General features: G+C 33.7%; 22 protein-coding genes across 45 annotated transcripts in view; 9 read left to right on the forward strand and 13 right to left on the reverse strand.

Moving 5' to 3' along the window:
- LOC122534370 (synaptosomal-associated protein 25) overlaps positions 1 to 2,201 on the reverse strand; it is a 29,118-nt gene extending 26,917 nt beyond the window's left edge. For 3 of the 4 annotated variants that reach the window (XM_043664935.1, XM_043664933.1, XM_043664934.1), the window contains exon 1: positions 2,046 to 2,201. The gene's annotated coding sequence lies outside the window, so the exon portion shown is untranslated. Of the gene's footprint in view, positions 1 to 833; positions 1,059 to 2,045 lie in introns of those variants that run through there. The other variant, XM_043664936.1, reaches the window with a different exon arrangement.
- A 634-nt stretch (positions 2,202 to 2,835) lies between these two features.
- On the forward strand, positions 2,836 to 6,211 carry LOC122534360. Its single transcript, XM_043664913.1, has 3 exons — positions 2,836 to 3,290; positions 3,411 to 5,712; positions 5,790 to 6,211. Exons 1-3 carry the CDS (start codon positions 3,090 to 3,092, stop codon positions 5,936 to 5,938), a joined length of 2,652 nt encoding a protein of 883 aa, XP_043520848.1. The 5' UTR covers positions 2,836 to 3,089; the 3' UTR covers positions 5,939 to 6,211.
- A 256-nt stretch (positions 6,212 to 6,467) lies between these two features.
- On the reverse strand, positions 6,468 to 12,469 carry LOC122534359 (pre-mRNA-processing factor 39). Of its 4 annotated transcripts, none has more exons than XM_043664912.1 (14): positions 12,334 to 12,469; positions 11,983 to 12,110; positions 11,653 to 11,889; positions 11,320 to 11,560; positions 11,099 to 11,223; positions 10,821 to 10,998; positions 10,480 to 10,730; positions 10,294 to 10,419; positions 9,371 to 9,519; positions 8,890 to 9,295; positions 8,643 to 8,807; positions 8,174 to 8,560; positions 7,804 to 8,090; positions 6,468 to 7,727 (listed from the first exon to the last, which is right to left on the reverse strand). In XM_043664912.1, exons 1-14 carry the CDS (start codon positions 12,380 to 12,382, stop codon positions 7,430 to 7,432), a joined length of 3,027 nt encoding a protein of 1,008 aa, XP_043520847.1. In that variant the 5' UTR covers positions 12,383 to 12,469; the 3' UTR covers positions 6,468 to 7,429. The 4 variants fall into 4 exon arrangements, with proteins under 4 accessions (XP_043520847.1, XP_043520846.1, XP_043520844.1 ...); XM_043664911.1 differs by having other exon boundaries at positions 11,099 to 11,253; XM_043664909.1 differs by having other exon boundaries at positions 11,099 to 11,560; positions 11,653 to 11,886; positions 11,986 to 12,110.
- Positions 12,470 to 12,846: 377 nt separating this feature from the next.
- LOC122534362 (spastin) lies at positions 12,847 to 20,189 on the forward strand. 2 transcript variants are annotated; one of them, XM_043664917.1, is made up of 7 exons: positions 12,848 to 14,089; positions 14,170 to 14,340; positions 14,871 to 15,131; positions 15,953 to 16,305; positions 16,387 to 16,718; positions 16,786 to 17,096; positions 17,269 to 20,189. In XM_043664917.1, the coding sequence occupies exons 1-7, from the start codon at positions 13,543 to 13,545 to the stop codon at positions 17,430 to 17,432; spliced, it is 2,139 nt and encodes a 712-aa protein (XP_043520852.1). In that variant the 5' UTR covers positions 12,848 to 13,542; the 3' UTR covers positions 17,433 to 20,189. The 2 variants fall into 2 exon arrangements, with proteins under 2 accessions (XP_043520853.1, XP_043520852.1); XM_043664918.1 differs by lacking the exon at positions 14,871 to 15,131 and having other exon boundaries at positions 12,847 to 14,089.
- A 582-nt stretch (positions 20,190 to 20,771) lies between these two features.
- On the reverse strand, positions 20,772 to 24,316 carry LOC122534367 (nucleolysin TIAR). The gene is made up of 3 exons (XM_043664930.1): positions 23,332 to 24,316; positions 22,923 to 23,219; positions 20,772 to 22,818 (listed from the first exon to the last, which is right to left on the reverse strand). Exons 1-3 carry the CDS (start codon positions 23,917 to 23,919, stop codon positions 22,525 to 22,527), a joined length of 1,179 nt encoding a protein of 392 aa, XP_043520865.1. The 5' UTR covers positions 23,920 to 24,316; the 3' UTR covers positions 20,772 to 22,524.
- A 1,436-nt stretch (positions 24,317 to 25,752) lies between these two features.
- LOC122534363 (ARF GTPase-activating protein GIT1) lies at positions 25,753 to 30,144 on the reverse strand. The gene is made up of 13 exons (XM_043664920.1): positions 29,854 to 30,144; positions 29,325 to 29,458; positions 29,132 to 29,244; positions 28,876 to 29,062; positions 28,675 to 28,805; positions 28,421 to 28,601; positions 28,293 to 28,365; positions 27,638 to 27,835; positions 27,401 to 27,567; positions 26,805 to 26,975; positions 26,559 to 26,738; positions 26,257 to 26,487; positions 25,753 to 26,185 (listed from the first exon to the last, which is right to left on the reverse strand). Exons 1-13 carry the CDS (start codon positions 29,915 to 29,917, stop codon positions 25,988 to 25,990), a joined length of 2,028 nt encoding a protein of 675 aa, XP_043520855.1. The 5' UTR covers positions 29,918 to 30,144; the 3' UTR covers positions 25,753 to 25,987.
- Positions 30,145 to 30,456: 312 nt separating this feature from the next.
- Positions 30,457 to 32,849, reverse strand: LOC122534365. 4 transcript variants are annotated; one of them, XM_043664926.1, is made up of 5 exons: positions 32,371 to 32,849; positions 32,207 to 32,297; positions 32,064 to 32,144; positions 31,893 to 31,967; positions 30,457 to 31,827 (listed from the first exon to the last, which is right to left on the reverse strand). In XM_043664926.1, exons 1-5 carry the CDS (start codon positions 32,392 to 32,394, stop codon positions 30,539 to 30,541), a joined length of 1,560 nt encoding a protein of 519 aa, XP_043520861.1. In that variant the 5' UTR covers positions 32,395 to 32,849; the 3' UTR covers positions 30,457 to 30,538. The 4 variants fall into 4 exon arrangements, with proteins under 4 accessions (XP_043520861.1, XP_043520860.1, XP_043520859.1 ...); XM_043664925.1 differs by having other exon boundaries at positions 31,890 to 31,967; XM_043664924.1 differs by having other exon boundaries at positions 31,893 to 31,982.
- A 114-nt stretch (positions 32,850 to 32,963) lies between these two features.
- On the forward strand, positions 32,964 to 37,864 carry LOC122534358 (zinc finger and BTB domain-containing protein 41). 4 transcript variants are annotated; one of them, XM_043664907.1, is made up of 8 exons: positions 32,968 to 33,057; positions 34,045 to 34,410; positions 34,484 to 34,921; positions 35,003 to 35,395; positions 35,539 to 35,661; positions 35,806 to 36,042; positions 36,111 to 36,438; positions 36,517 to 37,864. In XM_043664907.1, exons 2-8 carry the CDS (start codon positions 34,082 to 34,084, stop codon positions 37,852 to 37,854), a joined length of 3,186 nt encoding a protein of 1,061 aa, XP_043520842.1. In that variant the 5' UTR covers positions 32,968 to 33,057; positions 34,045 to 34,081; the 3' UTR covers positions 37,855 to 37,864. The 4 variants fall into 4 exon arrangements, with proteins under 4 accessions (XP_043520840.1, XP_043520842.1, XP_043520839.1 ...); XM_043664905.1 differs by having other exon boundaries at positions 32,964 to 33,057; positions 34,054 to 34,410; positions 34,484 to 35,395; XM_043664904.1 differs by having other exon boundaries at positions 32,969 to 33,057; positions 34,484 to 35,395.
- Positions 37,865 to 42,231: 4,367 nt separating this feature from the next.
- Positions 42,232 to 43,398, reverse strand: LOC122534368 (solute carrier family 35 member G1-like). Its single transcript, XM_043664931.1, has 3 exons — positions 43,087 to 43,398; positions 42,787 to 43,002; positions 42,232 to 42,719 (listed from the first exon to the last, which is right to left on the reverse strand). The coding sequence occupies exons 1-3, from the start codon at positions 43,396 to 43,398 to the stop codon at positions 42,237 to 42,239; spliced, it is 1,011 nt and encodes a 336-aa protein (XP_043520866.1). The 3' UTR covers positions 42,232 to 42,236.
- A 487-nt stretch (positions 43,399 to 43,885) lies between these two features.
- LOC122534369 (ester hydrolase C11orf54 homolog) lies at positions 43,886 to 45,732 on the reverse strand. The gene is made up of 7 exons (XM_043664932.1): positions 45,495 to 45,732; positions 45,327 to 45,419; positions 45,143 to 45,241; positions 44,894 to 45,072; positions 44,549 to 44,810; positions 44,308 to 44,474; positions 43,886 to 44,165 (listed from the first exon to the last, which is right to left on the reverse strand). The coding sequence occupies exons 2-7, from the start codon at positions 45,403 to 45,405 to the stop codon at positions 43,992 to 43,994; spliced, it is 960 nt and encodes a 319-aa protein (XP_043520867.1). The 5' UTR covers positions 45,406 to 45,419; positions 45,495 to 45,732; the 3' UTR covers positions 43,886 to 43,991.
- A 1,180-nt stretch (positions 45,733 to 46,912) lies between these two features.
- Positions 46,913 to 62,397, forward strand: LOC122534364 (receptor-type guanylate cyclase daf-11). 2 transcript variants are annotated; one of them, XM_043664921.1, is made up of 15 exons: positions 47,998 to 48,174; positions 48,284 to 48,428; positions 52,115 to 52,382; positions 55,561 to 55,658; positions 56,456 to 56,608; positions 59,480 to 59,605; positions 59,891 to 60,130; positions 60,445 to 60,573; positions 60,651 to 60,780; positions 61,201 to 61,323; positions 61,408 to 61,497; positions 61,579 to 61,702; positions 61,792 to 62,010; positions 62,098 to 62,189; positions 62,256 to 62,397. In XM_043664921.1, the coding sequence occupies exons 2-15, from the start codon at positions 48,409 to 48,411 to the stop codon at positions 62,394 to 62,396; spliced, it is 1,953 nt and encodes a 650-aa protein (XP_043520856.1). In that variant the 5' UTR covers positions 47,998 to 48,174; positions 48,284 to 48,408; the 3' UTR covers position 62,397. The 2 variants fall into 2 exon arrangements, with proteins under 2 accessions (XP_043520857.1, XP_043520856.1); XM_043664922.1 differs by lacking the exons at positions 47,998 to 48,174; positions 48,284 to 48,428 and adding an exon at positions 46,913 to 47,247.
- Positions 62,398 to 62,735: 338 nt separating this feature from the next.
- Positions 62,736 to 64,836, forward strand: LOC122534366. Its single transcript, XM_043664927.1, has one exon. It carries the CDS (start codon positions 62,742 to 62,744, stop codon positions 64,521 to 64,523), a length of 1,782 nt encoding a protein of 593 aa, XP_043520862.1. The 5' UTR covers positions 62,736 to 62,741; the 3' UTR covers positions 64,524 to 64,836.
- Positions 64,837 to 65,038: 202 nt separating this feature from the next.
- LOC122534361 (ankyrin repeat and zinc finger domain-containing protein 1-like) lies at positions 65,039 to 69,833 on the reverse strand. Of its 3 annotated transcripts, none has more exons than XM_043664916.1 (13): positions 69,717 to 69,833; positions 69,428 to 69,580; positions 68,925 to 69,131; positions 68,543 to 68,841; positions 68,269 to 68,383; positions 68,050 to 68,195; positions 67,758 to 67,983; positions 67,426 to 67,683; positions 67,152 to 67,358; positions 66,802 to 67,084; positions 66,594 to 66,735; positions 66,339 to 66,512; positions 65,039 to 66,254 (listed from the first exon to the last, which is right to left on the reverse strand). In XM_043664916.1, exons 2-13 carry the CDS (start codon positions 69,525 to 69,527, stop codon positions 66,081 to 66,083), a joined length of 2,331 nt encoding a protein of 776 aa, XP_043520851.1. In that variant the 5' UTR covers positions 69,528 to 69,580; positions 69,717 to 69,833; the 3' UTR covers positions 65,039 to 66,080. The 3 variants fall into 3 exon arrangements, with proteins under 3 accessions (XP_043520851.1, XP_043520849.1, XP_043520850.1); XM_043664914.1 differs by having other exon boundaries at positions 69,664 to 69,833; XM_043664915.1 differs by lacking the exon at positions 69,717 to 69,833 and adding an exon at positions 69,682 to 69,699.
- Positions 69,834 to 71,019: 1,186 nt separating this feature from the next.
- Positions 71,020 to 81,132, forward strand: LOC122534350 (kinesin-like protein KIF21A). Of its 4 annotated transcripts, XM_043664891.1 has the most exons (17): positions 71,021 to 71,404; positions 72,708 to 73,092; positions 73,226 to 73,672; positions 73,751 to 73,859; positions 73,955 to 74,158; positions 74,267 to 74,568; positions 74,639 to 74,882; positions 74,973 to 75,874; positions 75,939 to 76,288; positions 76,364 to 76,552; positions 76,627 to 76,746; positions 77,883 to 78,051; positions 78,112 to 78,217; positions 78,296 to 78,850; positions 78,929 to 79,196; positions 79,384 to 79,393; positions 80,227 to 80,297. In XM_043664891.1, exons 1-17 carry the CDS (start codon positions 71,370 to 71,372, stop codon positions 80,227 to 80,229), a joined length of 4,398 nt encoding a protein of 1,465 aa, XP_043520826.1. In that variant the 5' UTR covers positions 71,021 to 71,369; the 3' UTR covers positions 80,230 to 80,297. The 4 variants fall into 4 exon arrangements, with proteins under 4 accessions (XP_043520825.1, XP_043520826.1, XP_043520824.1 ...); XM_043664890.1 differs by lacking the exon at positions 79,384 to 79,393 and having other exon boundaries at positions 71,020 to 71,404; positions 76,645 to 76,746; positions 80,227 to 81,132; XM_043664889.1 differs by having other exon boundaries at positions 79,384 to 81,132.
- On the reverse strand, positions 80,707 to 83,237 carry LOC122534355 (bifunctional arginine demethylase and lysyl-hydroxylase PSR). 3 transcript variants are annotated; one of them, XM_043664900.1, is made up of 7 exons: positions 82,863 to 83,234; positions 82,626 to 82,757; positions 82,189 to 82,394; positions 81,835 to 82,117; positions 81,341 to 81,696; positions 80,997 to 81,238; positions 80,707 to 80,871 (listed from the first exon to the last, which is right to left on the reverse strand). In XM_043664900.1, exons 3-7 carry the CDS (start codon positions 82,324 to 82,326, stop codon positions 80,844 to 80,846), a joined length of 1,047 nt encoding a protein of 348 aa, XP_043520835.1. In that variant the 5' UTR covers positions 82,327 to 82,394; positions 82,626 to 82,757; positions 82,863 to 83,234; the 3' UTR covers positions 80,707 to 80,843. The 3 variants fall into 3 exon arrangements, with proteins under 3 accessions (XP_043520835.1, XP_043520834.1, XP_043520833.1); XM_043664899.1 differs by having other exon boundaries at positions 82,610 to 82,757; XM_043664898.1 differs by lacking the exon at positions 82,626 to 82,757 and having other exon boundaries at positions 82,863 to 83,237.
- Positions 83,238 to 83,881: 644 nt separating this feature from the next.
- On the forward strand, positions 83,882 to 94,030 carry LOC122534351 (histone-lysine N-methyltransferase, H3 lysine-79 specific). 2 transcript variants are annotated; one of them, XR_006307865.1, is made up of 12 exons: positions 83,882 to 84,389; positions 85,286 to 85,465; positions 85,531 to 85,857; positions 85,950 to 86,217; positions 86,293 to 86,971; positions 87,050 to 87,521; positions 88,231 to 88,851; positions 88,911 to 89,338; positions 89,426 to 89,656; positions 89,739 to 89,989; positions 90,583 to 90,731; positions 91,751 to 91,887. XR_006307865.1 is itself a non-coding variant. In XM_043664892.1 (11 exons), the coding sequence occupies exons 1-11, from the start codon at positions 84,312 to 84,314 to the stop codon at positions 92,203 to 92,205; spliced, it is 3,990 nt and encodes a 1,329-aa protein (XP_043520827.1). In that variant the 5' UTR covers positions 83,883 to 84,311; the 3' UTR covers positions 92,206 to 94,030. The 2 variants fall into 2 exon arrangements, 1 of the variants encoding a protein (XP_043520827.1); XM_043664892.1 differs by lacking the exon at positions 90,583 to 90,731 and having other exon boundaries at positions 83,883 to 84,389; positions 91,751 to 94,030.
- Positions 94,031 to 94,129: 99 nt separating this feature from the next.
- On the forward strand, positions 94,130 to 98,218 carry LOC122534353 (A disintegrin and metalloproteinase with thrombospondin motifs adt-2-like). 2 transcript variants are annotated; one of them, XM_043664895.1, is made up of 4 exons: positions 94,130 to 95,077; positions 95,267 to 95,479; positions 95,560 to 96,341; positions 96,512 to 98,218. In XM_043664895.1, the coding sequence occupies exons 1-4, from the start codon at positions 94,961 to 94,963 to the stop codon at positions 97,653 to 97,655; spliced, it is 2,256 nt and encodes a 751-aa protein (XP_043520830.1). In that variant the 5' UTR covers positions 94,130 to 94,960; the 3' UTR covers positions 97,656 to 98,218. The 2 variants fall into 2 exon arrangements, with proteins under 2 accessions (XP_043520830.1, XP_043520831.1); XM_043664896.1 differs by having other exon boundaries at positions 94,959 to 95,174.
- LOC122534356 (dnaJ protein homolog 1-like) lies at positions 98,206 to 101,729 on the reverse strand. Its single transcript, XM_043664902.1, has 2 exons — positions 101,497 to 101,729; positions 98,206 to 100,218 (listed from the first exon to the last, which is right to left on the reverse strand). The coding sequence occupies exon 2, from the start codon at positions 100,205 to 100,207 to the stop codon at positions 99,140 to 99,142; it is 1,068 nt and encodes a 355-aa protein (XP_043520837.1). The 5' UTR covers positions 100,208 to 100,218; positions 101,497 to 101,729; the 3' UTR covers positions 98,206 to 99,139.
- A 674-nt stretch (positions 101,730 to 102,403) lies between these two features.
- Positions 102,404 to 105,269, reverse strand: LOC122534354 (cysteine-rich protein 2-binding protein). Its single transcript, XM_043664897.1, has 6 exons — positions 104,557 to 105,269; positions 104,331 to 104,479; positions 104,018 to 104,251; positions 103,597 to 103,944; positions 103,003 to 103,524; positions 102,404 to 102,872 (listed from the first exon to the last, which is right to left on the reverse strand). Exons 1-6 carry the CDS (start codon positions 104,964 to 104,966, stop codon positions 102,517 to 102,519), a joined length of 2,019 nt encoding a protein of 672 aa, XP_043520832.1. The 5' UTR covers positions 104,967 to 105,269; the 3' UTR covers positions 102,404 to 102,516.
- Positions 105,270 to 105,438: 169 nt separating this feature from the next.
- Positions 105,439 to 109,425, forward strand: LOC122534352 (cilia- and flagella-associated protein 57). The gene is made up of 4 exons (XM_043664894.1): positions 105,439 to 105,759; positions 105,850 to 107,359; positions 107,432 to 107,602; positions 107,662 to 109,425. Exons 1-4 carry the CDS (start codon positions 105,560 to 105,562, stop codon positions 109,423 to 109,425), a joined length of 3,645 nt encoding a protein of 1,214 aa, XP_043520829.1. The 5' UTR covers positions 105,439 to 105,559.
- Positions 109,426 to 109,524: 99 nt separating this feature from the next.
- Positions 109,525 to 111,428, reverse strand: LOC122534357 (very-long-chain enoyl-CoA reductase). Its single transcript, XM_043664903.1, has 5 exons — positions 111,268 to 111,428; positions 111,129 to 111,176; positions 110,602 to 110,912; positions 109,845 to 110,254; positions 109,525 to 109,743 (listed from the first exon to the last, which is right to left on the reverse strand). Exons 1-5 carry the CDS (start codon positions 111,271 to 111,273, stop codon positions 109,616 to 109,618), a joined length of 903 nt encoding a protein of 300 aa, XP_043520838.1. The 5' UTR covers positions 111,274 to 111,428; the 3' UTR covers positions 109,525 to 109,615.
- Positions 111,429 to 113,564: 2,136 nt separating this feature from the next.
- On the reverse strand, positions 113,565 to 120,447 carry LOC122534373 (mediator of RNA polymerase II transcription subunit 20). The gene is made up of 4 exons (XM_043664940.1): positions 120,421 to 120,447; positions 117,516 to 117,824; positions 114,533 to 114,643; positions 113,565 to 113,786 (listed from the first exon to the last, which is right to left on the reverse strand). The coding sequence occupies exons 1-4, from the start codon at positions 120,445 to 120,447 to the stop codon at positions 113,694 to 113,696; spliced, it is 540 nt and encodes a 179-aa protein (XP_043520875.1). The 3' UTR covers positions 113,565 to 113,693.
- Positions 120,448 to 132,312: the final 11,865 nt, after the last annotated feature.

Raw genomic sequence — 132,312 nt, forward strand, 5'->3', positions numbered from 1 at the left:
ATCATATACACACATACTCGGGTGTTTTTCATCAATGACGCTCAGCTGTTAACGCCGGCAGAAAAAGTGTCAGAGGTGCTCGCTAGCACAGAAATGCTCGTTACTTCTCCGTGAATTTCAATTTTCACGGTTGAACTGAACGACGGAGAAAAAAATATATTTACAAAGTTTCACGTACGCATTAAGTAGACCGCGCCATACGTATGACATTAAGAAATCAATAAATAAAATAGCCTGTTCGAAACAGTAGTGCGTTAACGCGACGTTATCTGTCCTTCTTGAAACAAATGTAGAAATTACAATGAAACGAATGTCAAGCTTTTCCTCGAACAAACCTGCTTTTATATCATCAGACGCATTCCTCGAAACGTTAGAGCCAACAAGAGCGTTTGAGATCATTTGCAACGTACGATTCAAGTATCAGCTTCTTATTTTATATATGGAACTTTATAGAGAACTAATTAACAGAATTAACAAAATTGCTTCTAATAATAAGTGAATATTTAATAACGCGTATCTGACGTTTCATTTTGTTCTTACAAGAAACTCAAAATCATTCAAAATTCTGTCATCCGTGCGATAAACACGAATGATTTAAAGTCATTGTTTCCAATGACGACTGCGAGTCCTTGTGTTGCTATGAAAATTTCTAGGTTGAACATCAATATTTATAGAGTTTGAATATCACCTGAATGATACACGTTTGTGAAAAAGATGCAAGACAACAATTATTATAGTACGAATGTTCCAAGTTCTATCAGTATCGATGTAACGAAAGATACAAAAAAAAAAAAAATATCCAGAGTATCGCCGGTCTAACTATTATTACTAACCGTAACTTGTCAATAAAGTTGTCTTCGATGGGTGTTTCCGCCGGTAGTGAACTCTACAGTCGATTTGCCCGAAGAAGAATGCTCGGGGATAAAAAAAAAAAATTTCAGACTAATCACCAACACTTTTTTTGACAAAAGTGTAAAAAAAAACCAGCAGGGTCGTAAGCAAAATTCACGAGCTACGTTCTCTCCGACTGGAAGATTAGTACTCGCAATCAGCTACTGAGCAACGAGCAGTCGCAGTTTCAGAACAGCGCTTGCTTCGTGGTGGGGGTAAAATGTCGTCGACAAAGAATAGCACCAATAAGAAAACTGGATTACAAAGCTGCAAACCTTAGGCGCGGGAATATGTATTTCACGTTAAAATATATATCTTTTCCTAATATAAATTTTGCATAATGCATTATTCAATTTTTCTGATGACTAATTACACGTCTTGGCTAATGTTAACCAACATCGATCACGTGATTTTTGCAATATAAACACAGCATTCGTACAGTTTGAGAACCACTGATTCATTATGCCGAGTTTCAAATACATATAATATCGCAATAATATTAAGAAAATTTTATTTATAACAAAGCGTGATTTTCTTTTTTTTTTAATAAAACCGATTTCAAAATATTTAAATAAATTTTATAGTAATCTTATATAGTAAATAGAAATCTGTCAAAATTTATCGTTAAAATTATCCATTAACATCGAAGATTAATTGATAATTAAAAAGATTAAATTTAAAAGATTCACATCATTATATGATAAATTCTTAAAAAAAAAGAAAAAACAGCTACTCGAAAGACATTTAGTTATATACTTATAATTATATATCTGATTTTGTCGTTTCACTCAGTGCAATGTTCTCAAGAAAAAATGAAAAATAAGTGAATAAGTAATTGAGAGAAATAAAGATCGAAGTCTAACCCTAAATGCTAACTATCACTGAACGCATATGTGTATGACTAGATACACTAGACTGCAAAGTAGAACATCAAGCACGCAAAAAGAGGAAAGTCTTTAGAAAAATACAAATCAAAATTCATCGTAAAGTTTCAGTAAAACTGGTAGTAATATAAATTGGGTACTCTAGCGTAAGTTAAACGATAGAGTAAAGTAGAAAATCGATACAATTTCACTGCAATGTAGTATTTTGTTAGTTTCCACCTATATAACTGGCGTTTAAAGTAAGTTAAGGTAAATAATGTATTCGCTTACCTGCAATAATCAATGACTTGTCATACACTATGAGCAAACTATCGCGTAATTCAGTTAAGTCCTATCTTTTCAAGAACACTGCAGCAATCACTGATGATCACATCGATACAGGGAAACAGCTGCTGCTTTTTTGACAACCGGAACTTGAAAATGGTTGTTTTAAAAATGGCGCGAAATTTGAATGTAGAAATATACGACCAATTTTCAAATAACGTGGAAAATTTATCAAATATATACTCTTATATCATTATTAAAATTAACAAGAGCATTTCTAAAATATTTCATCTAATGTCTGTCTAAACTAAAATCTTGGTCGCGATAAATCGTGTGTCACAATTTTTATTTGAACTTAAGAAAACATCGAATCAAATATAATAAATGTAACAACCAAAGATATTAATCTTATCGTTTTTTTTTTACATTGATATTGTAATATATTTTTAATGCATCATGATATTTATCTTGCATTAAATGTCGTGAAGTAAAATTTTGATATAATAAATGAAATTTATGAGCTTGTACGTATATATATTGAAATATTTATATAAATTCGGGAGAAAATCAATTAAAAATACGAAATAATAAAATTTTTATATGAAATAAAATATTTTTGCGCATTTTAATCGCACGAAATTATTGTTAATATTACATCATAATGTTGTCACAAGAATTAATAGAAAATCAGTTACATATTAAATTGTAGGATTTATCTTATCTTTATTGCAATAAAAATGATTCGAAAAGCGTAATAAGTTCAAAGTCGAAGAGAAAAATACATGTTTTTTTTAAATGATTACCAGTTTTTTTTATTCTGTCATTTCTATTTATATTGACAAGTCGCGTTAATTATCGTGGTTGTTGGAACTTGTTATTTTTGCTTACATCGCACAAACCTTCGCACGAAAAGTAGAACAATTAAAATCAGACAAAAGTTTTAAAAATTGAATATTATTCCTGATTCAATAATACAAAGGAATATAAAATCTCGACTAAAGTGTCGACTGCGTCAGTTGGAGGTCAACATTGTGCAGTATATGCAATAAGATGGCAGGCTTACTGCTGTGTGTAACGCGCATTTTATTTTTATTTTTCTTTAATTCGGCCCTTGTATCTTCTGGTCTTGTGAACAAACCAGTACAAAATGTCCCGGAGGCTTTAATTCAAAGTGCCTTGAATTCTTTGAATCAGGATTCTCCGACGCATCATACATACAAGGGCGGTAACCTGATTAGCGCGCAAAAATTGGTATGTTTTCTATCAATTCTCTAAACATGAAATTTTAATTATCATTAATGATGGAAATTTAAGAATTACACGTTTACATTAATTTGGATTAAAAATATTGTTTCATTTCTCAACTTTTAGGAAGAATCTCCATATGTAATATATAGACTCACGTTTGATTTAACTCCTACTTGCAAGGAAGCATTAGAACCTTGTCCTCGAGAAGCATGTACCGTGGAGGTAAAACAACACGAATTGGGAGATATAAACGTTTTAAGAGAATCCATACAATGCATGTATTTGTATCCTCAATCTGTACAAGATGACCCACTGCAAGTACAAGAAAATTCTCAGGATCAAGATCACATTATTGAAAATTTAGGTAGACAAATTATCAATAATCAAAGTGTTGAGTTAGATCATGAAATTCAGAAGGATGGAGATCATAGTGAAAGACCGTTTATAGCAATGAGAGCTTCTAGCCCTAATTATTGTCCAGGATGTCCATATGAATTGAATCCAAATTTGCCTGGATTCGTTGTTTTTGGAGAGCAAGTAGTGAAATCAATGGATGAATTGATACAGAATGATTTCAAACACAAAGTAGTTGATATTATCAAAGTAACCCGTGCTGTTCCACCTTCATCTAATATTATACAATATCAAATTTTATTATACATAGGAGAATCTGACTGCTTGAAAAATGCAATAGAACAATCAGAATGTTCTGTACAACCAAATCTTCCTGTCAAGGTATGTTTGGTAACATTTGAAGAGCAACCTTGGCAGCAATCTAGCCGTAAAATAGTAAAGAATAATTGCACTATGGATGCTAATGAAGAAATTAAGGAGAATATTAGCTCTTATTCAACATTGAATAGCGAATCACTTGTAACATCAGGATCCAACAAAGAAAAAGTAAATTATGAAAAATTGGAAGCTCTAGAAAATTTGAAAGATATTCTTGATAATTACACTTATTCCACAACGAAAAAATTAGAAGAATCAGAGCAATCAGAAGTGACAGAACACCCTATTCTAAAAATTTCCATAAACAGAAGTGATGATGATGTTAAACCTCAAGGATTTGAAAATAAAGTAAAAGAATTTGATGAATTTCTGAAAAATTTTGATTTACCTACAACCCAAACTCAATTGAGTCCAGAAATAAACAGAGAAGAAGTCAGAGAAGAAATCATTTATCCAAAGAAGGTAGATTCTGCAAATAATAAACCGTATTTGTATAGGAACAAAAGACAAGATCTTGTAGGTGCACCTAGTAACATAAATATCAATGATCCCACAATAAAAGAGCTTGCAAATAAAGGTCTCAGCAAATTTTCAGAAAATTCTGAAGGTTCAAATGAACCTATAATAGTAGAAATTGTTGATGCCTCGCAACAAGTAGTGTCTGGAATGTTATATAAAATAAAAGTTAAATTAGGTACAAGCAATTGTCCAAAAGGTACGAAAAATGGTTGTCAACTGAAAGAAGGAACTGAAATTAAAGAATGTTTATTCAGTATATGGTCTCAGCCATGGTTAGATAAAGGATCCCCACAAATTACTATCAACTGTGATTCAAATAATCGCCAAAAACGATCTTTACGAGGCAGTCAATATAATCAAAAAATGTTAAAATTAGCTGACGAGATAAAAGATGAGGCATTATTCGAAGTTTTTATTAAGAAATTTGAAAAAACATATGATTCAGCTGATGAGAAACGAGATCGTTTTAAAATATTTAAACAAAACTTAAAAATTATTAAAGACTTACAAACATTCGAGCAAGGAACAGCTGTGTATGGCATTACAATGTTCTCAGACCTCACACCTAAAGAATTTAAAGCTCGTCATCTAGGTCTTCGTACGGAATTGAAACATGAAAATGAAATACCTCTTCGTGAAGCTGAGATACCAGATGTTCCCTTACCATCCAATTTCGATTGGCGCGATCACGGTGTAGTTACACCTATAAAAGATCAAGGCCAGTGTGGATCATGCTGGGCATTTTCCGTAACTGGAAATGTGGAAGGACAATATGCAATTAAACATAATCAATTATTATCTTTATCCGAACAAGAATTAGTAGATTGTGATACTTTAGATGAAGGATGCAATGGAGGATATATGGAAAATGCTTATAAGAGCATAGAAAGATTAGGAGGGCTCGAATTAGAATCCGATTATCCTTATGATGCTAAAAATGAAGAATGTCACTTCCTTGAGGATAAGGCTAAGGTACAAATTGTCAGTGCTGTAAATATTACATCGGATGAAAAAAAAATGGCACAGTGGCTAATCAAAAATGGTCCAATTTCTATTGCCATTAATGCCAATGCTATGCAATTTTATATTGGAGGAGTTTCACATCCATTTAATTTCTTATGCAATCCTAAAAATTTAGATCACGGAGTTTTAATTGTAGGATATGGCGTTAGCAGTACGTAAAATTTTTATATACTTTTTAAATATATTAATTTTTACACACATCATTTTTACATAACATCATTTTTCCAGAATATCCTTTGTTTCATAAAGAATTACCGTATTGGATAATAAAGAATAGTTGGGGTCCACGATGGGGCGAGCACGGTTATTACAGAGTCTACAGAGGAGATGGTACCTGTGGAGTTAACACAATGGCTTCAAGTGCTATAGTTGCATGACAAATATATCTAAGAAACTAATGCCTTTAATAATAATATCTAACTTCTCCAGAATAAAATTATATTTTTTTTTTACTAATGCAATACGAATATTAGCCGCTTGTATCTTAAAGTTTCATGTAATACGTTCCAATGATTAAACAACGTAGACATTTTGTTTCATAATTAAAATTGCAAACTCATAATAAATACTCCAAAGATATAAAGTTTTTATAATTATAATTGTTTAGTATCGTAATGTTTTCATAATAAAAAGCATGTTTGTTACAAATATTTATTTTTCTTTCTTAATATCTGACATCTCCTTATAATTTAATAATTTGCATAAGCAATCTTAATAATAGCAACTTTCGAATATCGAAAATTTATTAAACGTAATATTTAAAGATATTAATTTAATAGCAAATGAATTGAAATATCAATTCAAAATGTAAAATTTGTATTTCTCTTATTTTGACAGTTGTGAATAATTTTTTTGAAATTCTAAATTAGTGCAAGCAATACATTGTTCTTATCAAAAGAATTTATATACTTTTTCAATTTCATTTATTGTAAATTATAAAATTTCACATACAGAAAAAATGTCTTTAATGTATGTGAGTTTTATGCTGATTTTCGACAAAAATCGGATTCTAGTTACAAATGCGAAATTACAACATATAAAATAATGTGCATCTGTAACATAAAAATACGTAATACCAACTAAAACTCCTACAACTGAATATGTTATAGAAATGTTCTGTTCTTTGATTCATTGTTTATCAAAAATGTACTGACAAATGTTAACAATGTTTATTCCGTGAATATCTCATAGTATGCTTCTCTAGGATATTCAAATATCTATTTTTCCATTTACATATATATCCTAATTTTCTTTAAGCGATACGTTCAACGCACACCAGCAAAAAAATCTAATATTATAAACTAAGTACGCGAAAGAAATACTTCTTACAAATAGTAGGTAACATTTATGAACTGCTATTTTACTATTGAAGAAATAATACAACGTCACGGAATAAAATTAAACACATAATATTACATTATACAAATTCAATGCAAAATGTATAGTTGGGAAATATTTCACATAATGAACTTGTGTTCGTATTGTATGGCAATATTTATCAACTAGCTGTACGATATTACATTTGTAATAATTCAACATCATACATTCAACATCAGTCGGAAATTTTGTAGTACAATTTTCTGTATTATTATTTAAAATATATTAAGAGCGAATTTTTTATGCAAAGAACTGTTGGAAAAAGCATCAGTAAGACATTTATTATCGTTACTATTATTATTATTATTATTGTTATTATTATTATTATTATTATTATTCGTGTCAGGTTACTGATGTGTCATTAGAACTTGAAAACATTTTCATTTCCTTTTTTGTCTTTCATCTTTAGATGAAAAAATGAAGATTATAAAATGTACAGTAGATACAACAACGCAATGAAAGCCGATACAAGACAAATTCTGTATTATCTTCTAGTAGTAATTATAAGATCCCCATTGATTATATGGTCCATATGCTTGTGGTCCTCCTTGTCCATATTGCCAATTTTGATAATTAGCATAATTGGGATCGGAAGGAGGTGGATACTGTTGATAACCCTGTTGATATCCACCTTGACCACCATACTGACCACTTTGAAATTGTTGCTGTGACTGATAAGGTCCACTTGGTCCGCTACTGTACTGATACGATGACTGCGAGCTTACAGAAGGCGGAGGTGGTACATTAGACTGATCTCCAGTTTTAACTTTCTTTGGAGGAGAAGTATCTCTGTAGAATATAAAATTGAAGTTTGTTAAATATATTTTATTTGCACGTTTAAACATACTTTTAAAATAATACTTACGTTTTAGTATCGTCGCTTTTTGTCTTTTTCCGTTCTTTTGCTTGTTTAATACACTTTTGGAATTGTTCGTGGGCTTTCAATACTTGTCGAATATCTGGACTAAAATCTTCAAGAAATTCTACTTTACGTTGGGCAAAAAGTACTCTTTGTTCAAGATCAGCATGTTCTCGTTCTATAAACATATCCATATATCCTACAATTTCTTGAGTATCAACAGGTGTTCTTTGCATTCCTAGATCAATCAGTTGTAAATAAAGCCTTGGATTATCTTTATCTTTTTCTGTTGCCTAAAAATATATAATTTACACAATGTATAAAATGTAGCCATCATAAAAAAAAAAAATGTATGAAACCCATTATGAAAATTTACCTTCAATAATACTTTGATTGCTTTATCCACATCGTTCTTTACTTTACATAAAAATCGTGCATATTTTACTACAATATTATTCGCGATAGTTCTATTTTTACTATTGCTAATATAATTTTCATACAATGTACAAGCTTTGTCTAAATCTGCTCTTCTACGTTCCAAATTTATTCTTCGATATGCTACTTGTAACATATTCGGTATTACATTATCAATATTTTCCAATATATTTGCTGCCTTCTCAAAATTGCCCTGACCCTCTTCAAATGTCGCCCACTGCAGATGCAAATTTGGTTTCTTCGGGTGATGTACCATACAAGCTCTAGTATACACATCTCTAATTTTTTCCACATTATCACCTTTTAAGGATTCCAGATAACGAACGAACTATGAAGAAATTTAAAAATATTTAGAGACCTTAATGCAGAGAGTAATTTTCAAGCAGAAAAAAAGAATAAATGAAACTTACTCTCATCCAGAATTCATCATATAAAGCACATGCTATTAAACATCTTTCAAATAAGATTATTATCCGATTCTGATCTTTTTGTTCAATTTCAAAATCTAAATACTCCTTCCAATTTTTTAACTGACATCGTTCTAGAGGTTTGACATGAAAATATGGCCTCTTAATCTATGAATAAAGATCTAATATTAATAAATACGACATTGAATGATATAACATATATTGTATTGAATATAATACAAATACTTACACCTTCCTCATATGACCATCTTGCAGCAACAGCATTAATATTAGCTTTATGCATTTTACGTCTACTACTAATAATTTTTTCTCTAATAGCACGGGTCTCTTCATCAGTTGGTGGAAGTTCGTGTGGCGGTGGTTCTTCGCCAGGCGGTGCATCATCTGCTGCTGAAGTAGAAGTACTGTCATCCGACTTCAAAAGTGCTTTCACTTCAGCACGCAATGCAAGAAAATCGTCAACGTTTAAAATACGATTGGGTAAATTTGAAGAAACGAACTCTTGAAATGCATCAAAATGAGAAATATAACCAAGTGTTGGAGTACACAACAGACGATCATATAATGCTGTTACTCTGCTTAAACGTTTTCCTTCCAGTTCCCATTTTATATAGCTCTCCCAAAGACGATCAGATCTTAATAAAAAGAATATCGTAAATATCCGAGTACAATTCAAGATGTATGCACATGAAATTGAAGGAAATTCGTACCTGAATTCAAGACCACATGCCTGGATAGCTCTTTCGTATTGTTCTCGAAGTTTCTCTTCATCTTTTTCATAGACGGTTTTGCAGTGGTTGATGTAATGAAGCCAAAGATCGACACTGAGTGAAATAGCTTTCAGACCTTGATCGAATACCTGTAGTAATGGTTTGCAATCACATTTAGAACGATTTATAAATGATTGGGCTGGTGGTGGGTAGACTTATACCTATTTCTTTTTTGTTTTTTGTTTTTTTTTTTTAGCTTTCGATAAGCATTACGGTTTTTAGCAACGTATACTCACATATCATACGCATACTGTAAATAAAGAAGTTTAATTAACACAGAGATTGCAGAGCATTGTGCATTCACCTTAAAGTCAAGGAGTGTTCCAATCTGGGTGCCTCTGTGTCTTCCGCCACTTTTTCTTGCTCCCTCTCTGGCATGTTCACGTCCTAAGTCTTTGTTTCTGACTTTGATTTAACACCCAACCCAATCTTACTTACATTAAGTAAGGTACCGCATCTTATGCTTAAGTTACAATACTTTCTGTAGTAAGCTATGTGTACAAATGCTTACAGTAAATATTACACACAATTTCTTGCACGGTAATATCGCAAATTGAAACAACCTTCGCTTGACTTACGTATCATACGTAGAATATTGATATAACGGTATAAGTAAAACATTAATATACGCAATAATATTGTAGATATCGCAGAATAATTAAGTAACTAGCTATTTGGTAAACGGAGAGAGTCGTATAGGTGCCGCAAGACGTGCTAGGCTGTTGGAAGGGAAAACCATATTTACGTGCGTGCACACTGCCCACGCGTCTTCCTAACTCGAGCTATTTTCATTAGATTGCGTTAATTAAATGATATCATAATGAGAAGTAGACCTAATAAATATGGTAAACGAGTTGACTCACCCTTTGGACATTTTCGGGGTTCCCCTTCTTCTTCTCGTAATCTGCAAATTTTCTCCAGTAACCATAGCAATATGGATAACGCTCCAAAAATTTCGTATAAGCTTCACGTGCAGCTTCAGCATCATTCTACGCGAAAAACAAATATCATGTATATTCAGTATAATTTTTAGAATATTCTTTGCTTACTTCTTGATCAACGTATTGGAGAAGATATGTCCATCCTGTGAAATCCGATGGATCTTCATTAACGGCTTTCCAATATTTCTCCAATTCTGGTAACGTTTTTTTCTTTGGCGATGCTGGTTTAGTTTCTTGCTTACTGTCCCCTGGATCTACTTCCGTTGAAAGTGCAACCTTTTTTGCTGGCGTTTCGTCATTGTTTTCAGACGTTGGTGAACTAGGATCATATTCTCCTTCTGCATTCAACTTACGCTTATCTGTAAAAATAAACTTACATTTATCTGTCAAAGATCTAATGTTAACATTATTAAACGTTATTAAATTAACGTTTTCTCCTTTACACTTACTTATTCCTTCAGTTTTGTTCTTCTTTTCCAGGATTTTACTCATTACCTTTGTTCCACTTTTCTTCTTCTTTTCACTATCCAGTGGTAGTTCATCTTCAGAAACTGATTCAGTTTCTCCTAAATCTGCGGGAGCCGCTGCTGGCAATTCTTCATCAGATACTGCTTCTGTTTCAGGTTCCTACATATTTATAATAATGCATTATAAACCGCATGCATATGAGTGTATGATGTAGTACAAAAACGTAAGTTTATTTTTTACTATTTTGATAACAAAATACCTTTGCTGTAGCCTCAGTAGGCAGCTCATCTTCAGACACAGCCTCTGTATCCGGTTCTGTCTTTTTAATAGCATTCTCAGGTAATTCCATGTCACCCTCTGTTGTTTCTGTCATTTCCGTCATTCCTGTCATATCATAACCAGGCACAATTTTTTCTGTAATATTTTCTATGATTTCTGTTTCTTGTTGACAATCTACTTCCATAACTTCAATTCCAGTACCTTCATTTATAACAGTTTCAGATTCAATTTCTTCGGTTTCTAAGATTTCTGTTACTTGTGTTATTGTTTCTCCATCGTCATTCATAACTTCTTGGAAATCTATCAATACACGTTGGTTCGTTTCATCATTACTAATATCCTGCCCTTCCATATCCATTTGCTCACGCTCGTTTAACATATCAACTTTATCCATACTACTTTCTTCTATGATCATACAATCCGATACTGTATTTGAATGATCCTGAAATACAGAATATAATCTCACAATATAATCTTTCGAAGGGACAACATATTAAGCTTAAAAGTAGCGAAGTATTGTATATCATCATTTACAATTTGAGATGCGGACGTTTCCAAATCAGGTACAGTCTCTTGAACTCCAATTTGTACACTCTGATTCATGTTGATTTCATGAATAGTGGTATCATCAGAATCTTCCAATTCCAAATGTAACATAGGGGCATCGTCCTCACTATGTTGTTCGATAATAATGTCACCAAATCTCTGCACTCCATTTTCTGGAATGCTTTCCATTACAACCTCTTCTTGCAATACGGGCTCCTCCTCCTGAAAAATTACAACAATGGTTACATCTATTGAACAAAACTCCGATTACGCACACTGACGATTACGAGAACTATCTATAGTATTATGGAATTTACGCACCTCGACCTCTTCGATTTCTTGCACTTTTTTCGGAGATCGTGTTGCCCTTGCTAGAAGTTTCTTTACAGGAGATTTTTTAGCTACTATGGTAGTCTTACGTGTACGGCTAGATCTTGTGCGTCGCACTGAAAGGAATGAAAATACAAAAAAAAATGCAAAATTTGAATGAAATATTTACGTTAGATGCGTGTGCGAGACGCCATTCGTTTAATGGCGGTTCGCAGGTCTTTGCTCAGCTGCCGGGTGTATTAATATTTTTGTTTCGTTTTATCTAATTGTATGTAAATATAAATAAATATCGATATTGTACCATGTTGGACACGGTTTCTTTCAAAAATATCATCTTACCGGGTTCGTTTAAAGATATCTCACTTTCATCACCACTTGCGGACGACATTTTGCTTCGATACAATCTCTGGAATGTAAAACGCAGAACTGATGAAGAAAATGGCGGCAGAATATTAAGAGAGGCCCTCTGTAAAAAGCATATGAACTACCATGTGACACAGCCGATAAACTGACAAATTACTTTATCGTCAATCAATAATAAATTATACCGGGAAATACAAAAAAAAATATATATATATATATATATAAACATATATAAACCATTAACCAAAGATAGAGTAGATCTATCATTGTACAGAAAAAGGAGAACGTTTTTTAAAATGAGTAAATTTTCCTTTTTGAGAAAATGGAACCTGTTGTTTAAAATAGTAACTTAGTGATAAGATTTGGGCGATCATATAATACGATATTTGTATTTTGATTTAAAAATTAATACACATATACTGTAACCTTATTTTACTTTAACGTCAGAGCGTTAAAATGGTAAGAGAGCTCTATTGCCAACGCGTATGATACAGAATCGAAAAAAATCTAGTGTTTAATCGTTTGACAAATCCTAATCCTTTGAAAATAAAATAACGAAGTAAACAAAAAATATAAAACGTATACAGAATTTGGAATTTTATGAGCAGGATATTAAGGATATCCAAATATACGCATGTGCAAAGGAATATGAAAAAGAGCGCAGGTGCGTAAAGTAAATCTATCTTGCGTAGAACATATACTAAATGAAGTAAATACTAAAGTGCATGTAATATAAGTTTCTCTATGTATATATTTTTGTATACACGATTTTGTAAAACAACATTTGTTGTTGATGTTTGCAAATCCATGTTATACGTTGATGTTCCAAGTTAAATGTGAGTTGGAACGAGCGATGCTGAAGAATACCACGAGTTATTCTGTTTCGTTCATGATTTGTCAATTTCAAACGTTTCGAAATTCTGAACCTTATTATTCTTTTCTTTTATCTTGCGCCTCAGTGAAAACAGCTACCGTTTCGAACCAAGCAATTGTTTCCAGAAAGATTTAGGTTGTTGAGCTTCCGAGATGCTTTATAAAAAAGATAATCTAAAACAAATTGAAAATCGCTTCTCATTTTCAATATCTGTACGATATTGGGAATGTCAGAATGTTTAGCTCGGCTTGTACTTGGCGATAATAAGTGCGTACTTTGTACCATACGAATTCAAAAATTTGCGATAGGAAATGTCTTACAGTGATGGCGGGCGTCCAATACGAAAGTACGGCACCAAGTCGCCGAAAAAGCTATGCGTGACTAAGAACGAAAATAGCGATAAAACAACAACTACCATCAACTGCAATAATCATCATCATAATCATTACCATCATAATCATCGCTTTCTCGATACCCCTCAGCCGTCAGTGCACAAACGTAATCTCTATATTGTTTCTTTTCCTTTGATACTGCTGTTCAATGTTCTGAGGACACTTCTTTATCAGTTGTTTGTGGTATTTAAGTACTTATATACATCTACATCTCAGCTGATTCAACGAAGACAAGCTTGCAAGCAAACCTGCCAGCTGGAGATTGTAGTTGGCCAAAAGTCTAGTGAAAATTTAAATAACAATTTAAACAATACTGGACAAACTGAAAGCGAGGGAATGTCGCAAGTGCCTAGAAGGCCAATCGGCCCTGGCCCTGGAGATCCGTTACTTGCAAAACAAAAACATCATCACCGTAGAGCTTTTGAATTCATTAGTAAAGCACTTAAGATTGATGAGGATAATGAAGGTATTTCTAATTATGTTTTATACTATTTCTTATATGATATAGTTTGTCTTAAATATTTCATTTCCAATACTAATTTTCAGGTCAAAAAGAAATGGCAATTGAACTTTATAAGAAGGGAATTGGAGAACTGGAGAAAGGAATAGCTATAGAATGCAATGGTGGTCGAGGGGAAGTATGGGAACATGCACAAAGACTTCATGATAAAATGCGCACTAATTTGGCAATGGCAAAGGATAGACTTGACTTTCTTGGTTTGTAAACAAATATTTTAAATAGATGGCACATTTCTTAAGCTGTCCCAGTCACAGTAATAGAACCGTACCACAAAATCACTTGTGTATAAACTTTTTTTATAAATTTAATTATAAATTATTCTTATATAAAGCTACGGTACAGCTTAAGAGTAACACAATTTATGTATTTAGCATGTTCATGTGTTAATTGTTCTATATTGTTCACGCGTGTGTGTGTATCCATGGGTGAAAGTATATATGCGTGAATGTATTCGTGCGTGTATGCATGCGCGCGTTATCCCTTTTTTCAATGGTTTCATTTTTAGCACAATATTCTTTTTCATAAGCGACGCAAATTTTTGTGTACAAATTAGTAGCATTTCAACCATCTGAGCATTTATTTCAAATCAAGTTTCAAACCTAGTTTATAGTCATATCTAAGTCCCAATTTACAATTTGGACAAAAGTTGACAAAATTTCTGAGTTCAAACTGTACTTAGCTATTTAGCCTACTGCAGCATGGCAGAGAATGTTTTTCCTTTTTGTAGTGAGTGTGTGTGAGCTGAAAAACCTGGATATCTGCAATGAATATCGTGCTCCTGGAAATAAAATGGACAACGAACATCCAGAAAAGAATCTGAGGGTCCGACGTAATATACACACATTACAAACAACTCGATCTTCTTTAAACACAACTCATATTAAAAACACAAACAGTACACAAACAGTGAACATAGGGCAGAATACATGTACCCAAATTCCCAAGTTAAGGCCACGTTCACCAAAAAACTATTCTGCCCATTCTGAAGGTACTGTTTGTCTGAAGTTTTGCGCTTTCAATGCAGAATGTAACTTTCTTAACTGCTTCTCTAAAACTACTGTTTCTATTTCATTATTAACACATACATTTACTATTAGTTTTTGATGTAATGCAATGAATAGTAAATGCAAGCATGTTATTATATTATTTTTTAGTATCAATGTAGTTTTGCCACAAATTAGTGATGCAATAATTATTTTAATAAGTAATTAAAAAATGTAGAATTATTCATACGTAAGTATGTATAAAAAAACTACATATATATACATATATTATACTGTGTGCATATGTACATATATATAAAATAATGAATTAAGAAGAAAAATTAGTTTATGTGCATGAATGTATGCTTTGTATAAACATTGAAAGTTTCTTTTAAAAAACATATTAAAATAGTTCATAAAATATTTATTACATTGTATTCTGGAAAATATTTTTGTATTTATTTTATCTCACAACTAGTATTTAAATATCATTATATATACTATATTTTTAACAATAAAATGTTAAAAACTATATATATGAAATACTAACAATGTAATGTATGCTCTTAATATTTTAATCATATATTACATATATATTACAAGCATATTTTAATTATATCACATGCATACTATTTTGATGAATATATTTCATTCTTTTCATATTAATTGAAATTATATTAACAGTTACTTCTTTTATTGCAAAAAGTTTGTCTTGTATTTTATTTTTTCCAATAGTTCTATATATTAGAGTTAACAAAGATTCAAAAATACTAATAGTTTTATTTTTCTGTATGTATTGTTTGAGTCTTATTTTATGTTTTTGTAGCATCTGGAAGAAAATTATCTGTTCCTGGAAAAAGAGTGGGCACAGCTATAAGCAAAAGTCAAACATTACCACGCAGCATGGGACGTTCAACACCAGTACAGTCTTGTCATAGAGTTACACCTATTAAACCATCATCTACACCACCTTCTGTAAAAAGACAATTATCAGTACCTGGAAATGGCTCACCTATTAGAAGACCAGGAACACCTACGACATCAAATAGTAATAGAGGAACACCTACAAGAAAAGTACCTATTTTAAAAGGGGTAGATCCAAAACTTGCACAAGTAATTTTAGATGAAATTTTGGAAGGAGGAACAGCAGTACATTGGGAGGACATTGCTGGTCAAGAAGTCTGTAGCTATTGTCATATATATTGTTAAATAATAAGGGATGTATATAAATTTATAATTTTGTATTCTTTTATAAAACAGACTGCAAAGCAAGCATTACAAGAAATAGTCATCTTGCCTTCATTAAGGCCAGAATTATTTACTGGCTTGCGAACGCCAGCGAGAGGATTATTATTATTTGGTCCACCTGGAAATGGAAAAACATTACTTGCACGTGCTGTGGCTACTCAATGCAATGCTACATTTTTTTCAATATCTGCTGCTAGTCTTACATCGAAATATGTTGGAGAAGGAGAAAAATTAGTACGAGCTCTTTTTGCTATAGCACGAGAATTACAGCCATCTGTGATCTTTGTTGACGAAGTGGATTCATTGTTAAGCGAACGTAGAGATAATGAACATGAAGCTTCACGGTAGATTTATTTAAACTTTGATTATGTAAAATAATTAATATTTATCTAATTAGTAATTATTACTTAGGCGATTAAAGACAGAATTTTTGGTCGAATTTGATGGTTTGCCGTCTAATCCAGAAGAAAGAGTGTTAGTTATGGCTGCCACAAATAGACCTCAAGAATTAGATGAAGCTGCATTACGGAGATTCACAAAACGAGTATATGTTACATTGCCAGATTTGCGAACAAGGATTTTGTTACTAAAACGACTTTTAGCTAAACATAATGATCCTTTAACACCGGAAGAGCTAAATGAAATGGCAATTTTAACTGAGGGCTATTCTGGAAGTGATTTAACAGGTTTAGCAAAAGATGCAGCACTTGGTCCCATTAGAGGTAAAGCAAAATTTCTATCACACATTTTCTGTTGTGTCCTTGTTTAAAATGGACTGAATGGATACATAAGATTTTGACCAGACAGTCTCTAATAAATAAATTAATTATTATTAATTATTTATAAAAAAATATTGTGAAGTTTGTAAAAAAAAGATATATTGATATTATACAGAACTTAATCCAGATCAAGTAAAGGAATTGGATCTTAATTCCGTTCGCAATATTACAATGCAAGATTTTCGTGATTCGCTTAAAAGAATTCGTAGATCAGTGTCACCTGCAAGTTTGGCAGCTTATGAAAAGTGGAGCTTCGAATATGGTGACGTAAGTCTATGATTCTTTGATGTATGCTACAAAAGTTACACTAAAATTTCGGCACATTCCAACAAAAAAACAAGAAAAAAATCTTAATGACGGAAAATACAATAAAAGCGATTTTCTGCGATATTATTACAGAATGTAAATATAGCAGCTTTTACATTTTCTAAGCTAATTTATAAATGACATCTATATATAAAAAGAAAATTATGATATTGCAAAAAGCACTCTTGCTAAGTACAGTTTTTTAAATCATATTACAGCAGCAACACTGTAATATTAATTATACTATATATATGGATACATTCTATACTCCATCCAGTAATCAGGTATCATAGATTTAAGTTTCACTCTAAACATGTTGATATTAGAATTCCAATGTTTGTAGTTGTATGATCTATATAGATTTTTGTAACTTTTTTATTTTACATTTAAGCAAACCGTGAACTTCAATTTTATTAAATTATAATTAATTATTCATTTTCTTGTTATGGGTTAATGAGTTTAGTATAAATTATTCTAACAATATAAAGGATATAATTGTAACAATATGCATTTTATAGTGTAAATATTTAATTACTATTCAAGCACAATTGATTTGAATAATATTAATAGGAAGACTATATTTGCATATGAAACAACTCACGTCCAGTCAGATAATAAAACAATTATTGTAATTGGGTATACACAAATGTTGTCAAATAAGCTAAAAAATAAATGAATATCTTGGTCTTGTACAAGCATGTGCTAAAAGTGAAGTATGCAAGTAGAATCGTTGTGGGCACGTGAATTTTGTAAAAATGACAATTGCACACTGTATAACATATTCGGGGGAAGTATCGCAAATATTATTCTTGTTATGTTTGGTAACATTTCAAATATTCGTTTGACATTGAATAGAAATTGATTGTTAAAATAAAGTTATATAATTAAGATCTCTGAATAGGAGGTATCATGCTTGTCAAATTATATATCAATTCCTAATTTGATGAGATTTCTATGAAACAACGAACTGGAATTATATATTTGAACTTTGAAAAATTAAAAATATTTATTATTTATAAGTGAATATCGGTAAAAAAGTTAATGTTATAATAAAAGTATGCTACAAGAGGAAGTTGCATATATGAAAGTTTTTGATATTCATCTACTGCTTCAAATGCTCAAATAAAAAGTGATTATGCTTGTACAATATAATCACTGATTTAAAACCACATTTTGCAAAACTGTAATATTAAGCTTCGATATTAATACTGTTTCAGTTTGAAGTTATTAGTTAATAATAATTATTAATTTTGCTCAATGTATATTTCTTCATAAGAGAAGCGTGGAATGATTATTTCTTCATGTAGTAATTCGTTACAATTTTTTCCATTGATAATGCAACGAGTTCGAAGCTTCTCTTGTATAATCAGTAGTTAATACTGACTTATAGTATAGTATAATCCATGCGTAGCATATTTAACATAAGGATTGAAATTTTTATTTTATTTTTGTCATGTAATGAAAAAATGATTGTTTGTTTCATTTGTTAGAATTTTTAACATTAGTTATGACCGATGCACTCATAGAAAAATGGTAGTAGCTGTAAAAAGTATAAATTTACACTTGCGCAAAGTTGCGCACTTCTTTCTATTGAACATGCGAACATAACTGACAACATAAATAATGCCAAAGTTCAATCTCAGCATTGATTAGTATATAAATGTATTAAGTTTAGTATATGTATTACAGAATGCGATATGTGATTAATTTTGTTTGAAAAAATTATGGACTAAATGTTAAGTTAATGTTTAAGCTGTTTATGTTGCGGCAGTATGAACTGTATTTTAAAGTTTTGGCCATATGTAAAGTATTTTTCTTTTTTTTTTTCCATTAAATAATTTATGGTAAGCATAAGTAAAATATTTTTGCCCGAATTTTATCGATCATCTTGCACAACAGACTGTTATCAATATGGGCATATCTCTATTTACAACCCTGGCCTTCCATGTTAAAAACACGCTCAGCCTTGATTAAGTTATTTTGCTACTTTTATAAAATCTTGTAATAGGAAATTTCTTAAGAATATAAGCAAAATAATAATGCTAATATTAATTATTGCTACGTAAAAATAATCAAATGTGGATTAAAATGTGAATTGCGTACGGTTGCACGAATTATGTAAGTTTTCCTAATTGTAAATTCCAACCCCCCATTTTTCAATGTTACATATTTTGATAACAGCGTAAAATTGATTTTAAAAAATTCATATCCACTTTTAATATGCGTTAATGTGCAATTTTACTAAAAAGATAATAATTATTAGCAAAATAAGTAGTAATTGATTTGATAAAACGTAACATGAAAATTGTAAAACTTATTTTTATTTCGTGAATGATGTGTTCTTCATAGATTTTTTTTTCATTTTTCATTTTTGATTAAATGCCAAATCTATATTTTTCAACAATATTATAAATTATGTAAAAAAGTATGTCGAACAAGGTGACAGATATTATAATTGTAGATTGCAAACTAAAATTTTCGTTGAGCAACTCCTCCTTTTAATATATTATATCGTAGCATTCTTCGCTTGATGAAACAATTAACAAATACATATTTAATTAACGTTGATATACTCAGTGACATCATGCAATTAAATAGTAATTTTTGAATGTAACTGAATAGTATAGTGTCACTTATTGTACAAAAATATCCTACTTAGTATTTTGCCGCTGTGTGATCGAGATCAAGGAACGCATGTATTGTGTGTAATAAAGTGTACAGTACAAATTATTCTAGCGCATTTCATTTAAAAAAAGGAATGCTCGCAATTTTCATATCAAAATGAAAATGAATTAAATTATTCACAATTCTGCTGAATTATTATTTTTGATTATAGTACTAAAATATTCTAACTTGACACTACTATAATATTCGCGAAATTTGGTTTTATGTAATAATAATAGTATAACTAGCGTAATGTTTTTCGTGTTAAATTGAACATGTTGATGCTCTTTTTTTATACAGAAATAGTTACTTTCTTCAATAAATCGCAAACATTGTACTTAACGTTAAATTTTATTGTGTCAAAAAGTCAGTCAGAATTATATTTTCTACATAAACTATCAAGTATTTTAAGTGCTTGACGAGATTGCAAAAAAATTGTTCGGATAACGTAAACGATTATTGTAAAAGTATGTCGGCTGTAAAATAAAATTACCTTGTATGTACTTAAAAAACTTATTATATTATTTTTACATTTAACCAGTTATAAACGAAGGTACTACGTTTCTTATAAATTTAAAAAATTACTTTTGATATTATTTCATAACTTTATATTTTATAATAACGTGGGCTATGAAATAATACAAAATATTGTGTATTTTAAATATTTATTCCTTTTTTTCATTCAAAGGACAATTTGTTTTTATTATAAGATAACATTATCCTAAGCATTTTCGAGGGTTTCGCACCCTGCTGTACCTAAATTACTTTTCATATAACATTTTTTTAATGTCTTCCATCCATTCAGTGATTATTATTAATCCATAGACAAGTTTTTTTTTCTTGGCTTCTCATAGTTCGATATCACTTATCGCAGTCAATTAATCATTGCTATATTTGACATTATGTTTCTCCTGTTATTACATTCAGTACTGACTTTATACAAATTGGTTTTCAAAGATTTATGGCTTTTTATCGTCGGTGGTGAAGCGAAGTATCGACAAGTTTTACTCTAACTCCTCGCTCTAATTTTTTTACTGTTAATATATTAACTTAGTGAAATCAGTGAATTCTGAAAAATCAATTTTGAAGGATGAAAGTGATAAATTTAAAAAAAAAAAAATATATATATATATATATATAGAGAATTAATTATATTGAAAATCGAAGATATACAATAATTTTCACTTGTATAATAATTGGAAGACACGAAGGCATCGTGCCACGCGACGAATTACAATAACATCAAAATATCAGATAATATCAAATGTGATTGTCAATTGATATACTGATTATTTTAAGAGAAAAACTGATATTTTACATGTTCAAAGGAACATAATTTCAACTTGATATATAAATTAATGAAGGAAAAATAGTAGTGACTCCAACTCTTAGTGGAAGTGTTTATCATTATTATTATTATACTTAAATTACATTTTAATAATTACACCAAGATTCACTATTTCTTTTGTACAAATGGAGAGGAGTCACTAAGTAGTATAATAAAGTGTATTCAATTAAGTCAAATTCGGCATAAAATATTTAATTTTTGACACTTCCAGGAATATCTTCTTAAAATTGTTTATAAGACTGTTTTTTGTACATTTACCACCGACGATAAATATCACAAAACGAGGAAAGTTTATAACTCGTTTATCGCATATTTTATTTTAATAGGGCCCTGCATACGTCAAAGCATGCATCCAAATCTAGCTACATCACAGGCGCCGTGTCTACCTATACTTCCTATCTTATACTATGTTCAATGTCGTACTTTGTGTTTACCATAAATGAACATTTATCTCTGTTCATTAATGATTTGAAATAAACTAAAGATTGGTAATGGTGGCAAAAATATTAAAAATATAACAACGCAATGTTCGCATACATACGTACACCTTACGCAGCACAACGAATGCAGGGCTCATCAAGGGGCTGCAATTTTAAGTTCAGAAATATACCTTATTCAACAACATTAAAATACAAACCATTTTGAAAAGATTATTATATTACACTGATGGATTGACTGCTTATGATATATTTTCTTTTTCCAATGAACTTGCATTTATTACAATATGTTTTTATCGTTTGGCAAGAGAAACGTACAAGGAAAATGTAAACGTGCGAAAGTATACATATCTTCATATATATAACACTTTGAATTTTTTGTGGTAAGTCTTTTGAAATATTAATTAAATATCAGTCAAGATTACAATTAAATTTAAGAGCTCTTTTTTATCATGTATGGTACTTCAATTGAAGCAAAACTCGAAAATTTGTACATGTTGCAGTCGAAATACCAATGAACTTGTTCGAATAGGTATATGACAGAACAAATTTGCAAACACCCCAGGGGCAAATGTACCATATGTAACAATTAGTTGATGTTGATCAATGATCAATTTCATTGCGTGGGGTATTGTGGCATAGTATATGTTACCATTGCAGGTTGCTGACCTGGTGGCAATGGTGCAGTTGCGGTCGGTGGGGCGGCGGTCGCTTGTGCAGGTTGCCATGTACCTGCACCAGGAGCTGGCATTCGCATGCTATTCATATATTGAGCCTGTTGTCCATAATATTGACCATAGTACTGAGCAGGCTGTAAAAACTGGCCTTGCATTTGTGGATATCCTTGAGGATACCAATAACTCATTTGTTGACCGTATCCATATGCATATTGTCCAGCTCCAGCTGTAACCTAATGAACAAAAGAGAATATATATATATCTTTACATTTATTACTTTTTTAATATGCTAAAGGCAGAATATATCCAGAATAAAAAATATATGCATCATAATAACCTGTTGAGCTTGGTGATTTGCATTTGGACCCACGCTGTTGGGATCACCATTTTCTTTTCCCCAAAAACATTTAACAATGCTACCATTAATTTCTGTATTATGTGTTGATTCTATGGCATGTGTTGCAGCTTCCTTAGTAGTAAATTTTATGAAAGCGTATCCTTTATCCTTAAATACTCTTATATCTTGTATGGTACCAAAGGGAGAAAATGTTTTGGTTATCAGGTCATCTGTAATTCCATTTGTAAAACCTCCACAGTACACTGTGCAATTAGTTGGACTACTTTGGTTATACACCTATTAACAATAATAATACATGAATTAGGAAGTAAAACACCATTAATTGATTTAATTAAACACAGAAACAATGAATTTGCTAGGCTTCATACATTGAAATTTCAAAACATACCTCTTCATAGTTAGGTTTACTATTATTTGAATGCCGTGGCCTTTCGGATCTTGGTGGCGGTGGTTTCCTAGTTGACCAATTTGTCCTGATGCTTCTGGATCCAAGCCACTGACCATTCATAGCTGCTATCGCTGCCTCAGCTTCAGACTTTTTCACAAATGATACAAAAGCATATCCTTTACTTTTCATGGTTTGTGGATCGCGTACAATTCTACAATTGCTAATTTCGCCGAAAGGTGCAAACGCTTCTTTTAAAGTTTGTGTTTCAATTTCTGGCGACAGGTCGCCGACAAATATGTGATGATGATTACTCGTATCCAACTTCGGCTGATTTCCAGGGCTCGTTGCCCAGTTAACCTTCATTTCCTTATTCAGGAAGGATCGTTTGTTCATGGCGGCTAGCGCTGTAGCCGCGCATTGATGATTTGTAAATTCGACGAACGCATATGGATCGTTCCCTGGTTCTCGTATAATTTTGCATCCTTTAACTGCACCTATTTGTGAGAAAAGTGCACACAATAGTTCCTCCGACACCGAAGAGTCTAGATTTCCCACATAGAGCGTTCGCGGATTGCTTTCTTCGCTCATGCTCGTTCTTTCAAAACCCCAGTTCTGCCTTATTTAACTAATTTTCTTACTTCCCTTCGACTTAATTTACAATTCACACGTTCAGTGCGTGGTACGAGCATTTACCTCGACCCCAGCATCAGAATTCAGATTTTCTCGCCTTTTCTGAAGAACACGGACGGTTCAACGCGAAGCTACACCCAGCCTCTACGTCATACTAACATAAAATGGCCGCTCTCCTGCTTCACTACTTTCCCTTCAATCATCCACATAAACTTTCCTATTTTACCGATTAACTTACTTAAAACTATTCTCCTTTCACGTCTGTTCACTTTCCTTTAACTCCCCGTCGGAATCTGCTTAAATTCACATGAACTATCTAAAACTTACTCAGCTAAAGTGTAAAGAACACGTGTTTTTGTATCATCCGTCGAAGAATTCATAACAGATAGCGCGAAAACGCTTGTGAATCATTGGTCTACAAAATTCACTAGACAATTACTTCCTTAAGGTCGATTTTCACCATATTTCTACTTTTTCTTTAATACAATGATTTATCTAACTTATCCTCTACAATATGACAATAATTGACCAAATATAATTTTTATTGTTTAAAATTTAATATCATTGAAAGCTGTATATGATCGTTAAAAACTTATATTTTATAATTATTTCCATGAAAAATATTCATATTAAGAAGTAATAGTTATTCAAGCCAATATTTTTTATTGAAATTAAAATATAAAAAAAGATATAAAATTGAAAAGAAAAAGCATTATCATTTATGTAAATTATAATATATTGTACAATCGCAAATAAAGCATAACCATTTTCGCGAATATATTTAAAACATTAAATAATTTGATATATTTAAAATATTAAAAATAAAATTGTTTGAATCACATCAAATGAATATTTTGACATCAAATTAATACAAAATATTATAAGAAATAATATTTCATGCATTTTAAACTATCATTACACAGCAGATATTAACTTTAATGCAAGTAAAAAATATTAGTTTTTGGACAGATAAAAGTATTTAAAGACGATTTTATTTTAATAATTGTATTTGCCAGTAAATATATCAATGTAGTCTGTAAGTATCAACAATAACATATTTAAATTTTATTTAACTATTAAACATATATTCCTAATATTACAGTAAAAGCAATTCTTGATGGAAATATCTCAAATAAAATTAATGCATCATCAACACCAATTTTCACTCATTATCATATAAACTATAAACTTTCACTTTATATACGATCATATTATTAATACTAATAATAAGAAGAAACATTCTTTTTACTGGCGATAAAATTCTCACTTATTTGTAACGCTTTAATATAAGCTGGCTTTTTTATACACATAATAAAATATATAAAATTTGGATATACAAAATAAATTATTTATAAATATGATATATATGTTATATATGTGATATATGTTATATATATGATATATATGTTAATAAAAATTATACTTTTATTAATTAATTTCTAAATTGTGGTAAATTATTATTATTATTTATAATATTTATTTATACGGCAAAATAAATTTTATCAAAAGTGCATGAAATGTTTACCAGGTTTTAACAATAGCATCATAAGAATTTAAATCTTTTTATATCACACTTAATACTTGTTCAATTATATGAATGCATTAAATTTTGTAATTATTCTTATATACCAGCTTATATGAGCAAAAAATACATTTATAAAACCAAGTATAGAAACTTAAATTGCGTATTAATAAAATTCATTGGTTTGTGGCTGTTCAGTCTTTATGATATATTAAAAATTACGGCAATATTATATTGAATCTTGAAACATGTCATGTTATATATATATATATATGTTTTAACAAACTATAAGAATATTCATGCGTTAAAATTTACTCATTATTTACATTATAATAAAAATAAGAATATTAGACAACAAATTATTGTTATGTAATATAAAACGAATACTTATTAAATATATAAATTTGTGATGATTTTGAGTATTACGACATTAAGCATATGTACAATTTATATACATTAAATATAGAAAAATTATTTAAATTGTAATACTTTGCCTTTGATCTGTTACGTCTGAAATTGAGTAACAAGAAGTTTTGTTGCTTTGGCAATGTCGTAAGCACATGAACGTACTTGCTGAAGGCATCTGTCCATATGTTCTATATCACTAGTACATCTCTGAAGACCAGAACATTCTGCTTGAAGTCTACCTGTATTACCATTTAATTGTCGCAGAGCAGATCTGATGTTTTCCTCAATAGGATTCTACAATATAATTTAAATATGTTTAATATAAAAATTTATATTTACGTTTAAAAGGAAAACGCACGTCTTACTTGCGGAAATATAGCTGTGAGTTCAGCAACGGCAACACGAATTCTTTCTGCACAAGGTACAAAAGCTTCTCGTTGTTTTGGATCTTGCATGGCCATCCATAATTCCTGAATTCTTCTTGTAACTTGTTCAGTTCTTCGTGTAACTTCCTCACTCGGCGGAAGATTGGGAGCACCGCATTCCCATAAACTTTGAGTGTTACTGCGCGACATTGTCTCTGAATCTCGTTTTGACTGTATGAATCAAATCTTATGCAATAAAATTGATAAACATAAGTCAAAATATTTATCATGAAAATTAATACCTGACAAATAGATGTCGACCACGAATTTGGTTTTCGTAAACCTTCTCGTGTTTCATACATAGACGCAGGTCGCTGGTTGCTTCTATTAAGAGATATTTTTATATCATGCACTGGTTCTAATTCTGGTTCTTGTTCTCCACTAACATGACCATTAATAACTCCATCAGTAGATCCTTTCACCTATATTTTTTGTACATTAGATTTTAATTCACAATATATTATAAAGATAATAAATATTTGTCTTACATGAATCATTTGTTTTAGTTCATTATTCTCCTGTGTTAACTGTTCTACGGTACTCTGTAAAGTACGAATTTGTTCTCGGAGATCTCTAACAGTAGATTCAGAGAGAGTTAATTGTTTTTTCAAAACTTCTACAAAAGATGGAAGTCCCTTGGCTAATGGCGCAAAAGCTTCCTGTAATAGTATTTTAACATACACAATGAACTTTCACTTTTATATAATGAGAAAAATTTTAAATTTTTTTAGAAATTACATTATATGATTGTTACAGAACAAAACACATAATCAATATATCCATGTTATAAATTTTAGTGAACTATGTATTATGAAAGGTGCAACAAGCACTCTCTGGCAAAGGCTGCACATGCACTAACAGACCTATGCACTTGCCTAATAGCACTGTCTACAGAAGAGCCATGTACTTAGCCGATTCCTTATTCTTCTTTTCGTTACTAGAGCTGGTACCTTCAATACGTTACCATATAATTTTATCTATTTTTGACAAATAATTTATCGTCCATCTTTTTTATATCTTATTGCAAAATTTCTATATTTATGAAAATTCTTTTAATTTTATATTAAAATAATTTAATATGTACCTCGTTATCCATTTTAAATTGTGTAGAGTATTCAGGCACTGGATTGTCAGATGATGTCAATGCGTAATCATCATCAGAAGCAACACTATCATATAATGGTTCATCATCAGACATTTGTGATCCATATTTTCCGTGTTGCTCTTTATGAAGTATAGAAACAGCTGGATCTAGAAATACCATACTTGTTAATATAACAGATAAATTAAAAGAAATCAATTTATACATTTTTGTACAAACCTTGCAGTGGTGCATTATTTGCAAGCATATGTCTTCTACGAGCCTCGATAAGAACATCTATAATAAGCGTAGCAAATTCCTTTGGTGTAAATCTTGCTAATTTTTGTCTGCCTTGATTTCTTGTTGATGATAGTTGTGGATTGACTGGTAGAAAAGGCACTGTACATTTTTCTGGTAAAGATGCAGTTGTAAACCAAACTATTTAAGAAACGTAAAATAAAAATTAATTAATACCATTAATTAGCAATATTAGAATATATGTTTATAAAAATTATTTTATTATTCAAATCGTGCATATATTAAAATTTACATACCACAACTTAAAATTACAAGGTATTATTGAAAAAATGTTTAATTCAACTCACCTCTCCTTTAAAATGATGCAATAAAAAAAAGCATGCATATTAATAGTACAATATATAAAAAAGAATGGATTAATGTAATATTTTTGTTTTATGTTACATATACATTATCTTAATTTCAATAAAAACAATTATTCAATTATATTATTCAGTGTATATATGGATAGATATTCATGTATTACTATAAAGTTACATATTAAATTTATCAATTACGAATGATATAGAATTGCTTTCAGATGCTAATCTATTCATTTTTTAAAATAACTATTTATACAATGCAATCATATCCTTACTTTCTTCATTTTCTCGACGATCTACTTCATCATAAACATCCATTGCCAATTCTTCTAACAAATGATTTGATAACTAAAAAAAAGCAGTTATATAATATAGTTCATATTCTAATAAAGTTTAAATTTACCATTTGTAACTTATTCCTTCCTTCAAAACATAGATCATTCTGTAATGTGCATTCAGGAATAATTATATGTTCATTCAATCTATGATTTGGTTTACGTGAACATATAAAAGATGTTAGTCTATCTGTTAATTCATACAAGCATTCTATTATACGATCCGATAAGTCTATATGTCCTGCCATCCTAAACACAAAAAATGTAATCATTATATGTACATAATATTTCTCCATATACAATATAAAACTGGTATTGTTACTTGGCAATTTCAGCAGGTGTTTGCCCATTTAAATCAATTATGCTAGGATTACCACCATTAGCTATTAAAAGCTCCACTTGCAAAGCTTGACCTGCTCTAGCAGCAACATGTAAAGGTGTTGTACCTTTTTCCTGTGAAATCAAATATTGTACGATATTTTTGCACTATTGAGTTGTATAATAATAATCTATTTGAAACTACCTTGTAAAAATAATTTGGATTAGCACCTTGTGCAAGTAATCTTAAAGAAGTTTCTAAATTACTTGTACGAACACTACTATGTAATTGTTTACTTAATTCCTCCTCATTACAACATTCTTCTTTACTTGGACGTAATATGAACGTCAAATGTTGATGTTTTGCTTTAATAAAATCAGCTTTTATTGGACTATAAAAATAATTAAATTATTAGTAAAATTCATGTCTTATGTTTCTTTAAAAGTTAATTTATACTAACTGTAGAGGATCTTTAGCTTGAGGCTTCCTTCTACTAATTTTTGAATTACTAGGATCTAAAAGGGAATGTTCCCAAATACTGTTTGCTCCATTATCACTTAATGTATACACCATCTATAAATTAATTATTTTTTACATTATAGATATTTCAGACATTTTATAAGCTATACATATTTGTATTTGTTTTTACTAACATTAAGGAGATTTGTATGCCAAGTGCTTTTGTGAAGTGATTTTATTTGAGATATATGACGACCAAGGCTACGATGTATACCACAACAATCATCACATAATAAAATTGCTCTATTCAATGAAGCCCATCCTGGTTCTGAAAGCAGTTTTACAATTTATTACCATGTCATTTTTACAATAAAATACATATTATTAATGTACTAAATTCTAATAAATATAAAAAAATAACATAAAATACCAAATGACAATAATTTTTTCTACAAATTTATATAGTGTCAATTATAAAATTCATTAATTATATGAAAACTATAAATAAAATATTATTTTCTTATAGATAAATTAATTAACTTACATAATATACATAATATATATACGTAAAAAAGTGTATAAAAAATGTAAATACTTTTAATTAATCTTAACCAGTTTAGAAACAAGTTTTTATTAACATGTGATTGTACAATACTAGTAAGAAAGTAAATTTAATAAAAATTCTATGTTAATTAAATTATTAAGAGAAAAAAATGAATTTACCGAGTGCTCCACACTCAGCACATATATCCGTGTTAACTCTATGCTTCGGCCGAGCCATTCTCATTACGTTTAACTCTTTAAGGTACGGTAATCAGACTTGTTATGAGAAATTTAAAAGGTGCAACATAACGCACAGGTTCTTTTGAAAATAATAATGTCAAAAACCAATGTAGAAATAAAAATTCCTAATTTGGATGTCATTATATATTTAATGATTTTACTGTGACAGAAATCGTCCCAAGCGAGCTTGAGGTAGTTGCACCATTGATCGAACATCCTAAAAGATACGCAATCATACGATATACTTTTGCTTACTTCATTCTAACCTATTCAAATTCTATGTTATATTAAGTATACTTTTTATTAAATATTTATTGTAAAAATTTAGACATTTTTAATAATATTATAAAAAAGAATATTATTTTATATAATTACTGTTTTAAAATTATGGACTTGAATTTAAATTTGAATTCTTTTATTAAAATTAGTATTTTAATAAATACACAAAATATTTTATTCATTAAAAATAGGTATATTTATCTTACATTTAAAATTTAAATTATTATATTACTACACACATGTACAAATATAAAACTTACACACTAATAGATAATAATTGTATTACAATATTATATCAGAATACAATTAATTTCAATTCAATACAATTATAAAAAGAAACTCATGATCAAGAATCTGGTGATTCAGAGTATAAATTTTGAAGATCTGTGAGCAGTTTATTTGATATATATGTTACATTAAGGACAGATTTGTCCACATCATCTATCTGGCATAGAGATCTGAACTTTTTACCATCTGGAGTTTCTAAAAAATTCATATTTGATTTTAAAGCCATGTATTCCCTAAGTGGTCGTTTTTGTTTCCCTTTTTTCTTCATTTTAGGAGTTTTTAACTGGGAGTCATTTTGCATAGGTTTTGCATGTGTAATGTTAAGTTGATTTTCTAATTCTAAGAAACTTTCATCTGCTGTATTATCAAACACTTTTTTTATACTCTGAACTCCATCATTTTCTTTGTTGTCAACATTATCAGTTACTATAACTTGTGGCACTTTTTTTTCTGAATATTGTGCTGATTTACAACAAGTTTCTACTTGAACTTCTTTGTCTACCATAGTATTATTTCCTTTCCTTAACTGAATATTGGAAGTAATTTCTTTATCAAATAATCCTACGATATGTGTTAACATTGATCTCATTTTAATTACATTTTCTTCTGTTTCTGTTAATAAATCTTTTAAATCGTGTTTGAAACGAATAATTTTATCTTTACTTATATTAATCATTTCAGGTGATTTATGTTCCATATTTTCAGAAGTTATTAACACTGTATCTTGTAAGTTATTACATAAATTTTGAACACAATCGTCTGTTTCTTTTGATTTTGAAACTATGTTACACTTCAAAGGTGTAAACTTCTCACGTATTGAATTATTTTGCATAAATACCTGATCCTCATTATTTATCTGCTGAGAAGATTTACACATAGAGAAACTTGAAATTTTTGGTGTTACGTGTAATGTTTCAAAATGTTGTGCAGAATGACCAGTAAACTTTGATTTCAAATGATCAGGAGATGGAACAATTTTCTGATCGTTACATTTTTGCTTACTCTCAATTGATACTGCAGAATTTATATTAACATTTAAGGATTCATCTGTGATTTTATTTTCATCCTTAGAATCAATATTTATTTCATCCACTTTTTTTAATGTCATATGTATCATTGATTGTCCGATATTTTTCTGAGTACACTCTTGTAAATGTTTTTCTCTTATGGTGTTCGGTGGTATTAATAAGCTTCTTTTCTTATTTGGTTTAAAAACTTCGTTATGAAGCTGTTCAAATTTATTTGATTGATTTTCATTTTCATTGTCGTTTTTTGTAATTTTGGTAGAAATTTTACTAAAATTAAGAAATCTACGTGCACACCTGTTAGAAGGTGTCATTTCAGTACCTAAGAAAAATAAAATGATACGTTATTTGAACATTTAGTTAAAGATATTAATATATACTAACCAGTTTGTTTATCATTTAATTTTATATTTTTTTTATTTGAAAGTGCACCTAGTCTTTCAGGTTGTGCCCTTTTACGTACTGAAATGTATTCATCTTTATGAATATATAACACTTATATAAAAAAAAATTAAGAACACATATAAAAAAAATTAAGAACAAAAAATGAACATGTACCACTGTCTTGTGGAATATTTTTTATACTTTCGGATTGCTTAAGCAATTGAGCAATTTTAATTGGTTGAGGTCTTCCATAATCTACAAAATAATTTAATTAATATTATTATTTAATTTACATAAAATTGTATTAATAAAATTACCTTTTTTAGACGTACTGTTTGGTAATAATTTTGGACAAGTTGAGCATTCTGTCATCCTTGTTAACTGTAACCGTTTATCTTTGGATTTACCCTAAGAGAAAATATATGGTTATATATAATATTTACAGATCATTTATATATTTAAAATTTTAATTTACACTCACTGTTGAATTAGATTTGACAAACATTTTTAATTTCTAATTGAATAATGTCGTTTCTAAAATCTTTATATTTTCTACATTGTAATTTATACTACAAGTTGCCTTTCATTTACTTTGCTTATTATTATTTCAAATAATATACAATAGTAATCAAACCACTCGAACTCGTAAATAAAAGTGCAAAGATATACATAAACACAAATTCAAATTTCTTGTAATTTAACGGATTATAATCATAAAACACAACAATAAATAGATTCGTAAACGACAAATCATGTTTCAGTTATATAGAATGGTGCATTTACATTGCGCAATCATAGCATATACCAATGAGAACTTGTGAACTGATATTTTATATATCGCGCGTTTACTTTGTGATTGTAAATGCATAAGTTAGAAACATAAGTTAAATACTGAATAACAATAATTTTTGTAGATATTTATATATTTAATATGCATTGCACGATAAATTGTCTGTCACAGACAACTATTATACAAAATGCGAAAGATTTTGCGCAGATTTCTCATCTATAGTTGGCTATTCCCCAAAGTCACATCTATCGGCCATTTTGTTAAATTTATTTCTAAACGTATCCCCTCCAAATTGAAAACAACCGAAGGTTGACGCTGTTCTCAATCTCGATAAAGTATTTTTGGTTAGGTTAATAGCTGTGTAGAGGATATTTAACAGTAAGTAAATTATTGTGATCACGTCTATTTCTATCAACATTGAAGTGAGGTAGAAAATTTCTACGCGTGCACGAAGAAGTACAACTTTAACGTAGTTCGTAATGTGTAATTGGATGGAAGGAGGCTCGGAATAAAGAGAGGCTATGGCTACTGCTTTGATCATATGTAAAATACTGTTACCCGATCGGCCACCCATTGTTTTTCATTACCGATCTATATGGCACTTATTTCAATTGATTCGTCCGTGTAAAACAATTTTCTATTTCGAAATGCTTCTTATAACCTCTAAAGTCATAACCTATATAATATAACCTTAGATGTCAACATTTTAAATATTCGTTGTTTAATAAGTTTAGAGGAAACGCTCTCAAAAAATTTCAAAATCGTAATTAGCAGATAATTTCAAATGTCTGCTACGCGTTACTTAATTCTTCCTAAATTAGTTTCACATACAATTCTTTTCGATATTACAGCTTCTGTTAATAATATTATATTTTATTAAATAGATTTAATTTGTTCACAGTAAGAAATTTACGAATATAAATTTTCTGTTAAAGATTTGCATTTGTTGAATGAAAATAATAATTTTTTTTACTATACAATTATTATAGACTAAAGACTTTTTATAAAGGCAGTTTACTGTTAATTTACAATGTGTAATTAGAAGTCGGCTAAAGTCTGTTTATTTGAAAATTGAGTAAATAATTATTGAGAAGAAAATATCATTCTTGGAGTCAAAATTATATTTCTTCAATTTTAACTTTAAAAACATGATTGAATATTAATCATATTAATATTTAACTTCATATATTTTTGATGTTTATGTGTTTGTATGTATCTATAGCAGACATATACTTCGTTTATTTCAGTGTAATAGTATATGGCATATAGATATTATATAAATGACAACCTCAAAGTAACAAAATAAACAAAAATAAAATGATTATTATAACAATTTTAAAATTAAAAATAATTCTTATATTTTAATGATTTCAGTGATTAAATAAATTTACATTACAACAAAATGGATGTTGCTGGAGATTTAACACTACAATGGGTGGAGGAGGTAGGGAATGTTATTCACGAAGAGGTAATATGTGGTTTAGAGACACAGCTTGTTGGAGCAGAAGAAGAAGTGATAGGAGCTTGTGAAGAAGTTGCAATAGAGGAAACAGTAGAATCAGTTCCCAATGTTACTCCTACGACAGAATCAGAAATACTAATGGTACCACAGTCCAACGATATGGAATCTATTTACATAGTTCCACAAGATCAAGGTCATGACTATTTAAACATACAGGTTACAGAAGAAGTAATTGCAGATAATTGGGATAGATCTGGTCCAGAAGATGGGTAAGTTTATATAAAATGTTCTTTTACGTTAAATTTAGTAAATTAAATAATTCATCAATTTTATATTTTGAAGAGTTGAAATATCAGAAACAAAAGTGTCTCACGAAAATTTACTGGAATATGATGATATGGAAATACCATTACCAATTGATCAAGATTCATATACAAATAGCAGACCTTATCCATGTGATTTTTGTAGTAGAAGGTTCAGAAAAAAAGCAAATTTAATGAATCATATGGTGACACATCAAACAGATCGACCTCATGGTTGTAATTTATGTGGAGCACGTTATGCAAGAAAATGTGATTTAATGAATCATTTAAAGATTCATGCTTATGCACCACCAAGAGATGGTTTAGAAGATGATTTAAATGATGATGATTCATTGGCACCAGAGGAAGAAGAATCTACTAAAGGCAGACGTAAAAAGGTACAATCAAGTATACCAAGAAAACGTAAAAATAATTCAATTTCAAAACGCATGGAAGATAATAAAATGGAAATGGGCAAGTACGTCAATAAATCTTATGATTATGTTGACGAAGATATGCGTCTTTTGGAGGAAATGACTAGTAGAAATTCTGCGCGCAGTGGTAACTATGCTTCGAGCTCAAGATGGTCTGAACAAATGTCACCTGTATCAACTGATCCCCAAGCACCACGATGGCCTATAACTGATCCAACAAAACCATATGTTTGTCAGTATTGTGGTGTTGGTTTTGCAAGGGAAAAAGCACTTGCATCTCATGCACGTGTACATGGTGGTGACAGTCCATTTGAATGTACATCATGTGGTGATATGTTTTGGGATGTTAACAGTTTAAGAGAACATATTCGTATTAAACATGGTGGCACGGTACAATCTGATACAGAAGACTATGATAATGATGCCACTTATACAGGAGATGAAAGATTTGGGGAATTTTATTGTAATACTTGTGGTGTTCCATTCCATCGTTTGGATTTACTTAAACGTCATCAGAAGTAAGATAATTTTATGGTAACAAATAAAATTTATTTATTAAGATTATATATAATAATTAAAATTAAATTTTGTTCAAATACTCTGCCAATTTGCAGGAAAATTAATAACAATGTGATATTAATTTTAATGTTGATTGCATTAGGATTCATGTCAAACAAGAAGCTGATATAGTGGAAGGCCCAAGTCAACATCATGTCTGTAATGTTTGTGGTGAATGGTTCGAAGAAGCTTTAGCATTATTAGCACATGCTGAACTTCATGCTAGGTACTATTTATTTAAGATTTTTTTAAAATTAAATTACATTTCTATGACAATATCTTTGAAAATTTATATTTAGGTAAATATAAAAAATTTAAAGTAAATATTAGATAAATATTGCTAGAAAGAAAATCTGTTTAATCTATCTAGATCACCCAGTCGTCGATGTTTGTTATGTGGAGAAAGATGTCGTGATGATGCAGAAGTTGCTGAACATGTTCGGCAAAATCATGCTGAAGATGCTCCACCAAACACATGTACCCTTTGTGGAAAAACCTGTAAAGATAAACGCAGCTTATTAAAGCATTCGTGGGTTCATAATGTTGATAAAACTTTTGGATGTACAAAATGTGGCAAACGTTTTCACAGCAAAGCTAGATTACGAAGGTACTCATAATTATTTTTGTATCTTTTGTAAGTTTAATCTTTTACTTACTGGCGGAATTTTAAATCAGACATATGGTATCGCATCGCAATAAAATGGTAGCTTGTGATGAATGCGGAGAAGAATTTCCTGATGGTAGAGCTCTTGTTAGCCATCGACATTCACATAATAAAGATCTAGGCGGTCGTTCTTTCCCGTGTCGAGAATGTGGGAAAACATTCGGCAGCCGTAGTTCTCAACAAATTCATATTCGTATTCATACTGGAGAAAGACCATATGGTTGTAGATTTTGTTGGAAAGCATTTGCTGATGGTGGTACTTTAAGAAAACACGAACGTATCCATACAGGAGAAAAGCCATACGGATGCGCGATTTGCCCACGTGCGTTTAATCAAAGAGTAAGGCATTTTAATTAAAGTATATTTTACTGTTCCACTCAGTTATATTTTTACTTACTTTTTTTTTCATTATTGTAGGTTGTTCTTAGAGAACATGTTCGTGCTCATCATTCAGGCCCTGATCCAAAATGTGTAGGTAGTATTACACCATACTTATGTAAAGTGTGTGGTGATGCATATGCAACATCGGAAGAAATAGTTGCTCATATTGTGCAACATTGTGATGATAATACTGCATTAAGACGTCAACCACAAACTGGACCACGTAAATATAAGAGAAGACGTAAACTGAAAACCCATGAAACCAATACAATGCTTCGTATGACTGAGCAGTATGATATGACGGAAGGAGGTTCTGATTCAGATGATAATACAAAAAGAAAACTTGGAAGAAAAAATAAGCAACATCGATCAAATGTTGAAGAAGGTTATCAGAATGTTTTGAAAAGTTTTGAAAACTCATTACAAAATATAAATTCTATCGTCAGTAACTCAAAATTAAATCCAGGAAAATCGAAGCTTTCTAAAAAAAAGCTTAGGAAAGAAGAAAAAAAAGGTGAAGCTGAAGCTTCATGTCAACCTGGTAGACCAAAAATGATTCACACCCAAAAAACAAGAGTGCCTGTAGAAATTGGTAGTGACGGAGTTAAAAAGGGACAGAAAACTAAAACAATGGTAACAAGGACTCCTAAAATGATGCCACAAGAACACAAGCTAGGTATTTTTCCGGGTGGAGAAAGAAACAGACCAAGAACAAAAAACGTTAGTTATCACATTGAAGGGAAACTTCAACCAACGCCTGCAACATTCCCAAAACCAAAGGAAGAACCTTTATTATCTCCAGCACCGATACACCATCAAACATTAACCAACATAAAAATAGAACCTAATATGCAGAAAACATCAAATAATAATCACAAAAATAATAATGGCAATATTCTTACTATTAATAATGAAAAGATGGAATCAGCACCTAGAAAAAAATCAGGTGTCTTGAGAAAAATTAAAAAACAGAAAGATGGAATTAAGCAAGAACCAATGGATATTGACCACGAGCAAATACAAAACAATAATAATACAGAAAATATGGATTCGGAAAGATTAATGGATCACTCAGTGGATGGAAGTAATTTGGAAGTTGCATTTGAAGCAAGTGTTACAACCGAAGAAGAAAATATACTTCCTGATGTAGGTGAAGTCAATAATACTGAAAATGTGGGAACTGGAAATGTAAAACTTAGTGTAAAAGTTGAATCGACACCTCAACGAATGTTGGCTGTTCATAGCGTTATAGCACCTGTGGATGATATTCCAGAAACTATTATACCAGATGCTGTGGAATATACATGCGAAATGTGTTCCGCAGTATTTTCCAGCCGAGCAGAATTGTTGGTCCATGTTCCAATACACATTTGATTTAATTTGTTCAATGAAATTAAAAAAGGTATGCAAATCTGTTATATTTTAAAAATATTTGTTTGTTTAAGCAATATTTTAAATCAGCCAATGAAAGTTTATTTGTTTATTTGAATTGGCATTATGTTAGTATGCCAAAATGTCCTCTACTCGTTGCTCTATGAAGTATACTAGATTTTTGTGTTAAATATTTTAAAAGTTGATGCTGTCTTTAGTTCATTACGTCATTCTATAATATATAAGAACTTTCGAACATATTCGTTTTGGATTAACATTATTATTACATCTTTTTTATACTATTCGTGTTTCTCTTTAAAAAAAAAAAAAAAAAAAACTATTTGGCTCAAAATTCATATTGAATCATGATACAATAATTAATGTTACAAATATTTTATATGTACAATTTGTGAAGCAAATTATCTTGGTCAAAAGATTAAACTCTTAGATCATTCTTTTACCATCCACAATTTTATAAAGAAATTTATCAAAAAAATGAAATAATGGCACGTTGTGTACATAAAGTATTAAAGTATTCTAAATATTAATGCGAGTATGTTTTATAATATTACTCGTTTATATAAATTAAATCTACTCCGTATTTTTGCTTTTAGCTCCTAAGTAATTAGGTACATGACAGCCAATGCATTGAAATATTATGATGAATAATTTGTATGCAATATTACCATCTGACTCCAGATTTTTCTTAAATTTTTTACTCACAGTAATACTTAGAAGTCGACATAGCATAATTGGAAAATTAGATATTAACTATTTAATTCACACTTAAAAAAAAAATTAAATTTATAAATTTGTCTTAAATCAAGTAATTGTAATATTGTAATATTGTAATAATACACATATTTTGCACAGGCTGCATAAAAACATATTTGTATAAATTAATTTTTGTATTTTGGAGCATTTTATGACACAAGGAACACGAATGCATTGTTGCTATTTAATAGTATTCACAATATAATAAAATATGCTTATTATTATGGTATACTTTGTTCATATTAACATATCTGAATGGTTTTCATAAAATTAGAAAACTATTTTATTATATTTGGCATTATATATGATTGTATGAAACATGTGTAGAATTTTATGAAAAAAGAACATTAAAATTTTCATGTTATAAGTTTTGAAATTATTTTAATTTAAGCGCTGGTAAATTATGCACAATCATAAAGGAAGATCAAAGTTTTTTATAGATCTACTATCTTATTTATTTATTTATGTTGTATGTTAAAAATATAGATTTCATAGATTTCACATACCCATCAATTGTATATCATTTATGATCGATGGGTGCTACTCATCAGACATTACATAAGACGGTATATTGAAAAAAGCAGTAAAATTATATTTTGTTTTGGTTAATATAAATTTACATATTACTATAGGCTTACAAAAGTTTAATATTACAAAAATACTAATTTAAGTATTGGAAATAGTGTTGTATATACTTTCGTATGAATATTTTAGATATATTGACAAGTACCTTTTACAATATTGCATCTTTGTCTCATAGAAATAAAGAATTAAACACAAATATTAAAATTTTCTTTTTAAGTAATCAATTTCATTTATTGAATTAATTAGTTACCTTTTGTCAACATATTTCATCTCTAAAAGTTACATTAAATTATATCCGAAATCGTTTTATGTGAAATATTCATGTTCTCACAAGTTAAAAAATATTCAAGTTTTTTATTGCATTGCGGATTGTTTTGTATTTTACTTATTAATATTCAATGTTAAATGATAATAAGACTATGTTAAATGATAATAAAAAGCAACTAATTAATATTTCAAATTTCTTAAAATTTGCAGGGTCATATATTGAATATTATTAGTTTTAAAAATTATTTAAAATATACAAGGTATTTCCTTTTTATCTTGCAGAGTCAAAATATCTCGTAAAATATAAAAATTTATAAAATTATTTATAAATTTATTTTTTATTTATACAAATTTTTTTTTGATAAATCCGATTCCTTACGAAATATTTCAACTTTGATAAGATTAAGATAAAGGAATCACATATATTTCATAATTTACATATATTTTCTTATATAAAATAACACGTTTTATTGCATTTAGTGCAAAATATTGTAATACTTTTGTACTGTCATTCTTAGCTTTGAGGTGATATATGTATATATAAATGATGTATATATATATATATATATATATATATATATATATACATACATACATACATATATGTATACATGTATATATATATATATGTATGTATATTTGTATTCCAAAGTTAAATTAGTTGTATTTCAATGGCATTATACAAGGCAATCAATCAAAAACTGTGTGTGCTATATTTTTATAACTAAGAAATATTTTGAATATAATGAAAATTCTAATACCATTTGTAACATTTTGCAAAATAATATGTGTATATATATATATATATATATATATATATATATAATATATATATATATATTATTTAATACTCTTATCTATGTCTCTAGAAATGGTGCACAATGCCCATTATTCATTTGTTTTATATATTTCTACATATTGGATGAGTCATCTAATACTAAAAATTAAAATATTTTGGAAACAATTAATTATATAAAAAAATATTTTAGATAAAAGCTTGAATGGTTTAGTTTTCGAGAGGGGTTTTAGTTGACATAATTATAAGTTTTTAGTGTGGATGCATAGGAGGTACTTGAAAATTAAGTTTGTTTTTTTAAATGAAATTATATATTTTGTAATACACGAATTAATTCAGCTAGTCATTTTCTACAAAAAAAAAAAAAATTAAACCATTTATACTGAAAAATCATTACTTTAGAAAATATTTTAATTAAAATATTTCAATGTGATACGTGTTCAAAATCGAATTTCTTTGTTCAACTTTTGTCGAAAATATTTTTTGATATAATTAATCGTATCGAAAATATTTCAGCTTCTAGTCTTGGGTGATACCCATATAAACAAAATTATTAGAAAAGATTCAACAAATAAATAGATAAAAAGATATTGATAATTTTATTTTGAGAAAAGCATCAGTAAAATTATTCAAGTAATAAAGAATGCGTTTAATAATTACATTCATAGGACAGCATCATATTTTGTATCTTGTGTATATACTGGAATAGTGATTAACTATTTTAGTAATATATGTAATTATGCTACTGTTATAACACTAAAGAAACATTTAAAACTGGCTTAAATTTATTTAAATTGGTCATACAAACTAGACCTCACATAGTCTCAAAATTATAAGACATGTAAGAACAAAAAAATTTATATGTGACCAATGTAAAGTTACAATTTTTGGATAAGAAATATATAAATATATATTTACATAAGAAACATCAAACAACTCAGACAAAAGTTGATATTATGTATAAATAATTTTTATTTTAATATTATACATATTACATTTTCATTTAACGGTAGCTTTTATATTATTTAAGTATAACACAAATTCGAAAATTTATGTAGTTAACGCATAGAGCAGCTAGTGCAGGTGGCAATAATTGCAAAAATATTCAAATTGGATGAAATTTCATAACAGAATGTTTAAAAGAGGTACAGACAAGAAAGGCTATAATATAATTTTTTTGATTTTTTTCAACTACAAGAAGATTGATTGCATGTAAGTATCCGTGGCTTCTTTCTAACGATAATTGATCTAAAATAATTAGTGTAGCATATAATACTATGTTGCATGATAAAGTTTTAAAGAATTCTTATATGTATTACTTTAGTTATAATGTAAGTAAGCTCCAAGAATATGTATAAATTTATAAGCTCTAAATTAGCATTTTCTTGATAGAATTGTTTGTATCTATCAGGAATAAAATAGCTAAAGAATGAAAGTGTATATACTATTATCTTGGAAATGGTGTTGTTAATCGTAGATATATATATATTTTTTTTTTAATAAACCAACAGTTATAAAATACAATTAATTATGTCCGCACAAAGTTACGGATAATTCGAAGTACATATGATAATAATGTGTGTACAATTGTAAATATATATTCATTTGTATACTTTAAAAATTATGTCACATCTATCTAATAACAAAGTTTGGAAAAAACGTAGATTTGAAAAAGTCAGTTTGTTAAATTACACTCTTAAATACTTGATACTTTCGTTTTTATTTCAAATGGAAATTTGTGTGAGATAAATTTATGCGACTAAAAAAATTATGTAAATGAATAGTAATTATATATAATTCAACATTATATTGTATAAAATCTTAAAACTTTATATTATGAAACTCAATAAGCTAAATACATAGTGGTATAATAATAATGTTTTCACCATTCATAAAAATATGTATAATATTATCTATGTTTATGCTAAAAGCAAGTAAATAATTTAAGGTACTGTATCTTTAATTAGGGAATAAAATCACAAATATTATAAATTTCTTTCTCAAATCCCATACATATAACAGAAACTATGATTAGAAATGCTCCAATGATACTGGTTGATGTAGGCTGATCTCCGAAAAAATATACTTGTACAATATAAGCCAAAATAATATCTAAAGATCTAGTCACAGATACTTTTCCAGCACTTTCTATCTTTAATGCATTAGTTACCAAAACTTGACCTGATAATCCAGTTAGTGCTACTAACAATATTTTACTCCAGGTAATCCAATCATGTGGCAACTTTGATTTTTGTTCGTGATTGTCTGATATGAGGAAGAAGAAAAATATTGCTGTAACAAGTGAATACCAAGATAGGTTGAAGATTATTGTTGAATAATGGATTTCTGAACACTTTCTCATAATAACTATGTTGAGAGCTGTAAAAAGGGTTGCCAAGATAGCGCATATATATCCCATCACATTGTATGGTTCAGTTCTGTGAATCTAGAAAAACAAATATTTCATGCCAAATTGTTCATTTATAAAAAAATCTTATAAAGAATTTTTTTACCTGAAATAGAAACGGTGGTTTAGATACAAAAACGACACCTGCAAAGAGTGCACACATAACTATCACACGTAATATTCCACAAGGTTCTTTCAACAGAATGAAAGATAATGCAATAACAATCACTGGAGAACTAAATATGATTGTTGTAGCATCTCCTATAGGTAATTTTCGAAAACTATAATATAATAATGATAGAGTTGCACCACCTACTATTCCCTAAGAAAAGATGAAATACTGTATTAGATTTTTTACTTATTAATACATAGAATATAATTATTATTAATTTTATAATTGACATACTTGTAAATGTAAAAGCATTCTTTGTCCTTTGGGTCCAAAAACATTTTTAGAAACTTTAAATGCTACAGCAGCCATAACTAACATTTGTAGAACAGATCTGATAGCCAGTAATACCATAGGATGTACGTTTTCTACTGCTTTAACTAATGCAGAACTAATTGTAAAAAATGTACCTGATAAAAATGCCAAAAACACTCCATACCATTTGGTACTCTCTTGATATGTTTCAGCATTATTGGCAAATTGTTCAGTATAATGATATGCTGGATGGATACTATTATAAGAAGCAGTAGATTCAATGCTGAATTTCATCGTTCAGCTACTTTACAGTTACGATACACGATTATACTAAACGAGACATTTGCGGTATACTACCGTTTACCACTAATACATCTGCTGTCTGATAAAATTAACATACAGCTTTGCACGTCAAACAGCTTATTACGGATTAATACGGTAGGAAGATTTGGAAAATGTAATGATCGGATTGAAATTCGTCTGAATGTAAAACGGTAGAAAAATGTTAACAAGATCCAGTTTGTTGTAAAACTGATATGATCCATTCTATGTGTATTTTACAGCTTTCAAAATTAATGTATTCATCAACATACCTGGAACAAGTACATCTATTCGTAATTACATAACTTAATAGATTTATTAATAGATTAATTAAATTTTTTGTTGAATGAATTGTACATTGAATACGTTATGACATTTATGCAGCTTGTAGATATATTCATACACTTTAATTTTATTTCAATAATAATTTTTATTATATTAGTAAAATGGCTTGAAAATATATTTTTTCTTTCAAATATATATTTACATGTTTTTGTTATAATATTATAAACATTTATGCACTACTTTTATTTGGATAAAATGCATATATAATTATGTAACGAAAATTAATCCTTTCCAAACTGAAGACCACTTAGTGGTTTATCTACACGATAAAGTGTAGTACCCAAGTTGAAATAACCCAGATATTCTATAGTTTCTGGTGTTGTATCAATATGATAATGACCACCCTCTCCATGGTGGGAAAAACTGTGGAAGTGTTGAACACGAAGATCTAAATCCTAAAATTACAATACACATGCAGAATACTATAAAACAATACTACATATAATAGATTTTTAAAAATTTCAAATCATTTATTGCCAATAATGTTGTTAAAGTGCAGCTTGGATAGTTTATCCAGTTTTATATGATTTTACTTACACTTTCAGAACTGACGAATGTACCAACAGCTATTAAAGGTGTTGACATATTATAAAAGTGCAACCAGTTATTAAGTTGTGTTTCAGTATTTAATGGAGTTTTTGAGAAATCAGCCATAACGTGTTGTTTAATTTTTCCATTTTTGATTAAAAATGTTCCTCCTAATCCTATAATTGTAAAAATTTAATACAGATATTGAACTATAATATAAAATATATTTATTAGTCATAATAATTCTTACCAACAAGATTATTTGGATAATGTTGAGCAATTGCTTTTTGCATAGATGCAATAAAATCATTATTTCCAGTACGTGTCTTAGCATGCACTTTTAGAACTTTTCCTGGTTTTCCTTCAGTTACAAATAAATTAGCTAATAAAGCAAGTCTTGTTTCATTGTCAGGTAATGTTTGAAGCACACAGTTCCCATTTGCTGTATTGACAGATGAAATACGAGTTCCATTTTGTACACTGGATGATGAAACAATCAAGTTCATTATAAGCTAGAAGAAAGTTTTACATATCTAGTAAATAATTAAACCAAATATATAGATTTATAACTAAAAACTTAATTTAGTTATTATACTTCACAATTGGAATTTAGATATGGCCATGGGCCAGCACCTGCTCCAATAACAAAAGAATCTTTTTTGTATTGTAAGTGATTCAAAAGTTGTTGAATATCATATAATTTATCTTTTTGCACAGTAGGAAGAAGAAATGATGGACCACCAATTTCCAGCAATATTGAGTTACCACCTAAACCTAAATATTAAATTTCATATATTAATTTAAAATAGTATAGAAGATATTTAAAATTTAGAACATTATTTACCTGGTGCAGCAAGTGTGAAAGGTTCTTGGGTTAAATCTGGGCAATCAACAATTTCTACTTCAACATTCGCGAAATTTTTAACCAATCCTTTTTTCAAAACTATTAAAAAATATATTTATTAAAATATATGTTTATATTACGTCATTAAAATTTTTTTATAAACAGAGATTATATTGAAAATTACCATCTTTTATTTCATCAAGAGAAGGAACGTGTAGCTCTCTTTGTATTATGGTAAGTTCATTAGGATTCAAAGTTGTCATGATCAATATATTGTCTAAAAATTTGTTTTTAAAATATTAATGTAGATGTATAATAATTTAAATACAAATGTAAATATGATTCAAATTACCTTTAAATAAGAACCGTATGTGTAATTTATTAAAGAACGTATGTAAAAGGAGTAATAATTACTTGCCAGTAATCTATCTATCTCGCCAGAGGAAATTTACTTTATCTAATCACGTGTTTGAGTACGACTTTTTATTTCGTAAGAGCGTAATAAATCAGTTGCAAGGATGTATATCTGCAATTTAATAATTTTTATTACGTAATCTCTCTTTTATACAGATATGTAGACCTGCTTATAATTGAATTCAACACATTTCACTGTGCATAAGTTGTTGAAGTTAAGATATTGACGAAAGATCAATTTTGCGTTATCATTGAGAAGTCAAAACATTAATTTTTTAAATTTCTATAAGATTAAAAGATACTAAGTCAAATAATTTAAAACAAATAATATACATATAAATATATGTTACTTGATAGAAACGAGACAAAAACAAAACAAAAAAAAAATGGATGTATGGAATATTTTTCAAATTTTTTGGACAATTTTATAATTAGATTGCATCGAAAATAATAAACTTAAAGGAAGTTTCATATAGTTTTCTATCAAAGAGCATATTATGCGAACAAGATAATGCATTTAAGAAGGAAAAAATGTCAAGTGGTCAAATGCGAAACCGATAAGATAATTCGCGTTAAAAACTATCGTGTTAGAAATTACTTATAGTTTCCTTCAGAGATGGCAACACGATGCAGTTTAGAACAACAAGATATCCACACGTGTCAAACAACGAAATCAAAATAATAAATTCATCAAATCACATTGACATTTCTGAAGAATTTTCACATCGATAATTGCTTGATAACATTATATTTCAAATCAATCTTGCAATTCATGCATTTTGGATATAGATAGAAGAATGTGTTTAAAAAAGTATTTAAAAATTTTTCCACGCAGAGTATTCACGTACTAAGTGAATTTTTGATAACAAATTTTTAACAGCACAAGTGGAATTCAAAGTTTGAAAAGGAAGATTATTATTATTTTTCGTTTTCAATTTTATTTTGGCGATAGAATTTGTAGGGTAATTGATAATTGAACGTGATGTTGGAAATGATCCGATATAAAAGTCGGAAAAGAGGGTTGAAATATGTACGTCAGTGTTCGGTAGGGTTGTTGGGGATGCGCATTGGACGTCGAAGGAGTCTATCGCGTATCAGCCAACGTTCCTGGATCGTATCGTCAGTATGCGGTCGCGCATTCCATGCGGAAACATCTGTTTGTTCTTTCGGTTTCTTCATTGTCTCTCCGACCTCGAATCACGTCGAACACTACTCTCACCGTTTTTATTAATTTCCCTCAATTAGAAAAAGAAAATTTTCACCGCGTAATCGCAAAATATTTAGAAACCAGCGAGAGAAAAGAAAACGAGCGTAGAGAATATTTTTTTTATTGAAAATTCCTGGATTACGATCGAAACAAAAAGAACGATCGAGACGAAGAGAGAGGAAAAGAGGAGATTAAAACGTTTCGAACAAAGGATCCTTACGTATTATTACGGATGCTAGAAACAGATTAAAAAATTCATAGAAACATCTTTGAGAATTACCGATTGAGATCAAAGGAGAGAAAGAATCGTTAAGTACGTACGTACTGGTGTAACCGCGTGACAAGAGGCACAGTATCATTGAGCGGGAAAAGGAAGCGAAAACCAAAAGAAAGATCGAAAGAGACGAGGAGAGTTTTAAACACGAGAGAGGAACGTCCTCGTGACTTCAACCACGTGTCTCTCGTGGTCCTCGTTTAAACACGCGTAAGAGCAATTTTCTCTATTGACGTACACCGGTTGTTCGTGGTTGCTCGTATACTGATGGACACTCTTGTTTCTTTGCCACGAATCTATTCACGAATTGGAACTGGCATGCGATTTTTTCGAAATTAAAAGGCCATTTAATATTTTCTCGCATGCTTTTTTTTTTTTTCTTTTTCTTTTTTTTTTTTTTTTTATGTTAATGTAATCGATCAGTCTGTCCACATCTCCCTTTCTCTCGATCTCTATAGCATGCAATTAACCTAAATGTTGTAATATCCCAGCTGAATTCTAGAATTTTGCATGCTGTGGATCAAACTATTCTTCTATTAATGTTTGTGAAATATTCTTTTCCCTATTGTATTTGTTGTTTCTCAGGGTTCTCGGATCTTGCGAAATTAACATTACGATTACAGCGTTTTTGTAACATTTATTTAGACAATTCGATGATTGATTCTATCACTTTCGCTCTTTCATTTACTACTAGTGAGACCACAAAGAGCGGTGATTATTTTTCACTCTAAAATTTGCCAATAATTCGGTTTACGAGTGAAATTTCAGGTTTACGATTATCGAATTGCTTTCGAAAGCAGAGTCAGGCTTAGATTGATTATATTCAACGATCATCATCAGGCGAAAAATTATTCGACGTATTTTTATTTCCCCCGCGAATCTATCGATTCCTTCCCCTGAATCAGTGTCAGAATATTTTTTATTAAAAAAAAAAGAAAAGAGAAAGAAGAGGAGGAGAAAGAGGAAGAGAGGATGACGGCAATTTTTTTCCATTAATGACACGGGATGCCGTGGGAATGCGTAATGAAGACGATCGATCGATCGTACTGCGAGTCGATAACGTCGAAAGTGAAACCTGCGAGCCCGAAATGAAAAATACGGTGCGTTTAGCCGTGCTCGCAAGACAGCGGAACGTATGTACGTAAGATTGCAGCTCGTAGATTATTTGTAGTCGTTGCCATTGAGATGGTTTGATAGTAGCCCCTTCCCCCGCGTATATACCTTTATATCGAGACTGAATGGACAGAGAGAGCAGCCTCCTCTATGAGATAATACGCCTGGTTGTACCTAAGTCATTCAGGCCCGAAGTCGGATCCATCGAATCGCGAGAGATCGCGCGAGGTGAGGGTGGACACCGTGGCCCCTGCAGTCATGCTCACCATACAAAACGAGTGAGTATATCGGTTTGCATGCGATTGAGTAGCTACACGTACGATACTTCGGCTGCATCGATGCATCCGTGGATATCTTCCACTACCGTGCTTTCACCTCCTCTCGCTTTACAGAAATCACTGCCATGCCGATGCTTCCTGCTTCGTGCTTTTGATCATGGTTTCAGGGGTTCGTCGTTCGATTCGTGACTTTTCAACAATTGCCAAGCTTATACAGAGGGGATAAGCAGATATATTTCCTCGTGTAGAAACACGTTCCGTCCCGAACCGAGATTCCTTTCATCCGAACAGTCCGCTTCCTTAATCTTCTTAAATCATCGCCGTTCTACCTCTACGCGTGTCGCCGTATCTTTTTCTATCTCCCCTTTGTCCGTTGAAACAAATTTATTTCCCATCTATTACAAAGTTCGGGATTTCACAACTTGTTAATTTACTCGGTTCTCTGCTAGCTCCGGGCATCCTCTCCTCGAGGAGCAAAGCCATCGTCGCCTAGCTCAGTGCATTCATCTACTCTCTGAACTTCCTTTCAGCGATGAAAGAATCTGTATTCTCTTCCACCTTCTTTGTCGATGGGTTTGTGGTTTCGTGGCATCCGATTATGCGGCTTTGCGATAGACCTCCCAAAACCAGTACGTGGAAACCCTTGGTAGAGTAACTGATTTTCGTGGCTTTATAATTATAAGATCTTCGATAAGCCGGTTCCTTTGACGATAATTCTACTAAATTCTTTTTTACAGAATCCTCTGAAATCTCACAAATCCTCGTTTCAAATTGTATGTACTCGCCTTGGCTTCTTCTCTTTTTTTTTTTTTTCTTTCTTTTGCTCAACAACAAACTCTATCAAAATCTCGGATCCATTCGGATCCATTTCATTCACACAGTTTTGAAGTTTCCGGTGGAACGTGAATCGTCTCGTGAGCGAGAAATCCGTAATACGACGTACGCAATTACGAAGGTGCGGTTTCGGGCAGATGCCGTGACGTGTTCCTCGTGGCTCGACATGGATTCCCTTTGCATCGTGTGTAGTAACATGGCAATAAACCACTACAGTGGCGGTGCATAATCTAATGGCGGGTTGCCTTCAGCGACAAGTATGGGACAGGCTTGCACCGTACCTCCGACACGCGGTTCATTAATTGCAACTTGCTCTCTCGACAGACAACGGCGTTATTCCGATCGTCAACAACAACCGAGGGGTTGGAAGGGAAAAAAACACACGTCATACGTGTGTCTACAATCTCGAAGGAAACCTCGAAGGAAGCTATGAATTTTCTTTGTTACGTGTCCCTTTTATTCTTTCAGTTTTCCTTCCTCCGACATGAGGACATCGATCGGACACCATTCTGTCGGATAATTCATGTACTCGGATCGAGTTTCCTTCACTTCGATTCTTGCGTGCTCTCGGCGCGGCGCGTGCAAGTCTTTGCGTCTTTGGAATTTTCAGGCCCAATTTCACGTAGAAGATTTTTCGAACGGATAGCTCGGTATGCGAAGAAATTTAGAGGCAATCTCCGACCGAGAGCAGTTCACGAAATTGCTTCCCTCACGTTTCATCGTTTTTTTCCTCTGTTAAACGCACAGAGAACGCATCTACTTCGAGTCACCTCGCGTCGAATTTTCTGTTTTCCATTTACAAATGAATTTAACTTTCCTCGTGTACCTACCTACAGGGCTCGTAGCTGTTCTGCGTTAAACAGATATATCTGCGTGACTACCTTCTCGTATTTGCTCGTCTTAATTCGGATCAGTTTACGCGCACCCGTTTGCTGTTGGAATGCATTTTATTAACTCGTAAGATAAAAATCATCGGCGCGTGTTTTCTACTAGGAGAGATTTTTACAAAATAGATAACTTATTTGGCAAACTTTCTCATGGTCCGTTTGACCCAAATCATCCCCCCCCCCCCCGGTTGTTGTTGTTTTCGGAAATTAGAGAAACCGGCGACAGTGTAGCAACAGCGTACTATGGGAGGCTGCCGGGTTTAAAGATTTGATTTCACGGCGGTTAGCTTCATTGTGCGCGAAGTTTAGAAGAAGAGAATGGTCTTAAACTTGGTCTTGCTCCGCTGCTGCGAGATTATTACCTCGTATTCAGAGAACAACAGGCAATGCACGTCAGCGATCATCATTTCGCTCGATTGCGGTTTACGGAAGCCAGCTGTAAGCAATGTCCCTCTCCTGTTGCTGCTCTATTGCGCGTTCTTCGTTATAACGCAGTTGCTCAAACAACAACGTTTGACGATTGTACGAATTAATTCGAATTCGTACAAGCGAGTCTTCGGTATTTTCATTCACCGAGCGTATCGTTCGCCACGCTGCGTCGTTTCCCAGCCGAGTGAAATAAAAACAGATCGTCGCGATTGCAAGCATTTCGTTGGGAATCAAAAGACGGGGGTGGGGCGGGAAGGGGGAGGGAAGGGGAAAGGGGAAGAACAGGCTTACTAATTTGTGTCTTGAATGTATACTTGTGACAATCAGCCTACTATTCAAACCGACGTTGGCTGCCGCTCGTTCGATCCTCTCCTTTACACTGTGTTTGATTTTCTTTCACGACGCGCTGAGGAAAAACACGTGTGTCAAACGAGTTGCTCGTGCAAAAGGCTCGATGTCAAAGGCTCTCCTTTTCTTCTTCGCGGGGAAGGCCTTGCTTGTTTCCTCGATTATTTAATTTCGCCAGCGAGTGGAAAGGAAAGAAAGGAAACCTGACGGTGCCCAGTATCGTGTATCACGATCAGTCGTTTTCTATCGAGAACACGACGCGCGAAACACGCGTGTCTTTTTGCTCGTAATTGAAAAAAGGCAAAATCAATGGAATTCCCTGTAGGATGAACCATCGATACGTAACAACCTGCAACAGTGAAAAGTTCAATGGCTCTCCTTTCTTCTCCGCGAAAAAGGCCTCGCCCTCGTTCGTTGCTTGTTCCCTCGGTTATTTAATTCCGCTGGTGAATAGAAAGGAAACAAAGGAAAAACTGGTGGCGTCAGTGGTATCGTGCATCGTGATCAATCGTTGATCAAAAGAACACGACACAGGACAGGAGAAACACGGGACGGAATGACATTTTGCTTGGCCATTAAATTCGTGGCCTCGTAGTTCGAGCGTAAGAGCTCGAAGCCCCTAACAGTTGCACGAGCACGAACTGCTGTAGAACTACCCGTAATCTACTCTCACAGGTTAAATGTATGTCTAAATTTCAATCTGTCAAAGAATGACTCTTGTGTGCCGTGCAGTTAAGCGTAAATAGTCTCTCCTTTTAATATAGTTAAGTGTAAAATAGCTCGCATAGTTTAATTACAATATTTGCCCCGGCTTGTAGCGCGTGCACGCACGCTCACTTGAACGGCCGTCGAACACGTTCCACAATGCCTCCTCGTATGCATGACCTCCATCTGCAACTAACCAACACCGATGCTCGCCGAGAACGAAATTTTCATTTGTTTTTCCCCCCTTTCTTCAATCGTTGATTGAAACGTGTGATTGATATGCATCGCGAAGTATTGTTTTTTTTTTTCTTTTTTTTCTTTGTTAGTATTTTTCTAACGAATTTTCAACTCATTCTAGTGTCTGTAACAGTTCGTGTGTGTGTGTGTGTTGTTGTTGTTGTTGTTGTTGTGTGATAAGGCGTTCAAAGTGAATGGCTCGCTTTCGGCTAGGAATTGAAAAAGAAACGGTGGAAATTATTTCAGCATGTCACCGCGTAATGGCTCGTGCGTGGCGGAAGTAAGCTCGGTGAGGAGTCTCTCGTCGGACGATGTCTCGGCGACAAAGACCAACCGAAAGAAGTCCTGCTGGGCACGTGCTACGGACCCGGCACATCGCCGTGGACGACGAATTCAGCTGCTACAAATGCTGGTGCTGCCATTCATACCGATTCTAGCATTGATCGTCCAGACAGCTAACACGCTTCATGACATCCTGATCTATCGGCAGGAGGTCTCCGATATTGAAACGCAGGTAATCAAGGGATCAGACGTTTTTCTCGAAGTCCAAATATTTTACTCGACCCCCCCCTTTGTTTTCGATTCGCTTTGAATCATCTCGAACAGCGTTTCTTAATTTCTATTTTTTCCCCTCTCTTTTTTGTTTGTTTTTTTTTTTTGTCGGAATACGCATAATTCAACGGTAATAATCGATCGATGAACCTTTGTTACCTGACAGTAACAAAGGAGTGTGAGCAAACATGTACTACACCTACGTGCTCATTCCTTCAATCGTAGCCAATGCATTCTTCCTTCGTTTCTTCGATTGTTCCACGGTGAGGGTATAGATCATGATAACGTATCGGTTACAAAACCCTTTGTCCATGATTTCTAATGATTTTTAATCGCTTTATCGAGTCGAGTAATTTCTCGAACATGGATCGTGCAGCACGACCAAGAACGATTCTCAACTTGTTATTTATCAAAAAATCGAACGCGTTCGACAAAGAAAGAGAGGTTGAAAATATTGTTGTCGCGTTTGTTCACGAGAAACAGGCTCTTGTTTAGGGAATTTAGGAAATTCTTTTATCGTTTTTATCTCCGTTCATTCACAACGTCGCACCCTTTTAAAGGAGAAAAGTCTCGTTGTTACAAACGACGATTATCCAATTGGCATTAAACCCTTTTACGGTTGACCTCGATTCTTCATTTTCCGGTTCAGTGCCTTCTTTAATGCACAAGTCGTTTCCCTTAATGCCGAGCAGCTAAAAAGCTAAATTTCAACGAGACTGACCGTCAATTCTTTTTTTTTCCTTTTTCTTTTTTTTTTTCAATGTTGATACTTGTTTCAACATCGTGCGCGAGCTTGCACACGACTGATCATCGGTGCTTGTGGTCGATTCTCGAGTTTCCAATAAATCCGTGTTTAAAATTGACGTTTTTTTTTTCGATTCGGCACGTCGCGTCGTCGATAAATTAAAACGATGCATAGTAACGAATATTGCGCGCCGAAACTTTTGCTTTTTCCCCCTCGGTGTAGAACCGAGAGGAAAACTGTTCGATGAGAGAACATATTCAGAGGCATGGACCGTCTTCTCAGGGGGAATTAAAATACGCGAAATTCCTTGATGACACGACTGACGTTGTTGCCCTTCACAGCAGACGATAGGATTCTTTTTACGCAACTTTATCGATCATTACGTACTTTATCAAGAATTGTAATACGTATATATTTATTTTTATATATATAATATATATATATATTTATTATATTATATATATATAAATATATATATAAATAACCACGTAGCAATAACCGATTCTCAATAATAACACAATACATTTGTCATCATCAGCAAAAGCACATAGGCATTGTTTCATGGTGCGTCGAGCTCTTCACAATGATTCCTCATAGGGAATCGTATTGACAGTGAGCGATCGATCCACGAAAACGGATGGAATTCGAGTTAACAAGGAAGGAGGAGTGGAACAACATGTTTTCGACATCTCGATTCTTTTAATTCGTCCCAACGAGGAAACCACAAACACGCGGACAGACAGGTCGTCCGAAAAGATCCGCGTTAAACGAATTCTTCCTTCCCCTCTGTCGATTTCTCTCTCTTTTCATTCCTTGCCCAATCGAACAGTCGATCTAGCGTAAAGTACGGTCAAGAATGACAAAAGGAAGTGCATATTGCGAAACACTGCGTGTGTATTTGATATTTGATACTTTTTCCAACAGGATCTGGGCACGCTAGTTGGCACGCGACAATGTCAGTTCCATCCTTAGCTGTCGTCGAAAAAATTTCCATACTAGAATGAAGTAGCCTCGCTCGGTTCGTGGATGGTTATTACTGAAGTGGAACAGTGTTGGAAGAGTTGACGAGGTGGAGGAGGAGTGTTAGATCCGATCGAAATTCATCGAAACGACGAGGGATGGGAGGGGGGAGGGGGAGGTTGTAGCCTCGAGTGCACCGTTCGATCTCGAGTTACTTTATTTGAAGAGCACCGGTGGCATAGCATAAGGAAAGAATGGAAAAGAATGGACGCGCGTACTCCTCGTCGCTCGTCCTCGTCCCCATCTTCATCGTTCCCGGTGTGTTTGCCATCGTCCTGCTAAGCGTGTCGAGAGTTTTATACCCGTTCGCGTCGCTGCTCTGCCACGCCCTCCATAATTAAAATCTATAGGAAAACTTCATTTACCTTTTAAAGGAAACGCCTTCTCCTCTTGATCAAAATTAAATTGTTTGCGATACCACCGACGAACGGAATGAATTACGGTCCATTCCTTCGGCATTCGCGGCGTATTAAATGTTTCCTCTTTTTCTTTTCTTTTTTTTTTTTTCTTTTCTTTTCCTTTGCAGAGAAGTCGTTTCAATGCTTTCTTCGACTTTTTAGACTTTACTATTGGAGAGAGTCTTTATTTTTGTATAATAATTTTACAAGTTTCGATTCATGGTAGAGATTACTACATGGTAGAGACTATCGTCGTCACATCGAGTCAACACTGTTGCAATCTTGGTATAACGGATAGAGTGTGCAAATCTAACGTTGTTTCGCTTGATGTTTCCCATCCGCGACGATCGAACGTGTCAACACTCCGCACCGTCGTTGATAATAATCGTCAGACGCTACAAAAACCGAAAATGATCAAAGACGCGGGATTGAATTAATTTTTATCCAGATGCTTATCGACTATCCATTACGTTGCATGAGTCGCGAAAATTTCAACGTCCGTCCGTTTCCAATAATCGTTATTTTCCCTGAGTGAAGTGCAAAATGAAGGCTATATTTCACCATCGCTTTATCACGATGGCCGGATCTATAATTATTGAAATACTCGTATAACACTGTAAACATAGAGGCGTTGCAAGTATGATGGAAGGCCATAGGTACTTAAGAGTTCGAGTGACCACACAATGTGTATCTAGGAAGTATTCCGCCTACTCTATTCTGTCCACTTTGTCCTACCCTTATATTTAGTTTCATCTCCTTTCGAAAGTTCCACGAACCCGACAAAGCGGTTCGATCCTCACGCGTTTTGTATTATCCCGATTCAGTCCGACGATAGAATAAATTTCAAACAATAATTATGTTTGATCGTGTCGACGTTGCTACGTCGTCGACTCTCTTTCTATTAATTTCTTTTTTCTTTTCGCTCTTTCTTTTACTCTCTCGCATTGTGATTGATTACGGTCCTGAACTTCTTGCAGGTAACAATCGCCACAGACTTGGGGAAGGTTGTCACGCGGATGCAGCTTGAAAGATCCGAGGTTGCGTTCTTTATTTACACCAACGGCAATACCCTGAGGTATTATCACGCAGCATGTTGTTAGGCTTTCCCTCAAACCGTTCACCCGTGTTACGAATTAAGAAAAAAAAAAAAAAAAAAAAAAACAATTTCGTTCGTACAAAACGAACGCGTTCGGATAACTTCGCACGCAATACAGTAAAGTCGTTTCACCTCGAGGATCGCTTGATCCTTTTTCCGGTATACGTGACTCCGGTGGCGAAAGCCAATTCGTCCAAAGAAAGGGAACCCTTTAACGTACCAGGCCAATGAAGACAAATGGGCAACGGCTCTAATCAACGGCACCGCTACCGCGCTTTTCTCGCTGTTTCGAGATAAGAATGTGAGAACAGCCTCGGTTCGACCTAAATCTGTAGATCGAAATAGAAATTTACCGGCGGACGATTCGTAACGATTATAACGATCCCGGACGATTTTACATAAGTCTTAATTCGCCTTCGAATCACGGAGGAGTTATTCGGGCACTTGGTAAATTCAAGGTTCGAGATGGCGATTAGAGTCGCATGATCGGTGAAACGTGGCATATTGACCTGACCCCTTCCGCTTCGGTTCCTCCGGATAAAAACCTAGAAGGGGGGAGGGAGAAACTCTGTTAAAAAAAACGCTAGCGAAAATTTCCTCCGGTAAAAATAATTAATTTCCAGAATCCTTCTTCGGCTAGTGTAATGTCGCCAGTTATCGCAGCGCGGCAAACAAACCACCGATCGGGCTCGAACTCGGCCTCACCGCCTGCGAGTTTGTTATCGACGCGATGAGTTTTTAATACGCGACGCGTCTCGTTTGCTCGTCTGTTCAAGGTCGAACTTGACGCAGAGATTCGCCATAACCGATCAGGCTCTTCACAACATGACTACGTGGCCCCTGGTCTCGGTACCGACGGACGAGAGCAAAACGCAAACCTATGACGTGGTCAGCAAAGAGGCCTTCCAAGCACGGCTCGAGGATTTCAGGTAACGCAGATCGATCGGCAAACCCACTCCCCCATCCCTCCCTCTTCACTCCAGACGGAATCCACGTTAGCACGCTAATGACGTCAGAGGATCCCCTCGTGTGCCCGAACGGCTTTTTACCTGAATTACCATAACTTTCTTGACGTAACGCGATCGAACGACACGACGCGTGCGATTTTCCCCATCCTTGGCTCCGACACCTCTTTCGGCAATCGGCCGGCTAAAATTAACGCCCCCTCCTCTGGGAAAGATTTAAAGCGGAAGGCCCGATTCGATTAACCGAAGGGAAAGGAACATTAGGTTTTTTTTAAAGTCGACGTGCAAATGACAAAGCACGGAGGAATCGGCCAGCGTGCGTTTGCAGGAGGAGTTACAACGGCTGCGTGGAAAGTTACGATGGAATCCTCTGTTCCCTCCTGGCGGGGCCTTCGTTCCCGACACTTGTTGAATTTCCATTCAGCACCGGGTGCAAGTGGATACGACTCGCCACTTTCGCGTGTCTCCTCTCGCTGCTCGATAAAACACAAGGGTCTTCCTCTCGCGGGAATCGAACGAGAATGTTCATTTTCGTTCGATAATAATTTCGACGCCGAACACATCGAACGATCGTGTTCGTCTCGCGGCGCGGAGAAATTAGAGTGTCGAAAAAAAAATCCGGCAGACGTGTGCGCACGATACGGTACAATAGTGTCGTGTCTGATTAAAAAGGGGAGGGCCAAAAGGCGCGGCAGTACGGAGATACCGTGTGGTACGGTATGGTGGAACGGTGTGTGCTTTTATAATAGCATCGTCGTGTCGTATTTGTCTTGGCATATCGATCGATTATAAAAATACGTAGCCAGGATCCGGTTTTTCCAAGACCGAGTCCGAGACGAACCGTGGTTACATCTCGACGAAACGAACGCAAACTTTCGTTTCCTTTGTTCTCGTCGAATGTCAACGAATCTGCGTTAAAGCTCGCCGAGATACGAGAGATGTATGCCAGTGATATATATATATATATATACGAAAGATTATGATATTAACGTGTAGTACTACAGAAATATTTGCGGAAGGTGAAGGCTCTTCATTCTGTCGAATCGAAAACGACGAGAGAGACTCCTCCGTTACTAGGTATACACGTGTCCAATAAATCGATAAAGGCCAAGAGTCCAAGCATCGGTATGAATAATTGCCAATCCGTGGTTGCCGAAATTGATTTGTTACAGAGGAACATGTTGTGTGAAAATATACATGTATTCGTCTTACGAAAGTATCGATTAATAAAAGATTAAGGAAAGGATTAGATAGTTGGAACGTCCGTAATAACACTTTGGTAATCTTACTCGGCAAACGATACCAATTAAGGGCGCTACGTATCCCGTATAAATTATGTAGGATGACGCGTTAATGTAGCGGAAATTTCCCATCCACGTGGATCGCAGACACACATCGTTCGTATTCAACGCCCATTTCTCCGTTAGTTCGTTACGCGAAAAGCGCGTGAAACTCGCAGTCGTCTCTCCTTCGTTTTTATCTGCGATTTTAAAACTCTTCTCGGATATATTTTTCTAAAAGGGGGAAAGAAGAAAGGCGAGATACGCCGTTCGATTAATCGGAGAAATTCGATTTCTTCCCGCGTTCAAGGCTATTGGGGGTTCTAGGCATTCTTGTACAGGAAATTCTCCATTGATCGGCCGGGAGGGTCTGCGGTTTTCGCGTTGGCTATTATACGAGCATATGTCAGATAATAGAACGCATTTCTGTCAGCGGGAGCACCGGTAACAAGCCGCTAACAATCCTCTTCTTTCGTCCTGCGATGGTATTATGGTGGCTGACACAGGGATAACGGGGAAGGGAAAGGATCGGTGTTAACTCGATTTCATCGAACAACGCGATAACGCCGTACGATTCCCGATGCTCTATTAATTTTCGGCCGGCTTTGGATCGATCGGTCGAGTTTCTCTGCCGACAGAATTAATTAGAGTGGCTGATTATTTTCAATACGTTCTATCGCCGTGGCTGGTCTCTCGTTTCAGCCAATTAACGCTCTAGTAACATTCGTTTCGTATATCGCAAATTTGTGCATCGAAAATTTGTCGAAGACGAGAGGAGAACGTATTTATATTCGTTTGAAAGCTAGAAAGTGAAAGCAGCGTTCGATTTACATTAAAGCAACGAGATATTTGAGGTTCAAGGTTTGAATTCGCGTCTCATTAAAAAAAAAAAAAAAAAAAAAAAATGGAAAATGTCAATAAATGAGAATAACACATTACGTACGGAGCTGTAATAAATTCTCTCAAAGAAATCGTACGTCATTTTCCCTCTGTCGCTTCTCGGCCTTCTCTGTCGAACTACCTTTATGAGCAATGGATGAGGTTGTCACACATGAGCGCGTGACCGCCCATTTGGAGCAGTAGACAATATTTTTAGACCCCTCTGCCCGCCCCTCCCTCTTTCCACCCCTCCTCTGCTTTCTCTTTAACGTTCTATGACTATCATGTTCTCTGACTATCTCGATAACTACCACGGGTACAATGTACAACGATATGCAACTCGATACGATACGCTACATACCTATCTATCGACTCGATTCAATCTCGACCACCGTCTCGCGTCGCTCTCTTTATAATAAGAATCTCTGTTCAGAGTTTCCGTTCTGTTGTATGAAGGAACAACGAATCGAGAGAAAGGAAACAGTAGGAAATCTTCTAGAGGGGAAAAAAATGGAACAAATTCGCGGGAAAAATCGCGTACAACCCCCCTCTTTAGCTTTAGCGAAGTTTCGCTCTTTAAGACGCGTGTAAGAAAGCGTCGCTGTCCTTCGAATCTCTGACCTGCGAATAACGGAAGTTAACCGGGGTCTAAGTACAAAGTTTGTTCGTTTCCCAGGCAGAAGATAAGTTCGGAAGAGAGCAGCATTACCGAGGTGATGGCCTGGTATACGAGCGTGAACGCGGCGATGCTGGACCATCTGACTAATCAGATCAAAGAGACGGATAATAGCGGAGTTTGGAGGTAAAGGGCGGATTTCTTTCTCGCTGGGACATTCGTTTAGCAATACCGGCGCGAAGAACTTTGGAGAACTTTAGATAACTTTGGAATTCGTTTAAGTAATTTTTCTCAGTTTGAGAAAGAGAGAGACAAAGTAAGATAAGAGAGTTACCAAATAGCTCCACCGATGTTTCGTGAGTAACAGCCAGAGTCTCTTTTTTTTTTTTCGAACGACAGCGATGAGAGATTGACAGTGAAAAAACTTCGTTCAGATTCGTGCGAGTGAGGGTGTAAACTCGTCGTTTTCAGGTATCTGATAGCGTTTAAAAATTTACTGAGGAGCATCGAGAGCTTGGGCATTGCTTCCGTGTACGGGATCAATTACTTCGGACGCGGGATCCTTCTGGGAGACAATTACGTCAGCTATGTTCGCCACGAAGCTCTTGGACGTGACCTTCTTTCTGGATCTCTCACATACGTGCCTTCTCTCAAACATTTTTACGCAGAGCTCACCCGCACCATGCCGGAATATGGAAGAATTAAATCTAGGTACGCAACGATCACATTAAGAAAATCCACTTAAAAGAAACGAAAAGGGAAAAGACATTTTAAACAGCTAAAAAAAAAAAAAAAAAAAAAAAAAAAAAAAAAAAAAAAAAAAAAAGTAAAAAAAAAAAAAAAAAAAAAACAAAAAAAAAAAAAAAAAAAAAAAAAAAAAAAAGAAAAAAAAGAACGACTTTCGAAATCTAAGGGTAAACTTACGTACATATATAGAATGAGTGAGATGAAAAGTTGGAGGTACATCGGCGTGTAGAATGCATGAAACAAGGGAGATAGGTTTGTTTGGGAAACGTGCGTTACAGACGAGATGAAATCCTCCAGAACCAAAAGAGGGAACCAAGCGTAGAGGATGCTATCGCTTATTTCGATTCAATGGCAACGTACGTGGACGAGCTGCGTAAACTTCAACGAGAATTACGTCACATGATTAGGTGAGTATATTCGTTCGGTCGAATTAATTATGCCGCGTGATGCAACCTTTTTACACGACAAGTTGTGTTACAAACAGGGATTATGTGAATTCAACTTTGCAAGACGCGAGCAACAAAGAAGTTGCTGGGATAGCTATAGTGGTGCTGGTGTTGGTCGTTTCCCCCATCATTATAATATTAGTACGTAACGCGGTTGCGACGATACAAGTAAGTGATTGTTCCCTCTCATAATCGCGATGTAATTAGATTTAAAATTCAATTTATTCGTCTGGCGAATCTAACGTCTTTCGAGAAATGCTCCATCTTTATGAGCAAGAAAGAACGTATTTTATTGGTCGCGGCATCGACAATTTCAATTGGGCGTGTGCACTTCCATTGCTTCCGATCGAATTTCATTACTACAGTACATATAATACTTTTACCTCGCTGCTGCGCGCGGCGAGAGATAACGAAATTAAAGACTTTCATCCAACTGCTCCATCTCATTTTTTTTTTTTTTTTTTCCTTAATTCCATCGCGCCGCTAACGATTCTAATTGGTGATGAAACAATTCCGTGTTCCAAGTTAAATTACCGTTTTTCCCGGTAGCGCGTCAGCTAAACGGGTCTTTTCGTCGGGAAATTTTAGATGTACGCGGCCAATTTGGCGCAAAAGGCACGGGAACTGAAGCAGGAGAAAGGGAAGAGCGACACGTTGCTCTTTCAAATGTTGCCGCCGAGCGTTGCTCAACAACTGAAGCAAACTCAACAGGTAATTGACGATTGCCTGTTTGAAAAAAAGGTATCAAAGACACGTTGTTGATATCTAACAAGCTTTGCCCACTTTGTCGCGCAGGTTCCAGCAGAATATTACGAAGCAGTGACCGTGTATTTCAGCGACATCGTTGGATTTACAGAAATCGCTGCAGAGAACACTCCGTTAGAGGTAAAATCCTTTTCTACAAAGTTACTCTCAATTTATTTGCAAATCTTTTCATTATTATTATTATTATATCTTTCCCGGAAGGTTGTCACCTTTTTAAATTCCATCTACAAACTGTTCGACGCGCGTATCGAATGTTACGATGTGTACAAAGTTGAAACCATTGGCGATTCGTACATGGTTGCCTCTGGCCTGCCCGTTCGAAACGGTAAAAGCTTTCTTGGATCTTTCTCATCTTCATTTTACTTAGTGGAATTTATTTATTTATTTATTTATTTATTTTTTTCTTTTTCAAAGGAGACAAACACGTGTCTGAAATAGCGACAATGGCCCTCGATCTCCTGGCAGCCTCGTCGGTGTTCCAAGTACCGAAACGACCCGGTGAACGTCTTCAAATACGAAGCGGTGCCCACACGGGACCCGTAGTTGCTGGAATCGTGGGGAGCAAAATGCCTCGTTATTGTCTCTTTGGGGACACTGTGAATACAGCCAGTCGTATGGAATCAACCGGAGAAGGTTGGTCCCGTGTTTTCCTTTCATATCTAAACACATAGTTTTCGTCGCGTCTTCTTAATACTAATTGTCATTTATTTACACACGAAGCGCTGCGAATACACATTAGCCTGGAAATGAAGAAGGCTCTGGACGCCGTAGGTGGTTTCAAAATCGTGCATCGTGGCTTGGTGGACGTCAAGGTAAAACACGCTGTAAATCGAATGAACGTGAATTGCGCGTGTACGAGTGAAATGAATTTTTCACAGGGAAAGGGACTAATGGACACCTACTGGCTGGAATGCAAAGACGGTGGAATCGCACGCGCAGCCGAATTGGATCTGCCATCGTTCTTCGAGGATGTGCGACCAGTTTTCATACGCCGTTTACGGGAGGAGGGTACCCTTTGATGCGAGCCGTATTCCCGACGGGACCTCTGGTACCTGAACCGACCACCAACTCCTTACATCCGTCTTTCGCAACCCAACCTTATCGACCACTTGAAGAAGCCCACTCAAGGTCGTAAGAACCGACTATCCCATCCGAATCTTCACATTACACCCGTGAGGCCACCACCTCAGTCGCAGTCGAGCATCGAGTCGCAGGACTCCGCGGGAACGTACGAGGGAACTCAGTCAACGACACCTTGCCCGCCGAGTTACTCTCCCGCGAGTCAACGAAGTCGTTACTCCCAGCCGAATCTACCCACGCTCTTGATATCTCACGACAAAAGATCCGGCGACCGGCGTATAAGAATGTCCCAGCCAACGCTCAACTCGAGCTTCAGCGGTATCAACTTCGTCGGAATGAATCGTAACTCCAGACTGTCTTACACTAGTCTCAGGGCGGCTTCTGGGGACAACAGCATCAACGAGGAGGAGAGACTGTCAGCGCGAAGCGTGCAAGGCTTCGGCGGTGGAAGCTCGAGGGGAAGTTTAACGATGGATCAAGGTACCTCGAGATTGTCACAGCCGGACGTAACGAGATTTATCATGCGCCAGGACGTATCGGCGAAGAGGGATCGACTCTCCCAGTCCACTCTAGTTATCGGTGATTACCACCCTGGTCGTGGCCAGCAGAGATTATCCCAACCTTGCCTAAGCACGGGGAAAGATCTCAATTTGCCCACGATGGTTTTCCATTCTCCCTCCCCGCCGCCGGTGAAGCACAAGAGATTCTCCCCTGCCATACACGCCAGCCAGAGGGATCGTCTGTCGCAGCTGGACATTGGTGCTAAATACAGAAATTTCAAAGAGTCCGCTGTGACGAAGTTCAATCGTGATAGATTCTCAATACCGGAACTGGAGACGCAGAACGATCTTAAGCTGATAGCTGGCACGCCGAAGCAACGATTCAGTTTGGACAGTCAACTGACACGTAACCAGGATGTCACTCGGTCCAGGCTATTGCCGATAGCCAGTTCACCCATCAGTGAACACCAACAGCCGAAGATCGAGGAGCAAACAACGATCCCTGCCGGTAAACTTAAGAGTCCCACCAGAGAAGGCCTTGGAAGTGTACTCGTGGCAAGTACAACTCCAATTCTACCACCGAATGAAAGGCAACTACTGTCAACCGAATTGAACAAAATAGCGACGGCGGTCAGTTCGATACAGCAGAAGAGTCAAAGGACAACGCTTAGAGCAAACAAGCTTCATAGATCGGTCTCGCCGATTCCTACCAGGGAAAGGATGTCGGTGCCCGAGATAAGAAATTCGAGTCTCCGTCGATTGCTCGATCCACCAGCGAGGCAAAGACACAGCATTACGGGCAATCTGAGACAGAGCATAATCTCCCCGATCAAACCCCTCGACTTTGGCAGAAAGTCGCCGAAGCATTTGTTCGAGGAGGCTCTGGAAAGATTTTGGAAGGACGAGAAAGATGAGAATCGAAGGAACGAGATGTCGAATTCGGAGACAATCGCCGACATTGCCGACGAGCCCAAACACATTCAGAAACATTACTCGTACACGTACGAAACGGACGACGGTTCCTCGATACTTGGAAAGATAAGCATGTCCGCGATACCGAAGAAGAAATACTTAGAGAGTAATTTCGATGAAAACGAACAGGTGATCACCACGGTGATCGAAACCGACGTGCCAATGATAACGGCCAATCCGAAGTACGTGAAGAAATCGTCGTACTCGAGCGAGACACCGAAGTGGATTCGAAAGTATTTGGAGGGCGAAAGCCCGAAGATAGGAAGAAAGACGACGAGCAACAAAGAGAAATCTAACAGAAGAAACAGTCGGAGGAAAAGCTCTTTGGAATCGGTGGAAGGCGAGAAAATTACAGACAAAGTTCGTTCGAAGTCGGTGAGCAGCGGTGAAAGGAGTCCGATGCTAAGGAACACCGGCATACAGTACGAGTTGAAGAACATGAAAAACACGTACGTGAGAATCGTATCCTCGAACAAAACTCAAGAGAACAGGTACGAGGTGAAGATAGAGGACAGCTGGATCCACGAGAACAATCACGGACTGTATGACGATGAATGCGACGATACGGATTCCGACGACTCTACGTCCATTTAAATTGAGCTAACGATACTAACGATAACTAACGATCAAATAATGCAAGAACAAAAATTTGTCCAACTGGATCTATAATGATATTTATAAATTTGAGAGATTGAGAAATAAATTCATATTCTGTACTTAAACCATTCAAACGCTACGAATTCTATGAAAATTAATATTTTCCACCGGTTACCAATCGAAGACCATTTGCAACAGGTAACAGTTTGATTAGCCTAAAGCACACATACCCTTGAGAACGAAATAACGAAAACTGACATGTACGATCTCAAGTATTTTTTTTTTCGTGTACACCATGAACTGACAATTACAACCAAAAGAAAGAAAAAAAAAAATTTATATTTATAACGATGATATCTTTTGGATCTCAATGTATTATTTTCATTCGAAGAGCGTTGCTTTTATCCGAATCGAATTAAGATAATTTGTAAATACTCGAATTGTATTCAGTTGTGCTTATCGCAAAATGTATAATCAGCAAATTTTAGAGAAATTCCAGACATCAGTCTCCATTTTATTTTTATTGTTATTCGTGTTTGAAATATAAAACGTTTGTAACGCTTACTGCTGTGAATGAAAGGTCAATGAAAACATGTTCTAGCTACTATTAACACCTCAGATACCATAAACCGTACGAAATGTACATTTTCTCGTCAATAAACCACCGACATTAAATTCCCATGATTTTAGTATGGGTGTTGGAAAATTTATATATATATATATATTTTTTTTTTCTATACTAGTCATCAATGAGATTCACGTGTGAATACCGTCTCAAATTCCTGTTAACGAAATTTAAACCTTATAAAAATAACACAAAAGGCTCGTTTTTCGCATGAACGTTACATATATATTGATATATATTACAATGTTATGATATTATAACAGTAAAACGTAATCGATGTAATGTTATAATATCGTAAACTCGGCGTGAATGTAATATTGCGGTCATGAGTGTGCAACTTAGTTATTGTTTATCGTGAACATAAAAGTGTTAGTTCTTTATGTATGTCATTTAATATTATGATTAAAGATGTTATACTGAAGATGTAACCACCAAAGTGAAAAGTATATAAAATGTATTTAATTTGTAACAAATATGGGTGCAGCCTTATCTTTCACAAAGTTAATATTTTCAAAAAAAAAAAAAGAAAAAATGAATGAAAGAAATTCTGAAATACTTCAGCATATTTCTGCCAAAATGTATGTATTATAAAAATTCCTGTATGTACATACATCAAGCCACATTTTATAGTTTCTTCCCAAAACTTGAAAAATACATGCAAGAAATTTTACCCAATTGACACAAATAAATATGCATCACAGGTATTGTAGGTAACGTAAAGTATCTTAAATTTATATATCCATATTATCTTGAATGTCAAAATTTTAATCATTATATTATAATAATTGAATACTCACTTCATTAATGAAAAAATTATACATTTAAATCTAGCTTCGTGATAAATATATTATCATAATCTACATCTGACCAAAAATTAAGGCTACGTCATGAAAACATAAGCAATTTATAGTTTTGAACATAAAATGTCATCAGATCACAACTTTGTTGCGAAGGCGATGTTCCTTTAAACACGGCATAGAACAGAAACGATTGGAATTATACTCAAAAGGAACCTGACCTGCCATATCTACACCACATTGAAAACATCGTGAAATTATAATGCAGCCTTGTTCTAGAATACGTTGTTCTGCAGCCAAAGCTCTCTACAAATTTATTAATATTTATTAGGACGAGTTTAGGATTTATTAATACCAAATAGCAATGCAATTATTCTTAGACGTACGTACCTTTTCCCTGTCGCTGAGATTTAGGTATCTTTGCTTTGCATCTTCTTCTCGCTTTTTCAGTTCAAATTCTTTTCTCTTCACTCTATCCTTTTCCCGTTTTACTTTTCTTTGTTGTTTCTTTTTTTCTAATTCTTCTTGTTCTATTTCGTCAGTAAGCGGGCCAGGTATTTGAGACTTTGTAACAGATACATATTATTATATACGTAATATTATTTTAGTAAACGAAAAATAGAAAATTATAAGTAAACTAAATACTTTGTTATAATTGAATTTGTCAGGATTAGCACCCATAAATCTTCTGAAAATATTCCTGGTTTCCTTATCATTTGCCGCAGCGTATGGTGTTTGTAGCTTCTTATTTTTATTACAAGGATCTGATCCAATTTCCATTAATTGCCTAAAACCGAAAAATTTTATAAAAATTCTGTCAGATAAAAGAATAGTTACATTGATGTCAACATACCATACTAATTTTAGGTGTCCACCCAACGCTGCTACATGTAACATTGTATTACCATCTTCATTAGGATCATTTACCAACTTCGTCACATCATCTTTGTTTATAACTGTATTACAACTTACAGTCACATCTTCCTCATTTTCTAATTTATTTTCTAATTCTACACTCTTTTTTACTTCAATCAACAAATCATTAATAACAGATGACAATAATTCATCGTCACCTAATTTACATGCAGACCATAGTTTAACTTTAGCATTGGTTAACGTTTCGTTTAATACGCATTCTGGAAAAGCAATTTTTGTAACAAAATATAATAATTATTAAAAATTACATAATATACAAGTATTTACCATCTTTCTTAGTCTTCTTTCTTTGACGACGAATTTTTTTATTCTTCATGTATCTTGGCACAGTATCTTGAAAAGCGAGTAAATTTTCATTAAATTCTATTTCTAATTCCTGTTCAATTAATGAAACATCCATTGGAATATTAGGAGTGCTTATTTGACTATCCAATTCTGATTCTGAAGATGATTGTGCTAACCTGGCAACAATGTCTGAAACACAAAATCAAATGAAGATACACACTTAATTGTATCTTATATTCAAAATATTTTCATTTACCGGGTAAAGGACGACATGGACTTTTTCTTGGTTTTGCTCTATCTATGTGGGACCGAGAATTTTTATGTTGTCTTTCGGGAGATGGTTGAACAGAAACTTTATTCTTATCGCTATCTTGTAAATTACACGTGCTATTGATAGCATTACATTCTACATTTTCAACTAAGATTTCGCCAGATCCATCAGTTTTTGAAACTTTTTTCCTAAGAGGTTGACGTGGTGAAATAGGGAAAGAGTCTGTAAAATCAGATGCAGAACCTACAACATATATCATTAATATATAAAATTAGTACGCTTAAATATTTAAAATACAATATTATCAAAAATCGTACCATAAATTTCCATGGAACTTAAAACATCATACACTCTTTTAACTTCGCTAAATGTTGCTCTACGAGTAGGGAAAGGTAGCGGTCTTAATCTTAAGTCATTCTTATCTAAAGGTGGATTTTTGCCTCCAAATAACACAGTACGATTATACGGACCAACCGCTCTATATAAAATTAAAGAGGAATTATTGATATGAGATGACCATGATTCAAGTATATCTTGCACATGCTGAAAATGAACATAATTAATGAACGTCATAAAAATAGTTTCTATTTAAATTTATAAACTAAATACCTGAAGAAGCGATGCTTCGTTATAACGACGCAAACTAGCTCCAGCACTCTTTGCATGATTAGTTGCTGTACGTGAACTTTGAGCAAAACCTTGTTTTGCACGTACGGTATAAGAATGAAATGTTTTGTGCACGATAGGTTCCCCATCTGAAACAAAAAAAAAAATACTTATTTATAATTTCAGCACTCAAAACATCTATTTATACGTTAAAACAAATACTTTGAAACACAGCTGCAGCAAAATGTCCTCCGCCAATCATGATGACAGTCCATGTTGTTTCTTTTCCACGGTTCAATGCCTGAGTGATCATATCATTGTCTACCTCTGGAATATCCTAAAATGTAATTGCATCTCTCCTGATCTGGCAAGTATAGACATGCCAAATGATTCTAACAAAGTAGATCAAATTACAAAATAATATAATAGACAAGCATGTCTACACTTAGAGAGAAATCATAAAACCATATCCTTCGAGTATTATAAATAAACAGACCTTCTTGTTGTGAAGTAAACACCTGTATATACTAAATATATTTCCATCATCATTTTCAAAAAAGACTTTTGAATGACGACTAGCAGTAACCAATAAAGCCTCAACTTTCTTCTCTTTGATGATATCATCAGAATATTCTGTGTCAGAACTATCAGAAACTGATTCTATATTTTTCCCTTTTTTTTCAATTTTCTTGTTTTTAATCAAGGTTTTAGTTTCACAATGTCCACTCCCTGCTTCCGAGGTCTCATCTTCATTTTCGGAATCTACATCACTTCCAGATAAGCTTGAAACATTGCCTACAATATGTTAACGTATTAATGCGTTTTTCATATTAAATGTCAGAATTGTGCAAAAATGATTCAGTAGTAACTTCTTATACCTTCATCAGCTAAAAGACTAAATTTATCTTCATTAATAGGTTTCAATCCATTTAAACGCTGTTTTAAATTGTACCGATGCCAATCTAATTTATAGTGAAGTCTTTGCTGCGTCTTATTTTCGAATACAGTGTTGCAAAATGAACAACTTAAGGAATCAGATACAACTAAATCATCAAGTTGACCTAGCATTCTTTCACTTTCTGAAACTAATATAAAAATAGTCCTCATAAATTTGTATACCATATCATCATTTATAATTTTCGAATTCCTAAAATTAATTAGTACCCTAACCTCAAAAACATGTGATTTCAGTAATTTGTAAATTCTTAAACATCATTCAACTCGTAATTAAGACAAATGAAATGGTTAGAATAATTTAATAAATATCTTCAGTTCTCAAATATATAAATAAATAATAATTCTAATAGTAAGCGTTCATGTACAAACGTAATTCCGATCAATTTAACGTTTAAGTAAAAAATAATATTCGTAATATAATTACCAGATGACGATCGCGATTGCATACATTGTGCCACTTTAATTCCTCTTGTAATTCTGTTAAAGTCTTCCTGATTGTATATTTTAAATATCTGATGATCCATCGTTCACGTTACGTTTATCGTTATTTAAGCGTCTGAGCGAAGCTGATACACGGCTAAAAAAAAAAGTAAACCACAACTGTCGATTAAACAAAGAAAAAAATATATGAAAAATCCTAATTTTAAAAAAAGACGACACCAGAATATTGCTGATTACCCAAGAACGGATTAGCACCACAAAGTTCTACTAACTTTTTCACATATATGTACTTCTCCGCGATAATTGTATGTTAGTAACAACCTATTCAGTTTAGCATCCGATACCATTCAATAGTTTATTTATCAATTTTTTTATTGAAAAAGAAAATAGTAATTTTTTTAATAACATTGAAATAAAATCGTAATGATACAAATGGAACATACTACTAATTTTGCGTACATGTAACTAAATTACGTTATATGATATCCTATTGTGATTTGACCCTGATGATTACATCACCAAATAGTATATTATCTTTCATGCATGTAGCGTGACGTTTAAATGACGTCTCAAAGACTATAGGAAATTTTTATTGTAACTGCAGAAAAAAGGTATTTCATATGCATATGGATTTTATGAAAGTTTGAATAATTTCAGATACAAAATATATGTATATATCTGACGTCATATCTTTCCTTCAGAAATCATGTACGTATGTAGATTTCCTAAGCATGTGTTTCAATCTAATATATAAAATTTGTAAATTTTTATATATACATTTCGTACATTAAATAGAACATAGCAAGAAAGCTGAGTCAAATTTGTAGAACGCAATTAAGAAAGTTTACAAAATTTTGTTTTGATTAGTCTTTTTTTTCTGCAAATAAAAATTTGTTCAATCACTAGCGCTACATAGCGGTGAAACGGTTTAATGGAATTAAATTAATGATGTAATTTCCTCTGCGAAAGTGCTACCACAGACGAGTAGTGGTGCTACCATGTACTGAAGGATGTTTTGGTTCTTTTGGTTTCAACTGAAAAATGAAACGCTGCCATCTATCAGATAAAGAAATTACAAAGAAACGATTTGTCTCAATAGATGGCAGTACTTCATTCTGCTGAGTAACAGGTAGATAATGTAGATGCTATTTTTAGCGACCCAGTCCAATTACTACTTTATCAACTACATTAATTATATCGCTTCTTTTTTAAATTCCAAATTATTTCATAACATTATACATTCAATTATTTAATTATTCTTAGTTATTCTTCTGATAAATAATTAGTTAGACACTGGCATTGATTAATTTGACTTTTATGTCGTCAAGGATCTTTCCCATAAACATAGTTTTTACTTTTTTTACTAATTTAAAAATTTATATGGTGGGGATGTCTGGTCTACCCTTCATACCTCGTATACCTCGTCTGTGATTCCATTATTGACTTTTTCTGTATCGAGTCGAGCACTGTGAGACGGCATCGCAAAAATAGAAAATCGTTGATAATCTTTCAAGGACAAGAGGATTGCCAATAGTTTCTACAGCTGCCGATGAGATGGCGTCGCGCGTTTATGCCGTAAAGAATCAAAAATGTCTGTCACGTATGATTTCAGTTCGAGATCCGTATAGTCCACGGGCTGACGCGACTGGCGTACAGATTTTTTTCCCCTCAGTTATGAGAAATGTTTAATTGGAATTCACGATCGTCTGTGCGCGCGTCCACAACGAAAAATGCGGAATTTCCACGGTCGCCGCATCTAGTAACGCGTGCGCATTCAGTATATTTGCGTATTGAAAAATCATAGCCCCCCATATCGCCTAATAGTTTCGGCCTAATCTCACCAATTTCTCGTTGATTTCTTCGGTAAAGTTTTGTTTTCTCTGCTTTCGCATCCTACAGAGCCGTACAATACTAAAGGATTGACGATGTCCGACGATACGAGTGTACGCGTTGCCGTACGGTAAGTTCAAGTTCCCATCAAAACGGGCTAATTCATCGGAATGTTTTTTTTTTTTAAGAGACCGATCTATCGTGCAGCGTCTACATTGACGCGAACTAACAAGGAGAGACATACGCGTTGTGACAGTTCACGACGTTGTCGCGATTTAGTTAATTAATAACTTTAAAATTCGCGGGAAGTGTTATTTGAATTTAAAATTTCGTTTTATGTCTGCTGTCGCTTTAACAACATTCACGCGATTTACGTGTACTGTCATTGCAAATATGTACATACGTTTCTTCCCCACTGTGAATAATCTATCCATCACGCAGATAGATTGTTTCTTTCAATTGGAATTTTATCATTTAACGATAATTAAAATTGCGAGATACGTTGATTGTTTTTACACTTTCATGATTTTAGAAAATTTCATTATTTAGACCGTTTCGAAGTGGTTGCAGATTTCTCCGAATGTTCTTAATAAAACAGTTACACAAATCAATTGTCGACATAGACGACAGTTATATTTGAGTACACATAGCTCTTTAATCTTTAAGAAACTATACTCTATTAGAAAAAAAACGTGTACATACGTAAAAAATAATATTTTTTCCCCCGTTTCGTATGGAAATATTATTATATATTATTATCTATTTATTCACATATTATATTATTATAATATATAATATAATAATATAATAGGTAAAAATAATATTTTCATATCTACCTGTTACTGACGAAACTATTTACTATCGTAATTAAAATGATGTCAGCATTGTTTTTTACGCAGTGGTGCACTACGTGTTTTAATCGCATAATATCTCCTTTTAAAGAATCGGATGCGTAGGCTTCATTACCGGTTGTATAATGAATGTACATCTCGATTTTTTATGAATGAATTTTACTTTTCCCCACTACATCCCTTTCGTTCAACTTCCATTTGTTTTTATTAATCATTCCTACTTTTATCCATTTAGCTTTCCTTATTTGAACGTTTCGAAGTCATTCTTTTTTTTTTTAATTGTATGTTTCATTTTATTATGTACACTATCCCTTCCTATCCATCGCGCGGGATTTTTGAGATAACAGCTGACGCGTGTCAATTATATTTTAAATGTAACTTTAACTTAGTAGATTATATATGAATGATGTCAATTACGTTTTAAATGTAACTTTGACTTAGTAAATTATACACGAATAAAAATAATTTATGTACAAAAAATGAACATTATATTTTTATACTTTTTCTTTTTTATATATTTTTTAAATATTTTTTTTTATTAAGGAATATTGTTAATTTATAATTTATTGTTATTAATTGCAGAATAAGGCCTCAAGTAGCACGTGAAGTAATTGACATGTGTAGAATTTGTACTCAAGTACCTCCGGGAGAACCCCAAGTCTTTCTTGGACCAGACAAGGCCTTTACATATGATTATGTGTTTGATACTGGTATTGGACAAAGCACAATTTATGAAACATGTGTTGCACGTTTGGTAGAAGGTGCATTAGATGGATATAATGCGACTGTTCTTGCATATGGCCAAACTGGCTCTGGCAAAACGTATACTATGGGTACTGGATTTGATGTGGAAGTAGATGAAACTGTGGTTGGAATTATTCCAAGAGCTATTAGACATTTATTCAATGGTATTGTTGAGAAACAACAGCATGCTAGAGAACGTGCACAAATGCCTCCTGAATTTAAGGTTGGCAAAAAAATAGTTTTATGTACAGTTTCTAAATCGATATTCACTTCGATGAGATTGAAAGTGAAATTTAATATCTCATAAAATGGAATATTTTTCCTATATAAATTATTTTCTTTATATGTTACAATAGATTACAGCACAATTTTTGGAATTGTATAATGAGGATTTGAAAGATTTACTAGGACCTGGTGGTCCTAGAGGTGGTGCTCGTATTCATGAAGATCCCTCGGGCAATATTCATTTAGCTGGAGTAGAACCACGAATTGTTATTAGTCCAGAGGAAGCATTAGAATATTTAAGATTGGGAGCATTGTCACGTACAACCGGATCTACCCAAATGAATACTCAGTCATCAAGATCACACGCAATTTTTACTTTATACATAAAGCAGCAGAGATACATAAAAGTCGAAGATCCAGATGCTGATGTTGATACAAGTGGCTCTGAACCTGCTAGTGAATTTGAAACTTTGACTGCAAAATTTCATTTCGTAGATTTAGCTGGATCAGAAAGGCTGAAAAGAACTGGTGCTACAGGAGATAGAGCAAAAGAGGGGATTTCTATAAATTGCGGATTGGTAATGTGCTGATAATTCTTTAAGAGAATTATACAGTATTATAATCACCAATATCATTAATTACTTTATACATTATAGTTGGCTCTAGGTAATGTAATTTCTGCACTTGGTGATAAAACAAAAAGAGCTTTACATGTACCATACAGAGATTCAAAGCTAACAAGGCTGCTTCAAGATTCACTAGGAGGTAATAAAATATTGAATGCATATAAACTATATTTTATTTTATTTTTATTGTATTAATCCATTAATGATTTAAACATTTATGTATAATAATCGTAGGTAATAGTCAAACTGTTATGATAGCCTGTGTGTCACCAAGTGATAGAGATTTTATGGAAACTTTAAGTACTTTGAAATATGCAAACAGAGCAAGAAATATAAAGAACAAAGTTACAATTAATCAGGATAAGAGTTCAAGAACAATTGCTTCACTTAGAAGAGAAATACAGCAGCTTCAATTAGAATTAATGGAATATAGACAAGGTAAATGTATAAGATATAAGATATATAATATAGGTTTTTATAATATGTATATAAAACTTATTTATAAAACTTATTTATAAAACTTATTTATTATTTATTTCTTTTTAGGCAAAAGAGTTGTTGGTGAAGATGGTATAAATGATGCTTGGCATGAAAATCAAATGTTAAATAGTGAATTGCAAAGCCTTCGTACCAGAGTGAAAGCCCTTTCAGAGACAGTTGAAGCATTGACAGCGAAAAATGTTCTTCTGCAGGCAGAAAAAGCTGCTGGTCAGTGGATATCATCAACTAATGAAAATCCAGAAGTGACTAGCTTAATACAAGGATACTTGCAAGAAATAGAAGAGTTAAGAGCCCGCCTTTTAGAAGCAGAAGCTATGTATCAACAATTAAAGAAACGACAAATACAGGTATAATGGCATGTATATATTATTGATCAACATAACAACTGATTCCCTAATAGTATTTTAATTTACACAGGTTAATGCAGCTAATCCCTATGGTGACTCTGGATACATATTCCATAGTGATTCTACGTCAGTATTAAACGATGCTAAGAAAGAATTACAAAAAGAAATTGAAACATTGACTGTATTGAAGGAACAGCATGGACATACTTCTAATATTACTGGTAAAACAGGAGATGAAACAGAAGGTGATGATGCAGAAGCAGGCCAGGATTCTGTAAGCGAAGACGATTCAGATGATGATTCTGATAGAAAAGGTATATATATATTTGTTTTATAATTTTATTATTATATTTTTAATATTATTATGATACTCTAAGAAAATGCGTAAATGCAATGTTTTGTAGAAGAAGATGAAGAAGAGGCAGCTATGGGTCGTGAATTGGAAGCTTTAACCTCAGACATTGATGTAAAACAACGATTAATACAAGAACTTGAACTTTCTCAACGACGTTTACAAACTATGAAGCAACATTATGAAGATAAACTTGCTCAATTACAAGCTCGAATCAGAGATACTCAGGAAGAAAGAGACAAGGTGCTGCAATCATTACAGCAGCAGCCAACACCACCGACAGAAAAAGTAAAAAAATTACGCGATGAATATGAAAAGAAACTTTCTGCAATGCAAAAAGAAGTGCGGCTTTTGCAATCTGCCAAGAAAGAACATGCGAGGCTCCTTAAAAGTCAGTCTCAAAATGAAAATAGGTTAAGAGGACTACGAAATGAACTGGCAGAGATGAAACGAGCAAAAGTAAAACTTTTGAATAAAATGCGCGAAGAAGCGCAGAGACACAAAGAAAATGAGTTGAGACGCAATAGAGAAATAGCACAATTGCGTAAGGAAAGTAGGAAGAATGCAAATATGATTCGAACGCTTGAGGCAGATAAAAGAATGAAAGAAGTAGTGCTTAGACGCAAACAAGAAGAAGTTTCAGCATTAAGAAAACGAGACAGAGGTCTAAGTCAAAAAGCTGCGGGTAGAGCACCACCTAAACCAATTAATCCAAAAGCATTAAAACAAAGATGGCAAACATTTGAAAGAACTATTGCTAAGCAAGCATTGGCTAAGCAGGCAGCGGCAGAAACGGAGAGAGAAATGGAAAGACTTCTTCAAGAACGAGAAGAACTAGGTAGAGAACTTGAAAAGCTTCAAAAACATAGAAATACCATAGCAGCTTCGAGAGGTGACACGGCCGATATTGATGAAGAAATTGATAATGTGAGAAGTAAAATTAGCTATTTACAGGTAACTTTCTTTTCTTATATTAGTAAGGCTAATGTTACTTTGTTCTTCAAGTTATTTTTTACAGGATAGTATTTCTGAATGTCAACATGACATGATGGAAATGGGAGATGGAGAAGCTGAAGGCGAACCTGGTGTTGAAGCCCTAATATCGACGATTCAGTCGGTAGATGAAGCTCAATATTTGTTACAAAGAATGTTAGCTTTTACTGTTGAGCAAAGTTGCGTGGCTGCTCAAAAACAGCTTGAAGTTCGCGATATGGAATCGAGATTAAATCAAGTAGCACAAGAAAGTGATGTACAACATCAGTTATTGGAGCATGTGTTGCGAGATAGAGATCTTTTATCGCTTACAAATAATCATCATAGTACAATGAATTATAGTCCACCCAGTTCTAGGAGTTCGTCACCAGATAAGTAAGTTGTATATTATTTTTTGATATTTTTTAGCAATATTTATGAGTAACATATGTATTTAATTTGAAATATTAGTGAAAATTATAGTCAAGTTATAGTCGGGGAGGAAAAGCAACGTAACAATAAAGTAAGGCGAAGAACTACACAACCTCAGGAGCTCCTTTATGGAGTTCAAGCTAATCCAGATAATTTAAAGACAGAGGAACAAAGTCAAAATCATAATCATCCACTTACAAGAGTACCTAGTGCGCCTGGTAGCTTAAAGTAACTATAATTATTCTCTAATGATTCTTAATCATATAATATGGAATATAAAATCAAAATTTTTCTTTTATAAGAGGATTGGTCTTTACTAGAAGTCATGGTAACATAACTGGTGGATCTCCAACTCTGAGTCGACGTGATAGTACATCACCAAGGCCGCTGCGACGACCACTTCATCCTGGTGGAGGCTCCATGTGAGTGATAATCCTGCAGCACGTCTTAATTTTTATATTCTTTGTATATCTTTGTCTTGACGCCTTATTTCATGCACTATTGGTTGAATTCCTTTCGTAAAAAAATCTGTATCATTCTCAACAAGTGCATTTATTGATATTTTTATCATGAGATTTTAATTTTGTTTTGAACCAACAAAGGTAAATCGGTCATACAATTTCTTTTGGTATTTGAATCAACAAAGGTAAATCGGTCATATAATTTCTTTTGGTATAAATATTATAATACAAAGATAGTATCATTAAGATATAAGAAAATATGTATTAAGGAAACCAATATACTTTATTAATTAATTAAATGATTATTTCTTTTGTTTCTATATTTTGTTTATACAAGTAAAATTTATTTCAAACTAATAATTTAAAAAATAAGTTGATTAATAGAAATTGTTATATTAAGAAGGAAGATACAATTTGTACAAAATTTTATATCTCACGCAAAATGCATTTGAAAATTGTTTAGTTTTCGGAAAATTTGGTAATAATATTTTATTTATTTGTTCTCACTGCAGGTACCTTGTAATGCTTGTTTTAATACAAAGCAACCTATTTAATGTATTATATTTATATACATTTTTATTTCTCTCTAATATAAATATGTATAAATACTACAAAAATTTCTATTTGTATAAAACACATTATTTCACAAAAAAATTACAAATTTGTATATATGTAAGCAGCTATTTTGTATACATGTCAATTAATAAATAAAAGCACAAACACTAAGGTACACTCTCCTATGAAAATACTTTTAAAAAGTCCCTTGGCGGAAATTTTATTTATATTTCTTTGTACATTCTTTATAAGAAATCATGATGTTTATTTGTTATGATTCTCTCATAAATTAATCATTAATCATTACATCTTTTATTTTTCAAATATTAATGTGCAATATTTTCTTAGATTGTAATATGTTTAATGTTATATAGATTAATATACTTATAATTCAGCAACATTCTTATTAATTATATTAAATCAATTTGTAATTATGCACTTGCATGATCCATGTTATCTAAAAAAAAATATAGCTTATCCTGGATTAAAATTGACAAGATACCCGGCTAACTAACACGCTAACATAACAAACCCTCAACTAGGGAACAGGTAGCACATACAGATGTATCATCACCTCCTGGATCTCCGACTACATACCGACGATTCAACAGTCGAGAAGAAAATGTTTTCTCCAGGCTAACAGCAAGTAGACAACCAACATCAACAGATCCGCAACCTATGAAAGGAATTATTTCTCAATATCAAGGCAAGGTAAATATAGTACAAATGTAGTGTTCTATTATTTGTACATGATATATATATTTTTCTTAGACACAGCCACGAGCAGTTTTGCAATGCACTCACGTTGCTGAAGGTCATAGCAAAGCAGTATTGACGATATGCGCAACTTCTGATTTGCTTTTCAGCGGTTCAAAAGGTATTAAATGTAAAACAAACATTTAACAACTTATGAATCTATGTGAATCTCTATATTGATCATGTATATAATTTTTAGATCGAACTGTGAAAATATGGGACTTAGGAACTGGAATCGAAAATCTCACATTAACTGGTCATCCGAATAACGTTGTAGCAGTAAAATATTCACCAATGTATAATTTATTATTTAGCGTTTCTTCAGCATATGTGAAGGTCTGGGACTTGCGGGCAGGAAATAATTGCGTAAAAACTTTATTTTCATCTGGTCAAGCTCAAAGTGGACCAATTGCATTATCAACTCCATCTAGAGTACTTCAAGTTCCTGTTGGTGAAACAACTATCAATGATTTAGTCCTCAGCATAGACGAGCAAGAATTATATACCGCATCTAGCGATAAAGTCAGAATATGGGATCTCCGTAAATTAAGTCATACTGGAAGATTAAGTACACCACATACTGCAGCAGTAATGTGCTTGGCTGTCGCAGATGATGGTAGAGTGATAACAGGTAGCAAAGATCATCTGATATCTCTTGTTGAACCAAATACATCCGGACAGTCGGTCAGTTTGGCACCTCCACACTACGACGGTGTTCAATGTTTAACGACTTATGAGTCAACATTGTTTTCTGGCAAGTATTTTTGAAATTAGTTTTCTTTAATGTCACCTTTAATACATTTAAAATATTTTTTAAATTTGCAATTTTTAGGATCGAGGGATATGTGCATTAAACGATGGGACTTGAGTAGAATGGAATTAGTCCAGTCATTGAATAATGCTCATAAAGATTGGATCTTAGGTTTATGTATGATTAATAATGGATCTATAATGATATCTGGATGCCGAGGAGGTGTGTTAAAAGCTTGGTCTGTACCAAAGGATCAAGCAGAATGTACTCCAATAGGAGAAGTTCGAGCACACAGTACTGCTATTAATGCTGTAACGACTAATCAGCAACATGTTTTTACTGCAAGCAAGTAAGTATACTTTTTTGCATTGTTACTTATAAACTGACCCGAAGCATATTGGAAATATAAACTGCAATATTGTAAAAATAAACTTTAAGGAGTTGATTAGATAAATTATTTTAAGTTAATATCTGCTCGGGTTCAGTACATATCATAACTTTCTTGGATGGAATAACGTCTCAAATGTTGATTACAGCTCTGGAGAGGTGAAGCTGTGGCGTATTCCCGATTCCTCATTATCCATGTCTATTTCCACAGTTTCTCTTTAACTTATTTTTTTATTTTGCTGCATAATATTCTTTTGCATTTATAATTTGTTGATGTGGTAATGCGCATGCTTGTCCACTTTGCTATTTTATGAAAGTATGTGGACATGTTTGTCATAATAGATGATCATAAACTTTATTGGATAAAGTTCTGACTTTTTAATTGTAAACATTTATAAAAACAAATAGTTGATTTGCTAACATTTACAATGGTTTCGAAATTATTACTTAATACAATGAAAGGATAAATCGTAAAATAATAATAATAATAATAACAACTTTAATTTCCTGCTTCAAACGCTTTGATATGTAATTATGTACTATTATGTCATATTATGTACATTCGGATGTAATGGAAATCGGAAATGCACTTTAAATTTCTGTAAAATTATTTATTAACATCACACATTAGATTAGTTATTGAACATAAAAGAATTAATTTAATTTTTTTTTTAATTTAATATTTCTTTTTCTGATCAATTATCATTCGTTTCTATCAAAGTTGCGTGTATCAAGTATTGCTTTTTGAAAGTATTTGTGCAAATTTTTAGTAAAAATTTATCACTAATAATGTGGTTGCAGTTATGAATGTATTCTGTGTAAAACATTTGTTTGATTGAATGAACTTGTAGTAGAAAATAATACTTCTGTCATAATCTTTAACTTGTACAAGTTAACGAATATGAAAGTTTAATTTAATTTTTTGTATTATTTTGCTTCTATGTTGTTTACACTCCAATTTGGTGCTTTGCATGGTCACCATATCAACGAAGTGACGGAACGGTGAGACTGTGGAGCTACTATAAGAGAGATGCAAGAACTTTCCAAAGAAGCAACTCACTGAAAAGCTAAAATACATGCACTCATTGGAAATCTTGTATTTATTTTGTAACTATACTGTTTTTTATTTATTTGTTAGTTTATATTAATTTATAACACAATGTGAAGATTTGTAATGATAATGCACCTGACTATTGCCTGCTAATTTTGATATTTTGTTTGGAATTATACATGAATGTATTGTTTGACTTTAAATATTTTATAACTTAACTTTCGCGTATACTGCCTTAATGAATATGAGCATTTAACATAGAATTTATAAATGTAATTTTTAAATAACAAAAAAGCATTTCTATAGTATATAGAAATATGAAGTCCAAAACAGAAGTAAACAAGAATTGATTCAGCAAAAATTAAGTGCATTATCGGGAATAAAGTATAGAATTTAAACAAATTTACTTAATAAGAACAAGTTTGGTATTACTAGCATTTATTTTATTATGAACATAAAGGTGGTAATAATCATAATATATACTCTTAGTATGAACAATAATTGTTGATTAATACTGTACAGTCTGAGGTCTCTGTAGGTCCCATATGCTTGATATTGTCAGGGTTGGCTATTATTTACTTTTCTTCTAAAAATTTAAAAACAGTATTATGTCTAATTATAATTACAAAAAAATAAATAGACTAATAACAATATTAAACATGGATTTCTTTCAATTTAAAAAATATATATAATATAGTAATAAATATATACCTCTTCTTCTTTTTATGTGTTGTCAATGATTCTTGACCGCTATCGTCGGTACTGTCTTCTGATTGACTACTACTACTACTACTACTACTACTTGAAGAACTACTTGAAGAACCACTGGAAGAATCACTGGCAACACCTGTATCTTCTTTTACATCTATAGTTTCAGCTAATGCTGCTAATTCTGGTTCTTTATCCCTGAGTACTTTTAACCATTTACATGATAATTTTGGTCTTCCCCGTACCTGCAATAAAATTAGTAGAACATATAAACTTATACATGTAAATTAAATGTATAATTTTGTTTTTTTTTTAATAATTTTGTTTTATTTTTTTTATGTGCTTACTGTTTTATGCCACACTACGGGAAAATTTGTACGGGAACAAAAATTTTGAGTGACTGCTATAGTTTCATCAAGATTTAAAACAACATGCCACCAACCACCAGGAACAAAAACAGTTTCACCAGGATTTTGTAAAATCTCTATTGGTAAACAATCTTGTGGCCAAGTAGGCAATTTTGTACGTGGATAAATAACAGAAAACCATGTAATAGCTTCGTCTCGTTGTTTACCGCCTTCAGCTGCAGATACTTTAAGAAGTTCTCGCGGTGTATGTGTAGGAAATAAACACCATCGTTTATGTCCAGAAATCAGTGCATTCCAGGCACTCGTTCCTAATGGATCTATATGTATGCCTGTACCTGTATTCACATTACTTATTCATAATGTAGTCTAAAATAATTGTTTAGATAAAGCAGTTATTTATATAGGTATTTTTAAAAACATGTAACATCATTACCATAATTTTTTATCTGATCTTATGTAGATAATCAACATACCAGACCTTGCAGGTCCCATAACGAACCAACGATATGGTGGTCTTCTATGTTCTCCCGCATATTGAAACAAGTCATCACGGAAATATTTAGGAATAACATAATCTTCTAGTAATTTTTTTCGTCTAAGATGTTCACCAAAGGAACTATCAAAGATGTACAAAGGTGAATCATCTTCATTATTAAGCATATAGCGTACATAATATTTCATCTTCATTTTTACACTATATCCTTCATTGTCTTCGCCACATTTAAACTTTTGATTTCTGTATTTTTTCATTAACCTCTGTATTTTAGTAAAAAATTATTAGCTATAAATATCGATATAATATTTTGTTTGTCATATTTAACATGTACCTCTATAGTCCACTTAGACTGGGCTTTCCAATCATTTTGAACACCTTGTATTATCACAGGTTTGTAAGGTTTTTCATATTTTTCTATAAATTCCTCTGTAGATACTTTAGACTCATCAATACGATCCACATTATCCATAAAATTCCAAAATGATTCAAACTTTTTACTGTAGCCATGTTGGATCCAGGCAGCCTTATCACCAAGTTCTAGAAGAAACATTTAATTATTGTAAAGAAAAGAATAAGAGCAATGTTTAAAACAATAGGACGTCTTAATAATATAAAAATAATAAAATATATTATGTAAACAATGAAGATTTATTGTATTTGTATGTATTACTGATACTATGCAATGAAGGATATTTAATGCATATACAATAATTGAAACAGTAAACTATTTATGAATAAGTGCATTATATTACATTGTTATCGTAATACTTTCAGTAAATTTGAAGTTACATCATCCAAGGTCGGCAAAGATAGTTCGGTCTTGTATCACATATCCAAATTCTGTTTATAACGACGAGCGTCACAAGAAGACAAACGGTGACTCAATTACTTCTAGTCATACTAGTAATATAAAATAATTCGTGAAGGATAATTGTTTGTTAAAAGTAATTTACGTCCATATCACGTCAACGTATAGGTTATAAAATTAGGTTATGATATGTTTACCTGGTCTTGCTTTCCTTTTAACCTCTTTGATCCTTTTTTTTGCGCGGTGATCTAATTTCGGTTCATCCGTCATGGCTACACGTTTATTGTGTTACCTAATTAACCTAGTTTCAATATATTTACAATTTACTATCAAGAAATATATGCAGCACGTCATTCAGTGGTAACCGTTCTTTTTAGTTCGCATGAACCCCGTAAGATGTATCAAAACATCGGCAAATATTTTCACAGGTATATGAAACATTAAGTGCTATTTACTTATTGATATGTTATAAAATATATGGTATGTTTATTTCGATATCATGTTACATAATTTTATCCTCTGCCCTGCGCAGCTTTGATTTTGCTACATAATACAATGACCTTAAGTAGCGAAACTAAAGTTCTGTACATTATCTACAGAGGCGCTGGTTCTTGTGTACGAGACTGCCTACGTGACAAATACCATGTTCTACCAATAGGTCATACCATACCGTAAATGTAATTGCGCTTCTAGAAATATCGATATCTTTCACTCTTCAATATGCATGATCGTGTACATAGATAGACCTCGTATTTAAAAAATGAAACAACTTTATATATACTAAAAAGAGGAAACAAAAGTTTGTAAACATTATATATTACATGCTCTTGACATTTTAAATTTTATTCGGTAAATAGAATTTTTCTAATCATAAATACGTCGATCGTTGTATCATACTGTATTATGTTGTGCAAAAAACGTGTAACAATTTTCTTTAATGGTTCGATCGATTTCATTAATAGATAACATTAAGACTGAAATTCATGTCTATTGTATTTATTCTGTTTGCAAAGGTAAAATATACATGAAATGACATTGGAAGAGAATGTGGGATAATAACAACACAACAAGAAAGTTGTATCCGCGGTCGAAAGTTCAACGGTTCCCGAGACGCATGCGCAATGGAACAAGTTGGCGCGGAACACCCGGATGTGCTGCCACACGAGCACGATACGGTAGAAGGAAGAGGCATGACGCCATGTTTTGATGTCGTCATCCCCCCCCAAACCGCTGTTTCTTGAGCTGAGCACAATAGTCTGACAGTGTTTTTTCTGTTGTGCGCCTCGTGTTCTGTGTTCCTTGGTGGCCGTTTTGGCGTGCTCCATTCGCCCTCCCCATCGTCGCGTCAAATGCTGGATGCTTGCCCTCGAGGCTAACGATTGTTCCTGTGGGTTGACGGTCCCTGAAGGTGGCCCTTCGTGTCTTTTCATGTTCGGGGAAGTAACCGCGGAGCGGGGGGATCCGCGAGCGTCGTCTACGTAGTGGTAGTGTCCTAGTGCGGGGAGGACGAGCGATCACGATCCTCCACCGAACGGTTAATCCAAGTGGTTACGTCACACGATCCTGAGCTGGGCTTTCGAAAGAAACGACTTACTAAAGAAGTGGACGGCGACGACGACGGGGACGAGGACGACGGCCCTGCTAAAATGGAGCTGCGCCTGCACTCGCCAGCCGGAGCAGAACCGATCGTCTATCAATGGCCCCTCACCTCCGGATCCGGATCTGTGAGTATTTTGTCTAACTGTACACTTGAAATTATTCTATCTCTCTGGAAAATACGTAATATTGGTTTGAGATATGTGGAGTGCTGCTATGTGATCTGTCGCTTAACACTCGTTCTCACAGCTGATCGTACGTGTATTCGCACGACGCGAATCTTTCCTACCGTTATTTTGTCACGCTGTCACATTTATTTTATTCTAAAGAATCAGGAAACATTCTTAATTCTCCGTATCGTATGATTATTAATAATTCGTTTGTTGTATACACTACCTTTAATTGATCGTATATCCTGTGTATACATAGAGGAAAAACAATGTATTTTTGAAAATGGTGTTCTGTAAATTTACTTTGTATAAATTATTTATTCATAATTGTTCTTTCTATCTATGTTTATTATTTATTTTATCTTCTATCTATATTTATTTATCTTGTACCATTTATATATTCTTTCTATAGTTATTATTTATCTTATATCTTTCATAATTTTAGTGTTATCATGACTAAGAAATATTTCTATTGTTTGTTCAAATATCTGTTTGTATCGGAGCCATAAATCAAAGAATACTGATCTATGGCTGCAAGAAATATCAAGAAATAGGAAGTCCCTTTTATGGCTATAAATCTTTATTACAATATAACTTATATTCTGTTCGCAGTGTACAGAGTTTTGCAAAATATATTTAAGGTATAATGAGGTTTTATCGTTGATTAAAAAATATTGATAATTAAACAATTTTTAAGTTACTAAATAATTTTAAAATGGAGGAAAAAAAATAATTTTATATAATGTTTAAAAAAATTTATATGTTTGAATGAAATGAATTTTATTAATTAATTATAGGATCACGATGGTGCACTTGATGTTGTTGAAACAATGGATTTTATTAATTAATTATAGGATCGTCACGATGGTGCACTTGATGTTGTTGAAACAATGAGATGGGTTTGCGAAGATTTGCCAGATTTGAAACTACCGTTAGAAAATAACATTTTATGTGACTATGACACAAGAGATTATGAAAGTATGAAAAATTTGTGTGACAAATTTAATAGAGCAATTGATAGTTTAGTGCAACTGGTAAGTAAAATAATTAGTTATATTTACATTCATAAATGTTTGCAATAATGTAGCATAATTTGAAGGAGAAAGGTACCAGTTTACCATCTCAGAGATTGAATAAACGACCCAGTCGAGGTTTACTAAAACACATACTCCAGCAAACATATAATCAAGCAGTAGTGGAACCAGACAAATTAAATCAATATGAGCCGTTTTCACCAGAGGTATATGGAGAAACAAGTTATGAACTTGTATGCCAAATGATTGATCAGATTGATGTAACAGAAGATGATGTTTTTGTTGATTTGGGATCTGGAGTTGGTCAAGTGGTTCTTCAAATGGCTGCAGCAACTTTATGCAAAATTTGCATTGGTGTTGAAAGAGCTGACGTACCATCAAGATATGCACAGGTATGTCATTTTTTAAACAGATTTTGGAGACAGTATTGCTGAACTAATATCATTATTATTTGTACAAGTTTCTTATTTCTGTCAAATATTAGAGTATGGAAGTAAACTTTCGTAAATGGTTGAATTGGTATGGAAAAAGATGCGGCGAATATCGTTTGGTAAAAGGCGATTTTTTAGCTGATGAACATCGTGAAAGTATTACCGGAGCTACGATAGTGTTTGTTAATAATTTTGCATTTGGTCCAACGGTGGATCATCAACTAAAAGAACGATTTGCTGACTTACGAGATGGAGCTCGGATTGTATCGTCAAAGTCATTTTGTCCTCTCAATTTTCGCATAACAGATAGAAATCTCAGTGGTAACATATTATATTTTTGTAGAAAATAAGACATTCGTGGAATAAGTTCATAAATATGTTTTTTTTTATTTACAGATATTGGTACAATAATGCATGTGTCGGAAATGTCACCACTAAAGGGTTCTGTCTCGTGGACTGGTAAACCAGTGTCTTATTATCTACACGTAATTGACCGTACCAAGTTAGAACGTTATTTCCATCGCTTAAAGAATAATAAACAAGGTGGCGATGAAAATTCTGATTCTGTGATAAATAACACTGCCAGCAATAGTAATAAGATTATAAATAGAGGAGAAAGAGGTGACAGAGCTAAACGAGATCTTTCAAGACAGCTAGAAAGTCCGAATCATTCGGAGCAACAAGGAACAAATAGCGATTCAGATGTAGATGAAAGTAATATTAAAAATCGTCGGCAACCAAATAAGATCCGCAGAAAGTTAAATAGGAAATCTAATGGTATAACTAGACCACCTGCTAGAGGTAGACAGAGGGGAAGAGGAGTAAAGAAATCGAAGCCCAAGAAAACAATTAATATTTCTGGCTTAGATTTACTGCATAGTCAAACATTGCTTAGTACATCTCCACAAGCTTTGGGAAAGAAACCACCGCCTGCACCTGGTTGCGTGGATCAACAACTGTCTTCATTATCACTTTCATTACAGTCACATTCCACCTCTGTGCATGAAGAACTTAGTATACCACCTGCTCCGTCCGCAACTCCATATGCATTACAGATACTTTTGGACTTGTACAGGTATGTTTATTTTTTTGTATGATGTACATGTACTATTTGTATATACAATTTTTTATACAAATATATTTTTGTATGCAGGGACCAATTCATGCTTATGTTAGAATCGATGAGAACACCTTCATACAGAATATCAGTTAATACAGATATTGCAAAAGAAAGAGAAAGAAATTCAAAATTACAATCAAGAGCGGCACAATTAGAGAAACAAATAAAAGTATTAATTGATGATAGCGTAGCACTTTTAAAAGCAAGAATGACCGAGTTAGGTATAAATGCGACATCGCCTGGAGATTTACTTGCGAAAGCTAAGGAAATTGTTCTTAGACATAAACAATTGCAAGCTAAAGCAAGTAAGCTACAGGCCCAGGTTGCATCTATGGAAAGCGAACAATCGAGATTAACTGCTCTTAGACATCAAGAATTACAAGAGAAGTATAGTAATCTCGCAAATACGAATGGTATATCAAATCCACCACAGCCACTTACTCAGGATTATATATTGAAAGAAATTTCTGCGACTTTATCTCAACGTAAACGATTACATTGTCAGGTTAATAGAATGTTTTTATTAGGATGGATTACTTGCAACATCGAAACCTCGAAACTCTCGAAACTCTGAAAAAGTATAAAATCAATGAATAAAGAATTCTTTGCAGCACGAATAAAGAATGTTTGATTCATGTGTATGTTCAGTGCGAAATCTTTCGCGTTTTTTAAGGATGTGAGCAGATGTGCAATCGATCGTAATTCTAGAAAATGATAATATAAAATATCCAAATCTAAAAAAATTATAAGAAAGAAAAAAAAATCTTATTATACCATCGGTATTACACTAATATTATGTATTGAGATATTTCAGTACATATAGTCGACAAAAAAAGTAGATTAGGTCCAGAAAAAAGATTGGATATTAATGTTTTAAAACAAGAACTTTGATTTAAATATTTTTGTATGTTATTATGTTTTTGTTTGTATTTTGTTCCATTTAAGAACAAATAAAATAAAAATTCATATAAAAATGTCAATTCCAATTCTTAAAATAAAAAATTCCTCTTATGAAATAAAATCAACGCTTCAAGTTTCAAGAGTTTCGAGTTTCGAAATACACAGTTTTGGATTCCATTGGATTCCATTGGTTCTGAGTATTTAAATATTAGTTTCGAACGTATCCCTAGTTTTTATTATTATTGTTAATGTAATGTATGATATAATTAAAACAAATATTTAAATATACAAAATGAATTTTAATAAATTTATAGGTATCCAAATTGGAACATGAATTAAATGTATTGGAAAGAGCAAGCAATGAAAAACAGGTTGCTGCGATAGTTCAGCAGCAAAGAGAAGCGTTAGGTTCCAAACATTCGCAAAGTCAACATCATCATCAGCAGCAAAATGGAAAAAGCGGATCATCGCGGAAAAATAGAGAAGGACGTTCTAGGTCGCAAGAATGGCCTGATGTTCCTGATATCGGAAAAATACAGGAGAATAATCCAGAAATATTAGCGCAAAAGATTTTGGAGACCGGCAGGCAAATAGAAGCTGGCCGAATATTAAACAGACAAAATAGTAGTACTAGTAGTAATTCTAGAACCCGACTGCCACAAGCATCTCTCAGTTTTTCTACTACTTCATCATCTATTTCATCCTCACAACCACAGATAAATAATAAAGAAGCAACAAATAGAACTCAGGAACCTCCAAGAGTAGCAAATTTCGAAGATAGGTTAAAAAGTATTATTACAAGTGTTTTAAACGAAGATCAACAAAATAGAAATAAACAACAACAAATGCAACTACAGGTGCAATTACAAAATCAGACTGAGCCAGATAGAAAACGTGCATTATCACAAAATGTTTCTACTCCTGATTATACACAGGTAATTTCATAATTTTATCTAGTGTATAAACGCTTGTAATTTGAAATCACTTTGTCTAGGTTTCACCTGCGAAGTTGGCACTACGTCGTCATCTTTCTCAAGAACGTCTTTCGTCTCATTTAACACCATCTGACAGGCCAACAATCGACTCGAGGCAATCGAATCATGACAATCGTATTGCAACGGGAGGAAATGGACTACTTGGTACTAGAACGATTGGAGATTTAGTCAGTGGAGAAATAGAAAGAACGTTGGAAATATCTAATCAATCTATAATAAATGCAGCTGTTGATATGAGCGCAATGATAAGGCCAGAAACCGTATATTCTCCGATTAGTAGACCAGCTAGTGCGGAAGGTGACGCTGGTTTATCAACTTTAGCACACGTAGCAAGTTACGCTCCAACTTCTTCTGCAGTTTCAACTTGTACTCCTACCACAACTTCAAGATCATCAGTGTTATTTACTCCCGTAACACAACCACAAAGGTATTACATTATTATTATGTTAATAGTAATTGTATTCTTACATGTCAGAAGTTTCATTTTGCAATTAATCTATTTTTCCGTATTTAGATATACGCCAGTTCAGTTACCTCGTGCAGACATCAAACCTTATCATGAGTCATATTTCTCTGACAATCCTCAGTCACTCACACAGGCCCATCCTCCATCATCATTGCATACATCACAGGCTGCATCAAACGGCGAGCTTTTGCCAGTAGAAGGATTAGCTGCATCTTTACATGCTCGCATATTAAATAATCACAACACAAAGACCGAGCCGATGTTGACTACGAATAGAAGGTATTGGAATTTCGTTTACACTTTTCTTTCTCTTTTTTTCATGTTAGAAAAAGTGATCGAACCTCTATTTCTCTTATAATAGATTTCAACCGTATCCTCGATATGCAACCAGTAGCAACAACAATGGCAGCGCAGTAACAAATGGTATGGTGACAGCTATTTGTCAATCACAACCTACGATGTCAGTAAAAACAGAGGCAGTTGTATCATCAGTAAGCACAAGCGGAGCGCCCTTGAGTCCTCTTATAGAACCGCATTCTAATACGTCTACGCCACTAGTCGATGAACCTCAAATGACAACGCAGAGACAACGAAACGGTATTGGCGATGACGGTGAGCAGAATGTTTTATGTTTTTATTTTACTTTTTATATTATGCATTCTATCAAAGTAATAGAGTAGGAAGTGCTTCGGAATGTATATGTACAAATTTTAAAATATGCTTTCCACACTGGCTGTAAGAAAAAGTATCAACACATTTAAAGTTTTGAAAGTTTTGAATTATATACCAAATATCAAAAATTCTTTGATATTGTTATTTTTATTAATAAAATAAGTTAGTCTTTATAATGCAACTATACTTGGTAATAAAAATTACCAATCCAGCAACAGAATAGAAGAGGATCTTAAAATTAATGGCAAATACATTTCACTTTTCATTCTACTATTAATATTTTAATTTTATTACACGTAAGGTGTATTTACTCTGCTCATCAATACTCTTTTATATCCCTACTATACAGAATTTATACTCTAAACACTTTGCTTTATCTTTTTTAATACACTATTGTATTAGTTTCTGCTATGCATCTTTTATTAGTTTTTTTATGCACTAATGGTTTAAGATTATGGTTTACCTTATCTTATGGAGCTGGTACTTGATCTTTATTTATATTTATTTTTGTTGTTGTTTGCTGTATTTGTTAGATGCACTGTAGCTGTTTGTTGGTTAGATCTGTCTATCACATACTCAATCTCACTCACAACCCTTGAAGCTTGTTTTATTAGAGATTGAGACACATTCAGAGGGAGAAATCAAAAAGTACGGCTGTCTGTGGGTTGGTTCGTGGTTGCTGGTGAGTTATCCCACAGGAGTTGTTCAAAATTCCTTTTTTTTTTTTTTATTACAGTTATTACAGCCATTCGATAAAATACAGATTTAGATTCTTAGCTTTTTTATTTTTTACATTATATATGCTAAATATATTATGTATATAATATAATACATTTTCCATGAAAATAAGCCAGACTCAAAAAAATTTTTCACAAATTACAGCCTACTTATGCATAGGAATTTAAGAGGAGATAATAAGAATAAATAGAGCATGTTAGAAATAATGTATTTTTAGTTGATGGGTTTTTATAATTTTGGTGCATGCTTTTCTGCATGGTTGGAATAATATATAAAATATGATTAATGTAGTGTTTTTTTCATTGAGTAGTTTTATGCATTGTACAAGAAAAGATGATGTGGATTTTACAAGGTACTGTACATGATACGTAAATATCACATATATTGTATTTTTTAATAAATGATTTATTTGTATAATCGAAAAAGAAAAAAGGATGAATGACTTTTATTAACTACCTGATGGACATAATATTTACTTTTACTTTCAACTTTTTCTTTTGTGACGAGAGAAAATGCTGTTACGCATACCCATTAATTCGTGCCAACGTAAGGTGGTGTGAGGCCATACCCACTAAAAATCTTTCCTCTTTTTCCTTCATAGATGCACTTCCCCCTGGGATCGCGGTTGCATTCAGGGCGGAAGTATTATACCCCTATTTTCTATATTTACTATATTTCAACTATATTTCAAATGTACAGCTTCTTATACTCTATCTTTAAAATAAAATTTACTATGATCAAATACAATACAGATAATATTTTATTACTAATAGGATTATTTTGTTGCACACTAATTGTGACTTGATATATATGCGCATACAAAGAATGATAAAGTAACAATTGCAAGTATACAAACATATATCTTATTGCATAATTATTGAGAAGGCTTATTTTTATGAAAATACGTTGTATCGTTTTAGAGCGGCTAAGCGATGCAGCATCTAAATGGAATTCATTTTACAGACGGGGAAGCGGATTGGCAAGATCGCATCAGTTCCGGATTTGATAGACTGGTTGCGTTCGCATCGACAGAATTAGACAAGCGAAGAAGATCCACAGAGGGAGTAAACACGAGTCCTGATAGCGGTTTAGGATCAGATAGCACGGTAACGGGACCTCCACCAGTGATACCATCGCCGGACGAAGCACTGGGGCCTCCACGTACACCTTCACCGACCAGTCCTCGTCCACCGAATCCCTCCAATAGTAGTAGTACGAGCAGTAACAGCAGTAGTAGCAGTAGCACGTCTTCGGTGCCTCTAAAATATCAACGTCAACCGGATCCGGAACGACATCATTTTAAGAAAAAGTTTTTTCATAGGGATTGGAACAACTCTGGAAGTACCAGTAAGTTTCGTCCTAAAGGCAAAGATTGGGATTGGAATCACTCTGGACAGTGGTCTTCGAACGACGAATAATTTTAATCAACTTTTTATATGTATCTTGAAAAGCGAGTATATTAAGCTTCTTAATGGGTTCTTTCTTGTTAAGTTCACAGAATTAAGTTGATTCACAGAATTAATTTATATTTTCACACGCAATAGAACTCCATTTGTTGGAATGAAATTTTAGTTAGCACTAAATAACTACTCCTGCCAATTGATTCTATTTATACAAGCATGCATTCATTATTTGAATGAAATCGTAGAGGAAAATCAGTGAATTTTTTTGTTATATGAATCCTAGTTATATGAACTGTTTGTTCCTCCGTATATTCAGATAAATGGAGTTCTACTTGTTATTTGTTTTCACAGTAGAGTTGTTATCTTATCTTTCCTTTCCTGCTCTTCGCAGTGTGGTGTTCAAGATAATTTTCAATTATTTCAAAATATGCAACTTAGCTACGAATCATGGTTCTCGTCCACGATTTAAAATGTTTCTCTCTTTTTTTCATTATCTCTTTTGGCTTTATAGTTTATATAATTTATATAATTTGAGTTTATACATTTATTTATTTATTTAATGAAAATCTTGACTACGGGGCTAAACATACTGCGAAATTTTTTCAAAGTGTATTTCGATTCTAAAATCTATTTAATATTTAGCTGTATACACACGCGTATTTTAAAACGTGAAGGACAGAAGAATGTCGAAAACCTTGTTGTTATACATTACTCACTGATAAACATTCAAAATTAATGTTATTAGCTGCTACATTTTTTGACGCAAAGAAAACAATAATTTAGAAGATAATCATTATGGATTTAATATATGAACATACGGTGAGAATGTGTTTGCCTTCATAAAATATATGCTAATACCATAGAGATTATATTCCTTTAAAAAAAAAAAAAAAAGAAAAAAACAGAAGAGGAAAAATTAAACAATTTGTAAATGGACTCATCTATAATTATGGTACGTGATTGTCACATATGTAATAAGGTAAAAGAAAGTGCTGTGTAAAACATGTACCATATATTATGAACGTTGTAGTTAACGAAACTAGCCGGCAAAACAGAAAGAAAAAAAGCTACCAAAACCTACGTGTGTTCGTAGCAAATATTCGCTGCATATTTTATGCGCAGCTCTGTGTCCTCCAATTATTTCCGGAGGATACAGTTTATCGAAGTGTTCACTGTTGCTCATAAATGAATATGACAACAGACAGCGAAGAATAGTCATTTCACTATCGGAAGTTAAGTCTAATTTATCTTTCTGTTTTTTCTTTTTGTTTCTGTCTTTTTTTTTATCTGGCACAAATTTACTCATTGATTTGTAAGATTGTGCAGAATAATCCAAAGAATGATCTCTTCTACAGGAGAGTTTAAATTAAGAAATTTTTCCCAGCGGAGTTTGATCAGACTCAAAATAATCTCGCTGGCTTATATGAGATTCTCAATTTGTAAATAAAATACGGCGCGCTTTCAATCAAATTCGTGCGTCTACGTTATATAAAAGATTTTTTAGTCATTGTATCGTAAATATAGCGGAGAAAATTTGTAAAAAGGGAAAAAGCATAGGAGAGAGGTGATTGTCATCTATAAGATATAAAAGAAAGAAAGAAGAAGAGAGGGCTAGAAAAAATTGACTTAATCGTCACTTGATTGTAATTAGTTATCCAATTATTTAACAATTTTACCTATTGATATGATATAATTAAATAACAATGTAGGCACCTGCCAAGTTTAGCAAGTTATATATACACTGCCGAAGATCTTCAATTAATTAATTTTATTATTGATCATGATTATTATTTATTGTTTTTATTGAAATATTTTAATACTAAGGTTTTTGTAACAAGCATATTTTCTCTTTTATTTCTACCTTCCATTTAATACTTCAGTAAAAAAAAGAAAAAAAAAAAAACAAAAGGAGAAAAAAAAGAAGAACAAAACGAATTTTACAAACCATGATACAATGAAAATAATACCGATGTTATATTGTTACCCTTTTATTGAAGTAACAAGAAAAGAGAACAACATAGACATGGTAGACATATTTTTAAGCGTATATCCAAGGGAAAGAAATTTATTACGATGTTGCTTGATTATGTTGATTGTTATCTATGGAATAATACATACTTTTGCCGTATACAAAAGAACACGCTAGTACGTTTGTTAGGATAATTTATTGATTTGTTGCGTGAGCGAACAATACATGAACAAGAAATGATCGTAACATGACTTTATAGAACCAAGAAGCAGATGTAAACAGTATCTGTAGATATAATGCAACAAAGTACAAAGTTCTACCTGAACAGATTATATTTCATACAGTATCTGTTTTGTACATCGAGTAACCAATGCATTGAAATATACCACATTTTTTATCTTAATTTATTAAATTTTTAATCGTTCCATTAACAATGCTATCATCGCGTTCATTGAAACGAAAAAATTGTATATTCTGTACTATCGCTTAATGTATACATGTAAGTTATATAGAGAACGGTATTTGTGACAAGAAAAGATGAAAAGTTATCAACTTCCTATGAACTCCGTTTCCTATGCACCTCGACAAACATTAACATGGAACTCCTGCATTATTCTTACATAATTCATACGAAATTTAACGTCAATGACATTCGCAATACAGGTGCCAGCATGCACTTTGTATATTATGCTTTTGCAAAAGATAAACGAGATACGGGTTTCACAAACCCCGTACGCGTATATATAAGAACAAGTTCGTTGCTCCTCCAAGTACTTGAACTTGAAATTTGTAACGTGCAGCATGGCCTTCGTATTAGAAACTGTTCTACTATTTTTATTTCGACTAGCGTTCGCTCGAAACACGCAAGATATCGAAATTGTTTTATTACCATTATGGAATGCAGAAGATAGCGCGAAGGTAGCTATTCATTGCATTATATTTATTTTTATACACACGAATCGGGTAATTTCGAAACGCAGCTTCCTCTAATAAAATTATTCCATTGAAGTACAGTGTAAATAATGGAAATTCGATTAGCAACAAACGTATTGAATTACTTTCTTCCTACAAATATAACGTCGTAAGGTCATCGAAAATAAATTACAGATCCCTTTAAGTTTCAAAGCTTTCGACCAGTCTGTTCAGCTAATATTACACAGAAATGATAAGATCACGGCACCTCGATTTAAAGCTTGGAAACACGGCGATGCGGATAGCATGGAGGAATTGACAGAGCTTGGTAAATCAGTTTCGTGTCATTACCTCCATCGAGATGATGTTAGTTCCGCGGCAGTGAGTCTCTGCGGAGAACGGGGAGTGGTCAGTATCGAAATTCAGAAAAACGTTAGAAAGAAGGATATTCTTCGTGAAACAAGCTCCTGTTTTTTTTTTTATCGCAGCATGGCTTCGTTTTCCTAAAGAACATCACGTTAGAGATCACGCCGCTTCAGAGTCAGGAGATCTCATTCTTCGACGATCGTTACGTACGACGACGTTCAGAGATACTAGGAGAGCCTCACGTCGTCAAAAGAGCCTACCGTCCTTTCGCGTTTTTCGAGGACGACGCGGATTATCATGCTCAGCTTGGTAATTACGTAACAGACGGAAACGAGCGAGGAGAACCGCTCGAGAACTTCAACGAAGATAACGTGAACGATGCTTTGACGTTAGAATTGGCATTGTTCTTCGACGAGACTGGCTACAATCTCTTCTCTCCATTTTTCGATGATAATTTCGACGAGAAAATCCTCGACATGCTGTTAGCCTACGTAAACGGCGTGCAGGCGATTTATCATCATCCAAGTTTAGGAATTGCAATCGACATTTCTCTGGTTAGGCTGGAGATCATGCAGAAGCAGCCTCGCGATCTGCCGCATCACAACGGCGAACGAGGGAAATTATTGGACTCCTTTTGCAATTACGCAGTGACGAAGAATCCGCGGGATGAGTTTCATCCTAGCCATTGGGACCTGGGCCTGTACGTTTCTGGTCTGGATTTCTACGTTGCGGAGACCGGGCGAAAAAATAGCGCTACCATGGGACTGGCAGTAGTAGGTGGACTGTGCATCGACCAATATTCTTGCGTTATTGCCGAATTAGGCGTGACGGATCAATTTGGGAAACCTTTCCCATCGGCAGGATTCACGTCCGTGTACATAGCAGCGCACGAAATCGGTCACAAGTAAGTTTACTAATTCTCTAGACTCTGTTTTTTTCCCTCTGGTTTTGGAAATCTCTTAACGAAAGGAGAGTTGAACGACACCCTCTCTCTACGAAAGAGAGAGAGAGAGAGAGAGAGAGAGAATGGAATGCTCGAATAACAACAAAGATTAATGACTCTTTCCTAAAAAGTTTAGGTATGCATCACGACTCGACTGGAAATGCGTGTCCAAAGGACGGCTACATAATGTCACCCAGCAGAGGAACCAATGGCGAGACCATTTGGTCGGAATGTAGTCGGAACGTGGCTGAAAAGCTTCCGTATACGAAGCCCTGTCTCAAAGACAGGCCAGCCTCGCTTACAAATAGCGGACTCGATCATACCAAGTTCTTCAATTTGCCAGGCAGGGAATGGACCGCGAAGAGGCAGTGCGAAGTATTCCTCCGTGACAAAGATGCCACTGTAGCCACGTATTACAAAGTCTGCGAGTCTCTGCAATGCAAGACCGTGCACAGAAGCGGGTATTACTTCGCTGGACCTGCTTTGGATGGGACTTACTGCGCACCTGGCAAAGAGTGCCGCGGCGGTGAATGCAGAAACGCCGTGCAAATGTACCCCGGTTTCATTCAACCGGGAGGATGGAGCGAGTGGAAAACAGGACCCTGTAAAAGTGGATGCCTGTTGAGATCGAGCGGCGCTCAAACTAGGCAACGATACTGCGACAGGCCAACGCCGAAGTATACAGAAACCGGTTGCCAGGGATCGCACTACGACGTGCTCCTTTGTAGGGATGACAGTCTGTGCAAGAGGAAACGTAAGAGCGCGAACGAGTTCGCGACACTGAGGTGCGAAGAGTTCAGCGAAAAATTGCCAGAATTGGACGCGAAGGGTGGCGGGCTGCAGGCGCCGCACGAGCCCGAAAGGCCGTGGATGGCCTGCGCTATATTCTGTCGGCGAAAAGACATAGCGTCTTATTACACGCCGCGCGTGGAATTAAACGATCTTGGCCTTGACCCATACTTTCCAGATGGGACATGGTGTCACGCCGAGGAGGGACAAAATTATTTTTGTCGCCAGCATCACTGTCTGCCGGAGAGCTTTCGTTTCGAGAAAACATTGTTGAACGATCGTCAGCAGAACGACGACTTGGAATTTGGGCCTCAAAACGCACATGCCGGGGGGCTTCGTCTTGACGATCAGACGATCAAATATTTGAGCTTGGGCCCCGACGGATTGCCCCTTTTGACCTCTCTGTTGTACGGTATTGGGTTTCCGCCAGACGAGGACGAATGGATCGATAAAGATTACGTAGAGTTGGTGGAACTAACGGGGTGAGCTCTCCCCGAGTCGTCGCATCGGATAAGAGAGTAACGCGAACTAAAGCGAAATACTTCGCTAGTACGACTAGTTACTTTCGTTCTGAATTGTTATTTACTTTGTAATTATCTTTTTATTGATATCAATATTTTCATTTCATTTCGATAAATCATAAATTCATAAGTCGTGTGAATTTGTAACATGTGATTGACAAGGCACACAGTATTAACTAATTTTTAAGATAGAAGAATTTAGGATTGTTAATATTCAAAAATTTTTCGTGTCTTATCTTCTCGTTATTGTCCAACCGTTTTCTCTACGAAGTATAAATATAAAAATACATATACGTATGTTAAAATGAAGGGTGTAAACCTCATACGTGAATATATATATATACGTGCGTATTCATACAGAAATTCTACTATTTCACTACACAGTTGTGTATGAAAGTATCTCGGGAGATAGGACGATGACGTCACCTACTTCGCTGTCTATTTTAAGAGTGTCCCGATGTTATATCTAGCGTAGGAGCGATCATGAGACAAAAGGACTGAATAAAAATACAAAATTGTGTCACTTAATTGTATCGATATTATTTTAGCGTACAAATAATTAATCAATCATTAAAATTAAGAAGACGCATTACATAAGAAAACAATCGGCTCGATATTACAAACAGTTTCTTTATACACACATCTGCTTTCATATGACAAAATCTTCCACCAATTACCGTAAAATCAAAGAAAATTAATGAGCAAGGTACAATTTTTGTACTTTGATGATATGAGAATACATGAATTTAATTTCTTTTGCTAATGTATATGAAGGAGTGTCAAACTATAATGTACAAATAATGAAAAACCAGCAAAAATAAAATACGACGATTTAAACAGTAATGGTAGTTTAATTTGTCATATTTCTGTAGATTTACCGCTCATACAAATCAGACACGCATCACGCATTTACGTCAAAGAATACTTACAAATCCATCCACGTAGCAAACATATGCTCATTCACCCCAACTGTTTACACAATACATATATACTTCAAATGTACAGAATAAACAAAATTAAGGAAATCACATTCATACAGACCGATTCACACTGTTAAACCATATAACTTAATGTAAGATATTCAATCAGTAATCAGTATTTTAGGATCATTCTTCCCGCATGTAAAGCCAGAAGTACATTTCATTGTTTCTATCAAAGCAATGATTTTTCGTTTTACCATTCCGAATTGTAATGAACATAAACTTGTCTAAACTCAAATCAGTAACCTGATTTTCTTTACATTTGACTAATGGAAAAATCACATTTTCCTAGCTAGAAGATAAAATTATTATTTGCATCGCCTTAACAAATATTTTTGTCACAGCTCTCTAACCACGCATTTATGTACTAGAACGTACACGAGTGTTTATTCTCGTCAATTGGGACGATTAGAGGACTGTCGTTGTGATGACAATTATCCATGCATTTTTTGTTTTCAATTTTGCGTATTCAATTCGGCAAAGTATCATACAGTATGTCCTTTGCACTTTGCGATAATGTTTCAGGAAATTTGATGTCGAACGAGACCAAGAGATCACCTTTTCTTGATGGTTCTTTTGGGAATGGTAGGCCATGACCCTGAATCCTCCTAACCATATTGGGCTTTACGATTTCTCTTGTCAAATTTAAGTTGATTTTTTCGCCAGTAAGCGTAGGAACTTCAATGACAGTACCGCATAAAGCTTGCTTTAAGCTTAACTTGCATGTGTATCTTATATCACTTCCCTCTCTTCTAAAGAGAGGATGTGGTTTGTCTCTGATGATGAAAACAATGTCTGCTGGAACTTTCCCACGGCCTTGGTCACCTTCCTTTTGGAAAGTGATCTTAGTGCCAGCTTTCCATCCTGGCTTGACGTTAATTGTAAGAACTTTGTCTTCCTTTTTAGTAGTGCCATCAGGTTGTACAACTCGTTTGGAGATTTTCATTTTTTTCACACAACCACGTAGAATTTCTTCTAAACTGATGTAGAGATCGTGTTCAATAGGAGGATCTTGAGCACGATCCTTATTGCCACCTCTGCCGGAATTAGATCCCACAAAGTTGAAAGAATGTGATCTGAAAGCTCCACCTTGGCCACCTTGACGCTGTGGCCCAACTCCCAGTCCAAGTGGGTCATCAATGTCCATGTCATCATCGTGGAAAGCAAATAATCGGTTTCCTATAGGACCTCCAAACTCGAAGAAGGAAGTTTGGAAAGGACTAGCAGAACCAAAGAATTGAGCAAAGGTGGCTTTTGGATCTCCATGGAAAGTATATGTTGTTCCACCACCACCGCCTCCTGCTGACCCAGCTCCTCCCTTTAATCCCTCCTCGCCGAAGGTGTCATATACCTCCCTCTTTTTAGCATCAGAAAGCACCTCATAAGCTTCGGCTATTTCCTTGAACTTCTCTTCTGCTCCAGCACTCCTGTTTTTATCAGGATGATACTTCAAAGCTAACTTTCTGTATGCTTTTTTGATCTCATCGTCGCTGGCACTTTTGTTTATGCCTAATATTTTATAATAATCTTTCCCCATTGGTCACTGATCTGCAACAATTTAAATAAGAGGAAAACTGATATATTATTCATTATGTAGAAATGAAAATTAAATTTTTTTAAAATAAAAAATCAATTTATTTTCGTTTTTTATTTATTTTATTTGTTGTTAAATTACATTTCGGCAATACCTTTTTATGGCATTTCTCTAGATTAATAAATAAATTGCAAGAATTTACTTTGGTCTATTTGAATTGTTTTATATCGAACTGTATGTAGGTTTAAATTTTACGAATTACATTGTTACACAGTGCGGAAATTATACACATAACAATGCATGGTCCAAGCGAAATGTTACATCATTGCAAAACTTGTTTTTCGAGGATCTGTGTAATATTCTATATCGACGATTTGGGAAACGATGGTCAACGCAACGTGACCATAAAAGTGCGGCTCTTTCTGATATTTCAAGTATGTCTTCGACGTCATACAAAACAAAGAGCTGTTTTCATCTTTTACAAATCACAGTAGCAAGATATAAAAAATACTCATTTTTTGTTACATACAACAATTTTAAGTCCCATCTTAATTTTTTAATTACAGTTTTATATAATTTTGTAAAAGGTTATCGACGAAAGGAGTAACGAAGTAAGTGTACAAAAATCTTGAATTCTCTAGTGAAATCTTTTGCAATTAAACCTCGTGTTGAAGTGCGAATGCTAATATCATACGACGTATGGAGTTTTGCAGTCGAGAAAACTAATTCTGAGAAGGCTACATAATTTCCCAAAATTTGAAAGCGTAGAGAACGTGATTTTCAAAGTCACGTTCGCGTTCGGTATCGAATGAAGTTCCTAAAAGCACGAAAGAGTAAAACATCCTACGTTGCTCCCGCAATCAGAGGACAACTGTAAGCAGAACAATGGCACATAGACACCAAATACGATAGTGTCATGATCTGCCATTTTTTTTTGCATATTCTCGACAAAATGAGTATGGATGTCTCTCTAACGCACACCTACGTACATGTTTCACCGATATCTATTTCTGGCAATGATGAGCGCGTACAAGCGACGAACGTGTCCGCTTCTACAAACGTGCAACAATTTCGAGCAGCGTAAAAATAAATTCTACCGTGTCCACGCGATGGCTGCCCTAATCTTCGTCGAGCGTATTGCCTACCGTGAAATTAAACGACAAAATATGTTCTCGAAAATCTTTCCCACCACGGATCGTCCATTTTTTTTTTCCTTTCTCGCAAACATCTGACAGAATCCAAGGATTACCTACGGGAGTATTCGTCGTTCGCAATTTCCATTCGACACTTACCGTTGCTGTTCTTCCTATCGCTTGATGGATTAGAAAATCCGATTGGCACTGAATTCACTTGTGATTTATTGAAAATGTTACGCAAATCGATGAAATGTTTGTTTCTGACAGATTGCTTGAAACAACATTTAACACCTCTCTTCACGTACTAAAGTGTCGCGTAAGCTGTGCGGTCCATATATACAAACTTTCGTTCTAGTGGCTTCCGGAACTTTCGAGAATGGGTCGACGGCAGTTCCGTAGCACTTATTCAATGACGTCAGTAACCCCCACTCCTCGTTATAGATCGAAAACGTGACCGAGAATCGTGCCCGGGCTTTATGAAACGTAATATTGTTACTACAGTGAATAAACAATATAATGAATAAATTAATATATTGTTAGTAAATATTCGCAAAGTAGTTGATATTTTTTTCCAAGATAACGAGAATTTTGCTCATTTAATGTTACCTTACGAAAATAAATAACAGAAATTGTTACTGTTATTACAATCTGAACTTAGCCAAGTGTACTATTGATATAACTCGATGAATTCGGTGTTAAGAATTTTATGCATACGTATACATAATGCCATGTTCATGAAGACATTTAAATATTATACAAATGAATTTTTCTGATTGATAAAATATCGACAATTATTTCATTGCTCTCGTCAGCTGTTCTAACATCATTATGCAAGATGTGATAATCAAATTTGTTTTTCAAGGAAGGAAATCAAATATAATCAAGATTGTTTTTTTGTCGTTAACAGATCAAGGCCATTTGTATAAATTGCATTTTACTTTTTTTTCAGACCTATAAGAATCGCATTGCATTATCATGTATATATTAAAGTAAAAAGTTTAATAATTTTTTACATAAATTTATTAACATTGCATTCTATAAAAATCGAAAGTATTTCTTCGTGCGTAACAAATAAATGTACATTATATATATAATAATAAAAATTGACTTAATTAACATTATGCATATATATTTTATACATAATAAATACGTAATAAATGCATCATTTTAACATTTTTATCTACTCAGTCGTAAGAACAGCGCATGTCTACATTCTCGTGAATTCGGTGGCATATATTTGTCATAAAAATCTTGAACAAATTCCTCGACTTTGAAACCGAATTTCTGATACAAAATTAACGCTGGATTAGTGGCTGAAACGTGTAACGTAACATCTTTGCCCATACACGTTTGAATTAGATGATAAAGCATAAATGTTCCTATACCAGATCTACGCCATTCGGGGCGAGTTAAAAAAAAAGATATGTATGCTTCATTGTAACCAACATCGGGAACTAAAATTGCAAATCCTATGACTAATTTTTTGTACAGAACCACACAGCTAAAGTCAGGATATTGCAAACATTCTGTCACTAGAAAAAATAAAATTTCTTTTTAAAACGCAAATACAGATATATGTTTAGTTATATATTTAGAAAATTAAAAATAATTATTACAGATGATTTTACATCGAATTATTACGTAATTGTTATATTTACTTACAATCAATGCCTGGCCAAAAAAATTGACTACACAAACTATTAATCGCAGGTATGTGCTGTGGTCTCACGTAAGAATAGTCGATCGATGACAGTGGTGTTGCTTTCCATTTAGGATTAGATTTATTGACCTTAGCACGAAGTTCGTCCATTACTTTCAACCATAAAGGACGGCACGAAGTATCTCTTCTTATAAATGGTTTTAAAATTCTATTGGTATATGGACTGTGTACAGACGTGGGTTCATTGTATCCTTGTAATCTTTGTTCAAACAAACTTAAATCATCGCCAAAAAATCGATCTAAAACTCTGCCAGAGTCTTTTAAAGGCTTATCAAGTATTTTTGTCTTACAACCAAAATTATCCATATCTAATGTAGGTAAACCATATTCACGTTTCAATTTTCGTACAGCTAACTTTCGGTAAAATCGTCTGATTTCCGGAGGTGCAATGTTCAGGGTCGATTTGTTAACTTGTTGTAATAAATATGCTTCTTCCTGAAGTGTCATACGTGGAATTTTTTCCCCTAAAATAATATTAAAAAATAATTCTTAAAAATGAATTATATCTTAAATATATGACAGAAATATATGTATACTATTAGCGTAATTTCGTTGCCAGGGCCATGGACGTCGTTGTGTGGTCTTAAATAAAGAAACAGGTGGTTGTTCTTGAACAAAACTTGGACTGTCGTTGCTCTCTTCTTCATTTAGACTGCCGTTACTGTGTTCTTCTTCCTCTTCATCTTCCTTCATTTGATCTGTTTTGATATTAAGGTTTTGTGATATAGTATCTGTTGTGGTAGATGTCCATTCTGACGTAAAATCATCCAGTAATTGTGAAAAATGGAAATTATTAGTCTGATATTGACAGTCTCTTATTAAATCAGACAATGATGGTGTGTCATTTTGTTCAGTAGACATTATATCATCTTCAATATCTATATCTAAAATTGAATAATATATATAATAATTTTAAATATTCATTACGTGTTTTATCTATATTTTACAGATACATACTGTTTAGTTCATTCTCCTCAAGTAAAAGATCAAATAGTGTTTTATCAGGTTGAACATATGCTTGTGAATATGCAGAGCAATCTTGATTTTTTGTTGATGCATTTCCATAACTACTATTCTCTCCAACTGAAATACTTGATTCTGATAGAGTTGGACTGTCATGTAATTTATTTGATGTTTTAGCTTTTACTTGTTCAGCTTCTTTTCTTCTACGATCTAATATCATTTTTTCATCTATAATGAAGAAATATAACTATATTATATAAAAATAACTATAGTTATATTTTATGAAAATCATAGAATTGTTGATTACTTTTAGCAATAAGAATTTCAGGTGGGTCATTGCTCATTAACCTCCACCATCCAGATTCTTCTAATTCTGTAGTTCCTGACTTAAAAAAAATTCCGCTATAATGAGAAAGAGTTCCAGATATTGTACCAATCCAATTTTTCTTTCTTTTACTAAAAAATAACAAAAATATAATGACATGTAAATTTTATTTATCAATTTTGATTAATTTTCTAATGTAATATCGTACACTGTCTTTTTGAACAAGCAATCCCAGTTACGGTCAACAAATGTACTAATGTCAGATTTCCAATGGAAATATCCTCTTTTGCTGATACCACTTGACTTTTCACGTAAATTATACAATGTTAATATAATTACAGTCAGCCACGGCATCCTATTGCGTGCTATTGTTTCTTCACCGAATGGACTGCAATCGGAACAAGCTAAATCAAAAAATACATCTCCTACAAATGATACTGGAACGCTTTTTCGCTTTAAACATTCTACATGAATTTTTTTTGAACATCCATTACAAGATAATGCTGGTTTATTGTATGGATCACATAAATTTCCACAAATTTTACAATATTCTGTTGTCAAGCGATCAACAGATTTCGTTTTGAATTCGCTATCTTTTTCATTATTTACATCTGCCATTGTTTATTTAAATAACAATTTGTAAATGTATTATTAAAAGGTAATTTCTGGGTTTCGGTTAGATTTTCAAATAAAACATTGTCTGTTTTATGCAGTTATCTATTTTAAATACACATGTTACACAAATCTAAAACAGAAATATTTTAAACTATTATAATGTTAATAATTATTATTTCTATTATTTCTCTGCGGAGCACATTGAGGTTACTTTTTTGTATACTTTACAAGTTCAGATCGTTCTTCTACTTACTATCTGAACATGGTCGCACATTACATGGCGGAAAATGTATGAACGAATGTTAAGTAAATAAAATTATACAAATAGTAAATTTGTTGTTTAATATGAACTATAATCTTTATATGAATGTATAAATGTATGATCGACTTTTTATTGACAATTTTATTTATAAATACTGGAGCCGGCAAATTTTTTTACTTACTAGTATCGTAAATAATAATTTTTGAATGTTAATTGTGTTTGTTGCTATGGAAGTATAAATACAGATTCTTGGAAGTAGACGTGTATATTTTGTGTATAAAATTCGAAAGTTATCTTCGTATTTTTTAGTGAAAGAAAAGAAAAAATTCTTAAAATGGTTGTTCATTTGCAAAGTAGGGTATTTTATGGTTTAAAAACTGATATAAGCTCAAATGTTCACTACATTTCGGATACAGAAATTCTGTACCCTGTTGGAAATGTAATAGCACTTCATAACGTGCCGCAATATCGACAAAGGTTCATACGTTTACCTGAAAAACAGCAAATAAATATAATTTCAGTTACGCATAACAAGTAGGTTTTTCCACATATAGTTAATATTTGTATCCTCTAATATAAAGTTTAACATTATTGTTTTAATCTTTTTCTTTTTTTCTTGTAAAGAAAATATGTTGCAATATGCGATATTGGAGAAAAACCTACTATTTCTATTTATGATATTGATACACTGAAAAGAAGGAAACTTCTTGGAATACCATACGATGCACCTGATGTAACAAGATTTACATGTATAGGATTTACTTTTGATAATAAGCATCTAGCTGCAGTTACAGGAGAGCCTGACCAAACAATGCTTTTTTACAATTGGGAAAAGGGAAAAGTAGAGTCTAGTATAAAAGTAGGCACTCCTCAGAATCCATTAGCTATTGTAGAAATATTAGCTTGTAATCCATCTGAGGCAGGAGTACTTGCACTTGGAGGTCTATACACGTTTAAATTCTTGACTCTTTCTGACACTGTATGGCGGCCGTATGGATTTTCTAAAGCAGACAATATTCTTACATGTTCTATGACTTGGTTGAATTCGGATAGATTATTGCTTGGAACCAAAGATGGTAAAATACTTTACTTAGAGAATGGTGATTTAAAAAATATCTATAAAATGACTGACACGGTATTCATGAATCTGAAAATTCGCGAAGAATATGTTATACAAGCTAGTAGTTCTATTGCAACTATGGATGCAAAAGAAGACATCCCATGGGAAAATAATGTTCGTTGTTTAATTGCATTTCAAAGAGGTTTTGCATATGCATTTGGCTCAAGAACAATTATAGTTTTTGAGAAAGAAGGCCCGCATAAATATACAAAAAGAAATATTTATATAATACCAACTCAAATATCAAAGCAAGAGAATGAAGATTTATATCAAGTCAATAGCATAAATGTTAATTTAAGCTCAGACCGTTTGTTAATTACAACTGGTTGGCCTCAGTTGTTTTATGCAAGATTATGGGGACCAGACTTAAATGTAGATCCAGAACCACAAGAGTTAAAAATTATGGGTCAGGCATGGCATTTTGGACCCATAAGTGATCTTTCTGTATGTGCTTGGAAATCCACTTTCATGACTTGTGGAGAACTTGACCATAGTGTAAGATTGTGGGATTTTGAATCAGAAAGACTAATTTTACATAAACAATATACAGAAGATATTTGTGGAATTGCTTTACACCCTACAGGTCTTTTCTGTTTGATTGGATTTAGCGATAAATTACGTTTCATGAGCATACTAATAGACGATTTATTACCTATGGAGGAATTTTCTATAAGATGTTGTAAGACCGTGAAATTTAGTCACGGAGGTCATTTTTTCGCCGCTGTTAATGGAAATATTGTACAAATTTATTGTACTATTGGTTTTACTAGCAGTTTTATTTTAAAAGGGCATACTAATAGAGTGAAGACTTTACTTTGGTCACAAACAGATACAAAACTACTTACACTAGGTGCAGAAGGTACAATCTATCAGTGGGATATGACTACTGGTCGTCGTTCTGCCGAAATAATTTTAAAAGGGATTGTTTTACATGATATTGCTCTTTCTGCTGATGAACAGATTACCTATTGCATTGCTGATGATAATAATATATACGAAATAAAAGATAATACGGTAATAATATATAAATTCTCTACAACTTTATAAACATAAACAGAGGATAATCTGGTATACTATTCATATTAGACGCGACAATATAGTTTCCCTGATGCAAACATGTATTCCATAGTACTAGGGAAAGAAGATCAAGTTTTATTTTTTGTTTGCCCCGGTGGTATTATTTTATCAGTAAAATATCCATTTCAAGAACCGATACACTATGTAACTTTTCATATTCATTCTGCTGATATTACAAAGGTAGGAACCTATAAGTGTATGAAGTAAAGTACAATGTAATTAGGCTTTATTCTTTGCAGATTGCCCTTTCTTATAACGAACAGTTTTTGATATCTACTGGAATAGATGGTAGTTTATGTATTTGGAAATTAATCTATCCTGAAGGAAAAGGAAAGATTGGGAAAGAACTCACATATACAAATGAAGTGCTAATTAATAAAGATGACTTGCAAGAGAAAATACAAACAATAATTGATTTAAATGTTAGAATGAGGGAACTTGAAACTGAACACGCGTATAAAATTCGTCAAATAGAAGTAGTACATAATGACAAAGTACGAGATATACATCAAGGATATTTCGAAGCTATTGAAGAATTAAGAGATAAGATAAGTAGATTACAGGAAGACCATAAGAATGAACTGAATACAATAAACGTCGAAATACTTAAAATGAAGGAGAAACACGAAGAGACGATGAATCAAATGGAAACGAATTATAATGCTAAACTGATTGTAGAATATGATAAATATCTAGCGCTTGAAAATACAATGAATAATGTACGTCAGAATTATGAGAAACGATTGGAAGAAGTAGAGAAGCACGGTATTGAGGAATTGCAGAAAGCAATCACTAAATACGAAGCACTTCTTCATGAGAAAAAATTGCAATTAGAAGTAAATCAGGATGAAATGACGCAGCAGGCACGAGTACACGAAGAAATGATGACGCAAGTTGAAGATGATGCTGATAAAGAGATTTTGGAACTAAAAACAAATTATGAAACACTATTGCATAAACAAAAGGAGGCGAATATACGGCTGAAAGGGGAAGCTGGAACATTGCGTAACAGATATATGACTAGTTTGAAAGATGTTGAAGATTTGAAAAGACAGCTGCAACGAGTGCAGAGCGAATACGGTTATTTCCAAAAGACTATTCAGGAATTAGAAAAAGATAAAGAAGATCTGAAAAGCGAAATAAATGAAAGAGATATTACGATTCAAGATAGGGAACGTCAGATATATGAATTAAAACGTACAAATCAGGAACTGGAGAAGTTTAAATTCGTTTTGAACTACAAGATTACAGAGTTGAAAAATCAAATAGAACCGCGGGATCAAGAAATCAAAGAGCTCAAAGAGAAAATTCGAGATATGGAAACAGAACTTGTAAACTTGCATAAAACCACTGTTAGTTTAGAATTACAGCTACATGAACTGAGAGAGAAATTGAGAGCTGCAAGACGTGAACTTGAATATGAAATACATCGGAATAAAAGATGTCAACAACTCTTAAAAAGAATACGAGTAGATTTGCTTGATGCTTCGGGGCTTGTACAAGAACCACAGGCGTTAAAAGCTGCTGTGACAAAATTGTATCATAAATACAGTTCAAGCGATGAATTTCTGCGTAGCCGTAAAGCGGATTTAGACGCGCAATGCGAATTTATAAAACAGAGGGATCATTTAGAAAGAACGATAGCTTCTCTTAAAAGACAAGTTTTCCAGGATAAGACAGGCAACGGCAAAGATATAGATAAAACGGTAGAGGAAAATATTATTTTAATAACAGAATTAAATGCTTTGAGAGAAGAATTAAAAGACGCAAGAAAACATATACAGCATATGGAAAGTCTGTTAGGTTTAGCGGCGAAAGATATAAAGCCGTCAGAAGCAAAAAAAAGAATGGAAGAAGCGTGTTACGGGCATGAACAATTGCGAACTGAATACAGGTCTCAAATGCAAGAGTGTCAGAATATAATAATTGCTTTAAAAGATGATATGTATAAATTGATAAGCAAACTACCTTGCGAAGAACCAGAAACTAAAATTACTTTTTAGATATGCTTGTCACGCGTAAGTAGAAACTTTTTATATGATAAATATTTTTAATTGGTTGTGTAAAAATCTTTTAACAGTAAATTATGTACGATCCTTTTTTATTGTAAATTATTTATTTAAACAAATTTGAACAAAGAAATGTTATAATAATAGTAACCAACACAACTACCTTAAATTAGAATTATATTATTTAAAGAATAAATGGAATGATAGATTTTCTATTTTTTGGATATTGAGAAAATTCTTTTTTGTATGCTTTATGCTTTCCTAATGCCCATAGAGTCATTTGATATGCACCAGCAAAGGTAAAGAGAGCAGCTGAAAATAAATGATAATTATATATAATTATCATATAAATTATATATAATATATACATTACGTGTAATATTTTGTTGATGAAATAAAAAAAATATTTATACCTGGCAAACATGAAGTCATGATAGTGAATCCAATCCAACTGCCAATTTCATAAGTATAATTTGGGCATGATACAAGATTGAACAATACAGTAAAAGGATTACCAGTGGGTACTGGTATTTTTCTCACTGTACTTCCTGCTGGTCTCAAATTTCTTAGAGCTATATGAATACTCAAATTTCCCAATTCACAAAGTGCAAATGCTACTAGCCCACTAAGGAACTGTAACTGACTTGGAGCTGTATACAAAGGGTGATTTACATGATATGCTACATACATAGCAAACAGCCAGTAGTAAGAGCAGTTTTTAAAAAGATTCTGCAGTGGCATAGTTGCATGACTGAATCGATGCACAAACAATGTCTCTAGAAGTCTTTTAGCATAGTGTATAGTCCAACAAAGAGCTGCCACACTGAAATTAAAGAATTAAGAATTTGATATATGTCTGATTTTATTTAACTATTCTTTTATATTAATATTTAATTAGCATTAAAAGCATTATAATTTTTAGCAATTCAAAATGGCAGTGATAACTTAATGAATTATTTATTAGTATGTCATATGATCTCTAAAGAATATATAAAGGAGTAAAATATCAGGTAAAAATTTCTAATAAATATAGTTTAAATCTATTAATAATTTTAAAGGTATGCAATTTCTTTTACAGGTTTTTTTTTGAAATTACAAATTTATATATTAATTATATAATTCTTTGTTGAATTTATGTAAATATATTAAGAATTTGTTAAATAAACTCACTGGACTATGTTATCAATTTTAGATGCATCTGTATCACCATAAAATATCCAGGGACGCTGATATATCCACAAATAAAGAAATAATGGACCAGCATATTCTACTAAAAATACACCTTTCCAACTAATTTGTGGTCCAAGATCTTTCAAATATAATTTTCCTCCATTAGAAATAGACAAATTTTTCAAGGTATCTGAATCAGATAAAGCTTTCCCTTTGGCATCTAATCTTAAACTTTGCCTGTGAACATGCGGTGCTTTTTTTAATTTGATCAATTCTTCTTTGATTTGTCGTATGGTTGTATTAGGTTCCACCTAAAGAATATAAAGTATATAATACGTCATACATAGAAAAATTTCTCATTAGAAATTTAAACTTGTGTATATCATTATAAATCTATACATATTACATGAGACAAGAATTACTGAATAAATTTTGTGTTGGTAAAGCATAAATTTTAAAAATTTTCTATTAAGATGAATGACCTGTAACCATGTATTTATTTTATTTTTATTTATTTATTTACTTACGGTTACATTTGCTATGAATTTTGATGATTTCGCGGTCAATATTTGAATCTAAAAAAACAAGAAAAATACATTGAATTATATATTTTTTTGATTATTGGTTATTGCTTTTAATATATACATTACATGAATAAATATGTACCTCCATTTTTGTCAATGCACAATTTTATTAACTGATCGAGATTTTGTAACTTCACTCTCTAAAGAACCGACTCACTACTGCTACTCTCCTCACACTACAAACTACTATGCTAATGGTCAGAGAAAACAGCGTAATGTAGCGCTGATGTCGTTTAATTGTACAAAGTTCAATTTTTTCTGCTGACCAATGATTCTCATTCATATTTTTATTTTTAATAAGTTGAAAATGAAAATCAATCGTCGTTAAATAGCTACTTGTGTATTTTTTATTAAAAATATTTCTCACAATATATTTAACTTAAGTGATAAAAATTACTTTTATGAATATTTCGATGTTTTTTAAATTGATAACGCAGACTAATATAATTTCCACAAAAAACATTTCAAAGATAATTAACGTTAGTATCGGATAAAGTAATTAATGCTATTTTTATCACTGGGATAATATATGTATAAAAGATTTTATGAGAAGAATGTGCATAACTTTCAACATTAACGAAGTATCATTTCATATTATATAAATATTCATAAATATGACGCAAATGACATATATGCATGTTATAACGAAACCGATTGTGATTTTACATGTGAGATTTATTAATTTTTTATTTATTAGCTTGAAAATTTTCATCAATAAAATATTTAGAAGAGTTTGTGATTTTTATTCATAAATGTCACTATTATTTCTTTTGCAACATAGATTTTTACTATTATTTCAAAATTGTTTGAGTGAACGTTTCGATATATCTGAATAGAATTTGTAAATTTTTATACATGTATTTCGTAGGTCCAGTGAAGTATTGTAAGAAAGCTGAAACTTTAATTTGGAAGATGGAATGAAAAAAAATTGACAAATTAAACTTTATACATAATTAATATTTTGGGCAAATGAAAATTTGATTTAAGATATGGAAACATTAGCATCGTACAGTAATGGAATGCTGGAACTAAATTAACGATGTAATTCATCATAGAGATACTAATACTGCCATCTTTTGAACAGTTTTCCTTTTTTCCTTTTTTTTTTTCTTTAAGTTTAGCTGAAAAAAAGAAAGTGGTGTCATCCAGTGCACATAAATAAAATTATAGAAATGAATCGACCCAATAGATGGCAGTAGGTAATTCTGTCAAGACATAAGTAGGTAATGTAGATATTCTGTTTACCAATCCAATTACTATTTTATCGACTATTTCAATTATTTAGTTTTTTTAAAATCCCAAATTATTTTATAATATTATATCATTGACTAAAGACAGAATCATTGTCAACATGCTATATATCCATATATATTACAAACATATAGTTTTTATACGAGCATTTTGTATCATATAAAATATATAAAAGATTTCAATTTCAAAGATAATGATCGATCTGGTCACGAAAAAATTGTTCAGTGATGGAGAAACTTCTCCTTGGTGAGATGTTTGAATTTTTACAATTTTCGAAAAGAAAATTTTTTTTTTACACTTGCTGCATGATGTAAAAATAAATATCTTTGAACGAAACAAACTCAGGATTGTTAAAGTGGGGACTTCCAGTGAATGTTTCAATCTATTGAACGGAGAAATCTTTTTACATGTATTTTGAGAATCAAATGAGACACTTAAGAAGACAGCTGAGTGTCTAATTTTGAAGACAGGATTAATTCACTTGATTAGACTCTTTTTTTTCAAATGAAAATTTGATCTAAAACACTGATGCCGCGTAGCGGCGACATTGGGGAACTAAATTAACGATGTACATTTTTCTTCGGTTTGAAACTAAAAAAAAAATGATGCTACCCAGTAGATGGCAGTATCTCCGTATCTGAAATTACATCATTAATTTAGTTCTATCATTTCACCGCGGCGCTGGTGTTTCGACGTCCATGAATCGATCAAATTTTCATTTGTGGCGAAAGCTAATTAAGAGGATTAATTCGTGAACTTTTTTAATTAGATCTTCGAAATTAGATCCCTTAGATTTCTTCCAATCCTCCGTTTAACCTACAAAAATGTACAGATCTATGTATGTCTATAAAAATGTACAGATTCTATTCGATAGATCGAAACACACTCGTGAACAATATTTAATTTCTAGTAAATTACTCTCGAGATTGTTCGTGAACATTAGTTCGAAATATGTACGATTAAACTTTATTTTATGTAACTTTGAATATGATTTTTTATTTAATCACTCATTGCACATATCATTCGTGAATTTCGTTAAAACACTGCAAAATGAATTAAAACAATTTTAATAACGACATATATAATATTAGGGGGAGGACGATCATTCATATGAGTGAAGATAACAGATAGTTTGTCGAAAGCAATTTATTGTTACAGAAGTAGATTACGTTCATGTGTAACCACATGCTTAAAATTATAGAGGAGATATTGGTGTTTCGGGACATTTCAATGCAAAAGGCGATAAAATTAAAACCTTTAAATTACACCAGTGGCTTTCCTGTACTGACCAAAGTGTTCTAGATACTGCTGTATTGTATCCAACGGTTGATAAATATCGTTCATTCGGTTCTGTAAGAAGATAAATGATTTTTGTTTATTTCGTTTTCATTAGAAAATACTGACATATTTTTCTGAAAAAAATGTGTTATTCATTATATTACATTATTTTATATTAATTATAATTGTAATATTTACAATTGTATTCAATTCATTTTTCTGACAAAATGTGTTATTTATTATATTACATTATTTTATATTAATTATATTAATTTTATATTAATTATATTAGTTTTATATTAATTATACTAGTTTCATATTAATTATATTAATTTTATTAGTTTTATATTAATTACAATTGTAATATTTACAATTGTATTCAATTCATTTTTCTGACAAAATGTGTTATTTATTATATTACATTATTTTATATTAATTATATTAATTTTATATTAATTATACTAGTTTCATATTAATTATACTAGTTTCATATTAATTATATTAATTTTATTAGTTTTATATTAATTACAATTGTAATATTTACAATTGTNNNCAATTCATTTTTCTGACAAAATGTGTTATTTATTATATTACATTATTTTATATTAATTATATTAATTTTATATTAATTATATTAGTTTCATATTAATTATATTAATTTTATATTAATTATATTAGTTTTATATTAATTATATTAATTTTATATTAATTATATTAGTTTTATATTAATTATATTAATTTTATATTAATTATATTAGCTTTATATTAATTATATTAATTTTATATTAATATTCATTATATTTATTATATTATATTACCTGCAAATACTGTGGCGCTTGATTGGACACGGTGGATCCGAGGAACCCCTGCAAAAACTCGCGCATCAGTTCCCATGCACTTCCGGGAACGACACACGGTCTATACTCCACCTGTAAAGGATGCAAAATAATTACTTTAATATCTATTTATCGCCAAACAAAAAAAAAAAAAAAAAAAAAATACACGGGAACAAAAACAAGAAGGTGTGCATTACAAAATAAAAGGAAAACTACTATTTCATTTCTCTTTCTACGAAAATGATCTCGATCGAAGCACGGTCAAAGTAACGAGGACGAAGAAAATTTCTGTAAAAATAAAAGAGAAACAAAATAGAAGTCGAAACGAAGAATAACAGCTCCAGACGAGAATTAAGTTCCTCGTCCCGACGACAAGGTATCTCCGGTTGAAAGCGCGAGTGCTCGAGGGAACGTCTGCTGGTTAGCAGCACGCGTCAACCACCGACACGCTTTTCTCGTTCCGTGAACTTGTTTAACAAGTAATTCTCCGGCCGAAAACGCCTTGCGTCTCGTTATGATTAACAGGCTAATTTAATTTGACTGCGAATGATTCGAAAGTATAATGATGAATACGAAATCGTCGGGTTAGAAAGTGAAATATTACGTCTTTCGTCGTGACGAAATCTTAGGATACGATTACGTTTAGTGAAATATTACGTCCTTTTATATTGTATTTAAATATTACGATTTTTATATATTTTATAAAATATATTTATTTTTACATGTATTTTACATTTAAATATTACTATTTTCATATATTTTATAGAATATATTTATTTTTATACATTTTACATTTAAATATTACAATTTTTTAGTAAAATATTACGACTTTTATAAAATATATTTATTTTTATATATTTCATATTTAAATATTACGATTTTTTAGTGAAATATCACGTCTTTTTACATACATTTTATATTTAAATATTACGATTTTTTTATATTTTATAAAATGTACTTATTTTTATACATTTAATATTTAAATATTACAATTTTTTAGTGAAACATTACGATTTTTATATACTTTATAAAATACATTTATTTTTATATATTTAAATATTACAATTCTTCTTCAAATGAAATATCATTTATTTATTTATTACAAATTTACTTATTGTAAATTTATACATTACAAATTTACAAATTTATAAATTCACGTTTTTATAAACGATCGCGGGATCATCTTTTTACGCAGAAACAAGCATCTCGCGCGGCGATTTTTCTTCCGTCGCAGTGAACTCGAAACAAGGAAGAAACAAGGAAGATGGCGAAGAAGCGAGTTAGTAAGGTTCCACGGCGCAGTATTTCCTCCAGTGAAATTAATGGGAGAGCCGGGGGATTTATCGTAACGTATTCGATGTCGCGGTGGAATACAAACAGCGTTGTTACCGATACGAATAGCTGTTGGATCGGTCCGAGGGCGCCATCGCCGTTAGTCCAAGTTGTAAAACGGAAGTTCCACCATTCTACAAAGTATCGCGAGAGAACAGTTGAATTTTAATATGGGGTTGTTAAAACGAAATCAGCTTTCATTAAAGAAAATGCTTTTTAAACGCTGGGTAGGAGTATTCCTTCCTTCACAAAGAGAATTAATATCGCGAGATGTTTTCGCCGACGACCGATCTATTTCACACGTTTGTAGCGAAAATTTCACAGAGCCAAGGTCTGTGGTACGTGTTACGTGAGCGAAATTCTCCCGTGCAGGAACGAAACGTTCGTTCAGAAATAAATCGAGCCGAATCGGAAATCGCGTTTCGCGGACATTTAATTTTTATCGAAACCTAACGTAGTTTAATTGTTTAATAAATACTCGATCCTCGTCGTGTCTTGACTCTTGGCGATCCAATTCTCTACGAATCGTTCCTCCACGACGTGTCTATTTATAAAAATCGAGATGCAAAACAGAAATTTAATTTTTATCGAAACCTAACGTAGCTTAGTTGTTTAATAAATACTCGATCCTCGTCGTGTCTTGACTCTTGGCAATCCAATTCTCTACGAATCGTTCCTCCACGACGTGTCTATTTATAAAAATCGAGATGCAGAACAGAAATTTAATTTTTATCGAAACCTAACACAGCTTAGTTGTTTAATAAATACTCGATCTTCGTCGTGTCTTGACTCTTGGCGATCCAATTCTCTACGAATCGCTCCTCTACATGTCTATTTACAAAAATCGAGATGCATCGAACAGAAATGGTACCGATGAAATTTCCAAACGCGAGACATATTATTCGGTGCAGAAAGGTCTCCACGAGCTTACGTGAGCGACTGCACGATATTTCAACGTTGTCGCCCGACACGACACGTTGCAGTGGTAGCCTTCGCGAACGCAAATCGAATTCTTCCGGCGTTTCTACGCTACAGTTCGCGCGGCGCTTTCACGCCCGTGCGGGACTTAATTGAAGTTCGAATCGAAAAGTTGGATCGAAATTGGAAAGGAAGCCGCCGGCGATATTCGTCAGAGAGAGAGAGAGAGAGAGAGAGAAAGAGAAAGAAGCTCACACGTGTATTGAATCTCACGGTGGACCGAGCTGTCAATCGATATTGCCCCGCGACCGTCACGTGATCGGCACACAAGCCTTCGGAAGTAGCGCAGCCCTACGCCCGCCAGTTTCCAAGTTTAATCGCGAGTTAATTAGTTGGCGCGAATCCTTCGGGATCCCTCCCGGCAACGATAGACGGCTGCTGGAGCCTGCTAACGAGTTTCGCGAATATCAGACATCTGCCGCGATTATTCATTCAACCGATTATACCGGGCAAAAGTTCGCCGTTCTGCTGTGAAAAATTACTCGAAACTCTTTCGCTGAAACAAAGAAAGCCCGCTTTCATCCCGCGTGGAGTTTTCGGGCGCGCCATTTTCCACGGGTTGGTTTATTCCTCATTCTTCTGGGAAACGGCCAGAGGAGTCATCAATCTCGGTTTCGGTTTTTATCGGTGCTTGGGATAAACGTCGTGGGCTTACCTCGACCAAAACGCCCTTGAAGTTCTGATTGATGGTCACGCTGCCGAGTTTCACGCAGAAATCGCCGATCTCGAAACGCGGCCCCTTGGATTCGATCTTCTGCATTTTGTTCGTGTAGACGCTCGACATCTTGTACATTAACAAATCGAACAGGCCGTCCGCTATCAGCGGGACAACCTTGTTCCCCGATTCGAGAATCGCGAACGCCGACGCTGGCTGCTCGGAGTTGTGCAGAACGTGAAGCGTTCGTTGAACACCTTGAACAAAAGACAGGTTGGATTTCGGATTAGCCTCGGGTTTTGGTGAAAGCTTTTTAAAAGGGAGTCTTTTTTTCTTTTTTTTTTTACTTCTTTGATATATTTATTTGTTTGATGGAAAAATTCATTAAGGAAGAAAAGGTATTTAAAAAAAAAAAAAAAAAAAAAGAAATGATAACGATAAAGTAAAATAACACGACAAATACAGTATATTTATTTATTTAATGGAAAAACGATTAAGGAAGGAAAAGTTACACAAGAAGATACGATAACGATAAGTTCAGTAAAATAATACGACGAGTACAAGATGAAATAGTAAAAATATGAAAGAAATTATGTCACATTTGCACCGTTGTGTGTATTTTATGTTCAATCTGGTTGGAGATCTTTTGTCAGCTACGTCAGAAACTCTGGATATTGAATTTTGCTCGTGTTTAATTTTTTCTCTTGGCAAATCCTGGACCTAAGGAAAATCTCTGACAACAAGACATCTAGGAGGGGCTTGTAATAAAGGAGTTGATTGCCGAATTGATCGAATACAATCAATTTCTGGATTAAACACCTCGCGTAGGAAAAGCAAATTAGAAATTGAGATCTTCCTAATTGTAGAGGTACAATTTATTACAAGATCTCTCTTTTGAAATTAACCCCTTGGCGCTGGCAACTGGTTCGCGGACTAATTCGTCGCTTTCTTTCACTTTTGAACTCGTTGGTACGATATCACTGGATAGAAATTACTAAGGAGTAATAAATTTATTGTTTGTTTTGCCCGGGTTATATTTAAGTATATTGAAATATATTTTTAAAGTATATTAATATATATTTAAGTATATTTAAATTAGCTTGAAACTGAGAAAATATTGCAATTTTGGAGCAAAAAGTACAATCCAGGCGAAACAAATAATAAATCTATTGCTTCTCAATAACATACCGATGAATTCAAAAAGAAGACGATTTATTTATATATACTGTGTTTGGTCACTCGTTATGGTCCGCAATCAGTTGTCAGCACAAGCGGTTAATCCTAACCTCTTGCACTCGAGAATATCTTGTTCCAGTGTTGCAATATTTTCCCAGTTTTAAGTATATTTAAGTGTAACTCAGGCAAAACAAATAATAAATTTGTTACTTCTCAGCAATTTTTATCCAGTGACATACCGATGAATTTAGAAAGAAAACGATTTATTTATATATACTGTGTTTGGTCACTCGTTATGGTCCGCAATCAGTTGTCAGCACAAGCAGTTAATCCTAACCTCTTACGCTCGAGAATATCTTGTTCCAAAATTACAATATTTTCCCAGTTTTTAAGTATATTTATGTGTAACTCAGGCAAAACAAGTAATAAATTTATTACTTCTCAGTAGTTTCTATCCAGTGACATCGATGAATTCAAAAAGAAGAATTATTGTACACGGTTTGGTCACTCGTTATGGTCCGCAATCAGTTGCCAGCACAAGCGGTTAATCCTAACCTCTTGCGCTCGAGAATATCTTGTTCCAAAATTGCAATATTTTCCCAGTTTTAAATATATTTAAGTGCAACTCAGGTAAAACAAGTAATAAATTTATTACTTCTCAGTAATTTCTATCCAGTGACATCGATGAATTCAAAAAGAAGAATTATTGTACACGGTTTGGTCACTCGTTATGGTCCGCAATCAGTTGCCAGCACAAGCGGTTAATCCTAACCTCTTGCGCTCGAGAATATCTTGTTCCAAAATTGCAATATTTTCCCAGTTTTAAATATATTTAAGTGCAACTCAGGTAAAACAAGTAATAAATTTATTACTTCTCAGTAATTTCTATCCAGTGACATCGATGAATTCAAAAAGAAGAATTATTGTACACGGTTTGGTCACTCGTTATGGTCCGCAATCAGTTGCCAGCACAAGCGGTTAATCCTAACCTCTTGCGCTCGAGAATATCTTGTTTCAAAATTGCAATATTTTCCCAGTTTTAAATATATTTAAGTGCAACTCAGGCAAAACAAATAATAAATTTGTTACTTCTCAGCAATTTTTATCCAGTGACATACCGATGAATTCAAAAAGAAGACGATTTATTTATATATACTGTGTTTGGTCACTCGTTATGGTCCGCAATCAGTTGTCAGCACAAGCAGTTAATTTTAAGCTCTATCTTAGCATCTCCACGCACGTCGCAAGGAGATGCTAAGATAGATCATGTGAGAAGAAAGCGAAACAGCGACGATGAATTGGGCCGACGATGATGTACATACATAAGTCCAGGCTCGCAGTATGCCTGTTTACACCGAGGCATGCACGTGTATACGTATAACCGCGATTCAGCAGCCAAACTTGGATGCAACTTGAAGTTCAGCATCCGAAGCTTAGGCAGTTCAACTTCGATCCGGGGCGTACGTTGTCAACTTGCACGATGAATCCTCCCGGACGCGAAAACTATCCGGGATTGGCGGCCACCGCGATCTCTATCCCCAGCCCCGTTTTCCCGATAAATTTCCAATCCCCCAGACGGCTAGTTAACGAGAACTAATAACCGCGGTTTAGTCGATTCGCCTATTTCCTCCGACTTCCTACTCCACCCCCTCCTTTTCCCTGCAACACCGGGGAAACAAACTCTCCTGTCTCCTTTTCCTCGGCGCTGCATCGTTTATTATAGTGATACCTCTCGCTCTGGCGAGATGTTTCCCATTTCAACGAATTCTTTCTTTGCAGATTGTCGTCAAAATTGAGCGGGTTCGAGAAACGACGAAATTAAAATATAAGTCGATTGTGTTGATTTAATTTTGGATAGATAAATTAATGTTATCTTAGATGTAGATAGATAAATTAATGTTATCTTAGACGCACTTTCGAATATAAATAAAACATCGAGATCGCTTATTGACGTCGTGTGTAGTTAAAGGGTTAAACGACACAGAATTTTCCTCTCGCAAATTAATTAAATTTTCGATGGATAAATTAATATTATCTCTGACATACGCACTTGCGAATATGAATAAAACATCAAGATTTATTGACGTCGTGTGTAGTGAAACCCGAATGGAAAATATTTCAAAAGAAACACAGAATTTTCTCTCGTAATTATCTTCCGACGAAACGTTTCAATTTTTAAACATCTCGCGACGAATTGTCAATTTGTCCTGATCTATGCCGGTTATTATTAAGTCGATCGATCTGTCACGCCTCGTGCAAAATCAAAGCCGCATTTTGTAGCAATCGTACAATACGGGGAGGAAGAAACGTTACAGGGAAGAGAAACGAATCACCGATCTCATCATTATCGCGTTTCAATTAGTTGGAATGTAAACAATTATTATCGGCGATCTCGCGCGATACGAGCTGATTAAAGCCGATCAATTGAAACCGACAGAGGATGATAATGTAGTTGCAGCTCGACGCGGCGAATAATAAAATCGGGGCAGGATCGCGGATTGAAATGGAAATCTGACAGATTTCCGGTGCTGCATCTCGTTATCTGTAATGAGATTGTTTCACCGTTTTCACTCGATTGAAATTAACGCGACGGGATATTCTGTCGCGTGCGGTGATACCACTCTCGCGTACGCGTTTACGTTTCTGCAACTGTGACTCCAGAACCACGCAGAATGTCACGCTACTTTTATCAACTGTTTCGTAATTTTTCGTCTCTCCATTGTGCAACGTAAAAAAAAAAAAAAAAAAAAAAAAAAAATTAAACAAAGCAAATTCCCTTTACGCTCGCTGAATCCTGCGCCCGCGTAGCATCATCCAACAGACCGGTGACGTTCTTTACAACTGCTGGGTAGCTGCTCGGTACGTGTCTCTGTTTTAAGCGTGGAAATTAAGGTATTACCGTGCTTTTCATAAAGTCGGAAACACTGTGCGTTCAACATTTTCAAGAATTGTACATTCTGCGATACAATTCTCACAGAGTCTCGTGAAATACTTATTTTAGAATATTTTAGAAACTAGTTAACTAACTAAAGAGACTCGGTAGCCTCTGGCTATCGTCCAAGTACTTAACGAAACGAAATTTCGACTCGTGCATTCTTCTATTTCTCTCCGTCGACAAAAGAAATTGAAAATATTTATGATGAAATTTACACGCGTTCAAAAGTCCGGCGCAGCTATCGTTGTTTTTTTTTTCTTCTTCTTCTTAGAAATCAGATTCTTCTTGTACAATTGAAAATTAAGGAAACTTGCTTCGGACCTCAAAGGGCTCAATTGAACAAAATACAATAAAATACAATAAATACTCAAGAAGAATTTTTGAATTTTGCCGCGCGCGAAATTTTTAAACAAAATCCCCTGCCACGGTATTTCAGTTTCATCAGGTAACTGGTTGTCTCGTTTCTCGCAGTCAACGTTATACAATCTCTCTCCGCGGAATCTCGACACGACAGTGTAGAAGGTGAAACGAAAAAATTCGATTCGGCAGTAATTCCACGCGTGATGTATCGAGTCTCGCGCGCATCAAGAGATTTAATACCAGGCCAGACGGAAACGCACGACGTGCGAACTCCACTGAATATTCATAATTCATGCAAACGCAACCCCCTCGCCTGCCTCGTCCGCCATAATGGCAGGCCGTTTGCCGCGTGCAAACGCATGAATTATTTATGGGGTAAATTATAACGCGCCCTCCGCGTCATTTTGTCAAATGACAAAATTCTTAATTGCGGATCGCCAGATCCGCGGACAGGTTTATGCGCTTTAATTCTACACCGCTTTGCCGCCCTTTATTTATTGCCAACGAATTCTACTTAATATCGTAAACGACGTCGTTTTTACCCTATCTTCTTCTCCCTCAAAAGAGCGCCGACAGCAAGATACGAATTAATTAAGAATGTTGTTCGCAAAAGTATCACGGACAGGTTGATGAAATTTCAAAGTATTTCGTTGCTAAAGGAATTGCCTGTGAACGCGTAGAATTTGGCACGAGTGAAATGTTTCTTCGAAGGGAGAATCTCGCGGATTGAAATCAAAAATTCGGCTCGAGCGTTTAATTAAAAATCCAGTTTTTTGTATTCGTTACTGCCATCCGTCGAATGGGGTCGGTATTTGCTACGAGTATCGACAACTTTTTTAATATTGATGAGCAAATTAAAAAGGGCAGAGAACTTTTTATTTTCATACTCTGCAAGTTCCAACCTGTCTGATACCTTTCAGAATATTTAAAGTTCAAAGAGCCTGTTTTACCTTTTATAACCTTTTGCTACGCACGTCGAGAAGTTTTTTTGTTCCGAAATTGTAATATTTTCTCAGTTCTGAGTATACTTAAATAGGCAAAACAAATGATAAATTTATTACTTCTCAATAACTTCTAATCCAGCGGTATGTCATACCGACGAATTCATTGTATATACGGGTTCGGTCACTCGTTATGGTCCGCAATCCAAGTTGCCAGCGGACGCCGATGCCTGGTGTTGATTATTCGAAAAGATTTTATAACAGCTAACAATTAGCTACCACTAATTAACTAATGCCAATGTAACAACAATTATTACTAATATAACAACGACACACGATCGAACAGACGTAACGTAGATGCGGCCAAGTACGTATTCTTGGCAACGACGTGCGTGCAACAGACAAAGATTCGTCAAAAGATCAAGGGGAACAAAGGCGTGCACGCGTGGCGTGCGAGAGCTGCGACCTACTTCCGCTTGGTAATTTCGCGAAAACAATGGGAAATGCGCGGCTGGCAATTCGGATTAACGAGCAGGCTGATTAGAAGCGTCCTTTCCGCTGGCCCGCCGGCTTTCTGCGGGGTAATTCGCACCAGCGAGCGTGTACGGCCCTGTGACGCGCCGCATGCCGCATTCCGCATCGTCTGCATCGCACGTATGCATCGCGACACGGATGTACGGACGCCGCAGGAGCCGCAAATGTGGCCCGCCACCCCCTGCATCCGCAAGGATTACCGAGCAATAACATCTTATCAGTGTAATGACCCCGAAATAAATATCCGTTCGGCCACGTCGCAGCCCAGCTGGCCCCTCGCTCGACCAATCTCTACGATCTGGTTAACATTTGCATTTGGTGCATTTATTAATATATAATTAGGTGACTTCTTTTAAGTATTTTCTAAAGAATATTTCTTTTATGAAGTTCTTCAAGTTGAAGAGTTCTGGAACAATGGCCCTTTTTTCCTTCTATTGTATTTTTCTGCAGGCTCGACTTTTATAGGTGTAGCAATAATCTAGTTAACATTTGCTGATATATTTATTAATACAGTCAGGTGACTTCTTTTAAGTATTTTCTGACCGAGTATAATAAAGAATATTTTTTTTATAAAATTTTCCAGTTGAAGAGTTTTGGAGGAACAATGGCCATTTTTTCTTCTATTGCATCTTTCTGCAGACTTGACTTTTATAGGTGTAGCAATAATCTAGTTAACATTTGCTGATACATTTATTAGTACATTTAGGTGACTTCTTTTAAGTATTTTCTGACAAGTATAATAAAAAATATTTTTTTTATAAATTTTCCAGTTGAAGAGTTTTGGAGGAACAATGGCCCTTTTTTCTTCTATTTTCTGCAGGCTTGACTTTTATAGGTGTAGCAATAGTCTAATTAACATTTGCTGATATATTTATAATACATTTAGATGACTTCTTTTAAGTATTTTCTGACGAGTACAATGAAGAATATTTTTTTTATGAAGTTCTTCAAATTGAAGAGTTTTGGAGCAACAATGGTCCTTTTTCCTTCTATTATATTTACCTGCAGGCTTGACTTTTATAGGTATAGCAATAACCTAGTTAACATTTACTGATACATTTATTAGTATATTTAGGTGACTTCTTTTAAATATTTTCTGACTGAGTATTTTTTTTTATAAAGTTTTCAATTGAAGGATTCCGAAGGGACAGTGATCCTTTTTCCTTTTATTGCATCTCGGGATCTGGAGAAGAACGGTTTCCGAAGAAATGAAAAGAAGAATTTAGAATTTGAAATTCAATCACGCAAGATGCTAAACTACATGTCCAGTGGTTATTCGTATGCATCGCGCAAGTGCAATAAGGCTTATGAAGTCTTTCTTTCTCTCTACAGAATTTCCATTAAAACGTATTCCTGTACTGTTTCGCTTGAAACAACCACGTGGTGAGAAACGTTCAAAATCTTTTCGATAAAAAGAGTGTCCTGCGAAAATGTACGTCAGAATATAAATTTACGTAATTGTAGGAAAATTTATTTATAAATTTAGACTGAAGTTGATATGAAGTTGATATGTATTAATGAATGAAGTTGAAAAATTTTCTTATAATTTTTCAACGAACACCTGTACGTGTTTAAAATATCACGTTATGTACATTATATCTTTATATCGAGTCTGCAGAATCGATTTTTTATTATTACGCCATTCTTTACCCAGACCAAAATTAATATACATTTTATTGTCACTTTATTCTTCATTAACAATACATATATCACCGTTTTATTAATGAAATAAACACAATTTGCTAGAACCCTTCGATCGTATTACCCAAGCGTGTAATTACAATATTCACAATATTTATAATTATTATAATACATATAATATATATAATATAATATTATAATATATATAACATAATTCAAGTAATTGAAAAAACCAAACTTTAATAACCTAATAGCTACGGTTCTCTCCCCATCTAGCTTTCGACACTTGACAAATTGTCAAAAGTGAAAAATAAAAAATCGCGTGGTATAAAAAAACAGACAGAAAGCGAGAGAGAGAGAGAGAAATTAGTCTGACCATCGATCGCAGGAAGGGGGAGGTAATCGGGGGGTATCGGGTATTCGGTACCTACTCTGGTCCGTGCAGGCTGGCAATTGCAGCTCGTTATCGGAGCTGCACGTCCGGATAACCGTGAAACAAGCTCCCCCCATAAAAAACGGCAGTTAGCAGCGAATTACGAGATAAAGCTGGCGTTTTCAATACCCGCCCCCACGAATTCTTCGCCAGCAACAGCCCTTCGTCAAACGTACGTACGCCCGCGTCACGTTTCGTTCCTTTGTTTCCGCTCCCTCTGCCGTTTCCTTCCGGCTCTATCTCGGATCGCTTTGCTTTCCATCCCGGCGGCCTTCTTCTCTCGCGGTCGTTCTCCTTGCATGTCTCTCGGTCGAGTTTTATCGTCTCAGGGCCAGGGTGAATGGCCCATTAATTACTGCGCGATCGGGCGATCGCGCCGCGAACTATCCGCCGCGTTGATCCAATTTCGACACGGCGGGAACATCGCGGACCCGCGGAGCAATTTGCACCGCGGTTTGCCCTCGCGGCCGGTGAGAAATTATTAACGAAGCGCGTGTACGTGCGAGCGAGGAGGCGAGAGGGGGAGAGCAGGGCGAAATTATTTGGTCGATAAATCAAGGCACGTGCGTGGCTGGCCCGGCGCATCGACGGATTAACACACGCACTGAATGGAACTCCCATCTGAAATTTATCGTCCGGCTGTATCGATGCACGCGCAGATGCGCGTGTATCACGCTGCTCCAGTTTGAGACGTCCACGATAAAATATCGTCAACTTTGTCGGGCGGCGATAAGTCAGGCGGTTGATAGAGTTTTGCCGCTGGTAACGAGGTTCCTGCAGATTGTTTCTAAAGCTGGAGGGGACGAGATCAGAGAAAATCGACAGAATCGCTAAAAGACGAATTAATTATAAGGAGTTTTGAGCCGATATTTTAATATATTTCAATTGCTTCGACATGTTTTAGAAATTTAACCTACTTTTTCGAATAATTGATTAAAATAAAACTATAGAACAAATTTTTATTATTATCATCATCATCGAATAAAATAATAGAATAATTTTTAATTCAGTAATTATTATTAATTATCAATTATTTTTAATTTTACTAAATTAATTTTTTGTTGTTATTATTATATCGAATAAACTAAGTGTAAATATAGGAAACACGTATAAAATTAATCTTACATATTAATATTTGTGTAAATGTAAATATTGATCATATAATGCAAGTATTAATTATTTAACGCAATTAATAAATCATAAAATTACAAATTTATATATACATTATTAATTATACATTAGTAATGAATTACAAATATTCGTATAATGTACAGTATATTTATAATTATTAATAATGTATAATTAATAATTACATTATACCGTACATTAATAATTACAAATATACCGTACATTATGCATTATTAATTATACATTATTAATAACTACAAATATTCGTATAATGTACAGTACATTTGTAATAATTACATTATTAATAATTACAAATATACTGTACATTATACATTATTAATTATACAGTATTAATAATTACAAATATTCGAACTGTTTCGTAGAAGAAAATCGTACAGTCGTCGAACCGTATGCACGGTTGAAATACGTTTCTGGTTTCTTTCGCTGGTAATTTTTGAACGGAGGGATCGAAAAATATGCGCGCTGGTATTTTTCACGTTGACGGACGAGCTTCGCGGGCCGAATAATGGCGGCATTGTCCCCCGGAAAATAAATCGTGAATCGACGATCCAATGGAAACGGGATAAAACGATTTCAATGACTACGCGGAACACAGTATCGCGTTGTTTCATTGTTGTTCAGCTGCCAGATGGTTCGAGCGTAGTGCGTTAGTCGGGTCGCGAGGAGTATAGCAGTGCATTTAGGGTGTCGGACGACGTTGGATTTGACTCTGCATTTTGCAACACTTTTAGAAACGAGAAAAAGAGCATCTTACTTTAAGTTTTGCGCTCTGAATTTACCTGTTTACAAGTCGTGAGGTAACGTTTATTATTCTGTCGTTTCTTTGTGAATGAAAACAAAAATCTGGAGGAAGTATTTTGGTTTTGGACAATGTAGGCACACAAGTCCAAGAAACTTGATTTATTATTTCTCCAATGAAGAAGTTCCTTTCAAAAATTAAATTCCGCGCAAAAATTATTTTGGATGATCCGTCAAACATTCGGTAGGTGTTATTAATCATTATGTATGTTACTAATCACCCCTACGATTATTATATGAATCTGGACTCAAAACTTATTCAAATGGAAAAAGAGTTACATTCGCTCCAAATATTGACTCGAAGCAATAAATTCGTGGCTATTTTTTTTAAAACGTGTTTAACAGTGACGACGTTGATTACGAATGAAGAAAGGAAATATATTTTAATCTCGTCTTGTTAAGAATCAATCAAACTAGACGGTCGTCATAAAGATCATTATGTTATACATAAATTAAAATAAATTATTGTCACAGTTTCTCGTTAAATCTCGTGAGACATTTATTTAAAGGAGTAAACCTCTATATAAATTAGCGACCTATATACGTGTATACAAATATATTCAGCGTTAAACTTTGTACTTTATACTAATTTTACGTCATTTTATGTTACTCTTATACGCGCAATGAAACTTTCACTTCGGATTTTATTTTTGTTACAGTGGCTCGTAACAAAAGGCTTTATTTTCGCTTCATTTTCATTGATCAATGGCTCGCAATGAGAAAAACAAATTTGTAGAAGAAGCTCGATTTGCAACGAAATCTTGCCGAATTTGATCGCCGAGAAAGTGCAAAAAAAAAAAAAAAAAACGTGAATAATTTGGAATGGAAAACCTGTGTCAAGTAGAAGAAGAGTTTCGCGAAGATGTTCCAGTAAGGAAATCGTTGTCTCGTAATTTATCTACCATTTACGTGGACCTAGAGCTCTCGTTCACCGAACGGAATTTATTAAAACTCATCCAGCGGAGAATAAACTGAGATTAGCGTTTCGCCGATGGATCTGTTGGATCCGAGATGAAACTTGGTAATTGGTACCTCGTTCCAACGCGAGAGCGGAATACTTTGGCAACAAGGCGAGCAAAGAGAGAGAAAGAGAGAGAGAAGAGTCGCGAGATTGGCACGTTTCATATTTCCAACGTGAAGTATTGAAAGTTGCAAAAAAATAAAGAAAACCCTCAGTTCCCTTCTTTGTTCGAGGCCAAGAACGAAATCCTCGAGAAAGAGAGAGAGACCGGTAAATATCGGAACTACCTTCAGAGTGACTTTTTACAGAGCAAACTTATTCCTTTCGTCATTTTCGTCCTCCTCCTTGTGTTTCTCGCTAATAAGTATAGGGATGATATCGAGTTTATAAACTTTGACCGGGAGGATAGCATCGTCGATCGGCTGGCAGCAGCTGGAACTTTTAATAAAGCGATCGCAAATCTTGTCGGCCGGATCGAACAGAGCGGCAGGAGAGAAAAGTGAGACCCTCGCGCGACCTTCCCCACCTCTCCTCCGTCACCGTCATCTTAAACCGCCGATCTCCACCCCACCGTGTCTCATTCTCCCTTCGATTACACGGCATAAGGGTATTTGTTCGAATAGTTTGGCCCAACTATTGACTTTGATAATAATGTTAGGGCTTAAGGAGAAAGTTGGAACGATGTCGAACAAGTTAAGCGTCCCGGCTGATCGATAAAGAGCTCGTGTTCGTTTCGCCTTCTGATTTCTTATCGGCCCTCTACCCGCTCTTCCTGTTTGCTCTGCTTTGATATTTCCTCGAAGAATTTCGCACCAGCGACGACACTTTTTTTTCCTTGAAAAATTGTGAAAACATCGAAGATTCTCTCTAACGTAAGTCTCCTTTGTAACGACCTTTTGAAACTTCTACGGTTTTTCTTTTTTCCCGAGCATTTGATTTTGAGGATATGAACGTTTAATATCAGGGTTGAACTAATATTTTAATAAAACTAGCTAATATTAAAAAAAAAAAAAAAACAACTACGCAGCGGATTCTAAGGGGTCTCGTTGTGAAAAGGAACATATTTCAACATCTTTAACATGGATTTAGTCGTGAAAAAAACATTTCTTCGTGTTTGAATTTTGTCAATTTCCTGAGAGAAAGGCGTGTAAGATGATAAATTCGTCATTTGAATCGTTTCGAGAAAAAGAGAACGAGCTCGAACGACTGTCCAAGTAAAAGTGTCACACATCAGAATGAGATCAAGCGAAACGTTGTATGATCTTCTTTCTTCTTTATCCAAGTTGTTATCAGTCGTTTGAACAGTCAAAATAATTCTCCATCGTCATTGATACAGTCGTCACCTGTACGCACGTCCACTTTCCTTACTGCTTGTAGCTCGCAGTTCAACACTGATTGTGACAAAACAGAAGTTGAAGAGGCGAGTATACGATAGAATCGATATCCACGGAGTGAAAGAGAAGATCGACACGATCGGCTCCATCGTCTCCTCCCGAGTTATCGTTCGAAGCGTACTTACGCCGTCGTTTTAAGAGTCGTGACAAATTGAAGCGGACGTGGAAGATTAATCGGAGTCAGACACACACGACGAGACGCCTTTCGTTCGTCTCGTTCCCTCGCTTACGGAATTTGATCGGCAATGAGAACCGCACGAGCTCTCGTCGCCGTTCTCTCACCCTTTCTTCCGCGTTCGTCCTCCCCTAGCTCGAAAGAGAAAGAGAGAAAGAGAGGGAGAGGAATGGAGAGAGTCGGTGACGCAAACAGGCTGGGCCACGATCCCATTGTATCCCGGTATCCCTCCGCACGGGGTCGAAAACGAAAAATCCCGTCGTCGGGGAACAGAGGGGGACGCGCGTCATTGTCGGGCAATTTATCCGGCATTCAGCCGAATGCGGCCGATACGTTGAATCCTTTTCTGACCGGGCCATCGACCAGATGAGCGTCCTGGAATCGCTTTTTATTACGACCCTTTAATTCGACGGTTCCCTGTTGTGCAGCCTCGTGATTTCGCTCGATCGTACGCGCTAATGCTTCCGAGGCTCGGTGCATCGATCTGACTCGGTCGTTCGGTCGCCGGGGTCTTGTTTTTGCAAAACAAATTCTTTTGTTTCTCTGTTCTAGGAATTTTCTTGGAGAGTGTTGCTCTTTTTTTTTTTTTTCTTTTTTTTTTTTTCTTTTTTTTTTTTTTTTTTTTGTTAAGCTCTCAGCGCCAGCAACTGATTCGCGGACCATAACGAGTGACCAAAACTGTGTACAATAATTTGGCTTTCATTTTCGAATTCATCGGTACGTCACTGGATAGAAATTACCGAGAAGTAATAAATTTATCATTTGTTTTGCCTTCGGATTATATTTCAATGTAATTAAAACTGAGAAAATATCGCAACTTTGGGCCGAATATTCTCTTAACGCAAGAGGTTAAGTATAAGATGGCTAAAACGGGGTAAAAATGTCATTTTTTTTGTATCTGTTCGTAATACAGGCAGATTTTCTTTTTATTATGATATATATATACACATATTAAAATAATATTGTACAATATAGTTTATTATGTGTATATTAAAATAATATACGACAAATTAAGTCAAAGATGTCATAGCAAGTTTTGCGTCCTCTAAGAATTCGACGTTGCAAATTGATCAATAAAAAATCAGATTTGGAAAATTTCAATTTTGGCATTTATAGAATATTAGAAAGAACATCACGAATTTTTTTTTCAAACGAAATTCGATATTTTAGTCTTGTTTTGATATTACTCATCTCGCTTCGAAGAATAGAACGCGGCGTTTTAAATGTTTAAAATGACAAATTCTGTACTAAATATCAGAGAGTATCAGTCAGAATTGTATAAACTAAATCGATAGAATCAATAATCGGGTAGCACGCAAATGTTCAATCTCAAATCAAAATTAATAGCGAAAGTATTATTTTTTTGAACGTACACCTCTGTCGCTGAAGTTGTTCTGCTTTCTCTGCATAAATAAAAAAAGAAAAACAAAAATAAAAAAGAATCGAAATGCTGTATATTCGCTCAGCATACCCTGATCTCTCCCACGCTCGGATTTCATTTTTAAATTTGGTACACATCGGTAAATATTAGAGACAAAGCGGTTGATCGAAGTCGAACTTCTTTTCGCCGAATTACCGAATCTCCTCTCGCTTGCAGCGCCGCTCTCCTCCTCCACGAATTCCTCCAGCGAGTCCATTGAAAAGCGCGCGGATCAAGGCCGCGCCGTTTCATTAGTCCGGCCATAACATCTGACAAGCAGCCTAAGCAATTAGTCAAGTGGCCGGGGCACGCAATTAAAACCGATTGACCCCGGAGTGAAAAGCCGCAATGTTCGCTTCGTCCATTCAGCTACCTCGTAGCTTCTCTCTTCTTTTCTTCCCCGATCGCGTCGTCCGCGAAGAGTCGAGGAGAAACTGGTCACTGGTTTCAAGTCACTGGAATCCAAGGGTGAAATCTACGATGTATTGCGACGAGTCTCCACCAGAGATCGAATCGGTATTACGGATACCGGTATTTTAGGTTACTATTCGATTACGTTTGATGAAACCGAAATGGCGCGAATACCGGTATGATGCTATCGAAACGACGTTAGGTTGGTAGATGTATTTCGGTATAATATCGGTATAATACCGGTAAATAAAATATTAATATATTAGAAAAGGAAAAGGAGGCAACGATTAAATGTTCTCATAAAGCTGCCGATAGTAAATTTGATGACGTTTATACACGTATCATTTATTATTTCTAATACTAATTCATCGTTGTATCTCAATATCAGCCACGATACTCTTACTTAATTTTAAAAGATGACCGATTTCTCGATACGTTTTTCCTTTTTCTCGGTGAAAAATGACTAATT

This window comes from Frieseomelitta varia, unplaced genomic scaffold (assembly GCF_011392965.1).
Source record: "Frieseomelitta varia isolate USP_RPSP 00005682 unplaced genomic scaffold, Fvar_1.2 scaffold_588, whole genome shotgun sequence".
Lineage (NCBI taxonomy): Eukaryota > Metazoa > Arthropoda > Insecta > Hymenoptera > Apidae > Frieseomelitta > Frieseomelitta varia.

Coding starts and splice junctions, on each gene's coding strand:
- LOC122534373 (XM_043664940.1), bottom strand. CDS start 120,447: ATGGGAAACATCTCGCCAGAGCGAGAG. Junction 117,825..120,420: donor ACATCTCGCCAGAGCGAGAG/GTATCACTATAA, acceptor CCTTTTAAAAAG/CTTTCACCAAAACCCGAGGC. Junction 114,644..117,515: donor TCAAGGGCGTTTTGGTCGAG/GTAAGCCCACGA, acceptor CATCCTTTACAG/GTGGAGTATAGACCGTGTGT.
- LOC122534351 (XM_043664892.1), top strand. CDS start 84,312: ATGGAGCTGCGCCTGCACTCGCCAGCCGGAGCAGAACCGATCGTCTAT. Junction 89,339..89,425: donor CCCGTAACACAACCACAAAG/GTATTACATTAT, acceptor TTCCGTATTTAG/ATATACGCCAGTTCAGTTAC. Junction 89,657..89,738: donor ATGTTGACTACGAATAGAAG/GTATTGGAATTT, acceptor CTCTTATAATAG/ATTTCAACCGTATCCTCGAT.
- LOC122534358 (XM_043664905.1), top strand. CDS start 34,082: ATGGATGTTGCTGGAGATTTAACACTACAATGGGTGGAGGAGGTAGGG. Junction 34,411..34,483: donor AGATCTGGTCCAGAAGATGG/GTAAGTTTATAT, acceptor TATATTTTGAAG/AGTTGAAATATCAGAAACAA. Junction 35,396..35,538: donor TTACTTAAACGTCATCAGAA/GTAAGATAATTT, acceptor TGATTGCATTAG/GATTCATGTCAAACAAGAAG.
- LOC122534361 (XM_043664916.1), bottom strand. CDS start 69,527: ATGGATCATCAGATATTTAAAATATACAATCAGGAAGACTTTAACAGA. Junction 69,132..69,427: donor GCAATCGCGATCGTCATCTG/GTAATTATATTA, acceptor TTTTTATATTAG/TTTCAGAAAGTGAAAGAATG. Junction 67,684..67,757: donor AAGTTCCATGGAAATTTATG/GTACGATTTTTG, acceptor TATATGTTGTAG/GTTCTGCATCTGATTTTACA.
- LOC122534360 (XM_043664913.1), top strand. CDS start 3,090: ATGGCAGGCTTACTGCTGTGTGTAACGCGCATTTTATTTTTATTTTTC. Junction 3,291..3,410: donor TGATTAGCGCGCAAAAATTG/GTATGTTTTCTA, acceptor CTCAACTTTTAG/GAAGAATCTCCATATGTAAT. Junction 5,713..5,789: donor TGTAGGATATGGCGTTAGCA/GTACGTAAAATT, acceptor TCATTTTTCCAG/AATATCCTTTGTTTCATAAA.
- LOC122534362 (XM_043664917.1), top strand. CDS start 13,543: ATGTCTTACAGTGATGGCGGGCGTCCAATACGAAAGTACGGCACCAAG. Junction 14,341..14,870: donor GGATAGACTTGACTTTCTTG/GTTTGTAAACAA, acceptor TCCTTTTTGTAG/TGAGTGTGTGTGAGCTGAAA. Junction 17,097..17,268: donor AGCACTTGGTCCCATTAGAG/GTAAAGCAAAAT, acceptor GATATTATACAG/AACTTAATCCAGATCAAGTA.
- LOC122534363 (XM_043664920.1), bottom strand. CDS start 29,917: ATGAGAATGGCTCGGCCGAAGCATAGAGTTAACACGGATATATGTGCT. Junction 29,245..29,324: donor GGCATACAAATCTCCTTAAT/GTTAGTAAAAAC, acceptor ATTAATTTATAG/ATGGTGTATACATTAAGTGA. Junction 27,836..28,292: donor TCGTCGAGAAAATGAAGAAA/GTAAGGATATGA, acceptor TTTCTTAAATAG/TTTGGTTTACAACTGCATCT.
- LOC122534353 (XM_043664895.1), top strand. CDS start 94,961: ATGGCCTTCGTATTAGAAACTGTTCTACTATTTTTATTTCGACTAGCG. Junction 95,078..95,266: donor ATGCAGAAGATAGCGCGAAG/GTAGCTATTCAT, acceptor AATAAATTACAG/ATCCCTTTAAGTTTCAAAGC. Junction 95,480..95,559: donor TCTGCGGAGAACGGGGAGTG/GTCAGTATCGAA, acceptor TTTTTATCGCAG/CATGGCTTCGTTTTCCTAAA.
- LOC122534355 (XM_043664898.1), bottom strand. CDS start 82,935: ATGACGGATGAACCGAAATTAGATCACCGCGCAAAAAAAAGGATCAAA. Junction 81,697..81,834: donor TATGGGACCTGCAAGGTCTG/GTATGTTGATTA, acceptor ATGTGAATACAG/GTACAGGCATACATATAGAT. Junction 80,872..80,996: donor ACACATAAAAAGAAGAAGAG/GTATATATTTAT, acceptor TTAAATTTTTAG/AAGAAAAGTAAATAATAGCC.
- LOC122534368 (XM_043664931.1), bottom strand. CDS start 43,398: ATGAAATTCAGCATTGAATCTACTGCTTCTTATAATAGTATCCATCCA. Junction 43,003..43,086: donor GAATGCTTTTACATTTACAA/GTATGTCAATTA, acceptor ATCTTTTCTTAG/GGAATAGTAGGTGGTGCAAC. Junction 42,720..42,786: donor AACCACCGTTTCTATTTCAG/GTAAAAAAATTC, acceptor TTGTTTTTCTAG/ATTCACAGAACTGAACCATA.
- LOC122534367 (XM_043664930.1), bottom strand. CDS start 23,919: ATGAGCGAAGAAAGCAATCCGCGAACGCTCTATGTGGGAAATCTAGAC. Junction 23,220..23,331: donor GTAAACCTAACTATGAAGAG/GTATGTTTTGAA, acceptor TATTGTTAATAG/GTGTATAACCAAAGTAGTCC. Junction 22,819..22,922: donor CAAATCACCAAGCTCAACAG/GTTATTATGATG, acceptor TTTGTTCATTAG/GTTACAGCTGGAGCTGGACA.
- LOC122534350 (XM_043664888.1), top strand. CDS start 71,370: ATGTCCGACGATACGAGTGTACGCGTTGCCGTACG. Junction 78,851..78,928: donor TGAGTCAACATTGTTTTCTG/GCAAGTATTTTT, acceptor TGCAATTTTTAG/GATCGAGGGATATGTGCATT. Junction 79,197..80,226: donor CATGTTTTTACTGCAAGCAA/GTAAGTATACTT, acceptor ATATCAACGAAG/TGACGGAACGGTGAGACTGT.
- LOC122534365 (XM_043664923.1), bottom strand. CDS start 32,394: ATGTTTGTCAAATCTAATTCAACA. Junction 32,298..32,370: donor TTGTCAAATCTAATTCAACA/GTGAGTGTAAAT, acceptor ATTTTCTCTTAG/GGTAAATCCAAAGATAAACG. Junction 31,828..31,889: donor ATTAAATGATAAACAAACTG/GTTAGTATATAT, acceptor TATTTTTCTTAG/GTACTGAAATGACACCTTCT.
- LOC122534359 (XM_043664908.1), bottom strand. CDS start 12,382: ATGTCGTCCGCAAGTGGTGATGAAAGTGAGATATCTTTAAACGAACCC. Junction 10,999..11,098: donor CTACTGAGGCTACAGCAAAG/GTATTTTGTTAT, acceptor ATAAATATGTAG/GAACCTGAAACAGAAGCAGT. Junction 8,091..8,173: donor CAATCAAAGTATTATTGAAG/GTAAATTTTCAT, acceptor ATATATTTTTAG/GCAACAGAAAAAGATAAAGA.
- LOC122534366 (XM_043664927.1), top strand. CDS start 62,742: ATGTCCCAGCCAACGCTCAACTCGAGCTTCAGCGGTATCAACTTCGTC.
- LOC122534352 (XM_043664894.1), top strand. CDS start 105,560: ATGGTTGTTCATTTGCAAAGTAGGGTATTTTATGGTTTAAAAACTGAT. Junction 105,760..105,849: donor ATTTCAGTTACGCATAACAA/GTAGGTTTTTCC, acceptor TTTCTTGTAAAG/AAAATATGTTGCAATATGCG. Junction 107,603..107,661: donor ATTCTGCTGATATTACAAAG/GTAGGAACCTAT, acceptor TATTCTTTGCAG/ATTGCCCTTTCTTATAACGA.
- LOC122534364 (XM_043664921.1), top strand. CDS start 48,409: ATGCTCACCATACAAAACGA. Junction 61,324..61,407: donor AACTGAAGCAAACTCAACAG/GTAATTGACGAT, acceptor TTTGTCGCGCAG/GTTCCAGCAGAATATTACGA. Junction 62,190..62,255: donor GTGGCTTGGTGGACGTCAAG/GTAAAACACGCT, acceptor AATTTTTCACAG/GGAAAGGGACTAATGGACAC.
- LOC122534356 (XM_043664902.1), bottom strand. CDS start 100,207: ATGGGGAAAGATTATTATAAAATATTAGGCATAAACAAAAGTGCCAGC.
- LOC122534354 (XM_043664897.1), bottom strand. CDS start 104,966: ATGGCAGATGTAAATAATGAAAAAGATAGCGAATTCAAAACGAAATCT. Junction 103,945..104,017: donor TGAGGAGAATGAACTAAACA/GTATGTATCTGT, acceptor ATTCAATTTTAG/ATATAGATATTGAAGATGAT. Junction 103,525..103,596: donor GCAACGAAATTACGCTAATA/GTATACATATAT, acceptor ATATTATTTTAG/GGGAAAAAATTCCACGTATG.
- LOC122534357 (XM_043664903.1), bottom strand. Junction 110,913..111,128: donor AATTCATAGCAAATGTAACC/GTAAGTAAATAA, acceptor TATATTCTTTAG/GTGGAACCTAATACAACCAT. Junction 110,255..110,601: donor AAAATTGATAACATAGTCCA/GTGAGTTTATTT, acceptor CTTTAATTTCAG/TGTGGCAGCTCTTTGTTGGA.
- LOC122534369 (XM_043664932.1), bottom strand. CDS start 45,405: ATGACAACTTTGAATCCTAATGAACTTACCATAATACAAAGAGAGCTA. Junction 45,073..45,142: donor TTTCACACTTGCTGCACCAG/GTAAATAATGTT, acceptor TTTAATATTTAG/GTTTAGGTGGTAACTCAATA. Junction 44,475..44,548: donor TTATCCAAATAATCTTGTTG/GTAAGAATTATT, acceptor TTACAATTATAG/GATTAGGAGGAACATTTTTA.